Source organism: Mesoplodon mirus (genome assembly GCF_964341445.2).
Source record: "Mesoplodon mirus genome assembly, chromosome: 7".
In the NCBI taxonomy this organism is placed as follows: Eukaryota; Metazoa; Chordata; class Mammalia; order Artiodactyla; family Ziphiidae; genus Mesoplodon; species Mesoplodon mirus.
The window spans coordinates 82,073,286-82,195,181 of record NC_138983.1 but is presented as its reverse complement, the minus strand read 5'-3'; the positions used below and the strand labels follow the sequence as shown (position 1 = coordinate 82,195,181).

The following is a 121,896-nucleotide window of genomic DNA, read 5'->3' as shown; positions in this document are numbered from 1 at the left end:
TCCTCACAAAACTCTTTGGGATACAGAGTATTATTAGCCCCATTTTACAGATGAGGAAACAGAGGCATAGAGAGAGAATAAGTAACTCACTCAGAGTCACAGAGCTAGTAAGTGGTGGGTTAGTAACACTGAGTATTTGATTCTGTCAGATAACTAACCCCAAACTAAGCTTAATGGGAGGTGGAGAGCGGTTATCAGTGGAATTCAGATTTGTTTGGGTTTTTTTTTTTTTGCTATTGCTTGTTTGTGCTCTGAGTTACATAAAGGATGTCCTCTTGTGATCAGAAGCAAGCTCATCTATGCCGGCTATCACTGTTAAAAGGACAGTCTTAAAAATGTGCGGAATTATCATTGTGATCATTGTTAAATCCAGCTATCCACTCCTACCTCTGCTGACTTCTCCTGTGGACATTATGGTGTATTCCATTCATTCTAAATATGACATTGAATAATTAGAGGACTGTATTTTTCTAACAAAATTGTTTTCTGAAAACCTTTTATAGGGAAAGCAGAGAATATGAAAGCCTATCTAAAGAGTGCAGAAGGCTATTTTGTCCTGAATAAAAGCACTACGATTGGAAGGCATGAAAATTCAGACCTTGTTTTAGAGGTAAGACCTCTTCCTAGCCAGTCCCCGACCCTCCCTACCCCTCACACCACCAAAAGTCCTTACTGTTCTGTGGACTCCAGTCTCTTGTAAAGCACAGCCTCTGGCTAACAGTCCCAGCCTTCCTCGGTGTGCCACCAATAACCAATCCCGGCATGTGCTGGGTCTCCCTGGCACATGTGGTGAGAATGAGCACAGTGCAAAGTGCGATGGGCCCTGTGTCCTTTGCTGACTGTGTGTGCAGTGTCCCACCCTGATGGCGCGGTTTGGAAGGTGGGCGTAGAGCTGATGCTTGACCTTCACCTGCTCCGCGTCTGGCAGCCACGGCCACCTGAAGTGCCCAGCTTGAGCAATGACCTCTCGCCCTTTCCAGAGCTTCTGGAGACTACGGGCCCCTCAGAGCCCTCCCCCGCCCCCGTACCTCCAAGTAGTAAATCAGGGTAAGCCCTGGGCATGGCCTCAGTGCTCTCTCACTTCATTTCATTCCATTCTCTGAATTAGCTGTGGCTTGGTCCACAGTCCCAGCTCATTGACAGCCAAGGAAGTTGGAAGAAATTGTAAGTAAGGAATTATAAAAACAGTGGCTTTGAGCCTTTTAACATTTTGAAAGGGATTAAAATATTGAAGCAGAAAGAGAAATGCAATGGAATCCCTTTAGGACTGTGAAAGGCAGACCACTCTCAGACTTCACTCAACAGATTTTTTTAAACTTTATTTTGAAATAATTATAGATGCACAAATAGTAGAGAGAATGGCACGAAGCATGTGTGGAGTCCTGTGCCATTTTACCACGTGTGGATTTGGGTGTGGCCCTCAGGATATAGGAGTATTCCATCATCAGAGATGTCCCTTGTGATGCTCCTTTTATAGTCACAATTCCTCCTCCCACCATCGTCCCCACGCTCCGAAAACCACTAATCTGTTCTCCGTCTCTATAATTTTCATCATGTATGTATGACCTTTGTGATTGATTTTTTTTTTTTTAGTCAGTGTAGTGCCCTTGACATCCATTTAGGTTATTAGCTTGTTCTTTTTTTGCTGAGTAATAGTCCACGGTATGGACGTATCACCTATGTTTAACCATTCACTTTTTGAAGGACATTTTGTTTCCATTTGTGGCTATTACAAATAAATGTACTATAAACATTTGTGTACAGGTTTTTGTGTGAACATAAGTTTTTATTTCTCTGTGATAAATGCTCAGGAGTATGATTGCATGGATTAACATATGTGTTTATATAGATTCGGTTTGTAAAGAAACTGCCAGTCTTATCCAGCGTTGCTATACCATTTTTCATTTCCACCAGCAATGTATGAGACACATCCTCACCAGCAATTAGCCTAAACACGGTTTTTCATTTTAGCTGTTTTAGTAAGTGTGTAGTGGTATCTCATCATAGTCTTAACTTGCATTTTCCAAATCGATAGTGATGTTAAATGTCTTTTCATGTACATGCTTGCCTTCTGCATATCCTCTTCAGTGAAATATCTCTTCATATCTTTTAAGTGTCTGTAATCGAATTGTTTAGTTTTTTACCATTGAGTTCTGAGAATTCTTTATGTATTTTAGATATGAGTCCCTTGTCAGATAGATGGTTTGCAAATATTTTCTCCCATCCGTAGCTTGTCTTCTCATTCTCTTAGCAGAGTATTTCACAGAGCAAAAGCTTTAACTCTTGATGAAGTCCAGGTAGTTAGTTTTTCTTTTATAGATCATGCTTTTAGTGTCATGTCTAAGAACATGCCACAAGGTCCCTGACCCTGAGGATTTTCTCTTATGTTTTCTTCTAAGAAAGAAATTTTTAAATCTATGAACCATTTTGGGTTCACTGTCGTTAATGATGTGATATTTAGGTCAAAGTTCATTTTTCTTGCATGTGGATATTTAGTTGTTCCAGAACCATTTGTTGAAAAGACTATCCTTTCTCCATTGAATTGCTTTTGCAAGTTTGTCAAAAATAATCTGGCCATACTTTCTATGGGGGCTACTTCTTAGTTCCCTATTATGTTTCATGGATCTATTTGTCATAATGGATCTACCATTATGAGATAGCCTTGATTACTGTCGCTATGTAAGTCTTAAATCAGGTAGTGTGATTCCTCCCACTTTTCTTTAAAGAAATTTTTTAACCTATTCTAGTTCCTTTGCCTTTCCATTTACATTTTAGTGTAAGCCTGTCTGTATACACAAAATATCATGCTGTAATTTTGATTGGAATTGTGTTTTATCCTATATATCAATGTGAGAATAATTGATATACTCCTACATTGTCTTCCAATTCATGAACATTGTATATTTCTCCATTTATTCGGTGTCTCTCTTGAGTGTTTTGTAGTTTTCAGCATACGAGTCCTGTACATGTTTTGTTAGATTTACACTTAACTATGTCTCTCTTTTTGTTTTTTTTGAGTGATTGTAAATGGTATTATATTTTTAATTTTGGTGTCCACATGTTCATTGACAGTATATAGAAATACAGTTGATTTTTGTATGCTTCTTGGTATCTTGCAACCTTAACTGCACTTTCTTATATAAGGGCTTTTGTAGATTTCTTGGGATTTTATACATAAACAATCATGTCATCTGCAAATAAGAACAATTTTATTTCTTCTTTCAGAAAAGGAGATCTGAATGCTTTTAATCTTCTTTTCCTTGCTTTATTTCCCTGGTTAAGACTTCCAGGACTCTGCTGAACAAGAGCAGTGTATAAATCCTTATATTTGCTTGTTCCTGACCTTAGGGGAAAGCAGTTACTCTTTCACCATTAAGTAGGAGGTTAGCTGTAGGGTTTTTATACATGTTCTTACCAAGTGAGAAATTTCCCCCTTTATTCCTAGTTTTCTGAGAGTGTTTATTGTAAACGCAACAGATTTAAAGATAACTCCATGAACGTCCCCGTGAGATTCTCCTCCATGATATGGTCTCCCTTCAAGGACACAGAACATCTGTTCAGTGTGCAAAGTGGGAGGAAAAAGAAGAAGAAGAAGAACTGTAGTTTCTTCTTTATCCTAACAAGGCATAGATTTGGGGTAGTTTTATTTCCTGTCTGGCTAAAGTAGAGACAGAGATCTCTGTTTTGAACCTGACTATGACATTAGAAAACTGTAGTAATTTTTAAAAGCACAGGCTTTGGAGATAGACAGAGCTGGGTTTGAATCTCATTAGGCTACTTTGTGGCTGAGTGACTTCAACCAAATTACTTAATCACTCTGAGCTCCTTTTCCCTGTCTGTAAACCTCTTACCTCACAGGGTTATTCTGAGGATTAAGTGAGAAATGCACATAAAGAGCCTGGCATGTGGTGCTCAGTGAATGTCACAATGATCATTATTATGGTCTCCTAAAACAGAGACTGAGAAGAATCCTCAGAGGTGCACAGGGTTGAGATGAGGATCCACTGACATTAATAAGCCATTTGGAAAAGGGAACTAATGAGGACAGTTATTAACTAGACAGAAATTGAGTTGCATTCATTGTATATAAATAATTGACTGCTTACTGCTCCTCGGACTTAGCTTAAGAAATACGTCACTAGGCTTCCCTGGTGGCGAAGTGGTTGAGAGTCCGCCTGCCGATACAAGGGACACGGGTTCGTGCCCCGGTCTGGGAATATCCCACATGCCGCGGAGCGGCTGGGCCCACGAGCCATGGCCGCTGAGCCAGTGTGTCCGGAGCCTGAGCTCCGCAACAGGAGAGGCCACAACCGTGAGAGGCCCGTGTACCGCAAAAAACAAAACAAAACAAAACAAAACAAAAATGTCAGGGATTTATATTACTAAAAATCATCCTTGCAATTACCCAGAGGTTACATCTAGCAAATAAAAAAGATTGTTTGTTTTATTTGCCTGGATCAATCCTAAAGAATACGCAGTTATGCTTCTAAAGATTTCTACTCATCAGCAAGGCTGACATGTTGTTTGGACTATTGGTATCGTAGTATTTCGACATCATTTACTCTTTCCGATAATGGAAGGTAGTTACATGCTTCTTGTTTTTAAAAATTGGGAGAAAGGAAAATATAAGGAAGAAAATAAAAGTCACTTGTAATCATTTGGCTCAGGGAAAAATCAATATTGATATTTGCAGGGTTTTACCCTCCAGACTTTTTTCTATATCCTGTAAGGAGTTTGGTTCCCTAAGGCAGTAGGAAGCCTGTTTATAGCCAGGCTAGTGAGAACTGTTTCTAGTCAACAGTGATAACGGTTGCTATCACTCATTCATTGCACAGTATTTACCCAGAGCCTCAGCACCGAGCCAAGTCTAGGGGTACAGTGATGGCAGAACTGGACATGGTCCCTGCCATCAGGAAGCTGCCAGGAGAGAGAGAAATAAGTCAAATGATCCCACAAAGGTGTGACTAATTCCATTCCAACATTGGGGCTGTAAAGGAAAGGAATATGGAAGACAAGGAGGACTTAACTAGACAATAGGAGAAGGGAATGGCATGTGCAAGGGCCCTGGGGTGGAAGAGCATATTGTGAACCCAAGGGACTGAGAGAAAACCAGGGCGTCCAGAAGTCAGAGTGGGAAGGAGGAGGGCTAAGGGACAAGTCGGCCTCCTTCATGTCACCATAAGGGTTTTGATCTTTATCTGAAAGTAGTGGGAAGAAGGCTTGAAGGATTGTAAACAAGGGGGAGACCTACCAGTGAAAATCCCGGCTGCTGTGTGCAGACGAGCCATCAGGAGCTCTATTCACAATCTCCCCTCTCCCATTTTACATGGCTCAAAAGCCTCAGCCTTGCTCATTTCACAGCTAAACCTTGCAAGTTATAATTTATATGATTTGATGTGCCTTGTGAAGTGTATTTTTTAGAGTTGGATATGGCTGTTATTTAATCTCTGCTGAGAAAGGGACTCAGTTCTTCCAGAATGAAGAAACACCAAAGCCAGTGGTTGTTGGATTTTCCGCATGTTTAAGAGTGGTTGTTCAACATGAACTCCTAGGCATTCTGACCCAGTGGGTTTGGGGTAAGGCCCAGGAATCTTCACATTTATATGCTCCCCAGGTTCAGGTGGGGGGAATGGAGTCCCTGGAGTTGGTTCCAGGACCACACTTTGAGAACCCCAACATCAGTGCTCCCTCCCTCTCCGTTCTTGATCAGCAGAGCTCCTGCTTTGTGTGTGTGTGTGTGTGTGTGTGTGTGTGTGTGTGTGTGTGTGTATTCTTTCAATAAACTTTGTTTTGAGGAAAAGAGAAGCGAAGGGTAAACAATGAAGGGCTGACTGACCCTACCCCCTCCCCAGGGACTCCCCCAGTCCCACCCTAGTGAGGTTCCAGGATCCCTAGAAGACTGAGCTCTAGGACAGCCCAAGTCAGTGCAGGGCTGCAGCTAGGAAGGTGGAGATGGAAGAGAAAAAGAAAGAACAGACATGACAGGGGGATGAAATGCTGGTGTCCACCCCTCACCCTCGGTGGTCAGTGTCCTGCCAGGCATCTCCTTTCTCATGGGTTTAGCCATCTCTCCAGCCTGTGTCAGCCCTTCTCGCGTGGGATCTGAGGGTCGTGAAGCCAGACTGATCTCATACACATACCCCAGATCCCATCCAGCCGGATGACTCTCGTCCCTTTTTCTGGCCCCTGTCAGTTCTGGGCTGCCTCTCAGGAAAGAACCAGAGCCTACACCATAATCTTGTTTATTATTATTAAACAAGGCTGCTGGGATTCTCCTATTATTTGCATAATTTCACGGACATGCAGATATGTCTGCTCTGTCAAAGGACACACACAGCTGTAGCTCTGATGGGCATGGCCAAATTTCCCACCAGAGGTTTCCAGACGTGGTGTCCTGCCAGCAGTGGACGCCCGTCTCCCACTCCCTCCCCAGCCTAGGGTGCTGACCCCCCATTGGATCTTCACTGATCTACGGGGTGAAGTATGGTACCAGTGTCATTTTAATTCACATTTCTCTTATTCTAAGCGAACACCTGCATTTTGAGACATAAGGTGACAGGTGGACTCTCTGTGGGGAAATCCACGGAATGAAACAGGCCTGGGAGGGTGCACTTGCTGGCTCCCCATCTGCATCGCGCTTGTCCTCCTGCCTGGGTCGTGCTCCCCTCCTCCCCCCTCCCCCCCACCTCACCCCTGGCTTCTCCCCAAGTGCTCCTTGCTCTGGGGGTTCACCTGTTAGGTCTCACCAGTCCTCAGGGAATGTTTTGTCCCCTGTTTGGGAACTGGCGGCTGATTTCATTGGTCAGTACCCAGCACAGCAATTGATGGGACTAGTTTCTCACCAGCAGATGGAGGGCTTCCAAGAGGAAAAAGTTCAGAGGAAAGGGCTAGATCGTGATCTCATTTTTCTTTTTTTTTTTTTATTGTGGTAAGAGATGCATAACATAAAATTTACCATCTTAACCACTTTTATTAAGTGTGCAGTTCAGTGGCATTAAATATATTCACACTGTTGTGCAGCCATCACCCCCATCCATCTCCAGAACTCTTTGAATCTTGCAGAACTGAAACTGCACCCATGAAACAACAACTCCCCTTGTCCCCCCATCCCAGCCCCCAGCAACCACCATTCTGCTTTCTGTCTCTATGACCTTGGCTACTCTGGGTATCTCATATAAGTAGAATCATAACAGTATTTGTCTTTTCATGACTGGCTTCTTTCACTGAGTATAATATCCTTTCACTGAGTATAATGTCCATGTTCATCCAGGCTGTAGCATGTGTCCGAATTTCCTTCCTTTTTTAAGGCTGAATAATATTCCATTGTGTGGATTCACCACATTTTGTTTATTCATTCATCTACTGATGGACACTTGGGTTGTTTCCACCTTTTGGCTGTTGCAAACAATGCTATGAACATGGGTGTATAAATATCTCTTCAAGGCCCTGCTTTCAGTTCTTTGGGATATATACCCAAAAGTAGACTTGCTGGATCATATGATAATTTTATTTTTAATTGTTTCAGGAACTGCCATGCTGTTTTCCATAGTGGCTGCACCAAGTTACATTCTCACAACAGGGCACAAGGGTTCCACTTTCCCTGCGTCCTCACCAACACTTGTTATTTCCCTTTTTTTTTTTAAAGTAGCCATTCTGATGGATGTGAGATGAAAGAAAGATCATAATCTTTTGAATAGCATACATAATGCAAACAGCTACAGCATACATTTATGGACTACTTACTGTATCTCACATGGCTTTATACATCATCTATGTATGTTCTGTATATATATTTATAGCATTATATCCACAAAACTAATCCTGTGCGGGTGAGAACTACTATTATCATTATTATCCGCATTTGATGACATGGACATGGGACTCAGAAAGGTTAAGGAACTGGCCCAAATCACACAGCTAGTCGGGGGAGGTGGGGCTGAGTTTCAGACTGAGCTGACTCAAGCTTCTAAAAACAGAAGCTTCATTTTTTGAGTGTAAATTTAGCTTTGGGAACATCTAATATCTAAATTGGAAATTCTCAGTTAACTGAGATAACAAGATAATTGACTAAGCTAGGGAAATTCCACCCTGTGGAATGGAGAATGGGGGTTGTCAGTGAAATGTGAGATCAATGTTCTCGTGATCCTCATTCATGCAACAGACTGAGGTGGTGCCATCTGGGGGGGATTTGGGTAAAGAGGAAACGTTGACCTGGTGCTTTCCCAGGAAGAGGAGCATTGGGGCTGTTAAGTGGGGGCCCAGCAAGAAACACCACTTATCTCTCCAATCCAGCCAGAGTAAGTTCTCTGCTTATAAGGACTGGTGGAGTTCAATTAGTCCCACCTGGATAACCCAGGATAGTCTCCCACTTTTAAAAAATTTTTTAAAAAGTTTTTGGCTGGGTTTGGTCTTCGTTGCTGAGCACAGGCTTTCTCTAGTTGCAGCGAGCGAGGGTTACTCTTTGTTGCGGTGCACGGGCTTCTCATTGCAGTAGCTTCTCTTGTTGTGGAGCACGGGCTCTAGGCACGCAGATTCAGTAGTTGTGGCACGTGGGCTCAGTAGTTGTGGCTCGTGGGCTCTGGAGCGCAGGCTCAGTAGTTGTGGCACACGGGCTTCGTTGCTCCATGGCATGTGGGATCTTCCCGGACCAGGGCTCGAACCCGTGTCTCTTGCATTGGCAGGCGGATTCTTAACCACTGCAACACCAGGGAAGTCCTTAGTCTCCCTCTTTTAAGAGCACTGATTAGTAACCTTGACATCGGCACAGTCCCTTTGGCCACGTCATGGAGCATATTCCCAGGTTCTGGGGATCAGGGCATGGGCATCTTTGGGAGACCATTCTGCCCAGCACATTAATACTACCACTTGACTGGACCGTTGCTTTGGGACTGGTCTGAGAGCTTTCTGGAAGAATCAGTAGGATCAATGCCACAGGCCACGGAGAAAGATGGCTGGATGAGCTGGCAGGTGATAATCCCGTTACCAAGAGGGCAGGAAGCAGGACTGGTTGAGTGAGCACCTGAACATCCCTGAAGCGGCCAGGCAGTTTGGGGCCTGGAGATGAACCAGGGGTTGGAAATACACACCTGCGAATCGAGGGGGTGGCACAGTGGCCCCAGCCCATGGACAGAGTGCAGAGGAAACGGACATCTGAGGGGAGAGGAGCCCGGCGTGGAGACCTGGAAGCAGTCAGAGAGGTGAGGGAGCCAGAGAGCTGCTGCCAGGCTGAGGGTATTCATCACAGAGACAGCTTGCTTTGTGCCAGGTACTGTTCTTTTCACTCTCGAGTGTATTAACTCATTTCATCCTTAGGAGGTTAGTGTTGTTTGCCCCACTTTACAGATGAGGGCGTTGAGGCACAGATAGGCTGAGTATCCTGCCTGAGGTCACAGAGGGAGGCTGGGGCACTGGGCACCACGCTCGGGCAGTCTGATTTCAGGAGCAGCCTCTCCTGAGGACTTGCCGGTCCACAGGGCTCTCCCAGGGAGACCGGGGAGGAAGGATCCAGCTGACGGGGAAGCAGAGAAGCTTCTTCTTTCCTTCCACTCCCAGACTCGTCGTCTCACCAGCGCCTGGCCGTTTCCTCATATCCTTATTCTTTTGAAAACCCCATTTTTTTTTTTTTACTATTTCTGTACTACATCCCTTTCCTGAGGCAGTGGGGGGATAGGGCTGGGGGATGGGATAGCCTAGAACCAAAAGGTTAAGAGAAATAGATAAAACACACACACACACACACACACACACACACACACACACACAAGTTAATTTCAAAAATGTTATCCCACTCCTTTGAACAAGTCACCAAGCAGTACCTTTTGTCAATCATACAAAGCCCAGCTTATCAAACTCATTTTTGCTGCTCAGGGAGCAACCAAAGAGAAGCAAAGAACCATGCCCCAGGCTGCACAGCTGGAAGGTAGCAGAGGTGGGACTTGAACTCAAGGCTTTCTAACTCCAGAGCCCATCCTCTTGCTCATAATAGAGAACATTTCCCATTTGCCCTATGTTCTCTTCTAAGTGCTTTAGTATGTATTATATCATTTATACGTCACCAGTAACTTATAAGACTGTCCTTTTGTTACCTTACAGATGAGGAAGCTGAGGTATCACTTGCCCAAGGTCACCCTGCTAGGAAGTAGGAGAGCTGGGCTCGAGCCCAGTCTAGTAACCACCACGTTGCCCTGCTCCCCCAACCCCTGAACCACCAGGCCACGTGCCTCTCTCTGACAACTGTGTCACATGTCACAGGGAGGCCGAGAGCCCGAGGAGGCCCCCGAGGGCAATGGCAGTGGGTTGAGGACCCAGCGGGAGAGGAACCTCTTGAAGCCATTTGACAATAAAGGAAAGGAAGGGGGAAGGGGCGGTGTTTCCAGGCCGAGGGGGTGGTGAGCACGTTCACAGCTAAGACGGAAGTTACACTGTCAAGGTGAGGATGCAGAAGAGGAGATGGTTGAGGAGAGGGACCAGACAAGGGTGAGATGAAGACAGGACCACCCGGAGGCCCTTGGCAGCTAAAAGAAGCCTTGAAGTTTCCATCTATGAGCTTCTCCCTGCCTGGGAAGTCCAGGTCCTGGCAGGGAGCTGAAGGCACATTCACAGGGGTGTGGAGTGATGGAGGGGAGTTTCCTGAAGGGACTCGACAGGGAGTGGGCAGGGCTCAGAGAAACCACAAAGGATAGTGCAGGGCCCAGAGCTAGTATGAGTGAGGACTGTTCCCACCCCCAGAGCTGAGGGGTGAGGGGCAGGGGCATTTCCTGGGACCCGGAGACCCCGAGGGCTGGGTAGAGTCCCTCTGAGGGAAGCTGTGTGGCCCCAGAGAAAGGAAGCCAGGGGAGTAAGTACCCCAACCTCTCTCCTCCCTGCTCTGATCTCTAACCCCCGCATTTGGCCAAACCCAACCAGAAACCAGAGTCAAGGAGCCCATCAGCCCATGGATGTAGCTGCACAGGTGGGCCTGCTGGGCAGAGGGCGCTGTGGAAGGGGATGGAGGAGGGTCTGGAGAAGCAGACGGAGGATGCAGGCAGGTGCAGGAGGTGAAGACCTAGGAGGCTGTTGTCAAAGTAGAATTAAAAGCCTAAGACCAGGAACCTGCTGGCTGGGGGGCCCAGAGGGCACTGGGACAGCCTCAGGACAGAAGTTTGAGGGTGGCAGGAGGGTTTGGGGGCCAGGATGGACTTGAAGGAGCTGGTGAGCTCGAGCAGGGCCCAGGCTGGGTGAGCGTAGGGCATTACGCATAGGGAGGGGACGGGGAGCAAAGGCTACGTGACTCAAGGAGAGGACGAGACAGAGAATAAGGAAGGCTGGGAGCGGGAAGTTATGGTCTGAGATGGGGCTTCCCAGTTCCAGGTGATGCAAGGTTGAAACCTAGCTCAAAGGACGGTTCCAGGTACACGTCGAACCTCAGCGACAACGTCAGCGAACCTCAGGGCAACATCATAACTAAGTCGGCTTCCCGAGGAGGCTTCCTCAAAGCACAGGAGTCATCAGAGCAGATGGTCATTGTTAAGAGATGTTTAAACGTCTCAATATTTTATGGACTCACTATATAATTTTTAAACATTTAAAATGCAGGAGCCTTTAAGAAATGCACTTGTTTTCTCTATTAGGTCCTGCCTGTCTCCTCTCTCATTATTAAATCACTCTCTACTCTGAAAATCACAGGGTACAAATCAAAGGTACAGGTTTTGGAATTAGACTTGGGTTCAAACCCTGACATTGCCCTGTGCCAGCATCCTGAGGTTGAGTGAGTCCCTTCATCTTAGCCATTTTTTGAATTGTGGTAAAATACATATAAAGTTTACCGTCTTAACCACTTTTAAGTGTACAGATCAGTAGTTGTAAGTTATTCACATTGTTGTGCAACCAGCCTCAGAATTTTTCATCTTGCAAAACTGAAACTGTACCCATTAAACAACAACTCCCCGTTTCCCCCTTCCCCAGCCCCTGGCAACCCCTATTCTATTTTGTTTCTATGAGCTTGACTACTCTATGTACCTCACATAAGTGGAATCATACAAAATTTGCCTTTTTGTGACACTTATTTCACATCATGTCCTCACGGTTCATCCATGTTGTAGCATGTGTCAGAATTTCCTTCCTCCTACACTGAATAATATTCCACTGTATGGATGGACCACATTTTGCTTATCCAATCATCGGTCAGTGGGCACTTGGGTGGCTTCCACCTTTTGGCAATTGTGAATAATGCTACTATAAACATGAGTGTACAAATATCTCTTTAAGTTCCTGCTTTCAATTCTTTGGGGTATATACCCGGAAGTGGACTTGCTGGATCATATGATAATTTTATTCTAAATTGTTTGAGAAGCTGCTCTACTGTTTTTCCTATCAGCTGCACCATTTTACATTCTCAGCAGTGCATTAGTGTTCCCCTACTCTACATCCTTGCCAACACTTGTTATTTTCTGTTGCTGTTTGTTTGTTTTTGATAGTAGCCATCCTAATGGGTATGAGGTGGTATCTCACTGTGGTTTTGATTTGCATTTCCCTAATGACTAGTAATGTTGAGCATCTTTTTATATGCTTGTTGGACATTTGTATATCTTCTTTGGAGAAATGTTTATTCCAGTTCTTTGCCCATATTTGATCAGGTTATTTGGGTTTTTTTTTCTTGTTGTTGTTGTTGAGTTATAGTTCTCTATATATTCTTCATATTAACCCTTTTTCAGATTTGTGATTTGCAACTATTTTCTCCCATTCTCTAGATGGCCTTTCACCCTGTTTATTGTGTCCTTTGATTCACAGAAGTTTTAAATTTTGACATAGTTGAATTTATCTATTTTTACTTTTGCTGCCTATGCTTTTGGTATCATATCCAAAAAAGCATTGCCAAATCCAGTGTCATAAAGCTTTCCTCCTGTGTTTTCCTCTAAAAGTTTTATAGTTTTAGACTACGTTTAAGTCTTTGATCCACTTTGAGTTAATTTTTATACATGGTGTAAGGTAAGAGTTCAACTTAATTCTTTTGCAGTCTTTCCCAGCATCATTTGTTGAAAATACTGTTCCTTCCCCATTGAATAATCTTGGCACCCTTGTCAAAAATCATTGGACCATATATGCAAAGTTTTATTTCTGTGCTCTCTCTTCTATTCTATTGGCCTATGTGCCTGACCTTATGTCAGTATCACACTGTTTTGATTACTGTATCTTTGTATGCAGTAAGTTTTGAAATCAGGAAGTGTGAGACCTCCAGCTTTGCTTTTCTTTCTCAAGATTATTTTGGCTATTTGGGGCCCACTGAGATTCCATATGAATTTTAGGATGAATTTTTCTATTTCTGCCAAAACTGCTGTTGGGATTTTGAATCTGTAGATCCTGCTGTGTAGTAATGACATCTTAACAATATTAAGTCTTCCAACCCACGAATACAGGGTGTCTTTCCATTTATTTGTGTCTTTAATTTCTTTCAGCAGCACTTGGTAGTTTTCAGTGTACACATCTTTTACCACCTTGGTTAAATTTATCCCAAAGTATGTTATTGTTTTTGATGCTATCATAAATGAAATTATTTTCTTAACTTCCTTTTCAGATTGTTCATTGAGAGCATATAGAAACACAACTGATGTTTGTTGTTGATTTTGTATCCTACGATTTTGCTTCTGAATGTTGTTTATTAGTTCTAAGAGGGTTGTGGTTTTTCATGGACTCTTTAGGATTTTGTACATGTAAGATCATGTTGCCTGTGAACAGAGATAATTTTACTTCTTCCTTTCGAATTTGGATGCCTTTATTTCTTTTTCTTGCCTAATTGCTCTGGCTAGGACTTCCAGTACTTTGTTGAATAGAATTGTCAAAAGCAGGTATCCTTATCTTCTTCTTGATCTTAGAGGAAAAGCTTTCAGTCTTTCACCTTTGAGTATGATGCTACCTGTGGGCTTTTCATATTTGACCTTTATTATGTTGAGGTAATTTCCCTTTATTACCTGCTTGTTGAGTGCTTTTATCATGAAAGAGTGTTGCATTTTGTCAAATGCTTTTTGTTCCCTGTATAGCACAGGGAACTATATTCAATATCCTGTGATAAAGCATAATGGAAAAGAATATTTTTAAAAGAATGTATATATATGTATAACTGAATCACTTTGCTGTACAGCAGAAATTAATACAACATTGTAAATCAACTACACTTCAATAAAATAAATAAATAAACAATATAAATGAGTCTTAAAAGTCAACAATAAGAAACCAACCAACCCAACTTAAAAATGCACAACAGAGCTGAACAGACACCTCACAAAAGAAAATCTACAGATGTCAAATCAGCATATGAAAAGATGTTAAACAGCATACATCATTAAGGAATTTCAAATAAACATGAAATATCTCTTCATTTATTTAGACTACTTTGATTTCTTTCATCAACATTTTGTAGTTTTCTTCATATACCTCTTCATATAGCTCAGTATTTTGTTAGATTTATTCCTAAGTACTTCATTTTTTTTTTTTGGTGCTAATGTAAATGGTGTTGTGTTTTTAATTTCAAATTCCACTTGTTCATTGTTCGTATATAGGAAAGCAATTGACTTTTGTATGTTAATCATGTATCCTGCAACCTGGCTATAATTGCTCATTAGTTCCAGGAGGGCTTTTTGTCGGTTCTTTGGGATTTTCTGCATAGACAATCATGCCATCTGCAAAATGGGCAAAAGATCTGAACAAACACCTCACCAAAGAAGAATTTTTTTTTCCTTCCCAATCTGCTTTTATTCTTTTTTCTTGCCTTGTTGCATTAGCTAGGAGATACAGTACAATGTTGAAAATGTGTGGTGAAAGGGGACATCTTCACCTTATTCCTGATCTTAATTGGAAAGTTTCTAGTTTCTCACCATTAAATATGATGTTAGCTTTAGGGTTTTTATAGATGTACTTTATCAGGTTGAGGAAGTTCCCCTCCATCCTTAATTTGCCAAGAGTTGTTGTGGTGGTTTGGTGGTTTGTTAGTTTATCATGGATGGGTGTGTAATTTTGTCAGATGCTCTTTTTGCATCTGCTGTTATGATAATGCGATTTCTCTTCTCTACGCTGTTGATGTGATGGATTACATTAATTGATTTCCAAATGTTGAACCAGCCTTGCATACCTGGAATAAATCCCACTTGACTGTGGTGTAGAACTCTTTTTATACATCACTGGATTCAATTTGCTAATAATTTGTTGAGGATTTTGCATCTATATTCATGACAGGTATTGGTCTGCAATTTTCCTGTTTTGTAATATCTTTATCTGGTTTTGCTATTAGAATAAGTTTGGCCTCACAGAATGAGCTGGGAAGTGTTCTCTCTTCTTCTATTTTCTGGAAGAGATTATTGAGAACTGGTATCATTCTTTCCTTAATGTTTGATAGAATTGACCAGTGAACCCATCCAGGCCTGGTGCTTTCCATTTTGGAAGGTTATTCATTATTGATTCAAATTCTTTACTAGATATGAGTCTTTTCAGAGTATTTATTTCTCCTTGTGTGAGTTTCAGTAGATTGTGTCTTTCAAGGAAATGGTCCACTTCATTAACTTATAAAATCTGTGGTCATAGAATTATTCATAATATTCCTTTATTATCCCTTCAGTGTCCATGAGATCAGTAGTGATTCCATCGCTTTCATTTCTCATTTGAGTAATTTGTATCTTCTCTCTTTTTTTCTTGGTTATCCTGCTAGAGGTTTGTCAATTTTATTGATCTTTACAAAAAAAAAAAAAACCAAACAGCTCTTTATTTTGCTGACTTTTCTCTATTGTTTTCCTGCTTTTTATTTCATTCATTGCTTCTTGTCTTGTGCTTGTGGTAGGCTTATATTGCTCTTCTTTCTCTAGTTTCATAAGGTGGAAGCTTAGATCTTTTCAAATGTATGCCTTCAATGCCATAAACTTCCCTCCAAGCACTGCTTTCACTGCATCTTGCAAATTTTCATAGGTTGTATTTTCATTTTCATTTAGCTCAAGATAAATTTTTATTTCCCATGAGACTTCCTCCTTGACCCATCTGTTATTTAGAGGTGTGTTGTTTAATCTCCAAATATTTGGGTATTTTCCAGCTGTCTTTCTGGTATTGGTTTCTAGCCTAATTCCATTGTGTTCTGAAAACGTACTTTGCATAATTTCTATTCTTTTACATTTGTTGAGGTATATTTCGTGGCCTGGAATGTGGTCTGCTTGGTGAATGTTCCATGGGAGCTTGAGAAGGATGTGTGTTTTGTTGCTGTGGGATGAAGCTGTGTGGTTGCCAGTTAGATCCAGATGATGGTAGTGCTGTTCAGTTCAACTTCATTCTTCCTAATTTTCTGCCTGGTGGGTCTGCCCATCACTGACAGAGGGCTGTTGAGGTCTCCAGCTACCATGATGGATTCATCTGCTTCTCCTTGCAGTTCTATCAGTTTTTGCCTTCCATACTTTGATGCTCTATTGTTGGGTACATACAATGAAGGACTGTTATGTCTGCTTGGAGAATCTACCCCTTTATCACTATGTATCGCCTCTCTTTATCCCTGATAACTTTCCTTCCTCTGAAGTTGGCTCTGCCTGAAATTAATAGAGCTACTCCTGCTTTCTTCTTGTGTTCCAGTATTTTAAGTGCCAAAGTGTGTCATAGGAATTTGAAAAGTGGGTAAAGGCACAGTCATTTGAATCAGGCAAACCTGGGAACAAGCCAGGCGAGTCAAAGTGACTGACTGTGGGCACATGTAATCGTTCTATGCCTCAGTTTCCTCATCTAAAAAATGAGTAATTATCAGACCTACTGTACAGCACAGGGAACTATATTCAATATCTTGCAGTAACCTGTGATGGAAAAGAATCTGAAAAAGAATAGATATTATATATATGTATAACTGAATCACTTTTCTGTACACCTGAAACTAACACAACATTGTAAATCAACTAGACTTAAATAAAAAATTAAATTTTTTTGAAATGAGGAAGTATCCCTTTGAATTATTGTGAAGATGAAATGGGATAATGCAGTAAAGCACTTAGCAAATTTCCTGGCATTTGTGTAATTACACATAATGTGTCATTAATATATTCTACTAATATATGCAGTTATATTATTATCTATTCATATACTATAAGCTATTATTAATATAAGCTATTGGTTATAATTATATTGTGGGACATTAGTATAGATTTCTAAGTCCAAGTACTCTCTATGAAAGTTGGATGAGGCGCTCTGAGAAGAGTGACTTAGAAAGTAGTTGCAAAGTCTCAGGCTGGAGTGGATGGCTCATAGGCAGTGTCCTGAGAAGACAGAAGACTTCGCACGTGCCCTGCAGCCCATAGTCCAGGGCGCCAGGGCCAGGGGGGATGTGATATTTCCTCCTTGGTGCCGAGTTTTGCTCATTCTTCTTATTAAAGTTGTTATACAGGAGGTTTCTGACCCCACTGACAATTCACTGTCTGGGGTCTCTCTCTTTTGTGGGAAATGTGGTCACACGAGGGCCCCTATTGAAAAATAGATCATCTTTGCTTAGATAAATTCTGATTAGCTTTAAGAAGCAACAGTAATAATTAAGCACAGGGGAAAAACCTTCATTGTACACCAAGGCTTTTAAAAGGTAGTTATAAAACTATGTTTTGTGGTGTGAGCTCAATTGTGTTTAAACTTTTTAAAAAGATTGTAAGCATAGAGAAAAGACTGGAAGGATGTGAACCACCGTGTTCTCGGTGCCTGCCTCTGGGGGACGGGAGTCTAAGTGATTTTAATGTCTTCTTTGTGTTTTTCTCTAGTTCTCATTTTCTGCATTATTACAAAAAACATGTTATTTTAAAAATGAATAGAACAAACAACAATTATTACAAAACCTCCCCTGAACTTTAACACTTGCAGTAAATGGACAGTTGTCACTTGCCAACTGACCTTTCTGGTTTGTGTTGGGCCATTTCTGCTGTCTTGCCACTCGGGACAACCAAAAGGATACTTGCATGGGATCAGAGAACTATCAAGTGGCCAATTCCTGGCCAATTTCCCCCGAGTTCCCTCTTGCCTCTGTGTTGCCTGACGCCCTACCCCAAAACTGGGCATCTATTCTGGGTCTGCTGTCAGGGTCTGGTGACCCTCCACTCACTAGCTGTGTGGCCTTAGGCAAGTCACTTAACCTCTCTGACCCTCAGCATCCTCCTCTTAAAATGAGGATTGCAGTGACTGTCCAGCCAGATGAAGTGATTAGCACATTGGGGCCCCCAGTGTCAGTGGCACTAGTTATTCCTTGTTATTCCTGTTATTCCTGGCTCTGACTGTCCCCCTTCTGCATTTCAGTCTGCAGACGTCGACAACCATCACGCACTCATTGAATATAATGAGGCCGAAAGCAGCTTTGTTCTCCACGACTTCAATTCCTGCAACGGCACGTTCGTCAATGAGTGCCACATTCAGAACGTGGCTGTGAAGCTCCTACCCGGAGACATCCTGAGGTTTGGGTCCGGAGGGCTGACCTACGAACTGGTCATCGAAAACCCAGCCTCGGTGAGTCCAGGCCCCTGCGGGGGTGGGGTGGGGTGGGGTGCAGAGGTGCCGTGTTGTGTCACCTTCCGTGCAGCCTAGGGCTCGGGTACGGCCACAGGTGGAGTTCGTCTGGAGCGCGTCACTCTTCCTTTCGCGATTCTGCGAAGTTCAGCCCCATCGCGTGGGTGCCCGGGGAGAGCGAGTCCTCGCGCCCTCTTCTGGGCATTTCGTGGAATTACATGCAAGGGTTGCCTAGCGACCAGCCCGGAGCGAGAGCGTTTTCCTGAAAAGTGAAGCTTGGCGAGGGGAGGTGGAAAGCAAGTGTGTGCTTTTGAAGATGCAGAGATGGATGCTTCCTTTTTAGACAGATCAGTGCTCTGCAACTTCCTAGCTTTGCGACCTCGGCCAGGGTTCTCTGCGTGCCTGGGTCTGGGTCTTCTCAGCGGTGCAGGGCGTTGAGAGAGTATCTATGTATAAAAAGTCAAAGTCTCTGGCCGGAGTAGACACTCAAGGCCTGCCAGCTGTTATCACACCGGATCAGAAATGTTCCCGGGATCAGGACCTAAAGTATGGCCCCAGGTTAAGCGGAACGTAACGCAAAATTCGCCCAGCAAAGCTCAGTCACCAGAAGTATCTGGTTCAGTAGGGAGGCAGGATGGGGGCTGGTTAGCAACACAGTCCTGGGTCAGAACCCCAGCTCTGCCACTGGCCTACTCGGTGCACTCTTGCACAAGCCATTGGACCCCTCGGAACCTCGGTTTCCTCATCTACAAAATGGGGCCAACGACAGCAATGACCTTGCAGGCTTATCTCGAGGGCTAAATGAGATGGTTCTAATTGTAAATCTCCCAGAATAATGCCCATTCGTGGTAAGCACACAATACCTGTCGTGTGTGTCCCAGAGAGACGGCGTGTTAACCTCACTCCCCAGCACCAAGAACGCTGCATGGACTGAGACTTCTGAGGCTTAAAGTCCTTTCTGGGACGAGGCTGGTTATAAATAAATAAAGTTTAGAGAATCTAGACAGAATCCTGTGGTGTCGGTCCCCTAGGCAGCCCTAAATACTCACTCAGAGAAGATCAGCACCGTCCCTCCGGCTGCAGGGCCCATGACACCGCATACACCACGTTTGGCTTTGAAAATCTGGGGCAGTTTTCTCCTGCTGCTTCTCAGCCCCCTTTTCCTCCTTGGACCAACATTAAAGTGTGCTCACTTGTGGGATGCACTGGGATCCACTGGCCGCCCTGAGGAGGGGCTCCTGACCCAGAAGGTGTTGACCTGATCAGGGGTTCTCAACATGGGTTCTAAGGATCCCCCTCGTCAGAAGCACGTGGGGAGCAGACCCACAGTGCAGATCTGGGCTTCACCCAAGGCCTGAGGACTCATACTTAGGATTCCCAGATGAAATACAGGACACCCAGTTAAATCTGAATTTCAGAGAAGCAACAAATAATTGTTATGTACAGGTGTGGCCCAACTATTGCAAGGAACCACTTATGCTAAAAAAATTATTTGGTGTTTATCTGAAATTCAGATTTAACGGACACCCTATAGTTTATTATATATTGATTTATTCATTTCTTTATTTATGCGAAATCTGGCAACCATACACATCCTCCCTGGGAGTAGGGCCTGGGAATTTAGAATCATTTGTATGGAACACTTACAGAATTTTTTAGGGATCAAAGAAAAGGGGATTTCACACTCCCAAGCCTGAAAATCCAAGTTCATGAAGTTTGATTCAATGTGCCCCAACATGTCTGATTCCAAGAATTTTTCAGGAATGTTCAGTAAAATTACAGGTTCTCAGGCCCCCTCCCTGGGAAATTCTGACTTTGTGGCTTGCCCGTGGGGAGAAGAAGAGGGGGAGCAGCAAACAATATCTGCATTTTTTTCTTCTTTTTTCCTACAAAGATATTTATTGAAATATTATTTATAGGGGCATAAAATTTGAAAACTATTTCCATCCAAAGGGGGCATTGTTTAATATATTATATTGTTTAATATATTATAAGGAGTTTAATATACTATAAGGAGTTCATTTATATATGGAATACTCTTCTGCCTTTTTAAAATACAGCTTTCTTGAGATATAATTGACATGCCATAAACGTCACATGTTTAAAGTCTGTAAGTGGATGGGCTTTGACATATGGGTACACCTGTGAAACCATAGCCACAATCAAGACAGTGAACAGCTCCTTCATCCTCCAAAGTTTCCTCCGGATCACAGCAAGTGTTTGTTTGCTTGCTTGCTCTTAACAGCTTCACTGAAGTACAATTTACATAACAGTAACTTCACCCATTTTAAGTGTCCAATTCAATCAATTTGAATATATTGATGGAGTTGTGCAGCCATCACCACAACCTGCTCTCAGAACATTTTTCTCCATTTCTATCACCCCAAACCTCGGAGAAACCTTGGAGGTATTTCATTTTGGGGTTTGTTTTTAACTTTTAATTTTCAAAATTATGGTAAAATACACATAAAATTTACCATCTTAACCATGTTTAAGTGCACAGTTCACAGTGGCATTAAATCTATTCACACTGTTGTGCAGCCATCACCCCCATCCATCTTCAGAACTTTGTTCATCTTCCCAAACTGAAACTCTATGCCCATCACATCAAACCCCCTGCTTCCTTCCTCCCCTCCCACCATGCTTTCTGTGTCTGTGAATTGGACTATTCTAGGTTCCTCATATAAATGGAACCTTACATTGTTTGTCCTTTTGTGACCATCTTATTTCACTTAGTATGATATCCTCATGGTTCATTCCAGTTGAATATTTCATTGTATGGATTCACCACATTTTGTTTACCTGTTCATCCATCCATGGCCACTTGGGTTGCTTCCACCTTTTGGCCATTTTGAGTAAGTTTGTTATGAACACGGGTGTACAACTATGGAATGGGGACTTTATTTTACAAGGTGCTTCTTATATAATTGTGGGGAAAAGTGATGACGACCTCTAACCTTGAGTAGATAAGACGGAAGAAGATGCTTTGTAAGAAGAGAAACCAGGAGAGCAGCAGGAGGAATCACTGACGTGAACAGCACTGTGCTAAGCAATGCACCTGCTCTCCCTTATTTCACGCTCACAGCAACCTATGAGATGGGTTCTCCCATGATCCCCATTTGACAGACAAGGAATCCGAAACTCAGAGAGGTTAAGTAATTTCCCCAGGGCCACACAGCTTGTCAGTGCAAATTAAACACTATCCCCACTTGTGGAAAAAGGAGGGGAGAAAACCATTTAGTCTGATGCTAGCTGGAGCAGTAGCCTTGACTGGTTTTCACACCGAGGAAAGCATACTCTCACGGTCACTCGAATATGCACGGATTTTTTCAATTCTTATTCCTACACGCACTTGCACCTTGCTTCATTCCTCGGTTGACTACAGGCAGCTGCACAAGTGTTCCCCCGGCCTGTGCCCAGGGCACTTTGCAGGACTCTCCACAGCCCCATCTTCTCAAAAGTGCTCTCTGCCGGGGCGTCCCCAGCTTGAGAAGCTTCCATCCATGATGCTCTTATTCATGGAGGGGTCCTTTGCAGCGTCCGTGTGAGGGCAGCCTGTGGACTGACTGACACCTTCCTACAACTTCCACTTCCTGATGACCCCAACCTGCTGGCTATTTAAAAGAAGAGAAAGGAAGAGGGGAAAAGGGAGAGGTATTGAAGAGCATCTCTCATCAAATATTTTGAAGCCCAGTTTTTCTAAAAAATTCGTGGCTGTCTTGCTTCCGGCATATTCTTGTTTCCAATTGATTTTGGGGTCCCTGGTGAGGGCGCTGTGTTTCCTCCTTGGATGGAGTTTCCACGGAGGACTGCACTGTTATCATACAGATTAAGTATGATGAGAACTGTTCTTCTCCCGACAAAGAGTTCCCAAATGAAAGCATTTAGTTCAGGTTTTGTGGTGACCCTAACCAATAGAGGAGGGTGTGACAGCATTTTACTGGGGGAGGGGGGTGAGGTGCGGGGCGCTTAGGAATCCAGATGTGTGTGCAGATGTCACAGTGGTTAGAGCACGTGCCCTGAGGTCAGACTGACTCCAGCGCTGTCCCAGCCCTGCTCTTGACCGGCTTTTATACTGGACGTGCACAAATCATCTACCTCTCAGGGCCTCGGTCCCCACTCCTGTAACAATAGTTCCTACCACCTTGAGTGACTGTGGTATTAAGTGGGCAAAGTGCGTAAATTGCTTAGTCCAGCGTCTGGCACCTAATAAGCACATGATAACCCTCAGCTTTAGAGTCAAGCAAACCAGCATGGAGCAGCCAAGATGCCTCCTTTGTAAATGTCCTTTTGGACAGGGAAGCCTCCCAAGACCTGCCCCCGCTTGCAGATAAATATATTTGCAGATAAATTACCCATAGAATAACATACAAGATGGAAAAATATAAAGAAAAACTCTTGTTTGACAAAGTGCATTGGCAGCCAGGTTGTGCCCAGGACCATCCTTTTTTTTTTTTTTTTTTGCGGTCGCGTGCCTCTCACTGTTGTGGCCTCTCCCGTTGCAGAGCACAGGCTCCGGACGTGCAGGCTCAGCGGCCATGGCTCACTGGCCCAGCCGCTCCGCGGCATGTGGAATCTTCCCGGACCGGGGCACAAACCCGTGTCCCCTGCATCGGCAGGTGGACTCTCAACCACTGTGCCACCAAGGAAGCCCCCAGGACCATACTTTGTAAATTATAGCTCTCTCATCAAAGTATTACCTAGGGCTGCCATATTGCACAACTCCAGGTTCACCATTCACAACGTAGTCCACGTGGATGGCGCCCACTGAAGCTGTGCAGGACATAACCCGCAGGGCCATCTTCAATGCCCTGAAGCAACCGTTGATTAATCCCATAGAGTCTTGGCACCAGGCGTGGGAAATTGAGGTCCCAGAGTCAGGTGTGCCGCCGTGTTGTGGGTTTTGTTTGTTGTTGCCTTTACTCATGCTTTCTGAGCTCTGGGAAAAGGGGTGTGGAAACAAGCTGTGCTAGTCACAGGGGCGCCGTTCTTACAAGGCAGCTGAGTAAGGAAACCCACGTCACCCATATGTATCCATCATGTCTTTCTCTATTCTGAAATACGGCAAAACGGATGGAAATGGCCAGAATGAAAAAGGAAGCCAGGCGCCACAAATGACGTGCCGAGTTGTTCCATGAGGGGGTTGACAGCTCCTTATCGGCAGCCCCCATCCCCATGACTGCCTGTGTCTGGCCTTCCCTGTAGCCTGCTCTGCCCTGTTCCCAGTCCAGCCAGACTCTCCCCCGTGGCTCCTGGATACTGTCTTCTGTCCCTGCAATGTCATGACGTCCTGTCTTGCGAGAAGAGCGCCCTCTGTCGGCCAATATTCCTTGCTGCTTTAATGGGGAAGCTCTGCAGAACACAATCGAGAAAGCAAGGGCTTTGGAGTTGGATGGACCCAAGTTGAAATGCCAGCTGCAACTGGCTTTACCTTTCTGAGCTTCAATTTCCAATTTCTGCCAAGGAGCTACTCATTAATCCCAGGTCCCCTTTCCCCCTTCAGTTGTTTTTATAGAGGTCCCTGGGACCACCCCTATCATGGCATAAACTGAGGCTCAGAGAGTTTCAGTGACTTCCCCAAGGTTAGGCATCAGTCATATAGATCCAGAGACAGGATTAAAAGCCGGCTCTCCTGAGTCCCTTGGAGCCTTTCCCTAATAGCACGAAGCATCGTGGGGCCGTGAGAGCCCAGGCAGGTCCTTCACTGCCCAGCGGTTAAGGAAGGTCTTGCAATTCCCAGTCCAACCTGCAGTTTCACACGCTGACAGGGGATGATTCATTATGTGGGTAAAAACGAAAGCCACTGATAATAGAAGAAAATGCATTTTCAGTTATCTGGCTTCCTTGCTTGTTTGGCTCCACTAACTTATTTTTTGGCTGCACCAATGCAGGATCTTAGTTCCTTAACCGGGGATCAAACCTGCACCCCGTGCTTTGGAAGCGTGGAGTCTTAACCACTGGAGGGCCAGGGAAGTCCCTGGCCCCACTAACTTTTTTTCTTTAATTATTTTATTTATTTTATTTATTTATTTTTGGCTGCGTTGGGTCTTCGTTGATGCGCGCGGGCTTTCTTTAGTTGCGGCGAGCGGGGGCTAACCTTCGTTGCAGTGCGCGGGTTTCACATTGCGGAGGCCTCTCTTGTTGCGGAGCATGGGCTCTAGGTGCATGCGCTTCAGTAGTTGTGGCATGCGGGCTCAGTTGTTGTGGCTCGCGGGCTCTAGAGCACAGGCTCAGTAGTTGTGGCCCATGGGCTTAGTTGCTCCGCGGCATGTGGGATCTTCCTGGACCAGGGCTCGAATCCCTGTCCCCTGCATTGGCAGGTGGATTCTTAACCACTGTGCGCCCAGGGAAGTCCACCCACTAACTGTTTACCAGGGATATTGCTGCCGTTCCTGGACAAATTCAGTTGCCCCCTTTCTTTTTCTTTTTTGACGATGGTGATCACACCTGATGGCTAATATTTTATGCTCATTTATTATGGACCAGGAAGTGTTCCCAGCATTTCACGTGCACTATCTCACGCACTTCTCACAGACTAAGAAATGGCTGTTAGTATCCCTGTGTCTTACAGACAAGGCACAGAAATGACACACTCGTCAGGGTCCCAGAGAAGGAGCAGAGCCGGGAGCCGGACCAGAGTCTGTGTGACGCCGGATCCCAAGGTCTTAACCCGAGGTCGGCACGTTATGGCCCAGGGCCAATTGCGGGCCATCCCCTGTCTTTGTAAAGTTTCCTGGGAACACAGCCATCCCATTCATTTCAGTATTGCCTGTGTTGTCGGCTACAAGGGCAGAGTAAGCTGGGCAGATCCTATGGCCCACAGGGCTGGAAATGCTTACTGTCTGGCTCTACAGAAAACGTTGACCAGCCTCTGCTTGTAACATTATGCAGTACTGCCTCTTTAATTTGACTTGGTTTCTGAAAGAAGAACTTAAAATAGACGGGGGAGCTGGGGAGAAAGAACTCACTCAGATTGAGCCTTACTGTGTGCCAGGAAATGTGCTGGTTAATTGCTTAAGTTTACTGAGGAATAAGAAAAAACAGACAAGCTGGAAAACTAAATTTTGAACAGACTTTTCAATACCTCTTTAAAAGAGAGCTGGAAATATGTGGTTCTAAATATACATACACATATATATGCATTTGCAAATATAGTAATAATATAATTACATTGACATGGATCTGATAAATATACTAGACATTAACATATTATATATACAACGGATGCATATTACAAATTTTGCCTGTTTCTTCAACTGGAAAGTTTTCTTTTAAAACTGTGGACTGTTGGGAATTCCCTGGTGGTCCAGTGGTTAGGACTCAGTGCTCTCACTGCTGAGGGCGTGGGTTCAATTCCTGGTCAGGTAACTAAGATCCCACAAGTGCACGGCGAGGCCAAAAAACGAAATAAATGAAACTATGGAATGTCTTCCCTGAGTCACTTTTGAAGCAGAAATTTGGGGTTTGTAGTCTGAAGCCTGCTGTAGCTAGAGAACTATTTATCTATCAAAGTTTCTCTAAGCAGTGTTTTACTACTTGTCTTATGATTGGTTCCTTGGTCTTAAATCATTCTTCTCTGGAGATGCTGCTTTACTTTTATAAGTTGAAAGGTAAATTTGGTGCATGATGACAGTCTGGTGGGTTTTATTTGAGCATGTCATAACCTTTAAAACAACTTTCACTCTGAGTACATAGTGATGCTTATGCTAAAGTCTCAATAAGCATACTGTCCAGGAAATTTGATTGTTTGCAAGTGTCAGAAAACCAACTAAAACTAGCCTAGGCAAAAAAAAAAAAAAAAGCTCATGGAACTGAAAAGGCCAAAAGCTGCAGCTTAGGCCCAGCTGGATCCAGGCGCCCAAATCATGGTCAGGAATCTGACTCTTTCTTCCCTGTTAGCTTCCCAATCTCAGACAGACTCTTGCCTCACCTGTAGGAAAGTGGCCAGCAGCAGCCCCAGCACCCTACAAAGTAGCAGTTCCAGGGAAAGAGCCAGCATCTTCATTGGCAGTGGCTTGGATCACGTGGCTTCCCCTGAACCAATCCCTGAGGCCAGGGGCAAGGAATGCTCTGATTGGCCAGACCTGGGTTATGGTCTCACCCCTGGGGTGGAAGGGTCAGAGTTCTATGGACTCAGGGTTGTCAGGGAAAGGGTGTCTTCCCTGCAAAAAAATTAAAGTGCCCATCCAGAAGATGGAAGAAATGGATGCGGCGGAGACAAAAACAAAGAAGATGTCCATGACATTAGGAAGCATTCCTATTGCCTAAGTGGAGCCTTCCGAACGGGATTTGCCACTAGGGATGTGGGGGGAGGGAAATGACGAATAATCCACTTTTCCATTGGAAAAGTCCCAGGCCAGTCTCCAAGGAAGCAGAGTTGCTCATTTCTCTCCTGTGGTGAACAGGTGTGATGAGAAGCTCAGAGTCAGGGCCTTAGTTGTCCATCCCCAAGAAGGGTGGCGTTTCCACGTTCCTGGGACCTCTGAATAGGGCCCGTTGTTGAGGAGGATGTGGCTTTACTGTACCGGGGGTTGAGAAGCCGGCAACTGAGTGAATGACCAGAGAGCATGGGGCCCTTCAGAACAAAGCCTCTTTCTGGTCAAGCTTTGTCATCTACCTGACCTCGTAGGATTTCCTCTACCTTGTGCTTTTACAGGTCCCGTGGGGACCTACTGATGTGATGAGAAATCCTGAGGCTGGGTGTTTTATATCAAAGGCGATTTCCCAAGATCAGTGAAGTGGAGGGCACGGGGCAGCAGGCAGCCTCAGGCTCGGCCTCCGCAGCAAAAACTCACACACAAGGACCCCTGACGCTGTGTTGTCACCAGATGTCTACAGGCAATGCAGATGACATCGGGGGAGGTGGAGACGGGAGCGCGGGCTGAACCCTTAGCATCCTGCTGAGACAGAACCCGGACCCGGCCAGGAACCGGGCCGCTTCCTGCTTCCTCTGGCAGACCACACCCTTTGTTACCAAACCAGAACCACGTTGCTCCTTCTCTGAACTTAGTTGATGATCATTCATTCATTCATTCATTCATTCCATCTCTCAATCTGGCAAGACCGAATTGAAGCAGGCCAAGTCTAGGGGTAGCAAAAGCTATTTGCAAAAATCCGGCTGTTTTCTCATTAGATTCTATTTCACATTTTATGGACTGACCAGGAAGCTGATTAGAACTTAAAAGGAAAGGAAAAACCGTAAGGTTGAAGATTTACAAGAAAATGGGAAAATTAGATGGGCCAGATCTCCTTTAACACAGCTGGGAAAAACCCAAACGAATGGCTTTTCTGAACAGCTCAAAGGGACTTAATTCTTTTAAGTTCCAAAACCTAAAAATAATGTATAACTTGGCGGTTCTGTGTTCTAAATGTATAATCCTGATTTCTCACACTGAAACCCCGTACATAATTTACCCTTTTCTTGGGGACATAGAATTATTACCCGTCTCTGAGTTACGGTGACACCCCGGGAGCTGTTGAGATAAAGGCCTTTTGTCCTGGCACCAAGAAGCCCCCTCTCCTGGCTTCTGAGATCTACTGGCCATGTTTTCTAGTCTCCATTCTGTCTTTCCAGGTCCATGGCTCCTCCATGCTGGGGTCAGTGTGCTTCCTCGCCACCATCACCCCTACCCCCCAGGCCCTTCCAGACTGTGGGAATTAAGCTCCACATCTATGTATGTTAAATTCTTCTGTAAGGAAGACGATCTCTTCTCCCTCCTTTATGTACTTACTCGCTAATGTATCTAGGTCAGTATGGACTCATGCATACTGATTTTACAGTTTGAGTTTATAATCCAATACTCATTAAGTATTTCTTCGCTCAAATTCTTCCAGCCTTGGCCACTGGGAGCTCTTTCAGATTGCTTACTGTGTCCTTGAGCATCTCCCCACCTTTTCGTTTTGGGCACTTCCTTACTCTCTGCTGTTACAAGATGCGCCAGGCTTAGCATGTATTTTCCCCATCCCAGCCCCAGAATCAAAGTGCTTTTTATTTACACTCCGTTTGCCAACCGTTCAGCTCAGTCAGTGAACACCTACCATAGCAGGCACTCTGCTGGGTGCCAGCACAGCCAGCAATTGGCTGGTAAATATTTAATGACCAGCTCTCTGGAAAAAGTAAAGTACATGGATGCATAGCATAAGGTTTACTGATATAAAGAATGTGTAGCACAGTCTATCCATGTAACAAGAAATACAGTACTCTTTCTTGTAAATTCTATATAGCCAGCTAAGTCTCACAGAATGCTTTCATTGACTTTAGCTGAACTCTTGTATCCATAGCCAATTTCTCATTGCAGTTGACGAATGAGAGAGTTCCCAACCTGAGCACTCGTGGGTATTTTTGGATATTTTGGATTTATGAATAATACAAGTGAAAAAAGAAAGACGTTAGAACTCCACATGTTCATCAGTGACATGAGTGAGTTTGTTGCTGCATCAGATAATAATTTTCAAATACTGGAAGAACGTTTCCCCAATTTTTTGCTCTATTCATAACATAATGGCTAAGACACAACATGCTTTTGTATAAGCTGCATTGTTACCATTTTCTCCATTACTGTCTTAAGTCTAGGCAATCAACAAAACAAACAAACAAACAAAATCAAGCTCTACATGAACCACCATTATTAAACCTATTTATAAAAGTTTTTAAAAATCAAGCCCTCATTTATAACATTTCCTGATTTCTATGTTGTAATACGCACTCCACGGTCAATTTCCAGCTCCCAGTGACACATCCCTGAATACAGAGAAGGAAAGAGAGGTGTGGTAACACATTACTATGTAGCATTTCCAACAGAAACATATAGTAGAGTGAAATAAACTCAAGAGCATAGGTAATAATAAAATAGAGTAAAATAATTAAGAAGAGGTGAGTTTTAAGTTTGTATCACCTTTTTTTCTGATATAATTTAATGGTAAATTTATGTAAGTTAATTCTTATTAATGGCTGTGTTTATCAACCAGTTCGCAAAATTCCTGGACATTTAACAATCGGTTCTCGTGAGCGGGTACCAGCTGGGCCCAGGACTCCTCTGGTACAGCAGTAAACATACCACAGGTCTTCCCGGATGGAGGCTGGGGTCCTCTGAGCTGCTTCCAGGGCGTGGCATGTACCAGATGAATAACACTTCCATAAGACAGTTGTCAGTGTTCCTAGAAAATCCCATTTCTAAGTAGCCCATGCGATGTCTTGTGGTTTTTCACACAATCTAATGGTCATTTCCTTTTTTTAACTCGGAATATATCCTATCATTCACTAACCAATCATCTAAGATCCGTTTGTGAGTATGGAAAGCAGGTAATAAATCATGACTTCGAGTAACCTAGAAGTCCTAAGAGCACAGGTATTGGAGTCAAATTGTGTCACCACTTCCTGGCCGTGAGACGTTGGGCAAGTCATTTAACCTCTCTGAGCTTCAGTTTCTTAATCCACACAATGAGGGGTAAAATGCCTCCTGCAAGATTATTCTGGAGATCAGATGAGATGACGTGCATTAAGTGCCCAGCACAGTCTGTGGCACATCTGTGGCTTCTCTACACAGTGGCTCATAGCCGTTGTATTGTCCACAATTACTTACAAATGGCAGAGCACATAACAAGCTCTCCAAGGGCAAGGTCTAAGTTTCCACCTTCTCTGCAGGCTCCAGGGCTTCCTGGCAGAATTCATGTGTACTGTAGGCACTCGATGTGCAAACTACTTCCAATTTTTTTTAGGGTCTCCCGTTCAACTTATACTCTTTACAGGGTTAGAAGCAGATATTGGGGAAATAACACAAAGAACAAATAGATAATTTGAAAAAAAATGGATAGTGTTTTCTTGAGTAAATCATTGATCTGTGTTTATTAAAGCTAATATAAATTCAGCCGTGGATGTGGTCATGGTTAATCCAGGTGGTTGACAACCTGCTTTTTTTTTTTTTTTCGGTACACGGGCCTCTCACTGTTGTGGCCTCTCCCGTTGCGGAGCACAGGCTCCAGACGCGCAGGTTCAGTGGCCATGTCTCACGGGCCTAGCCGCTCTGTGGCATGTGGGATCTTCCCGGACCGGGGCACGAACCCGTGTTCCCTACATCGGCAGGCGGACTCTCAACCACTGCACCACCAGGGAAGCCCCAACCTGCTATTTTAAAGGTAGTATGGAAAAGAAATCAGGAGTATCACATATGCTACCTCAAAAACAAAACAAAAAACCCAACCATGGCAACATACCATATGGTCAGAGAACAGACACAAAGAAAGAGAAAAGGCATTAGCGTGTATTTTTAAACTAAAGTTTCTAAAAACAGACTTGAAGACTTCCCTGGTGACACAGTGGATAAGAATCCACCTGCCAGTGCAGGGGACACAGGTTCGAGCCCTGGTCTGGGAAGATCCCATATGTCGTGGAGGAACTAAGCCCATGCGCCACAACTACTGAGCCTGCGCTCTAGAGCCCACGTGCCACAACTGCTGAGCCCATGTGCCCCAGCTACTGCAGCCCATGCGCCTAGAGCCCACACTCCGAAACAAGAGAAGCCACCACAAGGAGAAGCCTGCGCACCACAACAAGAGTAGCCCCCCGCTCGCCGCAACTAAAGAAAGCCTGCACGTAGCAACGAAAACCCAACACAGACAAAAATAAATAGAATTAAATCTAAAATAAATAAATAATAAAAACAAACTTGTTGATAACTGACCTTGACCCCATGCTTCCTGTACAGCCCAGAGCTAGCTTTTAATGTGAGTCTTCTTCTTATGTTTGCTTTTCTCCCTGCCTGTATCGTTGTAGTTGCCAGCAGCAATTTCTGAGAAAACCTTGACCTTCCCTTTGATAAAGCAAGCCGGGAAACTAGAGAAAACCAACTTTAACCATCCAACTAAAGCTACCCTCAACCAACATGCTTCAGAGAAAAAAAAAAAAAAAAAACCTTTATTTTTAAATTTTTAAACCCGACGAGCTAGGAGTCTCTGCTGCGTTTATACATCTTTGGCTCCTTCCCACTAGGGGCCCTATCGTTCGGGCTCTGTGTGCTGCAAGCAACAGAAACCAGCTCTAGCCAGCCTCAGGGATGGAGCACTTCAGGGTAGCACCCCAGCCAGTGCTCAAAACCAGCTTCCTTATTTTCCCCACCATGTTCACAGCAGCATAGTTATAATAGCCATGAGGTAGAAACCACCCAAGTGCCCATGACGCTTAATGGATAAACAAAATACACTCTAAACTGTATGGTGGAATATTATTTAGCCTTAAAAATGAAGGAAGGGCTTCCCTGGTGGCGCAGTGGTTGAGAGTCCGCCTGCCGATGCAGGGGACACGGGTTCATGCCCCAGTCCGGGAGGATCCCGCATGCCGCGGAGCGGCCGGGCCCGTGAGCCATGGCCGCTGAGCCTGCGCGTCCGGAGCCTGTGCTCCACAACGAGAGAGGCCACAGCAGTGAGAGGCCCGCCTACCACACACACAAAAAAATAATAAAATAAAAGAAGGAAATTCTGACATGTTACAACATGGATGAACCTTGAGGGCATTATGCTAAGTGAAATACGCCAGTCACAAAAAGACAGGTACCATGTGATTTCACTTATTTGAGGTACTTGGTACTTAGAGTAGTCCAATTCATAGAGACAGAATGTTGGTCACCACGGGCTGGGTGGCGGAGGGAATGGGGAGTTGTTGTCTAATGGTTAATAGAGTTTACGTTTTGCAAGACGAAAAAGTTCTGGAGATCCATCTCACAGAAATGTGACTATACTTAACACCACTGAACTGTATACTTTAAAATGGCTAAGATGATAAATTTTATGTTGCAGGTTATTTACCACAATCTGAAAAATAAATAAACAGCTTCCCTCTCTCCATGTCTGGGCTCCACTCCCTCATGCTGGCTGCATTCTGAAGTCCCACCAGGTCACTCCAGATCCTGGTGTCCAGCCAAGTCTTCTTGGTTCTCCTTGGCTCTGATTGGATCACTTGCCCCACCACTGAACCAATCAGTATGTCCAGGGAGTGTGATTGGTTGATTGCTTAGCCCCACCCACAGCAATGGGCCGACAGATTGGGAGGGAGATTCCTGGAATTTCCAGAAGAGCCAGGTGGGTTGCGGCCTGTCCACTACGGCAGTGGATCACTTGAGGCATGAGATATGAGCACTCCCTTCAGCACCCTGGCAGTTAGTGGGCAGTGAGGCACATCTACCTGAGCATCCCAGCACAAAAGGGAATTCCTCCACACTACCCGTGGTCTCTCGATTTGTTTTCTCTCAGGCGGGGGTAAAACATATTCAAATTTCCCCCTTCCCACCTTCAGCCCTTTCATTCGATAAATCTTTATTAAATCGATGAGGAAAGGTTGTAGGAATGATTGAGGCAAGACAGCCCCAGAGGAGAGGACGGGAAGGGATCGGATGGATGGAGAAGTGAGTGCAAGGCAGGAGCAGGACACCTCAGCTTCTGAAAGGAGAGAAAGGAAGAAAGCTTAGGTGGAGACCGAGGTGCCCACAGTGGAGAGAAATTCGAATCTTCACATAAGGTAACAGAGTTCTGGAACACTGCCAAGTCCGTTCCTGAGACAGGTTTCAACGGGGCCAGTGTCATCATAAATGCTGGGCCAGGTGTCGCCAGGCAATTGGAGTTTGATTTTCCCGAACAGTGTTCTCCCTGACTCCAAAAAAGTCTTCAGGGGAATTCACCAGATTCTTGACTTGGCTGGGAAAGACTGTAGCTAAAAGACTGGTTTGGGAACCTGAGTGAGTGGAGAACCTTCCTCTTGAATACAATCCAGCTGGAGCTATAGGAAGTTCTGTCTGCCAGTGCTCCTATTTCGGAAGCATTCTGTCCTGTTTCTCATTATGTGTCTGCAGTCTGCAGAAAGAGAAACGTGACCGCCACAGGCGGCAAACCTTTGAACTTAGCTTCTTCCTTGAAAAGTGTGTTTTTTTCTGCCAAGAGACTGGGGGCGGGGCAGAGAAGGGAGAGAGAGACAGAGAGGGAAAGAGCTTTCCAGAACCCCAGTCCCACCACCCTCTCCACCACCACCTGAGCTTGGTGAAGTCCTTAACCTCTCCAAGCCTCATTTGTAAGCTAGGAATAAGGAGAGCTCCTCCCCTTCAGGGCTATCGCGAGAAATCGGTGAGTAATTACAGTAAATGGTAGCATTCACGATGTCACGGTTTAACCACTAGGCTCGGGGAGGGATGGCCACAACAGCATTAACCAAGACAAAGCCAGGTGTCAGCACCTCTCAGCATTTGCTTCTCCCGGTGTAGATGGATTTTGATGTGCTCTCTAATGAAAGTAGCTACAGACATCTTCCGCCGGGTCAGATGAAAAAAGGTTCCCTCGATAGATATTTATGGAGCGTCTGGCAAGAATCAGATGTGGCAGATGTTGAGGATCACAGGCTAATGAGCCAGCTGGGTTTCGAGCCAGTTGGGGTGCCTGCCACCCCAGAGCTCTCGGCTTCGGGGAACAGGTGGAATGGGAGTGCCAGGGAGACACACAGTGTGGATGTGTGTGTCCTGGAGAGCTGGGCTTGAATCTCGGAGATGTGTTCATTCATTCTTTCAACCAGTATTTAAGGACCTACTGTGTATGTGCCAAGGGTTTATTCTAGGAGCTGAGGATACGGTGCTGAGCAAGGTAGACAAAAAGCTGTCAGCCTCTCAGAGCTCAGAGGTGGCATTGTACCAGCTCAGACGCTCACTGCCAAATCTGTGGTCCTGGGAAAGTCACTAGGTCTTGCTCAGCCTCGGGCTCATCACAGAGCATCAAGGGTATTAAATGAGGTAATGCATGTGAATCTCTTGACTGGGTGCCTGGCACGAAGGCTGCACCCAATAAATGGTGGTGTGATAGTGTGCAAGGTGACCCATGGTGGGGACCGCCATCCCAAATTTGGGGAGAGTGTGGGAGGGATTCTTGGGAGAAGTGACTTATACGCCGAAATCTAGGGCAGCAATTATGTCGCCGGGACAGAAAGGTGAAGACCACCCCAGCTGCTCGTAACCTCCCCTGACCCTCTTGTCTGCCCCTGCAGGTCTCCTTCCCATGGGTGAGGGGCCCAGCACCTTGGCCAAGGCCACAGCCACCTTGGGCCACCCAGCAACTGAACCAGTCACCCTCACCAACACAGACCCCCTTCTACCCGGGCATCTGGACAGCGCCAGTGCAGAGGAGCTGGTCGCAGGGGTCCCCCGAGCCCCCCATGGTCCCACCAGCCTCCCACAGGCGGCCCGTGAGTGCCAGCGAGAAGATGTTCTCCTTCGAGGTGGACAGAGCCGCCCACAGCGTTCCCATCATCAGGCAAGGTACTCATGGGCGCTTCCTTGGCGGCTTAGGGGAGGGGCTTTTGCTAGGAGGATGGGTCTCAGTTTCTGCTTTCCCCTTTTTTAAAAAATTTTTATTGAGGTGCAGTTGATTTATAGTGTTGTGTTAGTTTCAGGTATGCAGCACACTGAATCTGTTCAACATATACATGTATCCACTCTTTTTTAGATTCTTTTCCCATATAGACCATTACAGAGTATTGAGGAGAGTTCCCTGTGCTATCCAGTAGGTCCTTCTTAGTTATCTCTTTTATGTATAGTATTGTGTATGTCAATCCCTCTCTTCCAATTTATCCCTCCCACCACTTATTCCCGGTAACCATAAGTTTATTTTCTACATCTGTAACTCTATCTCTGTTTTGTAGATAAGTTCATTTGTACCTTTTTTTAGATTCCACATATAAGCAATATGGTATGATATTTGTCTTTCTCTGGCTTTTGCTTATGTTCTCTGGTTCTGAAGTAGAACATAATCAAATGTGAAAAAATTGGGGAAAGCAGAAAGTTAGAAAACAGTAAAAGATAAGCTGTCACCCTTATCACCAGAATTCTCCCTGTTGACTTTTTGGTACAAACTCCTCCAAGACTGTGCTCTGCCCATCTGCACACGTCAGTACCTCTGTGGTGAGTGTGTGTGTGTGTGTGTGTTTGTACATATATATGAATATATATGAATCTGTATCAGAATCTAAATTTATATACTTCAACTCAGATGTACAGACATATTGGTAACTGAAATCCCTCTTGCCTTAGGAGGTTTTTAAATATTTTATTACCATTTTACAGGTAAGAGGAGACTGAGGCTTATGGAGAAAATTACTTCTCCAGAGGTTATGTATTCACTCTAATCTAAAATAACGCTTTTCAGTCAAATTTAAGGCTGGTTATCTCAGTGACTGTCACTCACAGCCTGGTCACTTTGGGGACACACAGCCATCAGGGTTTCCTTCTCCCCCCCTCCCCCCCAGAAGGCCTCATGGCACTTGGGGAGGAGACTTCCTGTCTGTCACCATCCTCTTGGCCTTGCCAGGCTTACTGGCAGAGTAGCTGGGTCGACTTAGTCCCTGGCATGATTCCCAGGTTTCTTCTGTGGCCACTGGTGTGAAGGTCCCATTCTCTGTTTTCCGTGTCCCAGCCCCAGACCCCTCTGAGTCCCCAGGTCTCTCGATGCCTCCACACCCTTCCCTGGTCTCACTCAGGACCACTCACCTAGTCACTTCCCTCAGCCATTCAAATAATAGTTATTATTCTGAAATAAACAGACTAAGGAGCAAATGAAAGGTATCTCTGCAGTTTACATCATCATCATCATCATCTAAGGAACGCTCATGTACCAACCACCCAAGTTAAGAAATTACTCAGCCATTTCCCCCCAGCATTTTTTTTAATTTAATTTTATTTATTTCTTTATTTATGGCTGTGTTGGGTCTTCACTTCTGTGCGAGGGCTTTCTCCAGCTGCGGCGAGCAGGGGCCACTCTTCATCGCGGTGCGCGGGCCTCTAACCATCGCGGCCTCTCTTGTTGCGGAGCACAAGTTCCAGCCGCGCAGGCTCAGTAGTCGTGGCTCACGGGTCCAGCTGCTCCGTGGCATGTGGGATCTTCCCAGACCAGGGTTCGAACCCGTGTCCCCTGCATTGGCAGGCAGACTCTCAACCACTGCGCCACCAGGGAAGCCCCCACCCCAGCATTTTAATGTGAAAACGTTCAAACATACAGCAAAGCAAAAATAATTTTACAGAGACAGCTCTCCTCCTAATTCTACCGCTAACACTTTGCTGTACTCTTTATTACATTTCTGTCTACCCATCCTTCTTGTCCTGCATTAATCCATCTTATTTTTTGGATGCATTTCAAAATAAATAGCACACATCTGTAGTCCTCCCCCTAAATGTTTTAGCACATATACCATTAACTAGAACTCAACATGTTTTGTCTCCTTCATGTAAAATGAACACAGAATGTGTATTAGTTATCATGATTGCATAACGAATTCTCCCCAAACGTAGCAGCCTAAAGCAAAATCAAACATGTGTTATCATCTATACGGTTTCTGTGGGGTCAGGAATTTGGCAGCAGCTTAGCAGGACGGCTGTGGCTCAGGGTCCCTCGTAAGGCTGCAGTCATCTGAAGGCTTGACCTGGGCCAGAGGATCCACTTCGAACACGGCTGCTCACATGGGTGTCAGCAGGAGGCCCCTGTTCCTCACCACATGGGCCTCCCCAGAGAGTGGCTCGAGCATTCTCATGACACGGCAGCTGCTCCTCCTGAGCAAGTGATCCTGGAGGACAAGATGGAAATGGCAACATCTCTTGTGACTAAGCCTCAGAAGTCATGCTCTGTCATTGTTGCAATATCCTGCTGGTTACACAGGGCGTCACCCTCCAGTGTGGGAGAAGACTACACACGGGCCTGAAGACCAGGAGGCGGGGATTATCAGCAGTCATCTTGGAGGCCGGCTACCACAGCCTGCCCTCGGGTCCTCAATGATTCACACTCCTCCTCCTCTCTCCCGAGGCCCCCCAAAATCTCACCCCAGTAACAGCATCGGCTCAAATTCCAGAATCTCGTCTAAATCAAGTCCAGGTACAGATGGGGCTCATGGGTGTAGTACGTTACGTTCAGCTCATCAAGTACTACTTCCAGAAATCTGAAGACCTCTGAACAAAGGGTCTGTCCCTCACACACCCAGCACATATTGGTGGGACAGACATAGCATCACTGCTACATACACTCCTCTTGTTCCAAAAGAAGAAAAACAGGAAACACACAGGAGTCCCTGGCCCAAAGCAGTTCTGAAGTCCAGCTGGGAAAATATCGGCAGTTCCTTGACTGGGCTTCAGTCCAACTCTTGCCCAGAAATGACTTTCCAGGGCTCTTGGCTCTGCCCCTGGTCCGTGAGTTCCGCCTTCTGAGTCGTCCTCCCTTTCCTATGAAAGGTGTCCCATGGATGTGGCTGCATAGTTTTATAGCCTGCTTCCTGCCTGTAGAAGCTTGGGGGTCCAGACGCTTCTTTGACTTTTGTGGGTCTCTGTCAGTCTGAGTTGGCAGTGCTTCTTATTGGGGTTCATCCTATCAGGCAAAACCCACGCCCACAGACTTTTTTGTCACAAGCCCTTCCACCATGGGCTTCTGCAAAGACTGACAAAGGACAGAAGCTTCTTAGAAGCCCAGTTCTTTGACCGAAGGGTTCTCTTGGACACTGCCCTGGATCTGTATTCTTAACAAAGGATTTTACAACCACACCCTCAGCTTCTTCTCTGGACTGTGTTTTCTTGAGAGTGCCCTTGATTTGATCTTTGCCCAGAACCTGTTTCTTACATTTCATTTGCCACCTGGAGAGGCAGGGAATTTTCAAGCCCAGAACATTGCCCTGATTTAACAGCCCTTCCTTTAACTGTCTCTCCCCCTCACATTTCACTATAAGTAGCAAGAAGTAACCAGGCAGCACCTTCCAAGACTCTGTCTGGGACTCTCTTTAGCTTGACCACTCAGCCTCATCACAAACATTTTCTACCTTCCTCATGACCACAGGCAACGTGTTAGGAAACCTTCTGCCACCACCTAACAAGGATCCCTTAACCCCAGTAACATTTTCCTCACTTTCCTGGAACCCTTCCCTCACTGCCTCCTCAAAGGCCATCGGGCTTCTACTAAGACTATTCAGGCTTTCTCAAAGACTCTTGGCCAAAGTCCTCCAGCTTCTGGCCACTGTTCCATCCCAAACCACTCCACATTGTAGGGTTTTTGTTAAATTTTGCACCACTCCTGGTGCCCAAACCTGTATTTGCTACTTATTGTTGCATAACAAATTACTGCAGGATGTAATGGCCTAAAACAACAGTAAACATTTATTATCTCATAGCTTCTCTGAGGCAGGAAGTTGGGAATGGCTTAGCTGGGGGATTCTTGCTCAGGCTTGTCCATGAGGTGGCCGTAATGGTGGTGGCTGGGCTGTGGTCCTCTGGGGGCTTGTCTGGGGCTGGAGGACCCACCTCCAGGATGGGTCACTCCCATGGCTTTTGGTAAGAGGCCTCAGTTCTTCACTAAGTGCACCTCTCCATACGTTGCTTGAGCATCCTCAAGCTGCCAGCTCCTCCAGACAAGTGGTCCTAGAGAGTGAGGCAGAAGCTGCAATGTCTTTTAGGATCTAACCTCAGGAATCAAACTGTGTCATTTCTGCAATATCCTTGGTTCCATAGAGAAGCTTTGTTACGGACTGAATTGCATTCCCCCAAAATGCATATGCTGAGGCCTCAATCCCAATATCGCAGAATGTGACCATATTTGGAGATAGTGTATTGAAATAGATGAGTAAGTTCAAATGAGATGATTGGGTGGGCCCTAATCCAAGGGCTGGTGTCCTTGTAAGAAGAGAGAGAGAGACGCCAGGGATGCACGTGCACAGAGAAAAGGGCATGTGAGGACACAGCAGGAAGGTGGCCGTCTGCAAGCCAAGGAGAGAGGCCTAACCCTGCCCACACCTTGATCTTGGACTTCCAGCCTCCAGAACTGTGAGAAAATGAATTTCTTTTGTTAAGACCTCCTGTGGTGTTTTGTTATGGCAGCCCCAGCTAACTAATATAAAGTCCATCCAGTATTGCAGAGGATGATGCAAGGGTCTGAATACCAGGAGACAAGAATCAGTGGGGCCATCTTGGAGACTGGCTACCACACCCTGAAAGGTGTAGATCTTGAATGTGCTCACTGAGTTTTGCCAGTCGTGCACAACTATGTAACCCAAATTCCTATCAAGATATAGAACATTACCATCACCCCAGAAAGTTCCCTCATGTCCCTCCCCAGTCAATTCCCAGCCCCAGGCCCCAGAGGCACCCACTCTTCTGAATTCTTTTCCAGCCATGGATTAGATATTCCTGTTCTAGAATCTCAAGTACACAGAACCATGTAGTACATGTTCCTTTGTGGAAGGCTTTTTTCACTCAGCATAGTATTTCTGAGATTCATTCATTTTGTTGTATGGATCATGTTCTGTTTTATGAACATATATACAGGGTTTTGGGGGTTGTTTTTTTAATGCATCCTTTGGACACATGGCACATGGGCTGTTTCTTCTCTTTTTTTCACTCCGCCATTTAAATTTTTCCACTGTAATCACCGGTTTCTCCAGTGCCATGCTGAACTTGGGGCTTCTCTGAAGGACTTGGATTCCCCCTGGAGAAATGAAGGATGAGTCGTATGGCTTAGAGTCACTCACTTCTACCTGGGCTCTATCTCCTCAGCCTCTCAGCCAGGTCTCATGTTTCCAAACATTTGCCCTCGTTCCCCTGACACTCTCGCCATCCTCAGAAAAGGACTTTCATCTTCCCGTGTCATGGGGAGTTCCTTTCTGTCTGGGCCTCTCTACTGCACGCTTTAGAGAAAACTCTGTGCTCCAGTCCTCCATGCTGTCTCTTGACAGAAAACACCTCTTTTTAAGGGTTCCAAGAAAGCTCTTTCCTCTCTTAGCAAAGCTGGGCTCTTCCAATTAAATTGGTTTACTGTTAGACTGTCACCTTGCTTTAGACTTGAAAAATTCTATTTGAAAACCCAAAGCCAAGGATTTATTTTCTGCAGATCAGGTCAGGGTTTCTCAATCTTGGCAGAGTGACAGGTGGGTCGCATAACTCCTTGTTGAAGGATCTGTCCTGTCCACTGTAGAGTGTTTAGCAGCATCCCTGACTCCTACCCACCAGAGATACCAGTAGCAACACCACCACCACCACCCCTAACTGTGGTTCTCAAAAATGTCTCCAGACGTTGTCAAAAATGAAAACGTCATTTTGCCTGGGGGAAAACTCACCCTGTTCTAGTTAATACTCATCCTTCCTGTACCACAAGGCAATAAAACGTCAGCTCCAAGGCCAAATCTTAATGGCAAGAGCTCATGGGAGGTGGGGAAGAATTACTGAGAAAAGAAAATATGTGGAGTGACTTATTAAAATAGCATCTTGATTCATATATATATATATTTTTTTTTTCCCAATAATGGGATCATATGAACCTAACATAGGTAACCTTCTTTTTTTTTCTTTTTTTGGCCGTGCCGCTCAGCTTGCAGGATCTTTGTTCCCCAGCCAGGGATGGAACCTGTGCCCCCTGCAGTGGAAGCACAGAATCCTAATCACTGGACTGCCAAGGAATTCCCTACCTGATTTTTAAAATTCAATAATATGTCATAAACATCTTCCCACTTCAATACATTGACTACATAGTGGTTAAAAGCATAGGCTCTGAATCCAACAAACTTACGCTCATCCCTTGACTCTACCACTTACCAGCTGTGTGTCCTTGAGCAGGTGACTTGACGTCTCTGTGCCTCATATCTCTCACGTATAAAATGGAGATGGGAATAATAATGCCTATCTCACTGGGTTGTTATGAAGACGAAATCGTATCCTGCCTGTAAGTGCTGAGCACAGCGTCTGGTGCATAGCGAACATTCAGTAAATATTAAAATATTTAATATTTTAATATTTAAATTTTAAATTTTACAATCTTAATAATTTAAATATTTTAAAATTTAAATATTTAAATTTTAAATATTAAAATTTTAAAATTAAGTTATTACCTAACCATGATTGTTATTTAACTTTTATTTACAACTTACAATGTCTGAAAGACACAGTTAAGGTGCACACATACTGTCCCTGCTGCAGACTGGTGATTATTGGAGCGCACCAGGACAGCTGGGGGTTGTTAAAATATTAAAGTAACTCCCCTGCCTTTTGGCCAACAGCTCATGCCCGAAAATTCTTAAAGTGACTGCGTCCCCGTATCCGCCGTCCCACCGCCCCAGCCCTCCCGACTCTCCCTGGGGCTTCTCCCCACTGGGACCTCCGAAGGATCCAGCATCTAGAGTTAAGCCGGTTTGGTCATACATGGCCCTTAGGTTCTTTTTGATAAATAACAGTAGCCGGTAAAGAAGTTTGGGGCAGGTGAGGGGTAACTGCTCCCGCACCTCCCTGCCTGGGTGTAAGGAAAGCAAGTCTCAGAGCAAATTCTAGCCCCACAAAGACTTTGAGTAAACACACCTTCCCCAGTAAAGGGACCCCATCGATCAGCCTGTTCTGTAAGATTGATGAAGTCCCCGCTCCGGCCATCATCTTGCAGGGAAGCGTCCCTCAAGACAGCCACGACAGGGTCGTAGAGGCAGCCGGAGTCACCCCTAGAGATGGCATCAGACGCCAGAACTCTAAGCTGAGACTGGACAGGGGCCCAGTTAGGGTCAGACCCCGAGGCCCTCCCTGGGGACACAGGCCAGTCAGTACCTTCCTCCAGTGAGAGCCGATTTCTTGAGGAATCTGAAAACAGATCAAGTCTTCCTCCTGAAAATTCAGTTTCCAAATTGAGATGCGTAATCAGTGTAAAATAAACCCCAGATTTCAAAGGCTTCATGCCTCGAAGAAAAAGAATATAAAATATCTCCATATTTTTTGTCGATTACGTGTTGAAATGATGCTTTTTAATGTATTGGGTTAAATAAAATTGATCATTAAAAATTCCTCTCTTCTTTTTACCTTTTTAACGTGACTACGAGAAAATTGAAAATTGCATTCTGTAGCTCCCCTTATTTCTCTATCAGTCACTGCTGCTGTAGTCAGTTAGGACTTTGCTGCTCAGGATCCAAGAGAGTCAGATGGGGGCAGTGAGCTTCAAGTAAAAGTTTTCTAATCATGGACCTAGCTGGGGAGGTGGAGGGAGAGAAAATGGGCAGCTGCTGAAGTTCCAGGCCCTTGTGTTCCTCGTGCCCCAGGAAACACTGTGGCCAGGGCTGCTCATTCAACACGCAAGGCTGTGCATTCTCTGGGCACCACAGGCCATCAGCTATGTCCACTAGAGGTTCTGGGGTCCACAAAGAGGTTTGAGACCTGGCTGGGGGGCAGGGATCTTTGACTCTAAAATGCATAAATAAAAAATACAGAAGCAAAATGAATAAATGATGAATGTCCACAAACATGACAGTGCGTGCTTCATTCATCATTAATGTTAATACTCATTAAAGTTTCATCACCACTGAAAACAATTTGTTCAGTTTCTCACTTCACAAGAAGATAAGAATGTGCAGTGACTGTCCAGAAACCATAGTCACTTGGAAATTTAAAATATGCTGCTTGGGCCCAAGTGATCTCACACGTAGAATTATAGAAATCTTTACAAACGTTTCTACACCAATAAAAAGAAATGTATTCAGTGTTGATGTGAGTGAATTGCGAGATGTCTGATGTGATACAGAGTGGGGTCCCCAAACACAATGCCATAATCCCTGAAAGTCATATAAAAAGGCCTTGTAATACTGGGGTAAATAAGAAAAAATATAGGAAAGCTTAAATGTCTATCAAGTGGATCCTAGTTAAACACGTTTGGCACACTTGGACAATGGACCACAATGCTACCCTGGAAAAGAACCAAGTACAGCTACAAATACTGACATGGGGAGATGTTTTTGATATTGTTAGCTGAAAAGTAAGCTGGATAAGAATCTCTGTCATGTAAATGCATTTTTGTTTTTTGACAAGATATGACTGCAATAAAAAATATAGCTAATGTTTAGCGCTAAATGCGCTACATGAGGGGTCAGCAAACTTTTCCTGTAAAGAGCCAGATAGTAAATACTTTAGGACTTGTGGGTCACATGGTCTCTGCTGCAACTACTCAGCTCTGCCTTTGTAGCTGGAAAGCAGCCATAAATAATATGTAAATGAATCACTGTGGCTGTGTTGCAATAAAACTTTATTTACAAACATAGGCAGAAGGCCAGATTTGGCCGCAGGGCCATAGTTTGCCAACCCCTGCTCTATATCATTATTCTATTTAATCTCCAGATAGCCCTTTATAACAGAGACTATCAGGGATCCTGAATTATGTATGTGGAAACGAAGGCTTAGAAAGAGCAAATGACTTGCCCAAGGTCATCAGCTCTTATGCGGCATAGAAAAAAGTCTGGAAAGAGGCACACCACAGTGCATCAGTGCAGTTAACGCTGGGGAAGAGAAATGAGGCAGCTCTTACCCTTTCCAGTCCTCCTGTAATGCTTTCAGTGCATAAGTCTCATGAATGTGAAGGTTAATCTGAAAATATTCTTTAAGACTTTGGGGAAACTCACAGTCTCCTCTGCATTCTCTGTTGATCTTGTGTGTTAGTGTGGACCAACGCGGCGGAACTGTCGGAACAATCAGTGGCCGAGGAAATTCCTGGGGCAGAGCCCTACAGAGAAATTTTTGTGGACCAGGACCTGTCCCAGCACGATAAGGTGAGGGGTCTTGGGGAAGCACAGAGCTACAGCAGCAAGAGGGACCATGGAGAGATTGCCACTGCCTCTTGTTCTCTGTGTCTCAAGGACTGTCCCTTTTTCCTACTTCCAAGAAACCACCTCTTCCTCCCAAGACATTCAGCCAGGTTTGGCCACTGCTCATTTTATCCCAAATAACATCTACAACTACAAGGTACTGAGCACCTACTGTGTGCTGGGCCATGTCCTGTGCACTTGACATTTATTAGCTCGTTAATCTTCACCAACTTCAAACTAGATTTTATCAGCCTCACTTTGCAGATGAGGAAACTGAAGCTCAGAGAGGTTCAGTGATGTGTTCACGGCTGCCCAGTGCAAGGAGCAGTGTTAGGATTCAAAGCGAGGTCTGGTTAGCTTCTCAGCGGGTACTTCTAACTCCCACACAGTAATCACTTGGTCAACCTTCAGTGATGGAACAGTGATGCAAAAACACATTCCTAGCAGGAGGAATTGAGCCCTGAAGTCAGGGAGGCCTGGGCCAAGAGACTCGTTAAAGAACCAGAGAGGTTTAAAGCAGGGATGCGAGCAGAACAGGTGGATTCAAGTCAAGCCATCCTGGGAAGGGCCCAGGTCAATTTCTCCCCACTTAGACACGACCTGAAAGTTACTCTAAAAGAAGCAGTCTATAATATCTCGCTTTCCTTCAGGGCCAGGGCCTGCTCCTGCAGCAATTCTCAGAGTTTGTGAGGAGCAGACCTACCTGGGGTTCTTGTCAGACACGGAAATCCAAACCTTCAGGAGGCAGGGGGTTCCAACCAGGCATCCTGGGACCAGACTCTGAAAAATGTTGCAGAAAGGCGAGAAGCCACACTCAGATTCTGTATTTATCACTGTGTAACAAGCCATCCCAAAACTTAGCGGCTTCAAACAGCAACTCATTATTCCCCAGAATCTATGGGTTGACCTGGAAGGTTCCTTTGCTCGCGTCCCCTGGCCTCACTCATGCGGCCTCAGTCAGCCGCTGGCTTGGCCAGTTTGGTGGTCGGTCTCCATTGGCCTCCTTCCCACATCTAGGGCCTCAGCCAGGACGCCTGGACTGGTGCGCCCCTTTGTGCATGTGGTTTTTCATCACAGCACGGTGGTCTCGGGGTTCCCAGGGGGCCAGAGCAGAAGCTGCACAGCCTGTAAGAACTTGCCTGGAGATCATGCAGCATCACTTCCACTCCATTCCATTGGTTAAAGCAAGTCACGGGGCCAGCCCAGACTAGAGGGTGGGGAAATAGACTGGATGGCAAAACTGCAAAGTATTTGTTGCCATTTTTCAACCTGCCTCAATTTTAACTCGGAAATATAGTGCAACCACTATAATTTTTTCTATTTATAGAAAATTTTTATAAGCCATTTATCATTTTTTCTATTTATAATAGAAAGAATTCTTTCTCTTTATAAGCCATTTCTACCCTAACTTGCCAGGACTCCTTCAAGTGACAATAAACAAATTAGCTTGAGGGGGAGCATCGATTAGCTCAACTTATTGGAAAATTTAAAGGGCCACTAGCTTCAGGTATGGCTAGATCCAGGAGCTTGAATAATGTCATCAGAACACCTCCCCACTACCAACCTCTCCCCTCTGTTTCCCTCAGAGTCTGGCTTTCTACATGAGGCTGGCTTTGTGTGTCAGAAAAGACAAACTCAGGCAAACAAGCCTACATATTTAAAGTTTATGATCCAAAAGAAGGCAAGATGCTCTCCCTCTGTAATCGATGTGTGAAATCTCTGATTGACCAGCTTGGGCCACATGCACATGGGGAGGTGGGACAGGAAGGAGCAGGGCACATGACTGACAATCCTACCCAGACCCCATGGAAGGAGGAACGCTCCCTCCAGAAGGGCAAGGGGACCCTCACCAGGAAAGCAGAACCCACAGCTGTCCACTGCCCTCTGCAAACTTCTTATATTCCAGCACTGTCACGGGGCCTGGCACTTAGTTGCTGCCCGATGAATGTTTGTTGCATGAAAAATGAATAAGCACCTGGCTGATCATAACAGGGTGAAACAGGGGAAACTGCCCAGGAGTAGGGAATATGTCTGATACTCTCTCTTGAAGTTTTGCCACCAACTTTCACAAGGACCCAAAGGAAGGCCCCTGGCAGCAGCTGGCAATGTCAGACAGGCTTTCTCATGAGCAAGGCCCTGTCCTTCCCCAGGTCACGGAGCTAGCAGGTCGTGAGGCTGACTGGACGGCTCTCCTGGGAATGAGCTGGCCCAGAAATTGCCCATTTACCTCCTCCCGTGACTGCTTTGGAAAAGGCCTCTGGGGAATTTTTTCTTCTTCTTCTTCTTCAGTTTTTCTGACATTTTATTGATAACGTCTGGTGAGAAGTTTGGGGGAATTTTTTTTTCCTTTTTTGGAAAACCTAACCAATTCTTTGGCTGCAGAGCTTTATCACTGGAGAGATGGAGGACAGGGTTAATTATACCTGTGGGTACAGTCTACCAGCAATTTTGTTTTTCCAGCCAAAAGTTGACATGAGCCCATGCAAATAAATCACTATTCCTGTCTCATTTACTTTCCAGATTGAGTTACCTGGAAAAAATTCATACATGAATAGCCAAAAGAGGCAGGAAATATTAGAAGAGAGGAAAGGGAAAACAAATAGTTAAGAATGTTTTAACTTAAAACAAATAACCCTCATTATAGGCAGAATGTGGTCAAACAGAATGTTGTTTTCCTAACTACCTTTCCTAGGTCCCCAGTGTGCTAGGCTGTATATTATAAATGAAAACACTGTAAGTAAACTTTCTAGCAACAAAAATTCCCAAGTGGGATGGTTGTTCTTAATATGAAAGTCTAATTCTCGGGGAAAGGAAAGTTTCCGTACCTGTGAGGTATAGACATCCATTACAGGAGTCTATATACAAGTACATCATTTTAACCCAATTCTTGTCTCTATGAGATTTTCCAAGTGACAGAGATAGCCTTGAAAGTCTGCTTTTTCCCTCCCTGCCTGCCCTCACCTTCCCAAAGAATGATACCATATTTTTCCTGTCTTTCTTTAAATGGGCTCAGCCTTACACCCAGACCCACACCTAGTAAATTTCCCATCTGGCCTCCACCCAGGATGAAATAATTCGGCTGCTGGGAAAAGAAGTCAGCCGTCTCTCCGATTTTGAACTTGAATCTAAATACAAAGACACCGTGATAGCAAGCCTGCAGAACCAAGTGGCCAACCTGAGCCAGAAGCTGTTGGAAACAGCTGCCTCCAGGCAGAAGGAGAGGGTGATCCCGCCCAAGTTTCAGGTTCTGCATGAAGAGGACGATGCCCAACAGAGAGAGATCCAGAGCTTGAAAAACCAGGTAGGGCTCAGAGACAAGTGGGTCGGGGCCTTGGGGTCACAACACAGGGTGACAGCTCTCAGGTAGAGCCTGGGGGGAGCCACCCAGGTAGTTAGAAATGGGCAGTGAGCACAGCATGGTGAGGAGTACAGTTCCAGGGAGTGCAGGGTTGGCAAGTTTCTAGCCTTGTAAGAACAATATTAGATTTGATTAAGTGCCTACCATGTTCAGGCCCCGGTGCAGGTGCTTTGGGTGCATTAGCTTATTTATTTATTTATTTATTTATTTATTTATTTTATTTATTTAATTTATTTATTTATGGCTGCATTGGGTCTTCGTTGCTGTGCACGGGCTTTCTCTAGTTGCAGTGAGCAGGGTCTACTCTTCACTGTGGTGCATGGGCTTCTCATTGCAGTGGCTTCTCTTGCTGCAGACCATGGGCTCTAGGCACGTGGGCTTCAGTAGTTGCAGCATGAGGGCTTCAGTAGCTGTGGCTCACGGACTCTAGAGTGTAGGCTCAGTAGTTGTGGCCCACGGGCATAGTTTCTCCACAGCATGTGGGATCTTCCTGGACCAGGGCTCGAACTCCTGTCCCCTGCATTGGCAGGGGGATTCTTAAACACTGCACCATGAGGGAAGTCCCCTCATTAGCTATTTAAACCTCAGTCTTCTGACACATGCCATTCTACAGATGAGGAGACTGAGGCACGCTCAGCGATGCCCAGGAGCTTGTTACAGCTTGCACAGCAAGTGAGAGACAGTGATGTGATTTGGGCTCAGCTCTGCCACCTTGTACACCTCATGCTTTCACACCCACTTTGCATTTCCACCCAACTCCTGTCGCTTCAGTGACCACTTCTCACACCCACCCGGACCCAGCCAGAAAGAGCTGGAGATGGGGAGAAGGAACCCCACAGTGTTCCAAACACTGAGGCCTTTATCAAACCCTGAAGGCAGCTGCTGGTTCATTTATAGGGAATTTCACCAAAAATTCTCCACCCAGAATGTCTGGATTTACCAGTCAACTTCCTTCCTCCTGAAACTAAATCCAAAAGAAAAAAAAAATTTTTCTTAAGTTTTAAAGAACTACTTTAAAATTGGCCACTGATCTGGTACATAAATTATATCTCAACAACGTTGATAAAAAAGCAATTGGAAATTGATGAATTTTGGCCTCAGTGCATAATTCTGCTTAAAACCGTAGTCAGATTTGGTTCAACATGACGGAGTAGAAGGACATGCTGTCACTCCCTCTTTCGAGAACACTGGAATCACAACTAACTGCTGAACAATCATCGACAGGAAGACACTGGAACTCACCAAAAAAGATACCCCACATGCAAAGACAAAGGAGAAGGCGCAAAGAGACAGTAGGAGGGGCGCAATCCCAATGAAATCAAATCCCATCCCTGCTGGGTGGGTGACTCACAAACTGGAGAACACTTATACCACAGAAGTCCACCCACTGGAGTGAAGGTTCTGAGCCCCACGTCGGGCTTCCCAACCTGGGGGTCCGGCAATGGGAGGAGGAATTCCTAGAGACTCAGACTTTGAAGGCTAGTGGGATTTGATTGCAGGACTTTGGCAGGACTGGGGGAAAGAGCGATTCCACTCTTGGAGGACACACACAAAGTAGTGTGTGCATTGGGACCCAGGGGAAGGAGCAGTGACCCCATAGGAGACTGAACCAGACCTACCTGCTAGTGTTGGTGGGTCTCCTGCAGAAGCGGGGGGCAGCTGTGGCTCACCAAGGGACAAGGACACTGGCAGCAGAAGTTCTGGGAAGTATTCCTTGGCATGAGCCCTCCCAGATTATGCCATTAAACCCACCAAAGAGCCCGGGTAGGCTCCAGTGTTGGGTCACTTCAGGCCAAACAACTAACAGGGAGGGAACCCAGACCCACCCATCAGCAGACAAGCAGATTAAAGTTTTACTGAGCTCTGCCTACCAATGCCACAGCCAGCTCTACCCACCACCAGTCCCTCCTATCAGGAAACTTCCACAAGCCTCTTAGATAGCCTCATCCACCAGAGGGCAGACAGCAGCAACAAGAAGAACTACAATCCTGCAGCTTGTGGAACAAAAACAATATTCACAGAAAGACAGAAAAGATGAAAAGGCAGAGGGCTATGTAACAGATGAAAGAACAAGGTAAAACCCCAGAAAACAACTAAATGAAATGGAGATAGGCAACCTTCCAGAAAAATAATTCAGAATAATGTTAGTGAAGATGATCCTGGACCTCAGAAAAAGAATGGAGGCAAAGATCGAGAAGATGCAAGAAATGTTTAACAAAGATCTAGAAGAATTCAAGAACAAACAAACAGAGATGAACAATACAATAACTGAAAAAAAAAAAACACACTAGAAGGAATCAATAGAATAACTGAGGCAAAAGAACGGATAAGTGACCTGGAAGACAGAATGGTGGAATTCACTGCTGCGGAACAGAATAAAGAAAAAAGAATGAAAAGAAATGAAGACAGCTTAAGAGACCTCTGGGACAACATTAAACACAACAACGTTCACATTATACGGGTCCCAGAAGGGGAAGAGAGAGAGAAAGGACCCGAGAAGATATTGAAGAGATTATAGTCAAAAACTTCCCTAACATCGGAAAGGAAATAGCCACCCAAGTCCAGGAAGCACAGAGAGTCCCATACAGGAGAAACCCAAGGAGAAACACACCGAGACACATAGTAATCAACTTGGCAAAAATTAAAGAAAAATTATTGACAGCAGCAAGGGAAAAATGACAAATAACATACAAGGGAACTCCCAGAAGGTTAACAGCTGATTTCTCAGCAGAAACTCTACCAACCAGAAGGGAGTGGCATGATATACTTAAAGTGATGAAAGGGAAGAACGTACAACCAAGATTACTCTACCCAGCAAGGATCTCATTGAGATTCGATGGAGAAATCAAAAGCTTGACAGACAAGCAAAAGCTAAGAGAATTCAGCACCACCAAACCAGCTCTACAACAAATGTTAAAGGAACTTCTGTAAGTGGGAAACACAAGAGAAGAAAAGGACCTACAAAAACAAACCCAAAACAATTAAGAAAATGGTCATAGAAACATACATATCGATAATTACCTTAAATGTGAATGGATCAAATGCTCTAACCAAAAGACACAGGGTTGCTGAAAGGATACAAAAACAAGACCCATCTATATGCTGTCTCCAGGCGACCCACTTCAGACCTAGGGACACATACAGACTGAAAGTGAGGGGATGGAAAAAGATATTCCATGCAAATGGAAATCAAAGGAAAGCTGGAGTAGCAATACTCATATCAGGTAAAATACACTTTAAAATAAAGAATGTTACAAGAGACAAGGAAGGACACTACGTAATGATCAAGGGATCAATCCAAGAGGAAGATATAACAATTATAAATATATATGCACCCAACATAGGAACACCTCAATACAAAAGGCAATCGCTAACAGCTCTAAAAGAGGAAATCAACAGTAACACAATAATAGTGGGGGACTTGAACACCTCACTTACACCAATGGACAGATCATCCAAAGAGAAAATTAATAAGGAAACACAAGCTTTAAATGACACAATAGACCAGATAGATTTAATTGATATTTGTAGGACATTCCATCCTAAAACAGCAGATTACACTTTCTTCTCAAGTGCGCACGGAACATTTTCCAGGATAGATCACGTTTTGGGTCACAAATCAAGCCTCAGGAAATTTAAGAAAATTAAAATCATATCAAGCATCTTTTCTGACCACAACGCTATGAGATTAGAAATGAATTACAGGGAAAAACCTGTAAAAAACACAAACACATAGAGGCTAAACAGTACGTTACTAAATAACCAAGAGATCACTGAAGAAATCAAAGAGGAAATCAAAAAATACCTTGAGACAAATGACAATGAAAACATGACGATCCAAAACCTATGGGATGCAGCAAAAGCATCCCATAGTTCTAAGAGGGAAGTTCATAGCTATACAAGCCTACCTCAAGAAACAAGAAAAATCTCAAATAAACAATCTAACGTTACACCTAAAGGAACTAGAGAAAGAAGAACAAACAAAACCCAAAGTTAGCAGAAGGAAAGAAATCATAAAGATCAGAGCAGAAATAAATGAAATAGAAACAAAGAAACCAATAGCAAAGATCAATAAAACTAAAAGCTGGTTCTTTGAGAAGTTAAACAAAATTGATAAACCATTAGCCAGACTCATCAAGAAAAAGAGGGAGAGGACTCAAATCAATAAAATTAGAAAGGAAAAAGAAGTTACAACAGACACCGCAGAAATACAAAGCATCCTAAGAGACAACTACAAGCAACTCTCTGCCAATAAAATGGACAACCTGGAAGACATGAACAAATTCTTAGAAAGTTATAACCTTTCAAGTCTGAACCAGGAAGAAATAGAAAATATGAACAGACCAATCACAAGTAATGAAATTGAAACTGTGATTAAAAATCTTCCAACAAACAGAAGTCCAGGACCAGAAGGCTTCACAGGTGAATGCTATCAAACATTTAGAGACGAGCTAACACCCATCTTTCTCAAACTCTTCCAAAAAATTGCAGAGGAAGGAACACTCCCAAACTCATTCTCTGAGGCCACCATCACCCTGATACCAAAACCAGACAAAGATACTACAAAAAAAGAAAATTACAGACCAATATCACTGATGAATATAGATGCAAAAATCCTCAACAAAATACTAGCAAACAGAATCCAACAACACATTAAAAGGATCATACACCATGATCAAGTGGGATTTATCCCAAAGAGGCAAGGATTCTTCAATATATGCAAATCAATCAATGTGATACACCATATTAACAAATTGAAAAAGAAAAACCATATGATCATCTCAATGGATGCAGAAAAAGCTTTTGACAAAATTCAACTCTGATTTATGATAAAAACTCTCGAGAAAGTGGGCATAGAGGGAACCTACTTCACCATAGTAAAGGCCATATATGACAAAGGCACAGCAAACATCATTCTCAATGGTGAAAAACTGAAAGCATTTCCTCTAAGATCAGGAACAAGACAAGGATGTCCACTCTCACTACTATTCTTCAACATAGTTTTGGAAGTCCTAGCCACAGCAATCAGTGAAGAAAAAGCAATAAAAGGTATCCAAATTGAAAAAGAAGAAGTAAAACTGTCACTGTTTGCAGATGACAGGATACTCTACAGAGAGAATCCTAAAGATGCCACCAGAAATCTACTAGAGCTAATCAATGAACTTGGTCAAGTTGCAGGACACAAAATGAATGCACAGAAATCTCTTGCATTCCTATACACTAATGATGAAAAATCTGAAAGAGAAATTAAGGAAACACTCCCATGTACCACTGCAACCAAAAAATACAATAGCTAGGAATAAACCTACCTAGGGAGACAAAGACCTGTATGCAGAAAACTGTAAGACACTGATGAAAGCAATTAAAGATGATAGCAACAGATGGAGAGATATACCATGTTCTTGGATTGGAAGCATCAATATTGTGAAAATGACTCTACTACCCAAAGCAATCTACAGATTCAGTGCAATCCCTATCAAATTACCAATGGCATTTTTTAGAGAACTAGAACAGAAAAGCTTAAAATTTGTGTGGAGACACAAAAGACCCCGAATAGCCAAAGCAGTCTTGAGGGAAAAAAACGGAGCTGGAGGAATCAGACTCCCTAACTTCAGCCTATACTACAAAGCCACACTAATCAAGACAATATGGTACTGGCACAAAAACAGAAATATAGGTCAATGGAACAGAATAGAAAGCCCAGAGATAAACCCACACACCTATGGTCAACTAATCTATGACAAAGGAGTCAAGGATATACAGTGGAGAAAAAACAGTCTCTTCAATAAGTGGTGATGGGAAAACTGGACAGCTACATGTAAAAGAATGAAATTAGAACACTCCCTAACGCCATACACAAAAATAAACTCAAAACGGATTAGAGACCTAAATGTAAGACCAGACACTCTAAAATTCTTAGAGGAAAACATAGGAAGAACACTCTTTGACATAAATCACAGCAAGATATTTTTTGATCCACTTCCTAGAGTAATGGAGATAAATACAAAAATAAACAAATGGGACCTAATGAAACTTCAAAGCTTTTGCACAGCAAAGGAAACCATAAACAGGATGAAAAGACAACCCTCAGACTGGGGGAAAATATTTGCAAAGGAAGCAACTGACAAATGATTAATATCCAAAATATATAAAGAGCTCATGCAGCTCAATATTAAAAAAACAAACAACCCAATCCAAAAATGTGCAGAATACCTAAATAGACGTTTCTCCAAAGAAGATATACCGCTGGCCAAGAAGCACATGAAAAGCTGCTCAACATCATTAATTATTAGAGAAATGCAAATCAAAACTGCAATGAGGTATCACCTCACACCAGTTAGAATGGGCATCATCAGAAAATCTACAAACAACAAATGCTGGAGAAGGTGTGGAGAAAAGGGGACCGTCTTGCACTGTTGGTGGGAATGTAAATTGATACAGCCACTATGGAGAACAGTATGGAGGTTCCTTACAAAACGAAAAATAGAATTACCATAGGACCCAGCAATCCCACTACTGGGCATATACCCAGAGAAAACCATAATTCAAAAAGCCACATGCACCCCAATGTTCATTGCAGTACTATTTACAACAGCCAGATCATGGAAGCAACCTAAATGCCCATCGACGGACGAATGGTTAAAGAGGAAGTGGTACATATATACAATGGAATATTACTCAGCCACAAAAAGGAACAAAATTGGGTCATTTGTAGAGACGTGGATGCATCTAGAGACTGCCATACAGAGTGAAGTAAGTCAGAAAGAGAAGAACAAATATCATATATTAACGCATATATGTGGAACCTAGAAAAATGGTAAAGATGAACCAGTTTGCAGAGCAGAAATGGAGACACACATGTAGAGAACAAACGTATGGACACCAAGGGGAGAAAGCGGCAGGGGGTGGGGGTGGTGGTATGATGAATTGAGAGATTGGGATTTACATGTATACACTGATGTGTATAAAATGGGTGACTAATAAGAAAAATATAAATAAATAAACATTTTAAAAAAGGAGAGAGGAAAAAAAAAACCATAGTCAATGCTTGGGGGCCTTTGTTCTCTTGTTCTCTGTTTACTGTCTTTCCCTCTGTAACCGATTCTAGGTACACAGTTTCAATCCTAGAAATGGTGCTCTAGAAAGGACACAGATTGTGTATGGTGAACCTAGGAGATTCTAGCAGGAAACTGTAAGCTCCATGAAGGCAAAGGTTGGGCCCAGTAACCTTCTAGAACTCTGTTAGGACCGTGTCTGTTTGTCTGTTCTTTATTCATCCATCCACCCATCCGTCCATTAATCCAAAGAAATATTTTGGGGGGCCTATCCCGTGCCATGCCCTCTTCCAGGCTCTGAGAATTCAGCAGAGAACAAGACAGACATGATCCTTCCCCCTGTTATGCTCTAGTGAGGGAGACAGAAAAAACAAGTCAACAAATACATGCTCTAATATGTAAATGAACTAATGACTCTCCTTCAAACCTGGTTTTGAAAAAACAATGAAAGTAACAGGTCCTGTAGGAATTATTAGTGCAAACAGCTACCTTGACATGTAGCTGACACATTAATGAGCATCTTTTTCTTGAACTGAACCCAATTTTGCTGAAATATTCCTTTCAGTTATTCTCCCATTTCAGAGCTTTCCTGAGAAAATGACATGTCTTTTTCAGGTACATGGATGAGGCTGAATTATTCCCACATACCTTTTTTATTTTTGGCCATACCACGCGGCTTGCAGGATCTTAGTTCCCTGACCAGGGATCAAACCCAGGCCTCCAACAGTGGAAGCACAGAGCCCTAACCACTGGACTGCCAGGGAATTCCCCACATACCTTTTTTTAAATAATTGAAATATATTTGACATAGAATATTATATAATTTCCACATATCTTTGAATATCAGCCGGTCCCAATTTGAGTATTATTTAAAGTGGCTGCCGATATCTGGGGGAAAAAATGTTTTTTTACAAAGAAATTATCTAGAAATAATTACACTGATGCATCATGCTCTTGCCTCCCCTACCACTGGAGCTTCACTTATAACTGAAGAAGAATATTTTATAGCAAGGCATATATGAACCAGAGGCTCCATCGGTTTGAACTCAAATCGAGTTTCAACCACTGACATTTTAGTTTCTTAACTATTCTACTGCCTGCAGAGCATTCCACCAGAAGTGTAAGCCACATGGCAGGTTGATTTATGGTTCTGATTACTTTATGTGTTTTCCCTGGTCCCCGAAGGTGTGTGCATAATGATTTGCTCTCAGAGATCTTCGATCTGCTACAGTATCACTAGAAAATTCTTACCTCCATGTGCTCTTATACGCCTGTGCTAATTAGAAACCAAATTATCATCCTGAAACAATCACTCCTCCTAGCACTCTTAACTTTCTTATGATTCAGTGCCCATTTTATTACACAGCTTAACAGACATTAAACATCTTGGAATTTATGCCATTACAAACAATATGGATATTTACTTTGATAGTAAAAGTATCAAAGAGGTTTGAAGACTCTTTGGAGTTTTCCAGCAATCCAAAATCCTAAAACTCTGACACTCAGATTGAAATATTTTCAATCTGTCAAAACCACTGGAGTCTTAGAGGGGAACGTATGTTTTCCCTTCTGGAAGTTTGTCTCTGTGTGTTCTATCTCTGGTATCATGCAAATAAAAGCATTAAGCTGAGAAGAGCTTACAAACACTTTCAGTGTTCCAAGGACCTTTTATGGAAAAGTTGTATTTACCCCCAACAGAGAAAAGTAAGATGTGAAAGAATTTTTTCACTCAAAGTTTCCAAAGCACAAACATGCAAAAGTATAGCCTTGGGGAGAGTGGGGGTCAGAGTGGCCTGTGTCCCCGCAACTTCTAGCATAGACCCCCCCCCCAATAATGTCTCAGGTGCCCCAGGGAAAAAGTAAGTGTAACTGCCCCAAATGTCCTAGACTCTGAACCATGATGGTGTATGAAACGAGTCAGAAAACTTGTGAGACCTTGACGGTTCTGTTAATTCTACCAGAGTAATAATGACAAGATTTCCAAGGATACAAACCAAGACCAAAGGCTGTGAGCGCCATCTGGTGGCCATATCAGCACGCCCGAACTCCATTACCTGGGCATGCCCACCACCTCCCCCCAATCTTTTTTTTTTTTTTTTTTTTTAGCGTGATGCCCGCAACCTGATCTGATTGTAAACAGGGAATTTCCTGTATTTCTTCTTTTGGAGGGATTATTTTTATTTAAGACACTGAGTCTCTATTTACTCTTATAACAGTTATTTTTAATTTAATGCACGTTTTTAAGTTTAAAAAGGGAGCTGCTTCTACGAAAAACGCTAAGAAATTATAGTGGGACTAGCCAAGAGACATGGGAAAAATAGTGAAAGTGGTATATGAATGACTGAAGTTTAGGAACTCTCTTCGGGTGGGGTTGCCAGATAAAGTAAGGACACCCAGTTAAATTTGAATTTTAGAATTTCGTTGTAGTGTGTGTCCCAAATATTGCATGGGACACATTTGCACTGAAATATTATTCATTATCTGAAATCCTATTTTAAGTGAACATCCTTTTTTCCTCCCCTAAATCTGGCAACCTTACCTTAGGAGAACAAAGAAATTGCACCCAGGACTTCCCTGGTGGCACAGGGGTTAGGGATCCGCCTGCCACTGCAGGGGACACGGGATCGAGCCCTGGTCCGGGAAGATCCCACCTGCCGTGGAGCATCTAAGCCTGTGTGCCACAACTACTGAGCGCTCGTGCCACAACTACTGAAGCCCGTGTGCTTAGAGCCCAGGCTCCGCAACAAGAGAAGGTGCCGCAATAAGCCTATGCACCGCAACAAAGACCCAACGCAGCCAAAAATAAATTAATAAATAAATAAAATTTATTTTTAAAAAAGGAAAAGAAATTGCATCCTTCTCCTTCTCACTTCCATTTTGATCTATCAAAACAAGCTAGTGGGGCTTCCCTGGTGGTGCAGTGGTTGACAGTCCGCCTGCCGATGCAGGGGACACAGGTTCGTGCCCCGGTCTGGGAAGATCCCACATGCTGCGGAGTGGCTGGGCCCGTGGGCCATGGCCACTGAGCCTGCACTTCCGGAGCCTGTGCTCCACAACGGGAGAGGCCACAACAGTGAGAAGCCCGCGTACAGCAAAAAAAAAAACAAAAACAAAAACAAAAAACAAGCTAGCTCTTGTCCTGTCTACGGATTGCTTGACATTTATGCCCCAATAAATGTGTCCCTGTGGGAGTACTGAGGCCTGACATCTGAAAAATCACAGGGCAAAGGCCCACAGTGCACCTTGAGGTGGGAATGTCCGGGCCACTCAGAACAAGCAGTCTGGCCACATCAGACCGAGAGGGAGGGGGTTCTGGGCCCAGCTCTCTTTCCCGGCCTCTCGGGTACCTGCTCTGTGGAGGCCGAGGCCTGGCAGCTACTTTCGGGCCCTTACAAACGTTGCATTTGATGGAGAGCCTTCCGCACCCCACGTGTAGACCTAGACCCCTGGAGGGGGGCCCGCCCTTGAGGGGGCTCTGAGCCATGGACTTAGAGGGTGCTCACAGCAGCCATAGATAGAGCCGGCCTGTGGTGCTCCCACCCACGATTCCTGTATTTCCTTTATTTTTTTATTATTATTTTTTTTTGCGGTACGCGGGCCTCTCACTGTTGTGGCCTCTCCCATTGCGGAGCACAGGCTCCAGATGCGCAGGCTCGGCGGCCATGGCCCACAGACCCAGCCGCACCGCGGCATGTGGGATCTTCCCGGACTGGGTCACGAACCCGCGTCCCCTGCATCGGCAGGCGGACTGTCACCCACCTCGTCACCAGGGAAGCCCCTGTATTTCCTCTTAATAACAACCACACTGGCGTTTAAGTGAGCCTGGCAAGGCTTACAAATGCACACATAAAGATTACCAACTACCTTCCCCAGAGACGGACGAGGGAAGTTGAAGCTAAAACACACCGTGAGGGCTTCCCTGGTGGCGCAGTGGTCGAGAGTCCACCTGCCGATGCAGGGGACACGGGTTCGTGCCCCGGTCCGGAAAGATACCACATGCCGCGGAGTGGCTGGGCCCCTGAGCCATGGTCGCTGAGCCTGCGCGACCGGAGCCTGTGCTCTGCAATGGGAGAGGCCACAACTGTGAGAGGCCCGCATACAGCAAAAAAAAACCAAAATAAACCCAAAACAAAAGAAAGAAAACACCCCGTGGGTAGTCAGAGGAGAGGACCGTCATAGCTCATCCCCCTGTGCCGTGTGCCAGGCTTGATCTGAGCACCTGTACACATGTTAACTTATTAAAATACTTCTAACAATCCTATCAGGTTGGGACTACCATCACCCCGCGTGCAGACTGAACAAAAGGAAACAGAATATGGTGTCCTCCTTGTGCTCACAAAGCCCGTTAACTGGCAGAGACAGGACTTGAAGGCCACAGTCCGGCTCCCGAGTCCATGCCATGCTTTACAGCCTCCAACTTCTCACGCTCATTCCTAGAGCCACCTGGGAAGGAGGAACCAGGCAACTAAAGACTGGGTTTGAATCAGACTCCACGTCTGACCAGCCGCGTGATCCCGAGCAGGGGGCCTCGCCTCTCTGAGTCTCAACCTGGCTCCCTTGCAAAATGGGCACATTAATGGGAACGTCAGCCTTCAGCAACGCTGTGACGAGTATCAGTGTAGCATGTGTGAACGGGCTCTGTAAACTCTGGAGTGTTCTGTGAGGTATAAACTACCCTCTATTCTCATTAGAGGGAATTCATTTCATAACCTGCTCCCAGCTCTTGAACTTTGCTGTGCATCCAGTCAGTGCTGGATGATCTGGAACCAACAGCTGGTCTATTTATGGATGAAAACCCACAGGTCATAGGAAGACAGCAGCACCGGAGCCCCTGGGTGGCCACAAAGATAAGGTTCGTGTCTTGAGGACCGATGACATGGTGGTCACTGAAGGAACAGGCCCCTCCTGCCCCTTCCACTAGTGACAACTGAAAACCTTGGTTTCCCCAACACCCCGATCCAAGATTAGCCCGACTCTTTGCCCAACGTTGGAGAAGTACCGGCGTGTCCTGCAGGCCTGGCTGACCCCCTCTGACTGTGTGTTGCCTCCTTCCACAGATCAGTGCCCTACAGCAAGGCTACAACCAGGTGCTGAGCCAGACCCTGGAAATCACCTCCCTGAAGCACGAGGCCGAGAACTTAAGGAGGGATGCCGCAATCACGTCAGGTGAGGCCCTTCTGCATTCAGGCCCCAGAGCTTCTGCCCTCCCCCTGCAGACATCACCAGTCAACCAGCGCACCTGTGCCCGTGACACGGGTGCAGGCTCAGGGATCACCCGTGTCGGTGCATTAGAGTTCTCCCTCAGTGTAGGTTTCTTGCCACCCAGTTCCGAGGGCAGGGCCTGGTAAATATTTGAGAGAATGGTATCTCTTGGCTACAAGGTCTCCTGAGCACTGGCCCCACCAGGGAGAACACAGGTCGCCTTGTGGCTTGGGTGGTTCCACAAAGCAGCCTGAGTGCAAACTAGAGCATGGACAAAATGGGGTCACTCCTTTAAGGCACCCATAGTCTCACCCATTTCAGCCGAGTGCACTTGGGCCCAAAGGAAACCATTTTCTAATTTGATCAGAGGTGGTTCCCTGATAAAGGGCTTGGGTTGGGAGAGGGGCAGCCAATGCACAGCTGTGACTGAGCTTTGATTCCCTGGATTCCTTCATTGCTTCCACATGTTTCTTGAGCTCCTTCTAGGTGTCAGGCCCCGTTCCAGGCTCCGGGGAGGGAGAGCCAAGCAAGACAGTCAGATTCCTGTACTCACAGATTTGGGAGGGGGTGACAGACAATAAAAGTTAATGGATGAATAAACAAGCCCACTTCAGAGAGCAGTGGTGCTGTGGAGAAAATAAACTGTGTGTCGTGGTGGCCAGCGCTTCAAGGGGGGAGGCCAAGGGGGACCAGCTTAGTGGGTGTGCAACCATGGAACTCAGGTGGGACTTGAACCCGTGGGCTGGGACTCGAACCCAGTCAGAACCCACTATCTTTTAATCGAGATCATGCATCTGGTCTCGGGACTTACTAAAGCTCAGGTTCTTTATGTCTCATCGCAGAAAGAATTCAGTGAGAGACAAAGTAAGAAGTGGATTTCTTTAGAGAGAAACACACTCCACAGACAGAGTGTGGGCCATCTCAGAAGGCTAGAGGCCCCCAAATATGGGGCGGTTAGTTTTTATGGGCTGGGTAATTTTATAGGCTAATGAGTGGGAGGATTGGGACAACTCTAATATTTTGGGGAAGAGGCGGGGATTTCCAGGAATTGGGCCAACACCCACTTTTTTTTTTTTTTTTTTTCTGTACGCGGGCCTCTCGCTGTTGTGGTCTCTCCCGTTGCGGAGCACAGGCTCTGGACACGCAGGCTCAGTGGCCATGGCTCACGGGCCCATCCGCTCCACGGCATGTGGGATCTTCCTGGACCGGGGCACGAACCCATGTCCCCTGCATCGGCAGGCGGACTGTCAACCACCGCGCCACCAGGGAAGCCCCACCACCCACTTTTTGACCTTTATGGTCAGCCTCGGAACAGTCCTGGTGCTGGTGCGTGTGTCATTTTGCTCATGTATTACAATGAGCCTGTAATGGGGCTCCAGTTCCCCTGGAAGTCGAATCTTACGCCCCCTTGGACCTAGCCGATTCTAACCAGTTTATGCTGTATCCTCCACGGCTATGTCCTTCTTTTAGAGAGGACCTGTTTCAGGTGGGCAAGGACAAGCCAAGGGCAAGCGAGGCTGCGTGGAGTGAACAGAGGATTGTGGGGCTGGGCAGGGTCGGGGGGTCTGGGTTTTTATTCCAAGGGTGTTGGGAATCCAGTGGAGTTTTTTAAGCCGAAATTGACATGCCTAGAGACCTGAAGAGGATGGGACCACTCACAAACGAGGGGAGGGAGAGAAGCAGGTGACAGGGAGGAGACAGTGAGCCTCGGAGGGGCACATCACTCTGAAGGCAGCCAGCGCGTAGCAGGAAACATACCCACTGCTGTAGAAGCCAGGCACAGCATTGAGTCGCACGTGAATCCCCATCTCTGTATGAATCTGTGCTTTTCTTCTGCCTCACTCTGCAACTTAATCACACCCAGCCCCACCCCCTGCTGCCCCCAGGTCTCTGCTTATTCTCCTCCCTCACTTGGGATGTCCTCAGATATTTTCTGAGCACCTCCCCCAGGCTAGGTGCTGTTCTGGGCACCAGGAATGGAAGGATGAACTCGCTGGTCCTCACCTTCCTCCCGTATGTCGGCCAGTGAAACCTCATCCAAGCATCAAGCCTGTCTCAGATCCCACCTTCTCCGATCAGGGAGTCGGACAGACCTGGGTTGGGATAATGCTTGAGATGGGCTGGACCCACTCAAAGTGTGGCAAGCCCCAGAGGGATTTCCAAGTAACTGAACTGTGTCCTGGAGGCAAAGCTCATTTTTAAAATGAAATTCTGGAGCATTTTGTGCTTTATTTCATAGACATTCTTGATTGAAACCTACCACTAAAACTGGGCCTGATGTTCTTTTAAGAAAAGAACCGTAGGAGATAACCCAATACCACTGCATTTATGCACCCTTCTTCCCACTTTTATTCAAAATGATACTACAATGCAAGAGGGAAGAGATATGGGGAGATATGTATATGCATAACTGATTCACTTGGTTATAAAGCAGAAACTAACACACCATTGTAAAGCAATTATACTCCAATAAAGATGTTAAAAAAAATGATACTACAGTAATGGAGTAGTTATCTATTGCTGCATAACAAGTTACCCCAAAATGTAATGGATAAAACCCCAACCAATATTTATTATCTCCCCCAGTTTCTGTAGTTCAGGAATTTGAGCGGGGGGTGACTTAGTTCTCATGAGTTGCAGGCAAGATGTCGGCTGGGGCATCAGTCATGTCATCTAAAGCCTCGGGGGGAGCCGGAGGATCCCCCTTCAAAATGGCTGCTCATGTGGCTATTGGCTGGAGGCCTTAGTCCCTCAGCACACATGCTTCTCTCTAGGGCTGCTTGAGTGTCGTCACGACACAGCAGTTGGCTTCCCCCAGAGTGAATGATTGGAGAGAGAGCAAAGAGGAGGCCACAGTGTGTTTTATGACCCAGCCTGAGAGGAAACAGTCCGTCATTTCCAGAGTATCATATTGGTGACCCATGGCAGCCCTATTCAGGGTGGGAGGGGCTACACAAGGCATGAATTCTAGGTGGTAGGGATCATTGGGGCCATTTTGGAAGCTGGCTGCCGAGAAAAATCATAGGCGCCATGGAACAAACATAATTTAGCCACTTTGTGTTCTTGGGACATACCGCATCATTTGACCCTTACAATAACTCTGTGTGGGACAGACAGTGGGAGGTGAAATAGCTTGTCCAAGACCACCAAGCTAATAAGTGGTAGAGAGGGGTCCAAACTCAGAGGACTGTGAAACCACCCACCCACCCCATCAATAGTGTCCAGCAGTTCCCTCTGCCACACGCCCGTCTCCTGGCCTCTGGAGAAGAATTCCTGGACCTTCCCTGTGCTGGGCCTTTGTTCCCCAGGCCCATGGTGTGGCCTCTCCTCCCGGCTTTGCCTGGCCTGTGCCCACAAGGGGCCCCCAAAGGCTTCTCCTCTCGCTGGTGCTGACTGCCCCTCATTCTCACTGAAGCCTCAAACCCTGTTCCGTGGACTTTGCTCTCATTCCCATTCCTGCTCTGTGACCCTTGGAAAAAGCCTCCCCAGTTCTAGGCGGGCACCGGTGGTGGCCCGGGTTTGGAACGTCTTGTCCGAACGTTGGCTGAGAGCCATGGTGTTGCCAAGAATCCTTCTTGCCTCTTTGACCTCCATGAGTCTTTTGTTTTGGTTTGGTTTGGTTCTTTTACAGAGATGGTGTCATCTTTGCAAAGAGACGTGTTAGTAAAGGATGGTCAAGTTCAACAACTACAACAGGAGGTGAATCAACTGAAAAGTGAGAACAAAGAAAAGGATCACCAGCTCGAAGCCCTCAGCTCCAGAGTGAGTGTCGGGTCATCAGCAAATTGTAGCTGCGAAAAGCAGACACAGTGGAGTCACATGACACACGGTGGTGAGATGAGGCCAGTGCCCAAGGACACAGGGAGGGTAGCTGCTGGGCAGGTGGCCAACTTCTCTGAAGCCTTTCAAAGGACAGTGTGTATGTGGCTCAGAAGAAGCATAATAGATTTTCACATCCAGCAAACATTTTCTAACCCCTATTATAAATGAGTTTGTTTAATCCCAGCAACAAACCCACCTATGAGCATATACTGCCATTGCAAAGTTTAACATTAAACAGAATACGATCACCCTGTGAGCACGGATGACCACACGGCTGCATCGTGGTCCCAGCACCGCTGGTTCTCATAACTGTCTTCACAGCAGAACGTCTGAAGATCCAGATGCAAACACGCAGACGCTCATTTCTTCCTTAGACTCTAGTGTGTAGAATGTCTCTATGGAAGATGAACGTGGTAGGCAAGCAAAGAGCTTTTTATATGTAACTTTGACCCTTTGCAAATCTTGCCTTCAATGCTAACTTTAGAATCCTGCCCCTATAGGATAAGATTTCTCAGTATTTGCATGATGTGCCTGTTTCTGTGAGTCAAGGTAAAACCTCAAAGCTTTCATCTCAGGTGGCAACTCAGAGATTCCCAGAGGCTACCCGATAGCTAGGTCTGCATGGGGGTGGGGTGAGAACAGATCTTGAGGTTCCAAGGAAAAGGCACAGTAAGTAATACCTGGAACGTAGTACCATACCCAGTTTGGAGCTGGTGAAAGGCACTGCACGAGCTTTGGGATCAGACAGACCAGGGTCCCATCCCAGAGCTTTCTTTTATTGTAACTTATTTGGCCTCCATTTCCCCATCTGTGAAATGGGGATGACAAAATCGTTTTCTGAGAAGTGGGAGGCTGGTTTTCGTTGTGCTCTTCTGCCTCTGCCCCGGGTCAGCTGCCTGGCCAAGCCCTCTGCATTCGTTTCTCCCAAGCAGGGTGACTTCCCAGGCATGTGCTATAGCTGTTTAATGTGGTGTGTGTGTGTGTGTGTGTGTGTGTGTGTGTGTGTGTGTTGGGGACGGGAAGGGGATGCAGAGCTGGTGCTAAGTACAAGGAATCTGCAAAGACAGCACCTGCTTGGCTCTTCTACCTCCTGAAGTGCATTTGGATGATTTATGTCCCCGTTTCCCCTTCCTCGTTGACCTTGGAATGAGGTCCCTTCTCCTCTAGACTGTGCTGGCCAATAGCACAAGGGCTCGTCACCACCAAGGATACTGCTCTTGTGAACATTTGAGATGCCTTTTTTTTAATGACATATATCATGTGTGTTAATTTTAGAAAAATAAGTAGATGACATTGAGAAGAAAAAATAAAAAGAGAGGAGAGGAAATGCTACCTTGAGAAATCAGTGTTAATATTTTCATGTATGTTCTTCCAGTCTTGTTTCTATATATTGCCTAGAAATCAATCAATCAATCATTTTATAGTGAATTTATACTATGCACATTTTTTAAATTTTTAAATGCTTACTATTTTCCCGTGCTAATAAATCAACGCTCTTATCATTCGTCTTAAAAGCTACATACTTTCTCCTGGATGTATCCAGTGTTATAAAGTGGTCTGCTGTTATAAACAACACTTGGGTTGTTTCCTCTTTTTTTTTTTTTCTTCCACTGTTACTGACAATTCTGTGAAGAGCATCCTTGAAACTACAGATTTACTTATTTCTCCAGTCATTGTCCTTAAGGTACATTCCTAAAGTGGGAATTGCTGGGTCAAAAGAAGGCACATCCATCCTTATGCCCTTAATGCCTGTTGCCAAGCCGCCCTCGGGCAAGACAGCTCCGTTTACCCCTCCACACCAGTCGGGGCAGTTGTTTCTTTGAGATGCAACCTGCACAAAAGCCCTAAGATGGACCTGAGCTCACTGGCTCAGCCCCCTCCGCCCTCACTGGTCACAGCGTGAAAACATCCCAATTCCTGCACCCTAAGTCCCCAGACTCTACAAAGCTGGATTTCCCCTGCAGTGAAGTTTGCTGGCTTTTGAAGAGGAACTTAGATGCTCTATTCCTCAGAACTCAGGAGAGGGGTGAACTGGGAAGGACTGCAGGATCCCATGCTCCCATCACACAAATGGTCTCGCCTCTCAGAATTCAGAGGTGTGATTGGGTTATACAACAGGAAACACTCCTGGGCATGAACACAGGTACTTGGGACCCCCAGCCAAGCCCCCGTGGCCTTGTCCTTTTTCTCCACAGTGCTCAGTGCTGAAAGAAGAGTTACAGAAGGAAGATGCCCAGAAGGAGAACTGGGAAGCCCAAGAGAAAGAGTTAAAACTCTGCAAAACCGTGCGTTGAACCTCCTGACCCCTAGGTGTCCACTGAAAGCCTAGATTGTGGCCTTGAGGGTTTTGGAGGGGTTCCTTGGCCCATTAGCTAGCACAAGCTCTGGGGCTTTCTGGGTGTTTGTCTGTTAATGTAGTCTCCTAATTCTTTGATTTGCTGGCCTCAAAGAGATGGGTGAAAAGACCATGGAAAACACACTCTCCCCAGATTTTCTGGGCAGTTGGCTCAAGGCCCCTCATCAGGTTTCCCCTGGGGAAAGGGATGGGAGGTGGCCACCATATGCTGCTAGAAATTCACCGTGGTCCCTACCCCTGGACTTGTGATGCCCAGACTTTCATGATCCACTGTCACAAGTTTTATCACGGCCCTGAGCACTGTTATTAACACAACTCTTCTTGAAGTATTTTTACTTAAATACATTCAATTTTACAACAATTCATAAAAACAAAATAAAAAGCAAATGTATCACTGGCCTTGTATGGAAGGTGAACATAAAAATGAATACAATGAGAAGATGACCACTCAATGTAAATGTTCACCCCCTGTACCGGCCCGAACCCTCGTGCACATCACCAGGCATACGTTTTCCATCCGTTGGGAAGGACGGTGCCTGGGACGGGAGCAGGAGACATGTGTTCTTCTCTCTGTCAGGAGCACACTTCTCTGCCTCAAATGAGAAAAAAGAAAAATGTCATTGTTCTTTTCTTCTAAACTGTGCCCATTGTGTCTTCCAAACAGCCCTTATTTTGATTGAACTCAAAAATGTGCCCCAAGGAAAGAGACTCTAATGAGTGGATAGGTATCTTGTACTGTTTAATCCAGGATCCATGCTGATCTTCAAAAGAAACTCAAATTTTCCCTCACCCAGCCCTTTCATTGCATCCGTTGAAAGAAAGTCTACTTTGCCTCAAATACGTGGAATTGTCCCCCAAGGGAAGGAGTTAAGCGAATCCCAGACTAGGTTTCTGCCTTAATGAACCGGATGAAATGAGTTGTGAAGTTGACTTCCCTGTTGTTGGAACTCTTTCAGCAAATCCATGACATGGAAAAAGAAATGAGGAAGCTCAGGGTGGAGCTGAAAATGAGCAGTACCGAGCAGAGCCTGATCTCTATGACGCTGTGGGAAAAGAGCAAGGTATGGCAGGGACAGGTCGGCCTGGGAACCACTCTGTGGCCAGCACTCCACCTGCATCATCTCTGTTCATCCTCACAATGACCCCATGCGGTCTATACTGGTATTAACCCCACTTTACAGTCGGGAAAACTGGGGCTCACAGAGGTGAAGGAAGTTATCCAAGTTCACTTGCATAAAGTAGTTGTGGCAGAACTTGAATCCAGGTCTGCCTGACTCCAAAGCTCCTGTGTGTAACCACAACCCTAGACTGCCTTCAGATCTTAATTGTGAAATTATCTAAGAAAGAATTGATCCATTAAATCAAGTTTGCCAATGATGTTGATCCAACTTAAATTCTCATATTGATTTTTTTTTGTCTTTTTGTTCCATCATTGAGAATGTTTTTAAAAATCTCAACATGTTTGTCATTTGTGTGTTTCTTCTTTTAATATGAACGATTTTTGCTTTATATATTTTGAGGCTGTGTTACTAGGTGCATATAAATTTAGAATCCTAATACTTCCTGTAGAGCAAAACTTTAGATCATCATGAAATATCCCTTTTCATCTCTAGTAGTGTTTCTCCCTTAATGTCTCCTTTGTCATTTAGCTTCACCACTGGCTTTCTGTTGGTTAGAGTTTTCATACCATATCTTTTTCATATGTTCTCTGTCAATTTTTGTCTTAAGGTTTAGACATATGCCTTCAGATAGCGTATCATTTTTACAAAATCCAGTTTGACAATCTTTGACTTTTAGTCCATTTATATTATGTAATTACTCGTGTACTGGGGTTTAAATCTACCTTCTTGCTCAATACCAGATGTACCATCTGTGGTATGTTCCTTTTTCTCTCCTTTCTTGCCTCCTTCTGAGTGGATGGTTTTCTCTTATTCCACTTTCCCCCTCTATTAGCTTGGAAATATTTCACTTTTTTACTATTCTCTTAGTAATAGTAATACAATAGCATTCATCCTTGACTCACCAAAATCACACATTAATTAAGTTTTTCACTCTTCTACTATTCTCTTAGTAGTCATCCTGAAGACTACAATATGCATTCTTTTTTTTTTTTTTTTTTTTTTTTTTGCGGTACGCGGGCCTCTCACTGTTGTGGCCTCTCCCGTAGTGGAGCACAGGCTCCGGATGCACAGGCTCAGCGGCCATGGCTCACGGGCCCAGCCGCTCCGTGGCATGTGGGATCCTTCCGGACCGGAACACGAACCCATGTCCCCTGCATCGGCAGGCGGACTCTCCACCACTGCACCACCAGGGAAGCCCTGCATTCTTAACTTACCAAGAGGCAATAGTAGTTGATAATTATGCCCTTCTCCTTGACAGTGCAATGAGTTTCAAACACCTTAACTTCACTTACCCCCTCCAGATTTATAAGCCATTGCTGTCATTTTCTAAACTCCTCTTGATACTTAAAACCCCACAAGACATTATTAGTGTTTTGCTATAGTCAGTATCATATCCACACATTACCCTTACTGTTGCTTGTCTTTTCTGCATCTCTGATCACCTACCTGGGTTCATTTTTCTTGTGTCTGAAGAATACCCTTTAATGTTTTCCCTCATTGTGGCTCTGCTGATGACAAATTCTCAAATGTGCCTGTGTGTCTGTCTGGAGATGTATATTTAACCTTCACTCTTAAAACACATTTGACTGCGTATTGAATTCTACAATGGCAATTCTTTTCTTTCAGCACATTAGATACAGCATTAGATATGTCACTATTGTCTTGTGGCTCCTATTATTTCTATTTAGAAGTCATCTGTAAGCCTAACTGTTGTACCTTTGCATAATCTGTCTTTTTCTCCGGTTGCTTTTAAGATTGTCTTTTCCCTTGATTTCCAGCAGTTTTATTATGGTTTATCTAGGTGTGGATTCAGTTTTATTTACCTCGTTGAGTTCGTAGGGGCTTCTTGAATCCCTGGCTTGGTGTTTTGCCTTAGTTCAGGTGCTTGAGCTCTGTACCACACAGGCAGTGGGGAGCTACTAAGGCTTCTGAACAAGTGACTGATGCAATGACATTCGTGGACAGTAATCAGGGTGAAAATGGTAGTTACAATTTCTCACGTACTAGGAGTTACCTTGAACATTTCATCTCTTCATCTTCACAACAGCGCTGTGATCTAGAAATCATCCTCTCCATTTTACAGATGAGAAAGTCAAGGCTACTAGTTACTAGTAAAGTAACTAGCCCAATGGCACAGTCGGTTTTGTCTGACTCCAGGTTCGTCTGACTTCAGTGACCCTGGCGTAGCAAACAGCCACATGCTACTGTTTACACTGAAATTAATGAAAATTAACTAAAATTTTTAGTTCAGTTCCTCCGTCACACCATCCCCATTTCGAGTGCTCGATCCCCAGATGTGCCTGGTGGCTGCCATATTAGACAACACAGCCTCGCTCAGAGTACCTGTATCATTGCAGAAAGTTCTGTTGGACAGAGCTGCCTTACAGCTGGGTAACTCTCACAGTACCGTTAAGATTGCACTGGAAGAAACTAAACTCGAGGCGAGGAGGCCACTTGTCACAGTCCAGCTTGCATGTGAGAGGGGTTGGAGGACAGGCGTGAGACCCCCGAGTGTGAGAGAGGGAGCAGGGCGGCTGTTGAAGGTGACTCTGAGGCTTGGGGACGGGAACGGGGGCTGTTCATGCAGAGCACAGATAAGGGCAGAGTCCAAGGCTGGACTTGGCTTTTGCAGCATATGAAAAAGGCTGCTGACATAGAAGTCAGAGCATGTTTAGACCTGGGAGAAAACTAAGGCCCAGAGAGCTTAGATGACTTTTCCAAGGTAACGGAGCTGGGTAGAGGCTCTTCCACTGGACCACACTACTCAGAAGAAAGCTCTTAAGGGCTTTTCTGGGTCTTTTATTACATCCCTGTGATCCCCCTCTTCAGATCCCTAAAAAAACAGCCTGTGAATTTGTTTCAGCACAAAAACTTTCCATTTATTTACGAGAGTTTGCCTCATTTCCTGTTAGTGCCAGGGCCCAGGGCTCAGCAGGTGCATCCAAGAACTGAGCAGCTGTGAGGCCTACACTGGCCAGCCAAGGGTAGCGTGGAGCACGCCCAAGCTTACCGTGTGTTGACTGTTACCCAAGCAAGGGGGGAAAAGTAGGCAAGCTTCTCCACTTTAAAGGCCTTCCTTGGCAGGCTGCAGTTCTTAATAGACATTGCTTTGGCAAGCCTCCAGAGAGGTTACCACCAGTGAGTGTGCTCAAAGTGGTAACGACAAACAGTTATGATAATAAACCCAATCATAACATTTCCAAGTACCCATCACGAGTTATTAGAACGAGACTGTACGGCGGACATTCCCGTCCACCTTTCATAGGTTACAACGGTACTTAACACTCTCACAGAGCCCTTAAGCACTATTCCAAACATTGAATCCCCACAATAACTCTATGCAGTGATACTAGTATCATCATCCCCATTGGACGGATGAGGACACTGAGTCACGGAGCAGTGAAGTAACTTTCCGAGTGTCGTACGGCTGGTTAGGGACCGAGCTGGGATGGGAGTGTGCGGTAGAACATAGTTGAGCCCCGGGTGCAGAGCTCGGCCCTTTCCCATAGGGGGCAACTCCCTGTGAGTTTGCCTCCACCCTGTGCATGCCTGTGACCCCTGCTGCTGGGCTGCAGCTGTCCCTACCCCTCAGGGACTCCCCCACTGCCATTAGCCCCCCCAGAAGAGTTTCCCCAGAGGGCATGATGATCACATTAGCAGCAAGCCCTCGGTTTCATCATCCTTTCAGGTTGAAGAGAAGCTTCGGCAGGATTCCAGAAGGAAATTGCTTCAGCTGAAAGAAATGAGGAACAGAGCAAACCTCATTAAAGCCAATTTGGAAAGGGCAGTAGGTCAGGTAGGCGTGCTGCAGAGCCCCTTCACGGGCCCATGCTCTCCACGGAATCCCGCACCCAAGCGGCCGGCAGGGATGAATGAGGAGGAAGACGGCCTGCCTTAGTTCACCCACTTATTTTCTATACGAAGAAGTGTCTAGAAAGAACTAGAGCTGAGATTCTATCTAGATCTAGAGTCTGAGCTTTTAACCACGATGCTCTACTACTTCGCTATTAGTTACTAAGCTAAGCATCATTTTTCTGTGTTTTGAAGAAAGTTTAGTGAACCTTTGTCCCGCCCCCAAAGGTAGTGGAAATGACTCCTGCATTAGTCCTGTCCCCCATCAGCTGCAGTTCCCCTTCCCCTCATTTCAGATGAAGATCAACAGTTCTCGGGAAACTCAGCAGTATTTGCTGCAAGAAGAGTTACAGCAGCATCTGGCAGAGAAGGAGAAGCTGACCGAGGAAAGACCGCAGCAAGAGGAGAAGCTGAAAGCCAGAGTCAAGCGGCTAATGGCAGAGGAATCGGTAAGGTGGTCCCCGTCCTTCTCTTTACTACTGGAAACTGATGAAATGGGCTTTCCTATGAGAAACAGAGGGCATGTACTTAGATGGAGGAATCTCAGCAACTCCTTGTTGGGAACTAAATTAATTAAAGAGGGTGAATGATGTAGGAGGAATTAACATGAAGCTTGAATCCTAAAACTCAGAGATCAACTTGAAGATCAACTTGAAGAGGCAAGGTTATTGAAATGTCTAGAAATGGTACTTTGTTTATATACCGCAGCTGATTTTATTGATACAAATCCCAGTCGTTACTGCGGCTCCTGGTTTGTGTCTAAGTGTGTGCAAGACCAACCAATAGTATTTCAGTCTTTCTCTTCATGCATATCAGGGGAAACACATGGCCAAAACTGCTACTTACTTTTCCAGAAACCAGCCAATTAGAGGATACTTTACAGTGGCACCTCTCAACTCAAAGGTGTCCACGGATCATATGGGGATGTTGTTGAAATGCAGATTGTGACTCAGCAGGTCTCGGGTGGGGGGAGCCTGGGATTCTGCATTTCTGAACAGCTCCCAGCTGGTACCGATAGCACAGCTCTGCAGACTACATTTTCAGCCACAAAGTCTGAGAAGAAGGTTTTCCCCAAGTTGGCCGATAAGAACCACCTGGGGCATCCCTGGTGGCGCAGTGCGTTGAGAGTCTGCCTGCCGATGCAGGGGACACCGGTTCATGCCTCGGTCCGGGAGGATCCCACATGCCGCGGAGCAGCTGGGCCTGTGAGCCATGGCCGCTGAGCCTGCGTGTCCGGAGCCTGTGCTCCGCAACCGGAGAGGCCACAAGAGTGAGAGGCCCACGTAACGCAGAAAAAAAATAAATAAATAAAAGCCCCTCCAGGGACTTCCCTGGTGTTCCAGTTATTAAGACTCTGTGCTTCCGCTGCAGGGGGCGCGGTTTCGATCCCCGGTCAGGGAACTAAGATCCCGCATGCCTCATGGTGCAGGCAAAAAAAAAAAGCCCCTCCAGGAGCAAATTTGATGTGATTGTTCAGAGATGAGACCAGAATGACAACAAGTGGAAACCCAAGCTTAGAAGAACATTAGAAGAAAAAAAGAAATAAAACATGGGGAGGGAACATAGCGGGGATCTCTTATTTATAATGATGCTAAGTAGGTAGGAAAGTTGGAAATCTTCCTAGATGTGACTTTGTATTCGAAATGAAATTTTTAAATTCCTTCTCTGCTGAAGCCCTGTAATGATATTTTCCAAGGTACTAAGTAAGTGACAGGGTTTCTGCTAATCCATGATTTGTTCATGTTTCTTCAAATACAAGAGAGGGAGATTGTGATCACTGATAAAGCTGCTGTCCTCACCATTCTGGCCACAGGAGCAGTCCTTCAGTGATCTAGGAGCCAAGTGCAAAGGGTCCCGACATGAGGAAGTCATTCAGTGTCAGAAAAAGGCCTTATCTGAGCTTCGTGCGCGAATTAAAGAACTTGAGAAGGCCAGCTTGTCAAGTAAGTTTCCTCCTGCTTAGTCATCCCTCTGTGCTGAGAACCATGGGCCCCAGACTTGAGGGTTCACTTTAGGGACTAACCAATTTGCCAGGACCACCATCTTCTATCCCCATCATTTCATAACTAAAAAAACATAGTTATAAAAAAAAGATGGGCAGGAAAAAAAATAGATGTGTAGGCATGAGCTCAGAGTCAAGAGCAGGCCTTGATATTAAATAAACAGGATTTCATGAAAAACTCAGAACCTTGTCCTTCTTTTTCTTATTTCACTGTGGCCCAGTGGAAACTTTTTCATAGACGCATGCTGTGCAAGGAGCAACCTTGGGGAACTTCCCAGGATAAATACCCTGTTTAGAGGGAATAGGGCTTTCAAGAAACCAAGCTTGCTGCTGGGTGGAGCCCTGGGCTAGGACACAGAAGCCTGGGTTCAAGTCCATCCTCACACCTGTGGCCGAAGGTTCCCCCTCAGTGCCCCCGCCCTGGGAGGCTGCAGCCTCATATGAGCTGTGTGGCCTTGGACAAGTCATGTCACCTCTCTGGGCCTCGATGCCTCACCTGCCAAGGGAGGATGGTGAGCTCATTAGTACTGGCCTGGGGTAAGTGTCCAGTAAATAGCAGCTGTGACTTTTACATGCAGTAACTTCTTCCTGAGCCTTTCTTTTGAGTGTAAATTATTTCTTTTATAGATCACAAGGACCACATGGATGAATCATTTCTAGACTTAAAGACCCTCGGGATGGAAAAAAATGTTCGGAAAATATTGGATGCAAAACCTGACTTGCCAACTTTTTCAAGAGTAGAGATCCGAACGGTAACCAAAGAAACTTTGTCTCTGCATTGACTGACACGTGGGGAGGGTGGGCATGAGGACAGACACGAGCCGTGTGCCCTGGCACCACTGTATACATCATTGGTTCGAGGCCAGGTCCTCCCTGATGGGCTAACACCTGTATGGACTGGTTGGTGCCTGGCCGTACCAGTGATCCAATGTTTGAATAGAAAGGCGGCTTCCCATCGTGTACAGCATGATATAACATTGCACTGATGCTGGCCCGGACAATCTCTGGGCCCTCCTTTTCACATCACATGTTGTATTCTGCAGAAAAGATTCAACAAGCTAATGTACAACATTATGCCATGAGCTTGCCTAACATTTGCTTTTTGCTATAAACTGAAAAACATGAACACATAAAGGGCAGCAGAAGGGAGCCATGATGATTAAGAAGACACAAGTTCTAGAATCAGAGACCTGTGTCCTAATCCCAGCTCTGCAAGCTCTGTGACCTTGGGCAGCCTCCTAACCTTTCTGGGACTTCAATTTCCCAGCTGTAAAATGATGATGGAAAAATTAAAGGAGATCATTATGTAAAGTGCTTATCCCAGTGCCTAGCTCATAGCGAGCACTTTAATAGATGATAGTTATTATTGTCAAACAGTTTTTAAAGAGTATTATCCAAGAAAACCTTCCTTTCTTAGGGAGCATAGTTTGTGTTTTCCAGGATTTTCAGAAGTAATTTGATTGTTAGGTTGAAGGTGCCCTGTATCCTAAATGGATGTTTGATCGGGTGTTTGATTGACACATGACAATGGACAGCTCTGATCAGCGTGGCTTGCTGCGGCAGCTGGTCTAAACCAGCTTTTGGAAAACATAATAAAGCCATCCTCTCTGTACCAGCATTTTCTCCTACAATTTTTCTAGACATTTGCTCACACGTCTAGAGATGTGAGTCTTCAGAAATGTGTTGGTTTTCCTGATAAAATCGAACCTTCCTTCTCTGAGGCTGGGAGTGGAGGGCCCATCTCCAGGTGGGGAGCTCAGCTGGATCTCATGTCCTGATGGTCCTGCTTCCAAGATTGACCTTCCCCTTGGCAACAAGCCCTCATCCCACCACTGACACCACAGAGCAGGAAACCTCCTAACTCTCAATCCTCCAAGGTTGGCAGTAATTAAACGAAAGAGCAGGAGGAAGAATAGCTGACATCTGTGAACTGCTTACTGGTGCCAGGCGTTGAGCTCAGCCGGCTCCATGCCTTATGTCATTGAACCATCGTAGCAGCCTTGTGTCATAGTTACTATTATTGTCCCCATTTAACAGATAAGAAAAAGTAAGGCTTCAGGAGGTCAAGTACCTCACCCAAGGTCACAGAATAATGATTGAAGACACACCAGGGGTGTGTCCCTGGTGGTGTGTCTGCTAGCCTGCAGAGACCGGGTGGGGACTGCGTGCTTGGATCCTGTAGCCCAGGCTCTTCCTTAGTGACCCTCCCCTCAGGAAAAGAGGGGGCGTCTGGAGAGGTACAGAGGATGCAGCTCAGGGTAGCTGAAGACACTGAGCAGCATCTCAGGTTCTTTTTGCAGCAGATCTGCCCGGTTTATTCTCATCTTCAGATACCCTCTTTTATTCTCATCTCCATAGATACATAGACAAATATGTCCACTCTTGTCTATCACAGTCACTTGGGGGCCTTTATATTTTTGTAGTTGTTTTTTTTAAAATCTCAGAGGTTTTCAGGGTAGTGCCAACAAATGCTAGGGCTAAGAGATGCTCATGGCAAGCATTAAAAGCCAATTTATTTTTTAAGGAGTCTTATGGTTATTTGTGGTCGTTCAGATCAGGTCCCCTATTCAGTCTGGTGGCCTTTCCATGCAGTCAGTTGGGCTTCCAACAGCCAGCTGGCTGGTTGGGGTCTTAGGGAGATGCAGCTGCAAACACTATCTGCATTGTCTCTGGAAAGGTTCTGAAGGGATGCCCACCCACCAGGTTCCAGAGCTAGGAGAAGGTTGGGCCAAATTTTGTGAGGGTATGGTTTCTGCTGCACAGAAATGAGATTCCTTTAATAAAAAGGAGGGAGGCTATTTTCCACTTAACCTTCATTCGTTCATTCAACAAACATGCCCACTATGCACCACTCGTTGCCAGGTGCCATGCTGGGCACAAGGAGGGAGATAGTGAGCAAAAGCCGCATGGTCCCCATTTTTCTGGAGCTTGTCCTCTCAACATCAGCGGTACTGATTTTTTGAGCCAGGTAACTCTTTGTTTGGGAGACTGCCCTATGCATCGTGGGGTGTTTAGCAGCATCCTTGTCCTCTACCCACTAGACGCCACCAGCAATTATGACAGCCACAAATGTGTCCAGGCATTGCTAAATGTCCTGGAGGGGGTAGGGTGTCCAGAGTCACCCCCGGTTGAGAACCACTGGCCTAAAGGGAAGACAGACGAGACGGTGGCCAAAGAACGGCACAAGTGATGCATCATTTCAAAGGCAGTCGTGCTCTGAAGGGGTAGGAACACAGTCATAAAGAAAGCAGTTCACAGAGTCAGACTGGATTTAAAACCAACTCTCTTGGCGTGGACATATATACACACACACGCTACCAAAGGTAAAATAGATAGCTCGTGGGAAGCAGCTGCATCGCACAGGGAGAGCAGGTCGGTGCTGTGTGTCTACCTAGAGGGGTGGGATAGGGAGGGTGGGAGGGAGACGCAAGAGGCAGGGGATATGGGGATATATGGATACGTATAGGTGATTCACTTTTTGATACAGCAGAAACGAACATACACCATTGTATAGCAATTATACTCCAATAAAGATGATATAAAAAATCAACTCTCTCAAATTATTTTTTCCAGTTCTTGCATTATTCTTTGGGTTATTCTTCTGGATGTAGAAAATCATAATGGAATGCCAAGTGAGTTTTTTTCTTTTGTTTTATTTCAGCCTCAAAATGGCCTTTCCAGCCCAGGGTCCATCATGGTCTCTGAGAAGTTAAGGAAAATGGATGTGGCTGACGCTTTAGATCTTAGTGAAAAGCTGGTAGGTATACCCAGCATCAGTCCCCTCCTGTCCAAACCTGCGTGCCCTGCAGGTAGTTTAAACATCAACTCCACATACATTTTAGTTGTTACAGTAGCTCCACGAGACCCATCTCCTATCCCAGCATGGGCTGGAAATTGCAGAGCCCAATTCCTTGGAAGACTGGGTAGTAAGAATGAATGTTTATATCTGTTGTCATTCCCCCTCCCCACTTCCCCCCAATTCTCAAAAAGGCATAGTGTAAATGGATGCGGGGGAAAATGAAAGTCCTACTAAAAGCCCCAAATGCACTCATTTGCAAAGCATGTGTTTCTTCTCTGCAACTGCAGAAAATGAATGAAACAGAATTAGAAGTTTGCCTCCTCAAAGGGGCCACCAGCGGTCTTGGGCCAGGCCTCTTACCTGTGAAACGCTTTCTCGTAGTACTTGGATATGAGCAAAACCCTCGGGACTATGCTGAACATCAAAGATATGTCAGGTCACGTGTCCATGAAACACCTCTCCCCAAAAGAGAGGGAGAGAGTCCACCAGCTTCGACAAAGAGACCTGTACCTGGTGTTTGATAAGATCACCCTACTCAAGAACCAGCTGCAGAGGAAAGAGGAGCTTTTGAGACGATACGAGAAGGACATTGAACAGCTCAAGTATGGCCCGTGTCCCCGGCAAAAGGCCCAGGCCTCCATTCTCCAGGCTAAACCTCGGTGCAGCTGCAGACCCGTAGGGACCAGGACAAGAGGACAGAGGCCTGGGTGTGGAGTGGGGAGGCGGGATGGTGACTCAGGGCCTGATGGACCCAAGTCTCTGGGCAAGAAAGCAGCAGTTAAAGTACCCTACTGTTAAGGAATAAGGTGCACCTTTTATAAATGTGTCTGATGTTTCACCATGTGTGTGCTTTTCGTAATTCCATCGTATTTTCAGTGGTATCCGTTCCCCCACCCTCTCTGGAAAATTGGGAGGGGCTGGTAGCATAACCTGTGCCCCCTTCATGCTGCACATCCACAGCCAATGGGCTATTTATTCTGCCCTCTAGTCCCCACATCTTCAGCCTTCCCCCAACTTCTAAGGAAACCGCGAAGCCAAGCATATATGGAAGTGTTCTGAGGATCTCCCAGGTCGGGAGCATTGGTGGTGAGTGAGAAAGCTGAGGAGAAAAGAGACTTTGTCTCTCCTGTGTGCTCAGGCAGAGCAAAGTGTCGGTTCAGATGTACCAGTCACAGGTGGCAAAGCTGAAGGACATCTTCAGAGAGGCCGAAGAAAAGGCGCCGCTGAAGGAGGCCCTGGCGCACATGGAAGAGCGGCTGCACCAGGAGAAGAGGGTCACCAGGGCGATCAGGCAGCAGAAGGTGAGAGGTCCCTGCTCGGAGCAGAGCCTCTGAGGCTGCCCCTCAGCTCCCTTTAGAAACAGCCAACTGAGGTCCCAGTGGGATCCAGGCAGCACAGAATGCATTCGCTCATTGCAAAGGAAGGTGGCAGAATAGCTTTAGCGTTAGGCAGACTTAGGTTTAGACTCTTGTTCTGCCATTTACTGTGTGACTTCAGGCAGCTTTTTTTTTTAACATCTTTATTGGAGTATAATTGCTTTACAGTGTTGTGTTCGTTTCTGCTGTATAACAAAGTGAATCAGCTATATGCATACGTATATCCTCACATCCCTCCCTCTTGTGTCTCCCTCACACCCTCCTTATCCCACCCCTCTAGATGGTCGCAAAGCACTGAGCTGATCCTGTGCCATGCAGCTGCTTCCCACTAGCTATCTGTTTTACATTTGGTAGTGTATATATGTCCATGCCACTCTCTCACTTCGTCCCAGCTTACCCTTCCCCCTCCCCATGTCCTCAAGTCCATTCTCTACATCTGTGTCTTTATTCCTGGCCTGCCCCTAGGTTCATCAGAACATTTTTTTTTTTTTAGATTCTATATATATATGTCAGCTTAACCTCTCTGAGACTCATAGTCTAGCTTGCCTCTATTTTTTTAAACTTTCTTTTTTTTTAAGTTAATTTTTATTTTATATTGGAGTATAGTTGATTTACAGTGTTGTGTTAGTTTCAGGTGTACAGCAAAGTGATTCAGTTATACATACACATATATCTATTCTTTTTCAGATTCTTTTCCCATATAAGTTATTACAGAATATTGAGTAGAGTTCCCTGTGCTATACAGTAGGTTCTTGTTGATTACATATTTTATATATAATAGTGTGTATATGTTAATCCCAAACTCCTAATTTATCCCTCCCCACCACATTTCCACTTTGGTAACCATAAGTTTGTTTTCAAAGTCTGTGAGTCTGTTTCTGTTTTATAAATAAGCACATTTGTATCATTTTTTTTAGATTCCACATATAAGTGATATCATATGATACTTGTCTTTGTCTGACTTGCTTCACATCGTATGATAGTCTCTAGGTCCATCCATGTTGCTGCAAATGGCATTACTTCATTCTTTTTTATGGCTGAGTAGTATTCCACTGTATATTTGTACCACATCTTCTTTATCCACTCCTCCATCGACATTTAGGCTGCTTCCATGTCCTGGCTGTTGTGAACAGTGCTTTCTGAGACTCATAGTCTAGCTCGTCTGTATTTTTTTAACTTTTGATAATTCGTGTATTTTATCTTGTTCTTTCTATCCAGATAACTCTTTTTTCTACCAGTTTTATTGAGACATAATTGACACACAGCACTGTACTGAGCTTAAGGGTGTCCAGCATCATGATCTGACTTCCCTGCCTCCTGAAAAGATGACCACAATTAGTTGAGTGAACAGCCCGAGTGTTTTTAAAGGCGGCGCTTCTGATTTTCATTGTTCTGCCAGGTGCCAGGGATACACCGAGGAATAAGCTCTCTGAGAATAAAGATTTGGGTTTCCTCTTCTGAGTAGCCAGAATAGTACGCCAGTCTTTCTGACTTGGGGCTGTGTATTTGTACACGCATGCTTGCGTGTATCTGTGTACATGTGAGTATGTGCTGTGGGTTGGCATGTGTGTGTATTTGTATGTGTGTGTTTGTTGCCTGCATGAGCTCTAAGGAGGCCAAGGTCATAGAAGGGTGCCCTTCTCCTCAACCAGGAGGTGATGGTCAGATAGTTCTTTGCAGAAGCCTGCCCTCCATCCTGCGAACCTTCCAGGCAATAGGTTTCCAGACAGCAGGCTCTCTGGCTTAGAGCCCCAGAAATGAAAAGTGGCTGTCCTGCTCTGAGGGAGCCTGGATGCAGTGTTTCCAGTGCTCACTGCTCTGAATTAAACATCACAGGCCTTAGTCTGTGTGTGACATGGGGCTGCCTCAGGCAGAGGACAGTTTCCTTTCACACCAAGCAATGCCAGGGAGAGCTGGGCCAGTGACAGAGTTGTGACTTTCCCTTTGATGTGCCCTCTGGAGAGCTCACCCCTCCCCAAGGTGCCCACCCACGCCCCCAGGGCTTGGCAGACTAGGTCCCAAAGCAGAGACACCAGACCACAGAATGGGACAGAGAAGGGCCCCAAAAAAGCCATTGTCATGTACTGAAAACCTGAGGATTTACATAATGAGGTTTCACATGCATTATTCCTGGGCTGCATCATTCACACACAACGCAAGGGACATGCCAGCCTGTTTGGCGCTGGACATCCCTCAGCAGAGAAGGGTCTGAAATGGCCAAGCTGAACCTGTGTCAGGGTCCCCAGAAGAGCTACAGCTAGAAGCTTTCAAATTCGTGGAGTTCACAACTGGGGGAAAGACTTACCAAGGGACAGGCACCTGCTCCACACCGCACATGCTTCATCTCTCCCATCAACCCGCAAGGGATGCTGGCAAGTGTCAGCCCCTTAGAGAGAGGGGAAAGGTGAGTTGACAGAGGGTACCGTTCCCTGGCTACTAAGTGGCAGAAACAGGATTCCCTCCCCACCTGCTGCCCTCCCCCGCCCATGTTCACTTTTCCACACCCCCTCCTTCTGTGTCTCCCTTACCAGGGTGGCCCCCTTGGATACATCGCACCATTGCTCCTGGGGGTTTCACTCCAGGACTCAGGTTTGCATTTCATGCTTGTTGTTAATATGTCGTCAGAAATCCCTGTTTGTCGGGAAGAAAACAATAATACATTTGAAAGTTTTGCTGGATCCTAAAGGGCACTTGTATACATCTGTCTTGGCATCCGTTCCTTCCAGGGAGTATATCTTCGTTGTCTTTAAGCAGAAAAGAACGGAAAGTAGAATTCCTCTTTCCTAAGTTTTACACTTAGTATTTTCACAAGGAGCCTTAGTTTTTTAGCCTCCTGTATGAAACTTTGAAACTCTTCACCCGTTCACAGAGGTGGCAAGGTTGAAGCACTGAGATGAAATTACACATCTTAAGCTTCAGAATTGCCCCCCCCCCAAAAAATGGAGTTTGTAGTTTAAATGTTTGACCATCTCTTCACCAAGCAGACCTTTCAAGAATCAAAAGTCCTATTTCCACACTAATATCTCTGGCTGTGAAAATGAGACTTGGTATAAGATGCTGGGCCTTCACAGCGAACTGGGTCTGTGGCTCTGTCCATGTGGCAGAGGGACGGGAACCGCTGCCCAGGCCGTGCTCACTCGAATCCACTTCCCACATCACTCGAGAAGCCGGCAGTGTCTCTCAGAGTTCAGAGGCCAGATTTGGAGTCAAACAAATAGGGGTCAAGCCCCACCACTGCCCCGAATGACCCTGAGTAAGTGGCTTGACCTCTGTATCCCAGGTTCCTCAACAAAAGCAACCAAAACTGTTAGCAAGGGGCCTACTCCGTGGGGCAGCAGGAGAGTTAAATGGCAAAATGCCTGCAGTGCCTGGCATATCACAAGCCCCGTTTCTAAGGGTGAAGAATAGGCAGCTCATGGATGGGTGGGGATTCCTCTATTTCTTTCAGGGAGCTTCCTGCCAGCTGACGCCTTCCCCGGTCCTCCCAAAGCCGCCAGCTCTTATGGGACGCGCTCTTCTCTTTGGTGAATACGACTAGGCCACGGCCAAGAAAGGACCCAGATACCTTTTGTGAATGGGCTAAGGCTGGGATTTTCAAGAGGAAATTTTTAAATGCACAGAAGTTGCCACTTGGGAAGCACGCAAGCCCTTTCTCAGGGCTTGAAGTGGAAGAAAGGCTGAAGGGCACCGGCTGCTTCTGGCAGGAGAAGCCGCTCAGCTCTCCTGCCAATCAAATCTCCAGCCAATCAAGTCCTGGCTAGGACGCGTGACCACCGCTTTGTCTTGTGGTCTCAGCCAGGAAAAGCCCCTAACCTTCCCTCTGCTTAATTAGCTCAGATCCCTCTTCTTTAAGATGAGAATAAAAATGGCACCTAGCTCGTAGCCTTCCCAATGGGAGCTTGTATACAAAACCCTTAGTACATAGGCCCACAAAGCAAACATGCTCTCCTACCATCGTCATTATCCTCACTATTCTCTTTAACTCACTATCTTCCAAGATTTCCTTGGGCCCAGGTATTCTCAAGATTCTGGCTTCCTCTGTGCCACTTGTGTGTTTTGTTTGTTTGTTTTTGCGGTACGCAGGCCTCTCACTGTTGTGGCCTCTCCCATTGTGGAGCACAGGCTCTGGACGCGCAGGCTCAGCGGCCATGTCTCACGGGCCCAGCCGCTCTGTGGCATGTGGCATCTTCCCGGACCGGGGCACGAACACGCGTCCCCTGCATCGGCAAGCGGACTCTCAACCACTGTGCCACCAGGGAAGCCCGAACTGTATATTTTTAAATGGTTAAGATGGTAAATGTTATATTATGTATATTTTACCATAATGAATAATTAAAAATGTTAATTATTGGGGGAAAAAAAGCCGTTGGGGACTTTGTAATGGATGGCTCAGTCTGTTAGCACTGGACCTACCATTCAATCTCAATATCGTTAAAAACAGGATGACCAGACATTATGTGCTCACTGTGTGATGCAGGATGGATCACACAGTACCGCCTATGAAGGCGTCTGGACAACAAAAAGACTTTGATCTCCTCAGACCTCTAGATCTAACTATTTGTTTACAGGAAACATGGGGAAAAGAGGAACAAGTTAACTGAAACCAAGAAGAAGTGATCAGCCAAATCCAGGATGTGAATGTTCTCCAGGACAAAAGACCCAGTTTCTCCAACAAATCAGTGGCTGGGGGATAAAAAAGGTCAGGGGCGGGGAGTTGCTGTTACAGAATTAAAGACATTTCAGAGACATAACAACCAAGTGTAATGTGTGGACCTTGTCTGGATCCTGATTCTAACAAAGATAAAAGTAAAAAAGATATCTCTGAGAGAATCAAGGAAATGTGAGCATGGACTGAATATTAGATGATATTCAGGAATGATTATAAGTATTTTTAGCTGTGATCATGTCAAGGCAGGGATAATATAAAGGAAAAAAAAGTCCTTTCAGTTAGGATGTCTTTATGGGTGAAATGACACAACTTGCTTTAAATTAACCTAGAAAAAAACTCAAAAAGGGAGAAAAAAGAATGAGAGAACACTGGGAAAATGTTGAAGCTGGATGATGAATACATGGAGTTAATCGCAGGCTTCTCTAGTTTTGTGTGTGTTTCCAAAATCCCAGAATAAAAAACAATTTTTATGTAGGCAATCTCAAAGGAACATACAGACACACACACAAACAGAGTGAGCTACAACCAAAGCATAAGCAAATGAGGAAGCCATTTGCCTTTAGTAAGTGCAGGAAAAGGGAGATTAAGCCTTGGGCCTTTGCAAGATGAGCTAACCAAGTCTAAGATGCCTGTATTAAGCTGGCACCCTCAAAGATGCTCCACACCCTGGCAAGAGGAGGGCTTAAAAAAATTTTTTTTCTGGACTTTCAGAAAGGAGAGCCTATGAAAACCTGTAGTTTTCAATGTGGCTCTGGAGGGGAAAACTAATAATGGCCACAATACTGATGATGATGATGATCACCCTGAAGGTTTGTAACCACGTGGGTCTGGGGCTCAAGTTTATACTCCATGTATTCAGTGGGAAAACTCCAAGTTGAGGAAATAAATGTCAGTGTTCAGAGGTTATTAGCATCCCCGGCATCCAGCTGAAACAAACAAAAAAGACTTCCGAGAGCAAAGCAGCCAGGAATCAGACCCCTCAGGATTCCCACAGATTAAGTTCAATCAAGAATGAGATCACAGTCAAATTACTAAACATCCAAGCAATAAGTCAGTATGAGCCAGAGTAAGCAGACACAACAAACAAGACATTGAGACACCACCCCTCTGCCACTCCCACCCAAAGACTTCAGATGTTGGAATTATCAGATAACAGATTCTAAAATCACTATGTATTCAATATTTTTTTTAAAGAAGGCTTTTAAAATGAGCAAGGAATGAGACTATTAAAAATGGCCAGGCATTTGTCCTCAGGAGTTTGTGGGAGCCCAGGAGAGCTATTTGACCCCTGTACATTTGGCTCTTCCATTCTGGTGGGAAAAACAGATTTCTTTACAGAATCAAATTATGCTGGCAATAAAAATTCAAGTGCTTCCAGGAGCCAGAGAGGAAATATGAGCAGTGCATTGGGCAGGCAGAACATAGGCTGTATCTAAAGAGGGAGCCTCTACTCATCCCCAGCAGATTGATGATCTATATACAAGAAGAGAGTCCAGGTATTGCCAGATATTCCCATTTTCGCAAAAAAAGGCATAAATCCAGATGTTAATGATCTGTACATGTTGGCTACTGTGGTAGACATCTGGTTTTCGTCACCTAATAACAATTCACCTCTTCTAAAATATTATGGCGTTATGATCCTCCTTTGGGGACAACACCTTTCTCCTAGTCTCAGTCCAGTTTCTCAGAGACGCTGTTGATTCCACCTCTGGCTGCAGGGATGGGCATGTTGGCTCAAGCTCAGCCAATCAGAGCAGTCTCCTGGGCCACAATAATTGGCTCAGCAATGGGCTTGTGACCCACCCAGAGAAAATGAGAAGCAGTGAGGCCATTGGGGGAAGCTTAGGAAAAAGACTCCTATACTTCCCTATGGAATTTAAAGCTGAGAAGATGTAAGGGTTGGAGCTACGGCCGCCTTTTTGTGACCATTATACAGAGATTCTGTCTAAGGTTGGGTCCACATGGTACAAAGAATCCCTGAGAGCTGGAGAGAGGCCAAGGCCTCATGAAATCATCTGAGCCTGAACCCAGAGGTTCCCTCTAGAATTTTCATTTTTGGTAACCAGTGAATTTGCATTCATGCTGAAGCCAATTTGAATAGGTTTCTCTGTCACTCCACAGAAAGAGGCCTATTCCTTCAGCAACTAATTAAAAGTCTTTTAACACGTTGGGAAAGCCAGACAAACATATCTGAAGGCTGACCATGGACCTTCAGTGTGCGGTCTCAGCACCTGGCCAGCCCTCTCCTTCTGTACTCCTGTCCCTAGCGTCTCTGATGACTCATCTTCTAGCCTCCATTCCCACTGCTCCTTCCCTGGACTATCCTCTGCTCTCCCTGCTCTACCTCCGGAAATCCTACTCTTCCTTCAGAACTCAAGTCAAATGGGTCCTTTTTTCTTAGCGCTTTCCTGACAACCCCACCCTAAGCCCTACCCGAGGCAGAAGAAGATACCTCTCCCTCCATCCCCAGGCCCCTCTGACCCCCCCGATGAACACTCAGCCCTTCTGATGAGGATCCTAATTACCCAGCCACATTCCTGTCTCGCCTGCTTCTTGACCGTGATCCAAATTCAGACGCAGATTAGAAGGGATGATATTTGAGGCTTAAGTTTCAAAAAACAATCAGTTCTTAGGAGAAGTCAAATAACATGGTGAAAGATGAGGATTTGGGTCAGGGATTCGAAAGAAAAGAACAGTTATTCCGGGGAAAAGAGAGGGTCTATGTGGAGTGCAGTGAGGAAGGAGGAAACACTGGACATATTTAGACCGAACGAAATGATTCAGAGGAAACCTGAGAAGAAATGTCTAGAGAGGCATGAGGTTGATCTGACTGGAAAGGAATACAAAAAATGTGTGATGGGAATGACCCAAAACAACAACGACAAAATGCCCAAAATAGGTGCACTGTTCACGTGAGAAAAGAATGCAGAGAGCAGCAAGACGCTGAGCAACCTCCAGAAAACAAGAGAGAAGGTGACAAAGGATGAGGTCATCTCAAACCAGATAAACTGGGAGGCTTTCTATGGATTGAAAGCGGTTTTTCAAAAGCTAGGGCTCATGTTGGCTTGCCCCTGATGGAAACTCAGGGCACCGAGGCCTTCTGGAATTTTCTGTTCAACAGACAGACACAGGGAGGGTCCCAAGAGGCCAGGCAGTGGCTAGATGTACCAAAAGAGTTACCATGGGTCAAAGGTCAAAACAAGCAAGGTCTCAGTTTATGAGCCACCCCAGGCAAGCACTGTCTCGCTTTTTACTTCTAAGGACCATGGGACCTTGTCCACAGTTCCCATGCCACCTACCCCGGGACCAATTCTTTCTTCATGTGATAAAATACCTAAGCCGGACAGTAGCCAATCACAGCGGCCTTTAACCTTTGTTGGGGACATACCTGGTTGAGGTTCTGAGCCCTCTTCCCAGAAAAATGAACACAGCCTCAGTCACAACAAAGTTTCCTTCCCGTTTAAGCAGCTTATACCCGCCCTGGGGCCCATCTCTTGAACAATAGTTCCTAAACTCATTCACTTAATCAAAAAAACATTTATTGAGTGCCAGCTCCCTGGTACCTGCCAGGTACTGCTGCCAGGTACTGCTCCGGGCACCAAGGGTACAGGGATCCTCGCCTTATGGAGTGGACCTTCCAGTTTGTATCTGAGCCCTCAAATGATCAGAATGTCTGGCGAAGCGGCCCGGGAATTCAGTGATTCTGACATGGGCCCAGAATTAGGACCTGTCGTCCCGAAGAGCCCCAGCTCAAACACCCCTTCTGTAAGGAGAGAGGGGAGGAGTGTATTGAAAGCATGTGCTCTAACTGGGAAGCTCATAGCCTGCTGAGGGAGTGTAGAGGTTACCTGCACTTTGGAAAAATGTTTGGCAGAATCTCGTAAAGCGGGACGTATGTGGGACCCAGAAATTCTACTCCTAGATATATACCCAAGAGATATGTGCACATGTGCAGACCAAAAGGCATACACAACGGCCCCCAATTATCCCTGGTGTTCACACCTCTGTGTCCCCTCCCCTTGCGAGTAGGCAGGACTGTACCTTATTTCTAATCAGTAGATGCTGCAAAGGTGATGGGCATGTCATTTCTGTGATTATGTTACAGAAGATTGTAACTTCCATCTTGCCTGGAGACTCTCTCTAAGGACTCTCACTGGCTTTGATGAAGCAAGCCACCTTATGGAGAGGCCCACATGGCAAGAAACAGTGCAGGATCTCTGGCTAACAGCCAGCAAGGAGGTGAGGCCCTCAGACTAACTAACAACCCTCAGGAAACTGTATCCTGCCAACCACCACATGAACTGGAAAGAGGGTCCTTCCCCAGCTGAGCCTCAGATGAGACCCCAGCCCTGGCCACCTCCCTCATTGCAGCCTGGGAGAGACCTTGAGCAGAGAACCCAGCTAAGCAGTGCCCGGATTCCTGACCCACACAAACTGTGACATAAGTGTGTGTTTTTTGGATCCGTTAAGTTTGCCATAATTTGTTCTGCAGGAATAGATAACAGAATGTAAAGCAATGCAGCAGTGAGAATGAATGAACCACAGCTACATCAGACAACATGGTCGAACCTCACATAGTTGAGTGAAAGAAACCAGGCAGCAAATGGAATCTGTAAGATTCCATTTCCATGAAGTTCAAAAACAAGCAGAACTAATCTATGATTGGAAGTCAGACAAGCGGGAGGGGCTAACCAGAAGTGAGCACAGGGAGTCTTCTCGGAGGGGTGGGGGCGGGTGGTAATGTTCTGCTTCTTGTTCTGGGTTCTGGTTAGGGTGGGTGCATACACTTTGTGAAAATTCTTCAAGCGTACACTTATCAGTTGTGCTCTTTTCGAGATGTAGATTATGTTTTGAAAACAAAAGTTTACAAAAATGACAATATGCTGGAGTCCAACAGCTAGGGTTCGAATCTTGGACCTATCACTTACAAGATTTGTAACTGGGCAAGTTACTTGACTTTTTTGAGCCCGCCTCTGTAAAATGGGTTGGGCTAAGAATTAAATAAAACAGTGCATGGCATAGTGGCTGGTACCTAACAAGCCTCAATAAATATTAGCTAGTTTGGTTCACCTCATTCATAATGGTTCATTGTTAATCTCAAAAAAAGAAGTAGTGGAGGTTGATTTGCCTGGATGCCTGCAAGTCGAATTTATGGAGTTGTCGTGCAGGTGCCACTCCACAGAGACCAGCTGGATTCTCAGAATCCCTCTAGCAGCGATCAGGGGAGCTCAGCCTGCCTCTGACACCCACACCCAGAAAGGTCCCTGGGCAACAAGCAAGATGATATGCGAGTGTTCTGAGGTCAAGTTTGCTCTGGGTTGGGACTGAGACGATGCAAATCAAAGTTCTCCCCAGGATGGCCGTGATCGGGTTGAGATGGTGCTGTCCTCCCACATCATCAAGAAAACAACAAAAACAAGCAAAGAGACAGACAGCAACGCGGACATTCACAGAAGGAGTGTGTGGTACCGGGCACAGTTTACTACTTCACACATATTAACCCATTTGGTCTTTACAGTCAATGCTGTTATTACCTCCATTTTACAGGTGAGAGAAGTGAGGTACAGACAGAATAAAACAAACAAACAAACGAAACCAGGCCGATCAGAGGTGGGATCAGCACCCTTCATCTGCAGTTTTCAAACAGAACATACAGACTGACCTCCCTGGCAAAGCTTTTTTTCTGTGTTGTTGTTTTTTTTTTGAGAGAGTAGTTTTTTGTTTTTGTTTTAATTTTTTAAAATTAATTAATTTATTTATTTTTGGCTGTGTTGGGTCTTCGTTTCTGTGCGAGGGCTTTCTCCAGTTGTGGCAAGCGGGGGTCACTCTTCATCACGGTGCACAGGCCTCTCACTATCGCGGCCTCTCTTGTTGCAGAGCACAAGCTCCAGATGCGCAGGCTCAGTAGTTGTGGCTCACGGGCCTAGATGCTCCGCGGCATGTGGGATCCTCCCGGACAAGGGCTCGAACCCACGTCCCCTGCATTGGCAGGCAGATTCTCAACCACTGCGCCACCAGGGAAGCCCCCGGCAAAGCTCTGATTTGCAAGAGATGAATGTCCCAACCAGCCTTGTCTCTATCTGAGAAAACACCTGGGTGATTTCTCATTTTCTGACAGGGGAAGGGGGTGAGCACGGCTGCAGAAGGCCTCAGTGACCAGCTGTGATTTTGTGGTTTGAATTTATTTTTGTGAACCTGTGTGTGTGTGTGTGTATAAAAACCTGCATTTCCTTAGCCCATAGTGTCAGGTTATGAATGGACTGTGGAGCCTCCAATGGCCCTTTGCTCTCCCATCTGACACCTACTCAACAGCTTAGCTACTTCCTGATCTTCGAGAGCTCTCTCTCTCTTTTACACTCCCTTTCTCCTGTTCCAGCTCTTTCCCTGGCTCTCTCTTACCCCTTAAAGGCTGGGCAAGCTCCCTACCTCTTCCAGGCAGGAGGCCAGCATTCATTTCTTGTTGGAATGCAGGGGACAACAAGCAGATCTCGGGAGGGGGCACAGTGGATGGGCTCTCCCAGTCAAGGACAGCCCAGGGAAGGTAACTGTGGCCCAATGAGATTTTATGGGGCAGAGTTCCTGCAGGAAAGAAGCCCAGTGGGTGGCAGGAGAGGTCCCTGGCAAGCTCCAGCTACGCTCTCTTGGCCTCAGCTCCCTCCCCCTCTTGCTGCAGGCACTGCCCAAACTTCAGGACAGCCAGAAGCCCAGATTGTTCAGGGCTGAGGGAAAGCAGGTGGTGAGCATGGGTGTCTCGTGGCTGTGACACCTGTCACCTGTGGTCCCCGGGGAAAATACCTTCCCATCACAGTCATCTAGATTCAAATCCTTTTCTGGCTGTGTCACCTTGGTCACATACCTCCATGTCTCTTGAGCCTTATTTTCCTGTTCAAGTGGGAGTGATGTGATAGAAATAATACCCATCACGACATTTTTGAGCATTTCTCTGCAGAGCTCCCTGTTCCAGGTGTTTCATACACACCTACTGCCCCAGGTTATGGTGAGGATTAAATGAGATGATCCACAGGAAGGACTGGGACAGTGCCCTGCGGGTGGAAAGCCCGGAGTTAACATCACTCGCTCCAGTATTAGGAGGACAGCTGGGAATGACAAAGCTGGGACATGGACCCAGGCCTTTCAGACACCAGCATCCTGATGTTGATGGAGATACAGTACAGCCTTGGTAGCCACCCAGAGCTCAATAAGATTGATTGATTACAGGCATCACCGAGGAGCCCATATAAGCTAGAAACCTCTTTTTTTTTTTTTGGCCATGCCGTGTGGCTTGCGGGATCTTAATTTCCCCACCAGGGATTGAACCCGGGCCATGGCAGTGAAAGCACCAAGTCCGAACCAGTGGACCGCCAGGGAATTCCCCAGGTGCAGTATTTTGATCACCCTATCATTGCAAAGTACAACTCTCACTCAGCCCAGGACATGCTATGATAAAGGCATGAGTTATTGGGGTATTTTAGTTTCTGTTTCTGAAATTTAAGTGGATGACATGGAACTGGGTTTTTAGACTTTCACACACCCTTTGAGATGACTGTGGCATCCTGTGGGGAGCGGCAGGATCCAATCAAGATTTGGCAATTTCTGCTCCAGTGAGCCTGAATGTCAGCTTTGTTCTGCGTTTAGTATTTCCTCATCGAGAGATGGACTAATGGCAACATATGCTCTCCCAAGCCTATCAGGGGGCCATGAGCGGCTCCGGCTCCAGGCTGGCCTGAATGGGCTCCATAGGGTCTGGCTGGCAGTGAGCAGGGTTGCTGTTCTGTGCTCATGTTGATGAGACTGAAGACAAGCATGGAGATGGGGGTGGGGCTGGGGAGGGCCAAGGCTACAGAAGCCTAGGTCCTGGGGTAAGGACAGTTCAGCTCAGCAGCTCAAGAGTAGGAGGCAAGGCTGTGGGCAGGTGGCAAGGGCTGCCCCTGTTCATTCACTCATTCGTTCATTCAGGCACTGTTCTAGGTACTGGTGATACAGCAGTGAACAAAAGAGAAAAAAATCCCTGCCCTCATGGAGCTTAAGTTGGGGGCAGGGGGGAGTTGGGAGTGGGGAGACTGACAACAAATAAGAGAAGAAAACTAAATAAATAGCATGTTAGAGGAGTGGTAAGATGAAGGGAAGAGCAATAGAGTGAGGTGTTTGTTTTGTTATTCATGTTTTTGGGGGGGTGTTTTTTGTTTTGTTTTGTTTTTTTGGGTGGCATCATGGGGCTTGCAGGATTGACCAGGGATCGAACCGGGCAGTGAAAGCACCGAGTCCTAAACACTGGATCGCCAGGGAATTCCAAGACCCTTTTAAATAGGGTGATACTTGAGTAAAAATCTAAAGGAGCTGAAGGAGATCCCTGGGGGAAGTGCCTGGTAGGGAGAAGAAACAGTAACTGCAAAGGCCCTGAGGCAGAAATGTGCCTGGAGAGTTGAGCCTGACCCTCTCTGTTCCTCTGAAGTTACCACTCAGGGCCCCGGCCTCTGTGGTCACTCCTCATACATTCCTAAGGTCTTTCTGGTCGAATGGCAGAACCTTCCAGGCTGACTGAGGGCCTGGAAGAGATTTCTAGGGAAAAGTTCTGGGAGGGCTCTGCCATTCAACTGCAGGGTTGAATAAGTCCTGAGGTTTTGCCAAGCTTTTAACAAATGCACAAGGAATTTGCAAGAATGCAACAAATTCATTCCTGGACCATGCTCCAGAGCTGCTTAATCAGAATCTCTGAGGTCTGTGCCAGGAAATGTGCATTTCTAAGAGCCTCTAGGCATGTGGGAGCATCTTTACCATATATTCCATCCCATATCGATTTCCATGATTTTTCTCTCTTATATCTTCTTCTAATTGACTAGAGTGGAGTCTGCCATCTTTCATCTTTCTCAGATGAATATTTTGAGTTTGTCTTGGGGCACCTTGTCAGTCATTTCCTGGCAGGGAAATGAGGCATTCTGTAGGTAGTCAGCAGGTCTGTTCTGCTCCCAGACAGAAGGGGCTGATCTGAAAAGAGGTGACATGGGGTGAGGGGAGATAGTTGGCATTTGCATGTCTTCTCCACACGCTCCATCCCCCCAGCCCCGTGCCCATGGGGGGTGCGGGGGGATTTCTTAAGGATCTGATCCAGGTCAACACTGGGGCCACCGTCTGACCTTGTAGGGACTCAGGTGATGTTTGTAGAAGTAAAGAACACATGAATGAATAAACGCGAGTTTTGACAGGGAAGGACAGGAACAGTAAGGCTGTGGGCTTGTAAATACCCCTTCCCTAGCACGTGGGAGAATCTTCCATTCTTTCAGAAGTGTTCCCTCCACCGCACCCATCTCCCATCTCCACCCCCATCCCCAGAAGTGATGGTCCCCCAGCTTACTCTGTTTTCTCCTCCACAACAGAGAGAACTAGAGATTCGGGTGGGACGGGGGGGACCAACCTCCAGGCTTCTCGTGGTTCAGCTCCATTACCCTCCCACGCCTGACCACCCCCTCCTCAACGCACCGAGCCTAGAGCTAAGGTCAGTAGGAAGGATTCTCCAGTCTGCTCCTTCCCCGCTGTAAGACTTGGAGCTACTTCTGTGAACACTGAGCCTGTTTCCCCATCCTGGAAACGGGGCTGGGGACCTCTAGGGGGCAGGTCGGGGAGGGCTCGCAGCGCTGCAGCGGGCTGTAATTGGCCGGGTGCTGCCAGCGCACCTCCCCCTCATCCTCGGGCGCCGCGCACGCCACGCCCCTCCCCAGCTCGGCCGTCAGAATGGCGTTGCCGTGGCGACGTTCGTACAAAGGCCGGGCGGGCGCACGGGCTGCGGGCTGTCGCCTGGAGACTCCGCGGGAGGGCGGCAGGGCGGAGGTCAGGGCTTCTTGGCAGAGGACGAGGCGTGGGCTTCTTCCTCAGGCCAGGTGAGAGCGGCGCGCGAGGAGGCGGCGGGAGGAAACCTGGGCCGGAGGAGGCCAGCCCTGCGAGGTCAAGGGTGTTGGGATAGGCAGGGGACCCGGCGCCAGCCGAGTCCGAACTCTCTGATCCAGGCTCGGGTCGCCAGGAGCACCCCAGAAAAGGTGCCCCAACACCAGCCGTTCCTTCCTAAGTGCAGCCCCTACCTCGCCCCCCAAGGGAGGCGGCACGGGAGCTTTAAGCCTCTCCTGGGCACCAGCTCTTGGATGTCCTGTGGGTATAGCTGGGATTAAGAGAGGAACCCCTGTTTCCCCTGATTTATGGACAACACCCACCCAATGGTCAGAGACACACACACACACACACCCGCCCCTTACCTGAACTCCCCTTCTTTAAGGAACTTTGAGGCCACTGTAAACCTCAAAAGAAAGTTTGCTCCTATAGCCCAATTCTGAGCCATCCAAAGTGGTCGGGGGAACGCAGATGACTGAAGCCCTTTTGCTCTTTCCTGTGGCTGGTGCTCCATGGCCCTGAGTAAGAACGAATTCACAGAGCTCCACACATTCAAATTACTTTGACAGTGTTTTCACGCAAGGAAGTGATGCACAGGGCAAAATGAAGGTGGAGAAATATTGTCCAATCCAAAAGCTAAAGAGATAGAATTTAGGTTTTCCAAGGAGTCATCTAAGCTAGATACTGACAGGAAAAATGAAAGGTAGTTACTATCAAAGCTTCCTAGCCAGCTGGCTGTACTGACTTGCTTTGAGGTGTCCTTTGTATTTTCATTCACTCAGCAAGTGTTTCCCAAGCACCTACTATGTGTCAGGTTCTGCCCCCCCGCCGCCCCCTACCCTGGAGAAGGGGTAATGCACAGAACTGGCAGGAACTGCAAAGGGTCTGACATTTGACCCTGTTTGAAAGTTAGTAAGTTAGCCTGCCCAGCTTATAGTTCCTGGCAGAAGACAAGAGACTCCTGGGCCAGAAACAAAGAACTTGATGACTCACAGCACAGCCGACATAACAGGCAGCAGAGCTGCATATGCACATTGGTTCCTGTTGCCCTGAAAGTCCCTCGGGGTGGTGCAGAGCAGCCAGTGTGGATGCTGTGCGCACAGTGGGTCTGTGTCCCAGGTAAGGAACTCCAAACTCAGGAAACTGCAATCTTTGAAAGGGGCTGCTAGCAAACCTGCCCAACTTTTGCCCCAGAAGGAGCCGTTATCTTTATTAGAAACATTACCTCTATCCTCCCAGGCTGTTTGCCATACAAGCAGCCTCGGAAAGTGAGTGCAGGACAAAATCTTTCAATGCCTTTGCTCTGAAGATGGGTACAAACACAAAATACCCATGAAGAATCGCTTCTGAACAAAATGAACACAGTCCTGGTTTTCCAGGAACATATATGTTAGTGAAAGAGAAACCAACAGCAAGCATAACTAAAGAAAGGAACAAGAACATGTCAGAGAATGATAAGTACAAGGAAGGAAACACAGCAGGGGAAAACTAGCAGGGGAATAACATGACTGAGGGTGCCTTTAGCCAGAGTGGTCAGGTGGTTGCCCCGAAGGGGGACGTCTGAGCAGAGAGAAGACCCCAGCCTTGGGGACGTCTGGGGTGAGAGCTAAACAACAAATATGTGCATAATCCAAGTTTAAGTTTTCGATTAGTGGCGTTTCCTGTGGTTTTCCTGCAGAAGAGACATTTCTTGGAAGTTTCCATTTTAGCTTAATTAGACTTGAATGTGTTGCGTGCTAACATGGTCCTCTGCAATTGAAGATTAATAACTGAAGGCAGCAGAGCATGGTTCTTTGGGAAGAGGAAATGTCTTTTCCCCTGTATACATGACAGCGAACTTAATCAAATGTATTTCTCATTATCTGAAAGCATCAATATTTGTGGGACATCCACAGGCCTCAAAGTTTACAAATATAAACTATGCTGCTTATTTTTATTTCTCTTACCCCCAGGTAGGGTCTCGTCTTCCTTTCAGAGGATAGAATGCTGGTTTCAAGGACTTTCTTTTATTACATGTGCCAAGTGTCAGCAGACAGTGCAATTCCCCCACCCCTACTCTGCCCCACCAGCAGCAATGGAGGTTTGTACACTGGTTACATGCAAAGGCCCAGAGTTGTCACACACTTACTACTGTGTGACCTTAACTTCTCTGAGTCTCAGTTTCCTCATTTGTAAAGCGGGACAATACTGACACCTGCCTCGCAGGGTGGTTCTGAGGATGAAAAGAGGCCATGTGTGTAAAAGGATAGCCCAGTGCCTGGCACTTAGTAGGGATTCAGTGATGGAATGATGATGGAGATGTTGATGGAAAGCAGAGCCAGACAGGAGACCCTCTACGGTCAGACGTAGAGATTTTTGTTTTTATCCACAGTTTAACAACTTCACACTTCAGTGACCTTTCAGTTGAAAAGAGACTTTGGGGACTTTCCTGGTGGCTCAGCAGTTAAGAATCCACCTGCCAATGCAGGGGACACGGGTTCGAGCCCTGGTCCAGGAAGATCCCACATGCCTCGGAGCAACTAAGCCAGTGCACCACAACTACTGAGCCTGCACTCTAGAGCCAGCGAGCCACAGCTAGGGCCCGTGTGCCGCAACTACTGAGCCCATGTGCTGCAAGTACTGAAGCCTGCACACCTAGAGCCCATACTCCACAACAGGAGAAGCCACCACAGTGAGAAGCCTGCGCACCGTGAGGAAGAGTAGCCTCCGCTCGCCGCAACTAGAGAAAGCCCGCATGCAGCAACGAAGACCCAACAGAGCCAAAAAAAAAAAAAGGAAAAAAAAGAAAGGAGGCTATGTTTGACATGGCACTGAGATGGATCAGAATTCAAATATCATGTGAATTATCATCAACATCTTGGAACCAGCTGAAGTCACTGAAATTTTTATGTTTTAAAAAACATGTATATATGGGCTTCCCTGGTGGCACAGTGGTTGAGAGTCTGCCTGCCGATGCAGGGGACACGGGTTCGTGCCCCGGTCTTGGAGGATCCCACATGCTGCGGAGCGGCTGGGCCCGTGAGCCATGGCCTCTGAGCCTGTGCGTCCGGAGCCTGTGCTCCGCAACGGGAGAGGCCACAACAGTGAGAGGCCCGCGTAACGCAAAAAAAAAAAAAAAAATTTAAAATAAATAAATAAATAAATAAATAAATAAATAATAAAAAACATGTATAGGGCTTCCCTGGTGGCGCAGTGGTTGAGAATCTGCCTGCTAATACAGGGCACATGGGTTCGAGCCCTGGTCTGGGAAGATCCCACGTGCCGCGGAGCAACTAGGCCCGCGAGCCACAACTACTGAGCTTGCGCATGTGGAGCCTGTGCTCCACAACAAGAGAGGCCGCGATAGTGAGAGGCCCGCGCACCGCGATGAAGAGTGGCCCCCGCTTGCCACAACTAGAGAAAGCCCTCGCGCAGAAACGAAGACCCAACACAGCCAAAAATTAATAAATAAATTTTAAAACCATGTATAGGATTTACTTTGAAATGCATTAAAATATAAAATGTATAGATGGGTAGATATGTGATAAAGCAAATAGAACAAAATGTTGATTGTAGAATCTGGGTGGTGGTTCTATAGAAGTTCACCATCCACTTCTTTCAACTTTTCTGTGTGTTTGACATTTTCATAATAAAATGCCAGCAAAAGATACGTACAGAGTCTTGACCGTACAGCCAAGCTATAATCTTGATATTTTGTCTTTGGAAATCATTTTTTTTCAACCTAAATATATGAAGGAATGCGGTGACTTAAAAAGAAAGTATCTTCTAATGCCCATTTCCTTGATGACTGACTCTTCCACACTTTAAGAAGCTCTGTAGAAGTTGGGGTTTCTTGAGTCAAAGTTCAGAAGCCCAAGATTAATAACAGTCACAATCACAGTAGGACAAATGGGTGTTTAGTGTAGCAATCACCATTCTAGATGCTTCACATTTAATCCTCACAAAACTCTTTGGGATACAGAGTATTATTAGCCCCATTTTACCGATGAGGAAACAGAGGCATAGAGAGAGAATAAGTAAATCACCCAGAGTCACAGAGCTAGTAAGTGGTGGGTTAGTAACACTGAGTACTTGATTCTGTCAGATAACTAACCCCAAACTAAGCTTAATGGGAGGTGGAGAGCGGTTATCAGTGGAATTCGGATTTGTTTGTTTTGTTTTTTTTTTTTTGCTATTGCTTGTTTGTGCTCTGAATTACATAAAGGATGTCCTCTTGTGATCAGAAGCAAGCTCATCTATGCCGGATATCACTGTTAAAAGGACAGTCTTAAAAATGTGTGGAATTATCATTGTGATCATTGTTAAATCCAGCTATCCACTCCTACCTCTGCTGACTTCTCCTGTGGACATTATGGTGTATTCCATTCATTCTAGATATGACACTGAATAATTAGAGGACTGTATTTTTCTAACAAAATTGTTTTCTGAAAACCTTTTATAGGGAAAGCAGAGAATATGAAAGCCTATCTAAAGAGTGCAGAAGGCTATTTTGTCCTGAATAAAAGCACTACGATTGGAAGGCATGAAAATTCAGACCTTGTTTTAGAGGTAAGACCTCTTCCTACCCAGTCCCCGACCCTCCCTACCCCTCACACCACCAAAAGTCCTGACTGTTCTGTGGACTCCAGTCTCTTGTAAAGCACAGCCTCTGGCTAACAGTCCCAGCCTTCCTCGGTGTGCCACCAATAACCATTCCCCACATGTGCTGGGTCTCCCTGGCACATGTGGTAAGAATGAGCACAGTGCAAAGTGCGATGGGCCCTGTGTCCTTTGCTGACTGTGTGTGCAGTGTCCCACCCTGATGGCGCGGTTTGGAAGGTGGGCGTAGAGCTGATGCTTGACCTTCACCTGCTCCGCGTCTGGCAGCCACGGCCACCTGAAGTGCCCAGCTTGAGCAATGGCCTCTCGCCCTTTCCAGAGCTTCTGGAGACTATGGGCCCCTCAGAGCCCTCCCCCGCCCACGTACCTCCAAGTAGTAAATCAGGGTAAGCCCTGGGCATGGCCTCAGTGCTCTCTCACTTCATTTCATTCCATTCTCTGAATTAGCTGTGGCTTGGTCCACAGTCCCAGCTCATTGACAGCCAAGGAAGTTGGAAGAAGTTGTAAGTAAGGAATTATAAAAACAGTGGCTTTGAGCCTTTTTAACATTTTGAAAGGGATTAAAATATTGAAGCAGAAAGAGAAATGCAATGGAATCCCTTTAGGACTGTGAAAGGCAGACCACTGTCAGACTTCACTCAACAGAGTTTTTTAAACTTTATTTTGAAATAATTATAGATGCACAAATGGTAGAGAGAATGGCACGAAGCATGTGTGGAGTCCTGTGCCATTTTACCACGTGTGGATTTGCGTGTGGCCCTCAGGATATAGGAGTATTCCATCATCAGAGATGTCCCTTGTGATGCTCCTTTTATAGTCACAATTCCTCCTCCCACCATCGTCCCCACGCTCCGAAAAGCACTAATCTGTTCTCCGTCTCTATAATTTTCATCATTTATCTATGACCTTTGCGATTGTTTTTTTTTTTTTTTTTTAGTCATTGTAATGCCCTTGACATCCATTTAGGTTATTAGCTTGTTCTTTTATTGCTGAGTAATAGTCCACGGTATGGACGTATCACCTATGTTTAACCATTCACTTTTTGAAGGACATTTTGTTTCCATTTGGGGCTATTACAAATAAATGTACTATAAACATTTGTATACAGGTTTTTGTGTGAACATAAGTTTTTATTTCTCTGTGATAAATGCTCAGGAGTATGATTGCATGGATTAACATATGTGTTTATATAGATTCGGTTTGTAAAGAAACTGCCAGACTTATCCAGCATGGCTGTACCATTTTTCATTTCCACCAGCAATGTATGAGACACATCCTCACCAGCAATTAGCATAAACACTGTTTTTCATTTTAGCTGTTTTAGTAAGTGTGTAGTGGTATCTCATCATAGTCTTAACTTGCATTTCCCAAATCGATAGTGATGTTAAATGTCTTTTCATGTACGTGTTTGCCTTCTGCATATCCTCTTCAGTGAAATATCTCTTCATATCTTTTAAGTGTCTCTAATCGAATTGTTAATTTTTTTACCATTGAGTTTTGAGAATTCTTTATGTATTTTAGATATGAGTCCCTTGTCAGATAGATGGTTTGCAAATATTTTCTCCCATCCGTAGCTTGTCTTTTCATTCTCTTAGCAGAGTATTTCACAGAGCAAAAGCTTTAACTTTTGATGAAGTCCAGGTAGTTATTTTTTCTTTTATAGATCATGCTTTTAGTGTCATGTCTAAGAACATGCCACCAGGTCCCTGACCCTGAGGATTTTCTCTTATGTTTTCTTCTAAGTGTTTTATAGTTTTATGTTTAAATCTATGAACCATTTTGGGTTCACTGTCGTTTATGATGTGAGATTTAGGTCAAAGTTCATTTTTCTTGCATGTGGATATTTAGTTGTTCCAGAAGCATTTGTTGAACAGACTATCCTTTCTCCATTGAATTGCTTTTGCAAGTTTGTCAAAAATAATCTGGCCATACTTTCTATGGGGGCTACTTCTTAGTTCCCTATTATGTTTCATGGATCTATTTGTCATAATGGATCTACCATTATGAGATAGCCTTGATTACTGTCGCTATGTAAGTCTTAAATCAGGTAGAGTGATTCCTCCCACTTTTCTTTTAAAAAAATTTTTAACCTATTCTAGTTCCTTTGCCTTTCCATTTACATTTTAGTGTAAGCCTGTCTGTATATACAAAATATCATGCTGTAATTTTGATTGGAATTGTGTTTAATCCTATATAACAATGTGAGAATAATTGATATACTCCTACATTGTCTTCCAATTCATGAACATGGTATATTTCTCCATTTATTCAGTGTCTCTCATGAGTGTTTTGTAGTTTTCAGCATACGAGTCCTGAACATGTTTTGTTAGATTTACACTTAAGTATATCTCTCTCTTTTTTTTTTTGAGTGATTGTAAATGGTATTATATTTTTAATTTTGGTGTCCACATGTTCATTGACAGTATATAGATATACAGTTGATTTTTGTATGCTTCTTGGTATCTTGGAACCTTAACTGTACTTTCTTATATAAGGGCTTTTGTAGATTTCTTGGGATTTTATACATAAACAATCATGTCATCTGCAAATAAGAACAATTTTATTTCTCCTTTCAGAAAAGGAGATGTGAATGCCTTGAATCTTCTTTTCCTTGCTTTATTTCCCTGGTTAAGACTTCCAGGACTCTGCTGAACAAGAGCAGTGTATAAATCCTTATATTCACTTGTTCCTGACCTTAGGGGGAAAAAGTCAGTCTTTAACCGTTAAGTACGAGGTTAGCTGTAGGGTATTTATACATGTTCTTACCAAGTGAGAAATTTCCCCCTTTATTCCTAGTTTTCTGAGAATGTTTATTGTAAACGCAACAGATTTAAAGATAACTCCATGAACGTCCCCGTGAGATTCTCCTCCATGATATGGTCTCCCTTCAAGGACACAGAACATCTGTTCAGTGTGCAAAGTGGGAGGAAAAAGAAGAAGAAGAAGAACTGTAGTTTCTTCTTTATCCTAACAAGGCATAGATTTGGGGTAGTTTTATTTCCTGTCTGGCTAAAGTAGAGACAGAGATCTCTGTTTTGAACTGGACTATGATATTAGAAAACTGTAGTAATTTTTAAAAGCACAGGCTTTGGAGATAGACAGAGCTGGGTTTGAATCTCATTAGGCTACTTTGTGGCTGAGTGACTTCAACCAAATTACTTAATCACTCTGAGCTCCTTTTCCCTGTCTGTAAACCTCTTACCTCACAGGGTTATTCTGAGGATTAAGTGAGAAATGCATATAAAGAGCCTGGCATGTGGTGGTCAGTGAATGACACAATGATCATTATTATGGTCTCCTAAAACAGAGACTGAGAAGAATCCTCAGAGGTGCACAGGGTTGAGATGAGGATCCACTGACATTAATAAGCCATTTGGAAAAGGGAACTAATGAGGACAGTTATTAACTAGACAGAAATTGAGTTGCATTCATTGTATATAAATAATTGACTGCTTACTGCTCCTCGGACTTAGCTTAAGAAATACGTCACTAGGCTTCCCTGGTGGCGAAGTGGTTGAGAGTCCGCCTGCCGATGCAAGGGACACGGGTTCGTGCCCGTTCCGGGAATATCCCACATGCCGCGGAGCGGCTGGGCCCGTGAGCCACGGCCGCTGAGCCAGCGTGTCCGGAGCCTGAGCTCTGCAACGGGAGAGGCCACAACAGTGAGAGGCCCGCGTACCGCAAAAAAAAAAAAAAAAAAAAAAAAAAATTCAGGGATTTATATTACTAAAAAGTCATCATTGCATTTACCCAGAGGTTACATCTAGCAAATAAAAAAGATTGTTTATTTGCTTGGATCAATCCTAAAGAATAGGCAGTCATGCTTCTAAAGATTTCTACTCATCAGCAAGGCTGACATGTTGTTTTGACTATTGGTATCATAGTATTTCGACATCATTTACTCTTTCCGATAATGGAAGGTAGTTACATGCTTCTTGTTTTTAAAAATTGGGAGAAAGGAAAATATAAGGAAGAAAATAAAGGTCACTTGTAATCATTTGGCTCAAGGAAATATCAATATTGATATTTGCAGGGTTTTACCCTCCAGACTTTTTTCTATATCCTGTAAGGAGTTTGGTTCCCTAAGGCAATAGGAAGCCTGTTTATAGCCAGGCTAGTGAGAACTGTTTCTAGTCAACAGTGATAACTGTTGCTATCACTCATTCATTGCACAGTATTTACCCAGAGCCTCAGCACCGAGCCAAGTCTAGGGGTACAGTGATGGCAGAACTGGACATGGTCCCTGCCATCAGGAAGCTGCCAGGAGAGAGAGAAATAAGTCAAATGATCCCACAAAGGTGTGACTAATTCCATTCCAACATTGGGGCTGTAAAGGAAAGGAATATGGAAGACAAGGAGGACTTAACTAGACAATAGGAGAAGGGAATGGCATGTGCAAGGGCCCTGGGGTGGAAGAGCATATTGTGAACCCAAGGGACTGAGAGAAAACCAGGGCGTCCAGAAGTCAGAGTGGGAAGGAGGAGGGCTAAGGGACAAGTCGGCCTCCTTCATGTCACCATAAGGGTTTTGATCTTTATCTGAAAAGCAGTGGGAAGAAGGCTTGAAGGATTGTAAACAAGGGGGAGACCTGCCAGTGAACATCCCAGCTGCTGTGTGCAGGCGAGCCATCAGGAGCTCTATTCACAATCTCCCCTCTCCCATTTTACATGGCTCAAAAGCCTCAGCCTTGCTCATTTCACAGCTAAACCTTGCAAGTTATAATTTATATGATTTGATGTGCCTTGTAAACTGTAATCTTTAGAGTTGGATGTGGCTGTTATTTAAACTCTGCTGAGAAAGGGACTCAGTTCTTCCAGAATGAAGAAACACCAAAGCCAGTGGTTGTTGGATTTTCCGCATGTTTAAGAGTGGTTGTTCAACATGAACTCCTAGGCATTCTGACCCAGTGGGTTTGGGGTAAGGCCCAGGAATCTTCACATTTATATGCTCCCCAGGTTCAGGTGGGGGGAATGGAGTCCCCTGGAGTTGGCTCCAGGACCACACTTTGAGAACCCCACCATCAGTGCTCCCTCCCTCTCCGTTCTTGATCAGCAGAACTCCTGCTTGTGTGTGTGTGTGTGTGTGTGTGTGTGTGTGTGTGTGTGTGTATTCTTTCAATAAACTTTGTTTTGAGGAAAAGAGAAGCGAAGGGTAAACAATGAAGGGCTGACTGACCCTACCCCTCCCCAGGGACTCCCCCAGTCCCACCCTGGGGAAGTCCTAGGATCCCTAGAAGACTGAGCTCTAGGACAGCCCAAGTCAGCGCAGGGCTGCAGCTACGAGGGTGGAGATGGAAGAGAAAAAGAAAGAACAGACATGACAGGGGGATGAAATGCTGGTGTCCACCCCTCACCCTCGGTGATCAGTGTCCTGCCAGCCATCTCCTTTCTCATGGGTGGAGCCATCTCTCCAGCCTGTGTCAGCCCTTCTAGCGTGGGATCTGAGGGTCGTGAAGCCAGACTGATCTCATACACACACCCCAGATCCCATCCAGCCGGATGACTCTCGTCCCTTTTCCTGGCCCCTGCCAGTTCTGGGCTCCCTCTCAGAAAAGAACCAGAGCCTACACCATAATCTTGTTTATTATTATTAAACAAGGCTGCTGGGATTCTCCTATTATTTGCATCATTTCACGGACGTGCAGGTATGTCTGCTCTGTCAAAGGACACATACAGCTGTAACTCTGATGGGCATAGCCAAATTGTCCACCAGAGGTTTCCGGATGTGGTGTCCTGCCAGCAGTGGACGCCCGTCTCCCACTCCCTCCCCAGCCTAGGGTGCTGACCCCCTATTGGATCTTCACTGATCTACGGGGTGAAGTATGGTACCTGTGTAATTCACATTTCTGTTATTCTAAGCGAACACCTGCATTTTGGGACATAAGGTGACAGGTGGACTCTCTGTGGGGAAATCCACGGAATGAAACAGGCCTGGGAGGGTGCACTTGCTGGCTCCCCATCTGCATCGCGCTTGTCCTCCTGCCTGGGTCGTGCTCCCCTCCTCCCCCCTCCCCCCCACCTCACCCCTGGCTTCTCCCCAAGTGCTCCTTGCTCTGGGGGTTCACCTGTTTGGTCTCACCAGTCCTCAGGGAATGTTTTGTCCCCTGTTTGGGAACTGGCGGCTGATTTCATTGGTCAGTACCCAGCACAGCAATTGATGGGACTAGTTTCTCACCAGCAGATGGAGGGCTTCCAAGAGGAAATGTTCAGAGGAAAGGGCTAGATCGTGATCTCATTTTTCTTTTTTTTTTTTATTGTGGTAAGAGATGCATAACATAAAATTTACCATCTTAACCACTTTTATTAAGTGTGCAGTTCAGTGGCATTAAATATATTCACACTGTTGTGCAGCCATCACCCCCATCCATCTCCAGAACTGTTTGAATCTTGCAGAACTGAAACTGCACCCATGAAACAACAACTCCCCTTATCCCCCAATCCCAGCCCCCAGCAACCACCGTTCTGCTTTCTGTCTCTATGACCTTGGCTACTCTGGGTATCTCATATAAGTAGAATCATAACAGTATTTGTCTTTTCATGACTGGCTTCTTTCACTGAGTATAATATCCTTTCACTGAGTATAATGTCCATGTTCATCCAGGCTGTAGCATGTGTCCGAATTTCCTTCCTTTTTTAAGGCTGAATAATATTCCATTGTGTGGATTCACCACATTTTGTTTATTCATTCATCTACTGATGGACACTTGGGTTGTTTCCACCTTTTGGCTGTTGCAAACAATGCTATGAACATGGGTGTATAAATATCTCTTCAAGGCCCTGCTTTCAGTTCTTTGGGATATATACCCAAAAGTAGACTTGCTGGATCATATGATAATTTTATTTTTAATTGTTTGAGGAACTGCCATGCTGTTTTCCATAGTGGCTGCACCAAGTTACATTCTCACAACAGGGCACAAGGGTTCCACTTTCCCTGCGTCCTCACCAACACTTGTTATTTCCCTTTTTTTTTTTTAATAGTAGCCATTCTGATGGATGTGATATGAAAGAAAGATCATAATCTTTTGAATAGCATACATAATACAAACAGCTACAGCATACATTTATGGACTACTTACTGCATCTCACATGGCTTTATACATCATCTATGTATGTTCTGTATATATATTTACAGAATTATATCCACAAAACAAATCCTGTGCGGGTGAGAACTACTATTATCATTATTATCCTCATTTGATGACATGGACATGGGACTCAGAAAGGTTAAGGAACTGGCCCAAATCACACAGCTAGACGGGGGAGGTGGGGCTGAGTTTCAGACTGAGCTGACTCAAGCTTCTAAAAACAGAAGCTTCACTTTTTGAGTGTAAATTTAGCTTTGGGAACATCTAATATCTAAATTGGAAATTCTCAGTTAACTGAGATAACAAGATAATTGACTAAGCTAGGGAAATTCCACTCTGTGGAATCGAGAATGGGGGTTGTCAGTGAAATGTGAGATGAATGTTCTTGTGATCCTCATTCATGCAACAGACTGAGGTGTTGCCATCTAGGGGGGGATTTGGGTAAAGAGGAAACGTTGACCTGGTGCTTTCCCAGGAAGAGGAGCATTGGGGCTGTTAAATGGGGGCCCAGCAAGAAACACCACTTATCTCTCCAATACAGCCGGAGTAAGTCCTCTGCTTATAAGGACTGGTGGAGTTCAATTAGTCCCACCTGGATAACCCAGGATAGTCTCCCACTTTTTAAAAAATTTTTTAAAAGTTTTTGGCTGGGTTTGGTCTTCGTTGCTGAGCACAGGCTTTCTCTAGTTGCAGCGAGCGAGGGTTACTCTTTGTTGCGGTGCACGGGCTTCTCATTGCAGTGGCTTCTCTTGTTGTGGAGCACGGGCTCTAGGCACGCGGATTCAGTAGTTGTGGCTCGTGGGCTCTGGAGCGCAGGCTCGGTAGTTGTGGCACACGGGCTTTGTTGCTCCATGGCATGTGGGATCTTCCCGGACCAGGGCTCGAACCCGTGTCTCTTGCATTGGCAGGCGGATTCTTAACCACTGCAACACCAGGGAAGTCCTTAGTCTCCCTCTTTTAAGACCACTGATTAGTAACCTTGACATCATCACAGTCCCTTTGGCCACGTCATGGAGCATATTCCCAGGTTCTGGGGATCAGGGCATGGGCATCTTTGGGAGACCATTCTGCCCAGCACATTAATACTACCACTTGACTGGACCGTTGCTTTGGGACTGGTCTGAGAGCTTTCTGGAAGAATCAGTAGGATCAATGCCACAGGCCACGGAGAAAGATGGCTGGATGAGCTGGCAGGTGATAATCCCGTTACCAAGAGGGCAGGAAGCAGGACTGGTTGAGTGAGCACCTGAACATCCCTGAAGCGGCCAGGCAGTTTGGGGCCTGGAGATGAACCAGGGGTTGGAAATACACACCTGCGAATCGAGGGGGTGGCACAGTGGCCCCAGCCCATGGACAGAGTGAGGAGGAAACGGACATCTGAGGGGAGAGGAGCCCGGCGTGGAGACCTGGAAGCAGTCAGAGAGGTGAGGGAGCCAGAGAGCTGCTGCCAGGCTGAGGGTATTCATCACAGAGACAGCTTGCTTTGTGCCAGGTACTGTTCTGGGCACTTTCGAGTGTATTAACTCATTTCATCCTTAGGAGGTTAGTGTTGTTTGCCCCACTTTACAGATGAGGGCGTTGAGGCACAGATAGGCTGAGTATCCTGCCTGAGGTCACAGAGGGAGGCTGGGGCACTGGGCACCACGCTCGGGCAGTCTGATTTCAGGAGCAGCCTCTCCTGAGGCCTTGCCGGTCCACAGGGCTCTCCCGGGGAGACCGGGGAGGAAGGATCCAGCTGACGGGGAAGCAGAGAAGCTTCTTCTTTCCTTCCAATCCCAGACCCGTCGTCTCACCAGCGCCTGGCCGTTTCCTCATATCCTTATTCTTTTGAAAACCCCATTTTTTTTTTTTTTACTATTTCTGCACTACATCCCTTTCTGGAGGCAGTGGGGGGATGGGGCTGGAGGATGGGATAGCCTAGAACCAAAAGGTTAAAAGAAATAGATAAAACACACACACACACACACAAACACACACACACAAGTTAATTTCAAAAATGTTATCCCACTCCTTTGAACATGTCACCAAGCAGTACCTTTTGTCAATCCTACGAAGCCCAGCTTATCAAACTCATTTTTGCTGCTCAGGGAGCAACCAAAGAGAAGCAAAGAACCATGCCCCAGGCTGCACAGCTGGAAGGTAGCAGAGGTGAGACTTGAACTCAAGGCTTTCTAACTCCAGAGCCCATCCTCTTGCTCATAATAGAGAACATTTCCCATTTGCCCTATGTTCTCTTCTAAGTGCCTTAGTATGTATTATATCATTTATACGTCACCAGTAGCTTATAAGACTGTCCTTTTGTTACCTTACAGATGAGGAAGCTGAGGTATCACTTGCCCAAGGTCACCCTGCTAGGAAGTAGGAGAGCTGGACTCGAGCCCAGTCTAATAACCACCACGTTGCCCTGCTCCCCCAACCCCTGAACCACCAGGCCACGTGCCTCTCTCTGACAACTGTGTCACATGTCACAGGGAGGCCGACAGCCCGAGGAGGCCCCCGAGGGCAATGGCAGTGGGTTGAGGACCCAGCGGGAGAGGAACCTCTTGAAGCCATTTGACAATAAAGGAAAGGAAGGGGGAAGGGGCGGTGTTTCCAGGCCGAGGGGGTGGTGAGCACGTTCACAGGTTAGACGGAAGTTACACTGTCAAGGTGAGGATGCAGAAGAGGAGATGGTTGAGGAGAGGGACCAGACCAGGGTGGGATGAAGGCAGGACCACCCGGAGGCCCTTGGCAGCTAGGAGAAGCCTTGAGGTTCCCATCTAGGAGCTTCTCCATGCCTGGGAAGTCCAGGTCCTGGCAGGGAGCTGAAGGCACATTCACAGGGGTGTGGAGTGATGGAGGGGAGTTTCCTGAAGGGACTCCATAGGGAGTGGGCAGGGCTCAGAGAAACCACAAAGGATAGTGCAGGGCCCAGAGCTAGTATGAGTGAGGACTGTTCCCACACCCAGAGCTGAGGGGTGAGGGGCAGGGGCATTTCCTGGGACCCGGAGACCCCGAGGGCTGGGTAGAGTCCTCTGAGGGAAGCTGTGTGGCCCCAGAGAATGGAAGCCAGGGGAGTAAGTACCCCAAGCTCTCTCCTCCCTGCTCTGATCTCTAACCCCCCCATTGGCCAAACCCAACAAGAAACCAGACACAAGGAGCCCATCAGCCCATGGATGTAGCCGCACAGGTGGGCCTGCTGGGCAGAGGGCGCCGTGTAAAGGGATGGAGGAGGGTCGGGAGAAGCAGACGGAGGATGCAGGCAGGTGCAGGAGGTGAAGACCTAGGAGGCTGTTGTCAAAGTAGAATGAAAAGCCTGAGAGCAGGGACCTGCTGGCTGGGGGGCCCAAAGGGCACTGGGCCAGCCTCAGGACAGAAGTGTGAGGGTGGCAGGAGGGTTTGGGGGCCAGGATGGACTTGAAGGAGCTGGTGAGCTTGAGCAGGGCCCAGGGTGGGTGAGCATAGGGCATTACCCATAGGGAGCAAACAGGGAGCAAAGGCTACGTGACTCAAGGAGAGGACGAGACAGAGGATAAGGAAGGCCGGGAGCGGGAGGTTATGGTCTGAGATGGGGCTTCCCAGTGCCAGGTGATGCAAGGTTGAAACCTAGCTCCAAAGGACGGTTCCAGGTACACGTCGAACCTCAGCGACAATGTCAGTGAACCTCAGGGCAATGTCATAACTAAGTCAGCTTCCCGAGGAGGCTTCCTTAAAGCACAGGGGTCGTCAGAGCAGATGGTCATTGTTAATAGAAGTTTAAACGTCTCAATATTTTATGGACTCACTATATACTTTTTAAAGACATTTTCAATGCAGGAGCCTTAAAAAATGCACTTGTTTTGTATATTAGGTCCTGCCTGTCTCCTCTCTCATTATTAAATCACTCTCTACTCTGAAAATCACAGGGTACAAATCAAAGGTACAAGTTTTGGAATTAGACTTGGGTTCAAACCCTGACATTGCCCTGGGCCAGCATCCTGATGTTGAGTGAGTCCCTTCATCTTAGCCATTTTTTAAATCGTGGTAAAATACCTATAAAGTTTACCGTCTTAACCACTTTTAAGTGTACAGATCAGTAGTTGTAAGTTATTCACATTGTTGTGCAACCAGCCTCAGAATTTTTCATCTTGCAAAACTGAAACTGTACCCATTAAAGAACAATTCCCCGTTTCCCCTTCCCCAGCTCCTGGCAACCCCCGTTCTATTTTGTTTCTATGAGCTTGACTACTTTATGTACCTCACACAGTGGAATCATACAAAATTTGCCTTTTTGTGACACTTATTTCACATCATGTCCTCACGGTTCATCCATGTTGTAGCATGTGTCAGAATTTCCTTCCTCCTACACTGAATAATATTCCACTGTATGGATGGACCACATTTTGCTTATCCAATCATCAGTCAGTGGGCACTTGGGTGGCTTCCACCTTTTGGCAATTGTGAATAATGCTACTATAAACATGAGTGTACACATAACTCTTTAAGTTCCTGCTTTCAATTCTTTGGGGTATATACCCGGAAGTGGACTTGCTGGATCATATGATAATTTTATTCTAAATTGTTTGAGAAGCCGCTCTACTGTTTTCCATATCAGCTGCACCATTTTACATTCTCAGCGGTGCATAAGTGTTCCCCTACTCTACATCCTTGCCAACACTTGTTATTTTCTGTTGCTGTTTGTTTGTTTTTGATAGTAGCCATCCTAATGGGTATGAGGTGGTATCTCACTGTGGTTTTGATTTGAATTTCCCTAATGACTAGTAATGTTGAGCATCTTTTTACATGCTTGTTGGACATTTATATATCTTCTTTGGAGAAATGTCTATTCCAGTTCTTTGCCCATATTTGATCAGGTTATTTGGGGGTTCTTTTTTGTTGTTGTTGTTGAGTTATAGTTCTCTATATATTCTTCATATTAACCCTTTTTCAGATTTGTGTTTTGCAACTATTTTCTCCCATTCTCTAGATGGCCTTTCACCCTGTTTATTGTGTCCTTTGATTCACTGAAGTTTTAATTTTTGATATAGTTGAATTTATCTATTTTTACTTTTGCTGCCTATGCTTTTGGTATCATATCCAATAATGCATTGCCAAATCCAATGTCATAAAGCTTTCCTCCTGTGCTTTCCTCTAAAAGTTTTATAGTTTTAGACTCTGTTTAAGTCTTTGATCCACTTTGAGTTAATTTTTATACATGGTGTAAGGTAAGAGTTCAACTTAATTCTTTTGCAGTCTTTCCCAGCATCATTTGTTGAAAATACTGTTCTTTCCCCATTGAATAATCTTGGCACCCATGTCAAAAATCATTGGACCATATATGCAAAGTTTTATTTCTGTGCTCTCTATTCTATTCTATTGGCCTATGTGCCTGACCTTATGTCAGTATCACACTGTTTTGATTACTGTACCTTTGTATGCAGTAAGTTTTGAAATCAGGAAGTGTGAGACCTTCAACTTTGCTTTTCTTTCTCAATAGTATTTTGGCTATTTCGGGTCCACTGAGATTCCATATGAATTTTAGGATGGATTTTTCTATTTCTGCCCAATCTGCTGTTGGGATTTTGAATCTGTAGATCCTGCTGTGTAGTAATGACATCTTAACAATATTAAGTCTTCCAACCCACGAATACAGGGTGTCTTTCCATTTATTTGTGTCTTTAATTTCTTTCAGCAGCACTTTGTAGTTTTCAGTGTACACATCTTTTACCACCTTGGTTAAATTTATCCCAAAATATGTTATTCATTTTGATGCTATTGTAAATGAAATTATTTTCTTAACTTCCTTTTCAGATTGTTCATTGTGAGCATATAGAAACACAGCTGATGTTTGTGTGTTGATTTTGTGTCCTATGATTTTGCTAGTGAATGTTATTTTTTAGTTCTAAGAGGGTTGTGGTTTTTCATGGACTCTTTAGGATTTTGTACATGTAAGATCATGTTGCCTGTGAACAGAGATAATTTTACTTCTTCCTTTCGAATTTGGATGCCTTTATTTCTTTGTCTTGCCTAATTGCTCTGGCTAGGACTTCCAGCACTTTGTTGAATAGAAGTGGCAAAAGCAGGTATCCTTATCTTATTCTTGAAATTAGAGGAAAAGCTTTCAGTCTTTCACCTTTGAGTATGATGCTACCTGTGGGCCTTTCATATTTGACCTTTATTATGTTGAGGTAATTTCCCACTATTCCCTATTTGTTGAGTGCTTTTATCATGAAAGAGTGTTGCATTTTGTCAAATGCTTTTTGTACATCAATCGAGATGATCATTTTTTTCCTTCTTTCTGTTAATGTGATGTATTACATGGATAAATTTTCATATGTTGAACCATCAAGTCTGCATTCCAAGAGTAAATCCCACTTGGTCATAGTGTATGATCCTTTTAATGTGCTGTTGAATTCGGTTTCCTCCTATTTTGTTGAGGATTGTGGTATCAGTGTTCATAAGAGATATTGGTCTGTAGTTTTCTTGTAGTGTCTTTGTCTGGGTTTGGTATCAAGGTAATGCTGTCCTCTCACTTCACCTTTTGAGTCTCAGCTTCTTCATCTCTAAGATGGAGATAATAATAGAGTCCCTGTTTAGGGCTGTCATGCAGATTAAATGATAAAAATGCACACAAAATGCTTCAGCAGGGCCCAGTTCACAGGAAGCCCTCAAAATATGTTAGAGGATGATAAGGATAATAATAAAAATAATAATAAATAAATAACAGTTCATCTCATAGTTGGACAGCTCAGTAGGCTGGGGCTTATAGAGTCAGTCTGTATTAGCAGCAGGGCGTCTGTCCAGTAGCAGCATTTAGCAATTTTCCAAGTAAAGGGAGCGAGTGATATTATAGGGCCAAACTAGGAAGCTGTCTCCTGGCCTAACATGTGGTAGAGGCTCACCCGAATTTGTGGAGTCATTTAAAACTTCCTGCTTGCTTTGATTTCTTAATAATGGCTTGACAGTTTTTGAGGAACTGAAAGCAGTGAAGCCTGGCAAGAGACAAACAAAATGTAACACAGAATTTCTCTCATTCATGGGTTATCAAAGGTTCAAAGGACACAAAGATCAATGGCAATGATGATGAAGATGATGTGGGTGACATTTTCCAAAGAACTAATGTGTTTTCATTTTTTTAAATACTTTATTTTTTGAACAGTTTTAGGTTTACAGGAAATTGAGCAGAGAATACAGAGAGTTCCCATATATCCACCCCTCCAATACACACAGTTTCCCCTATTATTAACATCATGCATTAGTGCGGTACATTTGTTACAACTGATGAACCAATATTGATATGCTATTATTAACTAAGTCCATAGTTTACATTAGGGTTCACTCTTTGCGTTGTACGTTCTTTCCTTTTGACAAATGTATAGTGACAAGTATCCACCATTACAGTATCATAAAAAATATTTTCACTGCCCTGAAATCCCCTGTGCCCCTCCTCTTCATTCTGAGCCCCAGAGCCCCTGTGCCCCTGGCAAGCACTGATCTTTTACTCTCCTTATAGTTTTACTTTTTCCAGAATTTCATACAGTTGGAATCATACGGTATGTAACCTTTTCAGACTAGGTTCTTTCACTAAGCAATATGCATTTAAGATTCCTCCATGTCTTTTTTGTTATTTGATAACTCATTTATTTTTATCACTAGTATTTCATTGTATGGATGTACCACAATTTGTCTATCCATTTACCTTTTAAAGGACATCTTGGTTGCTTCCAGTTTTTGGCAGTTATGAAGAAAGATGCTGTAAGCATGTATCCAAAATAAATGAGTCTTCATGGATATAGAGAACAGACTATGGTTGCCAAGGGGGAGGGGGTTGAGGGAGAGATGGAGTGGGGGGTTGAGGTTAGCAGATGTGAGCTGTTACATCCAGGATGGAGAAACAACAAGGTCCTACTGTAGAGCACAGGGAACTATATTCAATATCCTGTGATAAACCATAATGGAAAAGAATATTTTAAAAAGAATGTATATATATGTATAACTGAATCACTTTGCTGTACAGCAGAAATTAATACAACATTGTAAATCGACTACATTTCAATAAAATAAATAAATAAACAATATAAATGAGTCTTAAATGTCAACAATAAGAAACCAAACAACCCAACTTAAAAATGGGCAAAAGAGCTCAACAGACACCTCACCAAAGAAAATCTACAGATGTCAAATAAGCATATGAAAAGATGTTAAACATCATATATCATTAAGGAATTTGAAATAAACATGAAATATCTCTTCATTTATTTAGACTACTTTGATTTCTTTCATCAACATTTTGTAGTTTTCTTCAGATACCTCTTCATATAGCTAAGTATTTTGTTAGATTTATTCCTAAGTACTTCATTTTTTTTTTTTTGGTGCTAATGTAAATGGTGTTGTGTTTTTAATTTCATATTCCACTTGTTCATTGTTGGTATATAGGAAAGCAATTGACTTTTGTATATTAATCATGTATTCTGCAACCTGGGTACAATTGCTCATTAGTTCCAGGAGGGCTTTCTGTCGGTTCTTTGGGATTTTCTGCATAGACAATCATGCCATCTGCAAAATGGGCAAAAGATCTGAACAAACACCTCACCAAAGAAGATTTCTTTTTCCTTCCCAATCTATCTTTTATTCTCTTTTCTTGCCTTGTTGCATTAGCTAGGACATACAGTACAATGTTGAAAATGAGTGGTGAAAGGGGACATCTTCACCTTATTCCTGATCTTAATTGGAAAGTTTCTAGTTTCTCACCATTAAATATGACGTTAGCTTTAGGGTTTTTATAGATGTACTTTATCAGGTTGAGGAAGTTCCCCTCCATCCCTAATTTGCCCAGAGTTGTTGTGGTGGTTCGGTGGTTTGTTAGTTTATCATGGATGGTGTTTAATTTTGTCAAATGCTCTTTTTGCATCTACTGTTATGATAATGCAATTTCTCTTCTCTACGCTGTTGATGTGATGGATTACATTAATTGATTTCCAAATGTTGAACCAGCCTTGCATACCTGGAATAAATCCCACTTGACTGTGGGGTAGAAGTCTTTTTATACATCACTGGATTCAATTTGCTCATATTTTGTTGAGGATTTTGCATCTATGTTCATGGGAGGTATTGGTCTGCAATTTTCCTGTTTTGCAATATCTTTATCTGGTTTTGCTATTAGAATAAGCTTGGCCTCACAGAATGAGCTGGGAAGTGTTCTCTCTTCTTCTATTTTCTGGAAGAGATTATTTAGAACTGATATCATTCTTTCCTTAATGTTTGATAGAATTGACCAGTGAACCCATCCAGGCCTGGTGCTTTCCATTTTGGAAGGTTATTCATTATTGATTCAAATTCTTTACTAGATATGAGTCTATTCAGAGTATTTATTTCTCCTTGTGTGAGTTTCAGTAGATTGTGTCTTTCAAGGAAATGGTCCACTTCATTAAGTTATAAAATCTGTGGGCATAGAATTATTCATAATATTCCTTTATTATCCCTTCAGTGTCCATGAAATCAGTAGTGATGCCATCACTTTCATTTCTGATTTGAGTAATTTGTATCTTCTCTCTTTTTTTCTTGGTTATCCTGCTAGAGGTTTGTCAATTTTATTGATCTTTACAAAAAAAAAAAAAAAAAAACACCAAACAGCTCTTTATTTTGCTGACTTTTCTCTCTTGTTTTCCTGCTTTTTATTTCATTCATTGCTTCTTGTCTTGTGCTTGTGGTAGGCTTATATTGCTCTTCTTTCTCTAGTTTCATAAGGTGGAAGCTTAGATCTTTTCAAATGTATGCCTTCAATGCCATAAACTTCCCTCCAAGCACTGCTTTCACTGCATCTTGCAAATTTTCATAGGTTGTATTTTCATTTTCATTTAGCTCAAGATAAATTTTTATTTCCCATGAGACTCCCTCCTTGACCCATCTGTTATTTAGAGGTGTGTTGTTTAATCTCCAAACATTTGGGGATTTTCCAGCTGTCTTTCTGGTATTGGTTTCTAGCCTAATTCCATTGTGTTCTGAAAACGTACTTTGCATAATTTCTATTCTTTTACATTTGTTGAGGTATATTTTGTGGCCTGGAATGTGGTCTGCTTCATGAATGTTCCATGGGAGCTTGAGAAGGATGTGTGTTTTGTTGCTGTGGGATGAAGCTGTGTGATTGCCAGTTAGATCCAGATGATGGTAGTGCTGTTCAGTTCAACTTCATTCTTCCTAATTTTCTGCCTGGTGGGTCTGCCCGTCACTGACAGAGGGCTGTTGAGGTCTCCAGCTACCATGATGGATTCATCTGCTTCTCCTTGCAGTCCTATCAGTTTTTGCCTTCCATACTTTGATGCTCTATTGTTGGGTACATACAATGAAGGACTGTTATGTCTGCTTGGAGAATCGACCCCTTTATCACTATGTATCGCCTCTCTTTATCCCTGATAACTTTCCTTCCTCTGAAGTTGGCTCTGCCTGAAATTAATAGAGCTACTCCTGCTTTCTTCTTGTGTTTCAGTATTTTAAGTGCCAAAGTGTTTGGTAGGAATTTGAAAAGTGGGTAAAGGCACAGTCATTTGAATCAGGCAAACCTGGGAACAAGCCAAGCAAGTCAAAGTGGCTGACTGTGGGCACACTTAATCGTTCTATGCCTCAGTTTCCTCATCTAAGAAATGAGTAACTATCGGACCTACTGTACAGCACAGGGAACTATATTCAATATCTTGCAGTAACCTGTGATAGAAAAGAACCTGAAAAAGAATAGATATTATATATATGTATAACTGAATCACTTTGCTGTACACCTGAAACTAACACAACATTGTAAATCAACTAGACTTCAATAAAAAATTAATTTTTGTTTTAAATGAGGAAGTATCCCTTTGAATTATTGTGAAGATGAAACGGGATAATGCAGTAAAGCACTTAGCAAATTTCCTGGCATTTGTGTAATTACACATAATGTGTCATTAATATATTCTACTAATATATGCAGTTATATTATTATCTATTCATATACTATAAGCTATTATTAATAAAAGCTATTGGTTATAATTATATTGTGGGACATTAGTATAGATTTCTAAGTCCAAGTACTCTCTATGAAAGTTGGATGAGGCACTCTGAGAAGAGTGACTTAGAAAATAGTTGCAAAGTCTCAGGCTGGAGTGGATGGCTCATAGGCAGTGTCCTGAGGAGACAGAAGACTTCGCGCATGCCCTGCAGCCCATAGTCCAGGGCGCCGGGGCCAGGGGGGGATGTGATATTTCCTCCTTGGTGCCGAGTTTTGCTCATTCTTCTTATTAAAGTGGTTACACAGGAGGTTTCTGACGCCACTGACAAATCACTGTCTGGGGTCTCTCTCTTTTGAGGGAAATGTGGTCACACCAGGGCCCCTATTGAAAAATAGATCATCTTTGGTTAGATAAATTCTGATTAGCTTTTAAGAAGCAACAGTAATAATTAAGCACATGGGAAAAACCTTCATTGTACACCAAGGCTTTTAAAAGGTAGTTATAAAACTATGTTTTGTGGTATGAGCTCAATTGTGTTTAAACTTTTTAAAAAGATTGTAAGCATAGAGAAAAGACTGGAAGGATGTGAACCACCGTGTTCTCGGTGCCTGCCTCTGGGGGACGGGAGTCTAAGTGATTTTAATGTCTTCTTTGTGTTTTTCTCTAGTTCTCATTTTCTGCATTATTACAAAAAACATGTTATTTTAAAAATGAATAGAACAAACAACAATTATTACAAAACCTCCCCTGAACTTTAACACTTGCAGTAAATGGACAGTTGTCACTTGCCAACTGACCTTTCTGGTTTGTGTTGGGCCATTTCTGCTGTCTTGCCACTCGGGACAACCAAAAGGATACTTGCATGGGATCAGAGAACTATCAAGTGGCCAATTCCTGGCCAATTTCCCCCGAGTTCCCTCTTGCCTCTGTGTTGCCTGACGCCCTACCCCAAAACTGGGCATCTATTCTGGGTCTGCTGTCAGGGTCTGGTGACCCTCCACTCACTAGCTGTGTGGCCTTAGGCAAGTCACTTAACCTCTCTGACCCTCAGCATCCTCCTCTTAAAATGAGGATTGCAGTGACTGTCCAGCCAGATGAAGTGATTAGCACATTGGGGCCCCCAGTGTCAGTGGCACTAGTTATTCCTTGTTATTCCTGTTATTCCTGGCTCTGACTGTCCCCCTTCTGCATTTCAGTCTGCAGACGTCGACAACCATCACGCACTCATTGAATATAATGAGGCCGAAAGCAGCTTTGTTCTCCACGACTTCAATTCCTGCAACGGCACGTTCGTCAATGAGTGCCACATTCAGAACGTGGCTGTGAAGCTCCTACCCGGAGACATCCTGAGGTTTGGGTCCGGAGGGCTGACCTACGAACTGGTCATCGAAAATCCAGCCTCGGTGAGTCCAGGCCCCTGCGGGGGGTGGGGTGGGGTGGGGTGCAGAGGTGCCGTGTTGTGTCACCTTCCGTGCAGCCTAGGGCTCGGGTACGGCCACAGGTGGAGTTCGTCTGGAGCGCGTCACTCTTCCTTTCGCGATTCTGCGAAGTTCAGCCCCATCGCGTGGGTGCCCGGGGAGAGCGAGTCCTCGCGCCCTCTTCTGGGCATTTCGTGGAATTACATGCAAGGGTTGCCTAGCGACCAGCCCAGAGCGAGAGCGTTTTCCTGAAAAGTGAAGCTTGGCGAGGGGAGGTGGAAAGCAGGTGTGTGCTTTTGAAGATGCAGAGATGGATGCTTCCTTTTTAGGCAGATCAGTGCTCTGCAACTTCCTAGCTTTGTGACCTCGGCCAGGCTTCTCTGTATGCCTGGGTCTGGGTCTTCTCAGCGGTGCAGGGCGTTGAGAGAGTATCTATGTATAAAAAGTCAAAGTGTCTGGCCAGAGTAGACGCTCAAGGCCTGCCAGCTGTTATCACACCGGATCAGAAATGTTCCCGGGATCAGGACCTAAAGTATGGCCCCAGGTTAAGCGGAACGTAACCCAAAATTCGCCCAGCAAAGCTCAGTCACCAGAAGTATCTGGTTCAGTAGGGAGGCAGGATGGGGGCTGGTTAGCAACACAGTCCTGGGTCAGAACCCCAGCTCTGCCACTGGCCTACTCGGTGCGCTCTTGCACAAGCCATTGGACCCCTCTGAACCTCGGTTTCCTCATCTACAAAATGGGGCCAACGACAGCAATGACCTTGCAGGCTTATCTCGAGGGCTAAATGAGATGGTTCTAATTGTAAAACTCCCAGAATAATGCCCATTCGTGGTAGCACACAATTAATACCTGTCGTGTGTGTCCCAGAGAGACGGCATGTTAACCTCACTCCCCAGCACCAAGAACCCTGCATGGACTGAGACCTCCGAGGCTTAAAGTCCTTTCTGGGACGAGGCTGGGTATAAATAAATAAAGTTTAGAGAATCTAGACAGAATCCTGGGGTGTGGGTCCACTAGGCAGCCTTAAATACTCACTCAGAGAAGATGAGCACCGTCCCTCAGGCTGCAGGGCTCGTGACACCGCATCCACCACGTTTGGCTTTGAAAACCTGGGACAGTTTTGTCCTGCTGCTTCTCAGCCCCCTTTTCCTCCTTGGGCCAACATTAAAGTGTGCTCACTTGTGGGATGCACTGGGATCCACTGGCCGCCCTGAGGAGGGGCTCCTGACATAGAAGGTGTTGACCTGATCAGGGGTTCTCAACATGGGTTCTAAGGATCCCTCTCGTCAGAAGCACGTGGGGAGCAGACCCACAGTGCAGATCTGGGCTTCACCCCAGGCCTGAGGACTCATACTTAGGATTCCCAGATGAAATACAGGACACGCAGTGAAATCTGAATTTCAGAGAAGCAACAAATCATTGTTATGTACAGGTGTGGCCCAACTATTGCAAGGAACCACTTATGCTAAAATAATTATTTGGTGTTTATCTGAAATTCAGATTTAACGGACACCCTATAGTTTATTATATATTGACTTATTCATTTCTTTCTTTATGCGAAATCTGGCAACCATACACATCCTCCCTGGGAGTAGGGCCTGGGAATATGCATTCTCACAAGCTCCCTGATGATTCTGATGCACCGCCAATAGGAGGGAAACCGAAATTTAGAATCATTTGTATGGAACACTTACAGAATTTTTTAGGGATCAAAGAAAAGGGGATTTCACACTCCCAAGCCTGAAAATCCAAGTTCATGAAGTTTGATTCAATGTGCCCCAACATGTCTGATTCCAAGAAATTTTCAGGAATGTTCAGTAAAATTACAGGTTCCCAGGCCCCCTCCCTGGGAAATTCTGACTCTGTGGCTTGCACGTGGGGAGAAGAAGAGGGGGAGCAGCAAACAATATCTGCATTTTTTTCTTCTTTTTTCCTACAAAGATATTTATTGAAATATTATTGATAGGGGCATAAAATTTGAAACCTAAATTTCCATCCAAAGGGGGCATTGTTTAATAAATTATATTGTTTAATATATTCTAAGGAGTTTAATATATTATAAGGAGTTCGTTATATATGGAATACTCTTCTGCCTTTTTAAAACACAGCTTTATTAAGATATAATTGACACAGGGCCTCCCTGGTGGCGCAGTGGTTGAGAGTCCGCCTGCCAATGCAGGGGATACGGGTTCGTGCCCCGGTCTGGGAGGATCCCATATGCCGCGGAGCGGCTGGGCCCGTGAGCTATGGCCGCTGAGCCTGCGCATCCGGAGCCTGTGCTCCGCAACGGGAGAGGCCACAACAGTGAGAGGCCCGCGTACGGAAAAAAAAAAAAAAAAAAAAAAAGATATAATTGACATGCCATAAACAGCACATGTTTAAAGTCTGTAAGTGGATGGGCTTTGACATATGGGTACACCTGTGAAACCATAGCCACAATCAAGACAGTGAACAGCTCCTTCATCCTCCAAAGTTTCCTCCGGATCACAGCAAGTGTTTGTTTGCTTGCTTGCTCTTAACAGCTTCACTGAAGTACAATTTACATAACAGTAACTTCACCCATTTGAAGTGTCCAATTCAATCAATTTGAATATATTGATGGAGTTGTGCAGCCATCACCACAACCTGCTTTCAGAACACTTTCATCCATTTCTATCACCCCAAACCTCGGAGAAACCTTGGAGGTATTTCATTTTGGGGTTTGTTTTTAACTTTTAATTTTCAAAATTATGGTAAAATACACATAAAATTTACCATCTTAACCATGTTTAAGTGTACAGTTCACAGTGGCATTAAATCTATTCACACTGTTGTGCAGCCATCATCCCCATCCATCATCAGAACTTTGTTCATCTTCCCAAACTGAAACTCTAAGCCCATCAAATCAAACCCCCTGCTTCCTTCCTCCCCTCCCACCATGCTGTGTCTGTGAATTGGACTATTCTAGGTTCCTCATATAAATGGAATCTTACATTGTTTGTCCTTTTGCGATCATCTTATTTCACTTAGTATGATATCCTCATGGTTCATTCCAGTTGAATATTTCATTGTATGGATTCACCACATTTTGTTTATCTGCTCATCCATCCATGGCCACTTGGGTTGCTTCCACCTTTTGGCCATTTTGAGTAAGTTTGTTATGAACACGGGTGTACAACTATGGAATGGGGACTTTATTTTACAAGGTGCTTCTTATATAATTGTGGGAAACAGTGATGACGACCTCTAACCTTGAGCAGATAAGACGGAAGAAGATGTTTTGTAAGAAGAGAAACCAGGAGAGCAGCAGGAGGAATCACTGACGTGAACAGCACTGTGCTAAGCAATTCACCTGCTCTCCCTTATTTCACGCTCACAGCAACCTATGAGATGGGTTCTCCCGTGATCCCCATTTTACAGACAAGGAATCCGAAACTCAGAGAGGTTAAGTAATTTCCCCAGGGCCACACAGCTTGTCAGTGCAAATTAAACACTATCCCCACTTGCGGAAAAAGGATGGGAGAAAACCATTTAGTCTGATGCTAGCTGGAGCAGTAGCCTTGACTGGTTTTCACACCGAGGAAAGCATACTCTCACGGTCACTCGAATATACACGGATTTTTTCAATTCTTATTCCTACACGCACTTGCACCTTGCTTCATTCCTTGGTTGACTGCAGGCAGCTGCACAAGTGTTCCCCTGGCCTGTGCCCAGGGCACTTTGCAGGACTCTCCACAGCCCCATCTTCTCAAAAGTGCTCTCTGCCGGGGCGTCCCCAGCTTGAGAAGCTTCCATCCATGATGCTCATATTCATGCAGGGGTCCTTTGCAGCGTCCGTGTGAGGGCAGCCTGTGGACTGACTGACACCTTCCTACAAATTCCACTTCCTGATGACCCCAACCTGCTGGCTATTTAAAAGAAGAGAAAGGAAGAGGGGAAAAGGGAGAGGTATTGAAGAGCATCTGTCATCAAATATTTTGAAGCCCAGTTTTTCTAAAAAATTCGTGGCCCTCTTGCTTCCGGCCTATTCTTGTTTCCAATTGATTTTGGGGTCCCTGGTGAGGGCGCTGTGTTTCCTCCTTGGATGGAGTTTCCACGGAGGACTGCCCTGATATCATACAGATTAAGTATGATGAGAACTGTTCTTCTCCCGACAAAGAGTTCCCAAATGAAAGCATTTAGTTCAGGTGTTGTGGTGACCCTAACCAATAGAGGAGGGTGTGACAGCATTTTACTGGGGGAGGGGGGTGAGGTGCGGGGCGCTTAGGAATCCAGATGTGTTTGCAGATGTCACAGTGGTTAGAGCACGTGCCCTGAGGTCAGGCTGACTCCAGCGCCGTCCCAGCCCTGCTCTTGACCGGCTTTTATACTGGACGTGCACAAATCATCTACCTCTCAGGGCCTCGGTCCCCACTCCTGTAACAGTAGTTCCTACCACCTTGAGTGACTGTGGTATTAAGTGGGCAAAGTGCGTAAATTGCTTAGTCCAGCATCTGGCACCTAATAAGCACATGATAACCCTCAGCTTTAGAGTCAAGCAAACCAGCATGGAGCAGCCAAGATGCCTCCTTTGTAAGTGTCCTTTTGGACAGGGAAACCTCCCAAGACCTGCCCCCACTAGCAGATAAATACATTTGCAGATAAATTACCCATAGAATAACATACAAGATGGAAAAATATAAAGAAAAACTCTCGTTTGACAAAGTGCATTGGCAGGCAGGTTGTGCCCAGGACCATCCTTTTTTTTTTTTTTTTTTTTTTGCGGTCGCGTGCCTCTCACTGTTGTGGCCTCTCCCGTTGCAGAACACAGGCTCCGTACGTGCAGGCTCAGAGGCCAAGGCTCACACGCCCAGCCGCTCTGCGGCATGTGGGATCTTCCTGGACCGGGTCACAAACCCGTGTCCCCTGCATCGGCAGGTGGACTCTCAACCACTGCGCCACCACGGAAGCCCCCAGGACCATACTTTGTAAATTATAGCTCTCTCATCAAAGTATTACCTAGGGCTGCCATATTGCACAACTCCAGGGTCACCATTCACAACGTAGTCCATGTGGATGGCGCCCACTGAAGCTGTGCAGGACAAAACCCGCAGGGCCATCTGCAATGCCCTGAAGCAACCGTTGATTAATCCCATAGAGTCTTGGCACCAGGCGTGGGAAATTGAAGTCCCAGAGTCAGGTGTGCTGCCGTGTTGTGGGTTTTGTATGTTGTTGCCTTTACTCGTGCTTTCTGAGCTCTGGGAAAGGAGGTGTGGAAACAAGCTGTGCTAGTCACAGTGGCGCCGTTCTTACAAGGCAGCTGAGTAAGGAAACCCAC

The 121,896-nt window shown here is 45.1% G+C and overlaps 2 protein-coding genes across 2 annotated transcripts in view; both read left to right on the top strand.

The window, feature by feature from the left end:
* Positions 1 to 517: 517 nt before the first annotated feature.
* Positions 518 to 77,966, top strand: LOC309808832 (forkhead-associated domain-containing protein 1-like; the record flags this gene model as incomplete). Its single annotated transcript, XM_082629405.1, has 15 exons — positions 518 to 610; positions 18,268 to 18,474; positions 34,490 to 34,760; positions 43,920 to 44,029; positions 47,130 to 47,366; positions 59,536 to 59,644; positions 63,312 to 63,442; positions 65,698 to 65,787; positions 66,815 to 66,919; positions 70,668 to 70,769; positions 72,651 to 72,774; positions 73,461 to 73,585; positions 76,495 to 76,590; positions 77,014 to 77,234; positions 77,771 to 77,966. The coding sequence occupies 15 exons, from the start codon at positions 518 to 520 to the stop codon at positions 77,964 to 77,966; spliced, it is 2,217 nt and encodes a 738-aa protein (XP_082485531.1).
* Positions 77,967 to 97,011: 19,045 nt separating this feature from the next.
* Positions 97,012 to 121,896, top strand: part of LOC309808831 (forkhead-associated domain-containing protein 1-like) — a gene marked incomplete at both ends in the record, with an annotated part of 79,563 nt that continues 54,678 nt past the window's right edge. Inside the window, 2 exons of the mRNA XM_082629404.1 lie at positions 97,012 to 97,104; positions 116,376 to 116,582. Coding sequence (XP_082485530.1) covers positions 97,012 to 97,104; positions 116,376 to 116,582 — 300 coding nt within the window. The remainder of the gene's footprint in view (positions 97,105 to 116,375; positions 116,583 to 121,896) is intronic.